This window comes from Marmota flaviventris, chromosome 11 (genome assembly GCF_047511675.1).
Source record: "Marmota flaviventris isolate mMarFla1 chromosome 11, mMarFla1.hap1, whole genome shotgun sequence".
NCBI lineage: Eukaryota > Metazoa > Chordata > Mammalia > Rodentia > Sciuridae > Marmota > Marmota flaviventris.
Genome location: NC_092508.1, coordinates 86,620,591 through 86,764,769, shown reverse-complemented (window position 1 = coordinate 86,764,769; position 144,179 = coordinate 86,620,591). Strand labels below are relative to the sequence as shown.

General features: G+C 35.0%; 1 protein-coding gene and 1 pseudogene across 2 annotated transcripts; one reads left to right on the top strand and one right to left on the bottom strand.

Moving 5' to 3' along the window:
- The first annotated feature begins 29,952 nt into the window (after window positions 1-29,952).
- On the top strand, window positions 29,953-135,549 carry Kynu (kynureninase). Of its 2 annotated transcripts, XM_027937970.3 has the most exons (14): window positions 29,958-30,124; window positions 37,650-37,830; window positions 55,543-55,663; window positions 63,517-63,599; window positions 76,040-76,101; window positions 77,529-77,600; window positions 78,983-79,057; window positions 81,717-81,863; window positions 100,994-101,092; window positions 101,838-101,911; window positions 125,586-125,638; window positions 128,208-128,293; window positions 133,998-134,228; window positions 135,322-135,549. In XM_027937970.3, exons 2-14 carry the CDS (start codon window positions 37,662-37,664, stop codon window positions 135,445-135,447), a joined length of 1,398 nt encoding a protein of 465 aa, XP_027793771.2. In that variant the 5' UTR covers window positions 29,958-30,124; window positions 37,650-37,661; the 3' UTR covers window positions 135,448-135,549. The 2 variants fall into 2 exon arrangements, 1 of the variants encoding a protein (XP_027793771.2); XR_003583134.3 differs by lacking the exons at window positions 133,998-134,228; window positions 135,322-135,549 and adding an exon at window positions 106,617-106,743 and having other exon boundaries at window positions 29,953-30,124; window positions 128,208-128,226.
- LOC114094784 (large ribosomal subunit protein eL42-like) lies at window positions 85,163-85,518 on the bottom strand (annotated as a pseudogene).
- Window positions 135,550-144,179: the final 8,630 nt, after the last annotated feature.

Sequence of the window (144,179 nt, the reverse complement as noted above, 5' to 3'; positions counted from 1 at the left end):
TTGCTGTCAACATTGATGTGGCTGTATCCCTGTAGTATGCTGTTTTTAAGTCCTTTGGGTATAGACCAAGGAGAGGGATAGCTAAGTCAAATGGTGGTTCCATTCCCAATTTTCCAAGAAATCTCCATACTGATTTTCATATTGGCTGCAGCAATTTGCAGTCCCACCAGCAATGTATGGGTGTACCTTTTAACCACATACTTGCCAACACTTATTGTTGTTTGTATTCATAATAGCTACCCTAGGAATAAAACCAGAGACCCTGTGTTTAATAGGAGAAAAAGTAGGCCCTAATCTCCATCATCTGGGATTAGGCCACAACTTCCTTAATAAGATTACTTTGACCCAGCCCTTTTAATTTTTTATTTTGAAATAGGGTTTTGCTAGGCTGCCAGGCTGTCATCAAATTGATGATCCTCCAGCCTCAGCTTTCTAAGTATCTAGGATTCCAGTGGTACACCACCATGCTGAGCTATTTTTTTTTCATTTTTTTATTCACAGAAATTTGGATTTTTATTGAAACTATGATTTTTTTCTTTTTTTATTGTTGAAAGTTAGAGGTGTCATATTATGCTAAAGTCTTCACTATTCTCTCTCTCTCTCTCTCTCTCTCTCTCTCTCTCTCTCTCTCTCTCACACACACACACACACACACACACACACACACACACCACTACTTTATTTTCTTTGGCCCTTGCCTAATTCCAATTCCCTCTCACCATAAGCATCAATTCTTTTGTTCATAATGTGCATCCCTCACAATCCACTATCCATATTTATAGCCATGTGAGTTTTTAAATAATGTTTATTATGTTTGTTTCTGTGTGCTTTTATGCTCATAAAATTCACTATATACTACATATCATAAAAAAATTAATGATTTCTGATTTTTACTGAACATTTCACTTTTCATAACTATGGTGATGGACATAATCTTCACCATTACATAGTGTCCATCATATGTATACCACACCTTTTAAATATTACTTTCTTTTCTTTGACTATATTTGCAAATCCTTGCTCTGAAAAGCATATGAAGATGGGTTCAGCCCACATTGGTCTGTGTAACCGTGGAAATGTTTCAGCAGTATTTTGTGAAACTAGAGATGATTTCCTGTTGGAAAAAGAGCTCTATCATCAACTTTGGGGATGCCTAGAATGTCTGGCTTTTGATTCTTAGCAAAAGCAAGGCCAGTGAAATTTATGATATTCTGTTTGTTGTTTAAGGCTCCCCTGAAAATCCAAGGTTAGCTTTTTTACTGATGACCATTTGTCTAACCAATTTCATAAGCCTGACTGGACTACTTAGAGAGTCACTGAGAGCTTCAGAGCAGTCCTCTCATAGATAAAATCCTTGGCATAGATCTTTGCAGTTTGAGAGACACATCCCAGTCCTAGCATGCAAAGATAAAGTCCATGGGGAGCTCATATTGTAGATAACTTTGAGATCTCTAATGCTTGTCTGCTTTCTCTAAATGAAAGCCCCAAGTGGACATGCACTGTGGAGTCAATTTCACCTGGGTAAATATCTGATCTGAGAAAACAATATATATATATGCCCAGTAATGGAGTTGCTTGGTCACAGAGTATGCTCCTATTTTATTTCAATAAATTTGCAAAAAGAAAGTCTCCGTAATGTTTTTCCTATACTGAAGTGCACAGTATATTTTCCCCTTTTATACTTCTTTCAGCTTTAGCTGTTACCTGAATTTTTAATCTTTATAAACAAGATTGAATATGGAAGACTCTTGTCATTATTTTTAATGTGCACTTCTCTGATTTCTGAAGTATTTGTCCATTTCTTGAAAAATTTTCAGCTATTCAGGCTTCCCTTTGTGAATTCCTAGTTCTAATCCCTTGCCTTGTTTTCTATTGTCTTTTCTTTTTCCTGAAGAGCTCCTTAAATATTTGAAATATTGTTTCTTAATATTGTTTCCCTCAATGTCACTTTTCTGCTAACTGAATCTATTTTTATCTTTATGCAATTTCCTACTTTGTAAGGTAGAAATAATAATAGTGTTTTCTGACACTATTTTTCCCCTGTATTTCATGAGATAATAAATACAAAGTCATAGTATAACATATGATATGAAGTGAGGTTTTCATTCATACTGGTGATTTATTCAATTTCTAAGTAATTTTGTTATATATATATATATATATATATATATATATATATATATATATATATATACATATATATATATATATATACATATATATATAATATTTATATATATATATATTAAATATATTATATATATTTATCCAGATTTGAATGGTTTGTCCAGTACTGTATTTGTCCCAATCAAAGCCTCAGACTGGGCATCAGAAGTTTGGGATGTAAACTCTATAGTTTTATCTGATAGATGGAGGAGAATGCAGCTGAGAAACCGGAAACCATTACTTTGCTCTTGAACTCACATTAGCCTGGTACTCCTAGCTGCGTGAACGGAGAACCTAACCTTAGAGCTGACCTGCTTTTTGCACCAAGCACCTGACCTGGGGTGATGGAAGGTTCCACAATGGTATCGACTAAATCTATACATTTATGTTTTCAAAACTGCAGCACTTCATAACCATTATTTTTGTACCTCCTGTATGATTTATCACCCAGAATGTCAAACTTATTTTGAAAAGAGGCATCATGAAACACAAAGTCTAAGTTGTATCTGATTTTTTTAAAATGAAGAAAAACAAACTTAGAGGGGAAAAAAAATGCCCTGGTAATGTCATGATAATAAATAGAATCAGTCATAAATTTATGAGGCAAGACATGTTTTCTCAAATGTTTATTATAGATATTGGCAAACAGAGATAGGTATGAAAAAGAATGGGTCAATTCAAGTGTTCTAAGCGCAGGGCACTATGTCCTATAAAAGAGTTTTCCTTTTAGTTGCTAAATAAATTTCCTAGGTATTGAAAATGTTTCAGAAGTTCTCAAGAAATTATCTTAAAGTAAATTGCTAGCGTTTGGTAAATTCCCACTCCAGCGACCATTCTGGGCACTCTCAATCAATATTTCTCAAATCCTTACTAGCAAGGAGTCCTGCAGAGCATTTTATATTCACTTACATAAATCAGCTTAGTTTGAGATGTGTGCACACTGTCCCAGGACTGTGTACACTCAGCCTAAGTTGGCAAAAACATTTCCTACCTTAGAATCCATGTCTGGAATGTTCTGTGGAAAGGCCAAAAGGCCATGTCCAGGCACAAAGCAAACAGTGTTGTGTGAGCTCCTGTAGTGATGACTGACAGGCAAGTGAGAAGACAGTAGCCTAATGCCTTGTTTTCTGGAATCTTCTCTCACTTCCTCAAGCTAAATAGTCATTGCCTCTTGGCAATTCAATGGGGATATATTTATATATTTTCAAAATACTTTGAATGACTCAAACCTAATCATTTTCTCTGGAGACCTAATATATCAAATGTAAATTTAAAATGACTACTTTTCTTAGATACTTTCAGATTAGCTCTGGACCTTTATTACATTAATCAATAAATTCGATATATTAATCAAGTAGATTACCAGGTGTTATGCACTTAGAAATTATGCATATACTAGAACTTTCCAAACTGAAATAAACATTCTTATTTAATTCGATGAGCATTATAGGTGTGTGCTCATACAGCATTAGGATTTTTAAAGTCTTATTAGATAGCACTCTCTTCCTTAAACATATGTCAATAGGCCCAGGTCTCACAATCATAATGAAAAATGGCCCTTTTATTGCTTTGTACTGAAATCATATTATAATCAAGTTACAGAGAACATGAAGATATTGTAATAAATATACTAGGCATAGCTAATAAATCATAAGTAGGACTCATTTAATAAGCAAAGACTTTGGTCAACTGTTAGGCTAAGAGGCTGCGTTGCAAAGAAAAAAGGCTTTTTACAAAAATCTCTTTAGCTAAAATTGTAACATGATTCCCCCCTATCCCTATCCACAGTGGGCATGCAGTAGAAAAGATCAGTGCTAATTCTGTGTGGGTACTTGTATATGTTTCTAGCCATCCTTATGACTGCTCTAGTCAGAACAACTTCAGTTTGAAGGAGTAGGCTATGGGGTGTAAAAACAAAGCTCTGATGAAGCACATTCCTTTTCACAGTGCTTCTACAGCTAGAGTCTAATACCTTGGGCATTTTTATTAATGTGATGGCTTCACAAAGAATGTGTTTTCTTGGGGGATTTTTCCATGGTTTTAATTAAAATGGAATATCTCTGTCATGTTTCACTTACAAAATTCTGTGGTAGTGAAAATATAGCCTAAAATAAACTGTTCAGAAAAATGACTGAAAATATGTTGTTTGCATTTTGACATGTTTTCCTTGTTGAAGACCAAAATTAAATCCTTGAATATTAGGGAACACTCAAAGTAGCATTTTAGAAATAAATATAGATATTCTATATGGAATATCTCCTTTTTCTACTTGATTTATGCCTGTTCATTCTAGAACTTCATGCTTGTTTCTGAAAATGCTAAGTCTAAATAATAAATGGGAATGCGGGCTCAAGGTTCACAGCTGGTTTGTTTGTTTGTTGGGTATTTTGTTTGAATTTTATTTATCTTTTTATTGACTTATTTAGTTTTTGTGTCAGAGTTTCCCCCCATGTTGTCCAGGCTGAACCCAGACTGCTGAGCTCAAACCATGCTGTCGCGTCAGGCTCTTGAGTAGCTGGGTGTATAAGTGCACATCATGGAGCCTGACTTAATTTTCCTCTTCCATTGTCATAATGCTGATTTCAATTGGTGTTATTTTATTATAGTTAATTAACCAACATAATGGGTCAATATAAGATCTTTACAAATAGAGGTGTCAGAGAGGCAGTATAATTAGTTGAAAAAAAAATTTGATACTGGGGCTTCACCCAGGGCCTATGCACATGCTAGGTAAGTACTCTACTACTGAGCTGCATCCCAGTCCATTTTTTATTATTTTCAAGCAGGGTGTCACTAAGTTGCCCAGGATGGCCTTGATCTTGCGATCCTCCTGCCTCATGTGTGAAACCACATCTGACTAATTAATTGAATAATTCAATATGAATTAAGAAAATATTTGATTACCTCCCATATTAAAGGAAGTAAAGAAAGATAAAAACCTCATACTCAAGGAACAAATACTCTAGGGAGGAAGGTAAGGGTCTAGTCAGTTCAGGTAGCTATAACAAAATACATGATGCTGAATAATTTATAAGTAATAGAAATTTACTTCTCACAGTTCTGATGTCTGGAAAATCCAAGACCTACGTGCTGGCAGATGTAGTGGAAGATTCTGCTGTTTGTTGGCAGAATTGGCACCTTGTTGCTGTATTCTCTGGAGAGAAAGGGACAAACACTGTGTCCCCACATGGCCAAAGGGGAATGAAAGAGGAAATGACTAATTCCTCATAGACTGGCACCAGGTAGGAGTCCTCACTCAGTGGAAAGGATGGAAGTGGTAAAGCAGTTCTCAGAGCCTCTTTTATGAGGCATTAATTCATGATACCTTGGTTTAGTCATCTTCCAGCACAGCACCTCCTAACACCAACACCTTAGGAGGTAAGTTCAACATATGAATTTTAAAGGGGCACAAACATTCTGCTCCTGGTTCTACAAGGTTCATGGTTTTCTCACATAAAATGCATTCATCCCATCCCAATAGCTACAGAAGTCTCAACTCATTCCTGTATCAACTTTAAAGTCAATGTCCAAAGTGTCTTCTAAATATCATCTCCATCAGATATAGAAGAGATTCAGAGTATGATTCATCTCAAGGCAAATTTCCCCCTAGCTGTGAGACTTTGAACTCAATTCAATTAGGTGCTTCCAAAATACAGTCTTAGGACTTGAAGAAGACAGACATTCACATTCCAAAAGGGAAAAACAGGCAAGAAGAAATGGGTAACTATTGCTAACTGAAACCAAAAACTACCAAGGCAAACAATATTAACTCTTAGGGCTTGAGAGTAATCTTATTTAGCTCCTCCATTTCCAGACTTTCACATGGACTAAGGCAGAGGTTGCCTTTTAATGTCCTGAGGGGCTTCACACCCACATTTTTGCTGGCTACCTCCCTCACAGAAGCTCTCATGGTTTGGAGATGAGCATCTGCAGCTCTTTCAGGCTGTTATAACCCACTGGTGGCCCTACAATTATAAGGTCTCAAGAGTGGCTCTGCCCCCATGGCTCTACAGATACCTCCCAAGTTGGGGCTCTCTCAGTGACCTTACCATTGTGGCTTTTCCCTACCTAGGGCCATCCTTTGGAATCCACTTGGAGGTAGCCATACCTCCGTAGCTCTTGCCCTCTGTATACTTACAGTCAGCACCACATGGATACCATCCATGTTTGGCTCTTGCATCCCAAAGGGATGGGCCTGACTCCAATTAAGCCATAGCTGAAATATCCAGCAAGCTCTGCATCCAAATACGGGAAACAGAGACTTGAGGCACTGCTAGAAAATGAACCCCAAAGTCTCATGATTACTGAGTCTATCCCTTAAAACAATTCTTCCCTCGAGGCCCCAGTATTCTAAGCCTGAGTTGGCAATGGCAGTCTCAAAGATGACCACTTGCCTTGGTTTCAGTTTTCTTGATAAATTGTACCCACCTTCCATCTATCCATAATAATCTCCTTATCAAATATTCATTTGAATGCACCATTGATATTCTCTCACGAACACAACTTTTTATTATTTATCATCTGGCCAAGCTGAACATTTACTAAATCTTTAAGTTCTGCATCCCTTTTGATTATAAATTCCATCTTTAATTCATTTCTCTCTTTTCACAATTTACAATAAGCAGTCGGTGGAAGCCACACAGAACCTTCAACACTTTGGAGATTTCTTCTGACATATATCCAATTTCATTGCTCATAAATTTCACCTTTCACAAAGCTCTAGGACACAGACCCAGTTCAGCCACATTCTTTGCCACTTTATAACAAGGATGGTTTTCCCTCCCATTTCTAAAAACATATTCCTCTTTTCCACCTGAGATCTTATCAGAATGACCTTCACTCTCCATGTTGCTGTTAGTATTCTGATTGCAACCACCAACATGTTCTTTAAGAAGATGAAGCCTTTCTCTATATCTTTTCTTCTGAGCCCTCACCAGAATTGACTTCTATGGTTCAGCCTTTATCCATATTCTAATTCAAAAGTTGCTGCCACACATTTTAGATAGTTGGTGAAACTCCACTTCTTGGCACGGATTTGTTTCTCAGTCAGCTCAGGTTACTCAGACAAATTGTCAATAGACAATAATTTATAAATAATAGAAATATCTTTCTCATTCCGTCACAGTGCCTGTAACCTCAGCAACATGGGAGGCTAAAGCAGGAGAATTGTAAGTTTGAGGCCAGCCTCAGCAACACAGCAAGACCCTGTCTCAAAAATTAAATGATAATAATAATAAAGAGATCGAGGATGTAACTTAGTGCTAAAGCGCCCCTGGGTTCACACCTCATTACAAAAAGGAAAAAAAAAAAAAAAAAGAAATATGTTTCTCACTGTCCGGAAGCTGGGAAGTTAGTTCAAGGTGCTGACAGATTCAGTGTCTGGTAAAGGCTTGATCTCTGCATCCAAGACAGTTTCCTAGCTATATCCTCCGGAGGAAAAGGGAAGAGTCATCTTTCCTCACACCTCAGAGGGCAGAAAGGATGGGAGGAGGGAGGCTGAAGCCTCCATTCATGAAAGCAAAGTCCCCATGTCCTAATTACCTTCCAGGTCCTTACACTTTTAACACCATCACCTAGGGGCTTAAGTTCCAACATAGGAATTTTCAAGGGACACAGACATTCAAACAGTAGCAGTCATTATGTACATAGAGAAAGGAAGAACCTGGTCTGTGCCAAAGCTATTAAGAGCAGTACAATAAGAGCTGGAAGTACAAAAAGGAAAAGATATATTTCTCATTGGCAACTCAAGGAAGAGAATAAAGAGTGAGACTGGAGGAGACGAGAAGCAGAAGAGAATGGGAATAGAGATTAAGCTCAGATGTGCACTATAAAAGAAGTAATAAGAACAAGAGGTTTCAATGCAGAAGCTGTCAGCAAAGAAGGCTGTTTGGATTGTCCACTAGGAAGTTGTCAGAGCGTTGCCAGAGAGGAGAGAGGTTCAGTAGCACAGGGGAAGTGAAAGTAAGATTTAAGGGGAACCTGAAATTACATAGGCACATTAAAAGCATTTCCACAATTTTTTTTCCCCTTGAAACCAAAAGAAAACTAAGAAACATTTTTAGAAAACTCACAAGAAAATTATATCTTTTAATAAAACCGGCAATTGCTATAATCCTAACCACAAATCATGAAGAATAGCTGGTGAATAGAACTGAGATGAGGCACAGGGAGGTTGGATGTGGACAGTGCACTCTTAACTCCCGTGAGCCATGGCAGGTGGTATGGGCCTAGGTGACACACTGAAGGGTATCTTACTTGGAATGGAAATTATGGTCATTTGAATAGGCTGGGAAGCAATCACCAAATTCTAAATTCTACTCTTCTCTGAATATTGGAAATAGATATAAGGAGAAGTACATAGATTAATCTTTACAATGAGAAATTGCAGGTGGACTCAGTAGCACATGCCTGTGATCCCAGAGACTCAGGAGGCTGAGGTAGGAGGATTGCAAATTCAAGGCCAGCCTGGGCAACTTAGTGAGATACTTTCTCAAATAAATAAATCAAAGGCTGTAGCTCAGCAGAAGAGCAGCCCTTGGTTCAAACCCCAGAAGACAATCAATAAATTTAAAAAAAAAAAAAGAATCAATGTGATCATAGAGTAAACTTTGCTTTACCTATGATGATCAGAGTTGCCCAAGTTAACTAAACACATCAAAGGCTTTGTCACCTCGTGGTAATCTTGATACTAATTTCTTGCTTCAAAAATAGCAAGAAATGAGTAGATAAATCCCCTTGTACCTCCTGGATACTTTGGTCATAATTATAGAACATTTTATTTCTCTCAGAGAAAAACAGGCAGTTAAATATAATATTGTGAGAATCATTATAAAAGATACAACAAAGTCTGACTAGGATATAAAGAAATAACTTAGAGTTAAATTTAAAACTAAAATGCATTTTTGAAAAAAAAAAAGACAATCCAGAGAGAAAAGGATATTTCAACTAGTAGGAACAGTCACATTCTCATAGTAAATTTAATAGAGCTGGATTCATCCATAAGGACAAAGATCCCCAGATCAGACCCTACAGCTTGGCACAGGCCAAATCCTAAGAAGCCCTGTGTGTCATGTGAAAAACGCCATCTTTTTCAGAATACTACTTCAAAGGGCTTTTTACACTTAAAACCTGATTTAATCTGTGGTTTAGAAAAATTAATCTGGATAAAATGGAATGTAGACTGTATGAAAAATATAGAGACAGGGAAGCAATTAGGAGATTGTCCAAAGGAAGTCATAGATGATAGAAGTTAAACCCAGGACAGGCAGTGAGAGTGTAATGAGATGGAAACAACGAACAGGCAGTTCGTGGTCAGAGTGAGGGCTCCATATTTTCTGGGAAAATACACAAAATAATAATTATGTGATCTTCATCTTAATTATGGATAAGAAGAAGTTAAGAAACTATTCCTCTTGCATATATTTTTTTTCTGCTGACCATATTTGTGTTCTGAATTAGTGTCCTTTTATTAATTCAGATTTTTAGAGTGTTCTGCTTGTCTATGCACTGGTATTAGTAAAACATTAACCTATTTTTTCATCCACCTGGAGTCAGAGCAGTGAGTACAAAGGTCCATTGTTGTAAGCACAATGAAGATCCAGAGATCTCTCATGAGAGGAATATTTCCAAGAAAAATGTTAGGCAAATACAACAAAAAATAAACATAATTAAAAGTTATAAGTCAGGGGATATGCCATTTGCTCTACTGGAAGTAGGTCCTATGTAAACTGCACAGTAAAGGTAGCTAGAAGCTGACACTCTAGAACTACTCCCCCACTTTTATACCACAATAATCATCCAAACCATAAATCCACTGTGCTATGCTGAGTAGGCTGAGGATGCTCTGGATCAACACAGGGAGCATAACAGAAACCTGAGTCTGTTGAAGCCTTCCTCAGGTGAAGGATCCTGAGAATAAATGTCTTATGCATATACTCTAGAAAACAATGCTGAGTCAAAGAGAGAGAGAGAGGTAAATGGATTACAAAGAAACAACCAGGGTCCAGCAAAAGTGGGAGATAGGAAATTTTATATGGGAGCAACAATAATATATTTATTTATTTATAACTTACTATTTACAAGGGTTGAGAAACTTACATATTGAAATGAAATAAGCCACACATAGTCTGAACAAAACTAATATTGATGCAAAAAATAAGTCTATAGTAAACACAAGAGAAATGCAAACGCGAGGAAAGATGGCGGCGAGGGGAGTGCATTGCCCCCGTGTGCCGGGTCACTGTGTGGGAGAATGACGAGTCAGGACAGCTAAAGGCTATCTTGTTAGGAATTTCCAGCAATAGTGGGGTGCTCCGGAACCTGGAGGAAGGATTTCCATCGCTACGGGGATTCAAACGCGAGAGATTTGTCCCACGGAGAGTCACACTGCTTATTCAGCAAATCGCCCCGCAGATAGAGTCTGCGGTGCGCCCTGGGAAAGGAGGAGATAGCGATGCAGGGATACAGCGCTGCAGTTTCTGCCAGCCGTGCAAGCACCGTACTCAGTGCTGAATTCTGGGTTCGAGACGGGGGAAGGAAGCGGTCCAATTCGGTTCTCCACACCGGTCAGACCAGAGAGGAGACCAGCGGCCACCATCTTGGAGAGCTGACGTCACCATCCCTGTTTTCCACTGATCGCAGCTCATTCAGCCATAGAACAGGTAATTTCAGGCTGCCATTCGCCTGCGGCTTGCAGACAAATTACTCAGGCTCAGTGCTAAATAACCCGCGGAAACTGCTTCTTGGAGCCTGCTCTTATCAGAGCATACACCGAGCACGGAGCGGCCGAGTTCCGGCTCCCGGAACTGCTCTGGCCCAGGGCTAAGGAGCCCGCGGAAACTGCTTCACGGTCAGGGTCCTGCTGAGTACTATGGAGGTAAATACCAACCGAGCCTTCATGGGCAGTGGCAACAGGACTGAGACAGGGCCTGTGAGGGCCGGTCAGGACTCACCCGTTGCTTTGGTCACCCGGCAAAGGGAACGAAATGCTGCCATTCGCATGGGATACCAACATGGCAGAGATCTGATGTCATCAGAAAGCGGCGGAGGAGAGAACTTCATCAATACCAGCGGTAACAGAAACAGTTGGTCTCCTGGTAGGGAGGGTGAGTCACAGACACCCGAGTCTCTCTCGCTTTGTCTTCAAGCCAGAGGGGAGGAGCCGGGCCACTGCCTGCGACCAGAGCAGGCCCAGTGGCTCGCCGGCGTGGTGGTCGTATGACCCCAATTGGAGTGGGGGCGGAGCAGAGCCGCCACCAGCGCCCGCGAGGTGGGTAGACCTGCGACCAACTGGCAGAACAGGCCCAGTGGTCTGCGGGCGTGGTAGGAGGGGCAGGGCAGAGACACTGCCCGCGCCAGCAAGGTAAGCAGACCTGCGACAGACTGGCGGATCAGGCCGAGTGGCCTGCCAGCGTGGTACACACGTCACCCCAACTGGAGTAGGGGCAGAGCAGAGCCTTCGCCCGTGCCCGGATCAGGCCCCGCCAGTGTGGTGGTCACGTGACCCCAATTGGAGTGGGGGTGGAGCTGAACCGCCACCCGTGCCCGCAGGGTGGGCAGACCTGCGACCAACCTGCAGATCAGGCCCAGCAGTCCAAGGGCTTGGTAGGAGGGGCAGGGCAGAGCCGCCGCCCGCGCCTGCAAGGTAGGCAGACCTGCAACAGACCGGCGGATCAGGCCCAGCGGCCTGCCGGGGTGGTAGGCACGTCACCCCAATTGGAGTAGGGGCAGAGCAGAGCCGCCACCCGTGCCCGCAAGGTAGGCAGACCTGCGACCGACCGGTGGAACAGGCCCAGCGGCCGGCCGGGGTGGTAGGCACGTCATCCCAATTGGAGTAGGATCAGAGCAGAGTCTTCGCCCGCACCTGGATCAGGCCCAGCGGACCGCGGGTGTGGTAGACAAGTCACACCAATTGGAGGGGGGGCAGAGCAGAGCCGCCGCCCGCACCTGCAGGGTAGGCAGACCTGTAACCGACCGGCGGATCAGGCCCGGTGGCCTGCCGGCGTGGTAGTCACGACACCCCATTTGGAGTAAGGGCAGAGCAGAGCCGCCTCCCGCGCCCGGAATAAGCCCAGCGACCCTCCGGCGTGGTAGACACGTACATACTGCTTAAGGGAACCATACACCAACAAGACATAACAATCATAAATATATATGCCCCAAACAATGGTGCAGCTATGTTCATCAAACAAACTCTTCTCAAGTTCAAGAGTCTAATAGACCACCATACAATAATCATGGGAGACTTCAACACACCTCTCTCGCCACTGGACAGATCTTCCAAACAAAAGTTGAATAAGGAAACTATAGAACTCAATAACACAATTAATAACCTAGACTTAATAGACATATATAGAATATACCACCCAACATCAAGCCGTTACACTTTTTTCTCAGCAGCACATGGATCCTTCTCAAAAATAGATCATATATTATGTCACAGGGCAACTCTTAGACAATATAAAGGAGTAGAGATAATACCATGCATCTTATCTGATCATAATGGAATGAAACTGAAAATCAACAACAAAAGAAGGAAGGAAAAAGAATACATCACTTGGAGAATGAACAATAGGTTACTGAATGATCAATGGGTTATAGAAGACATCAAGGAGGAAATTAAAAAATTCTTAGAGATAAATGAAAACACAGACACAACATATCGGAATCTATGGGACACAATGAAAGCAGTTCTAAGAGGAAAATTCATTGCTTGGAGTTCATTCCTTAAAAAAAGAAAAAACCAACAAATAAATGATCTCATACTTCATCTCAAAATCCTAGAAAAAGAAGAGCAAAACAACAGCAAAAGAAGTAGAAGGCAAGAAATAATGAAAATCAGAGCTGAAATTAATGAAATCCAAACAATTGAAAAAATTGACAAAACTAAAAGTTGGTTCTTTGAAAAAATAAACAAAATCGACAGACCCTTAGCCATGCTAGCGAAGAGAAGAAGAGAGAGAACTCAAATTACTAGCATACGGGATGAAAAAGGCAATATCACAACAGACACTTCAGAAATACAGAAGATAATCAAAAATTATTTTGAATCCTTATACTCCAATAAATTAGAAGATAGTGAAGGCATAGATAAATTTCTTAAGTCATATGATCTGCCCAGATTGAGTCAGGAGGATATAGACAACCTAAACAGACCAATATCAATTGAGGAAATAGAAGAAACCATCAAAAGACTACCAACTAAGAAAAGCCCAGGAAGGAATGGGTATACAGCAGAGTTTTACAAAACCTTTAAAGAGGAACTAATACCAATACTTTTCAAGCTACTTCAGGAAATAGAAAAAGAGGGAGAACTTCCAAATTCATTGAACGAGGCCAACATCACCCTGATACCTAAACCAGACAAAGACACTTCAAAGAAAGAAAACTACAGACCAATATCTCTAATGAACCTAGATGCAAAAATCCTCAATAAAATTCTGGCGAATCGGATACAAAAACATATCAAAAAAATTGTGCACCATGATCAAATAGGATTCATCCCTGGGATGCAAGGCTCTTTCAATATACGGAAATCAATAAATGTTATTCACCACATCAATAGACTTAAAAATAAGAACCATATGATCATCTCGATAGATGCGGAAAAAGCATTCGACAAAGTACAGCATCCCTTTATGTTCAAAACTCTAGAAAAACTAGGGATAACAGGAACATACCTCAATATTATAAAATCAATCTATGCTAAGCGTCAGGCTAGCATCATTCTGAATGGAGAAAAATTGAAGGCATTCCCTCTAAAATCTGGAACAAGACAGCGATGCCCTCTCTCACCACTTCTGTTCAACACAGTTCTCAAAACACTGGCCAGAGCAATTAGACAGATGAAAGAAATTAAAGGCATAAAAATAGGAAAAGAAGAACTTAAATTATCACTATTTGCAGGTGACATGATTCTATACCTAGCAGACCCAAAAGGGTCTACAAAGAAACTATTAGAGCTAATAAATGAATTCAGCAACGTGGCAGGATATGAAATCAACATGCATAAATCAAAGGCATTCCTGTATATCAGCGACAAATCCTCTGAAATGGAAATGGGGACAACCACTCCATTCACAATATCTTCAAAAAAAATAAAATACTTGGGAATCAACCTAACAAAAGAGGTGAAAGACTTATACAATGAAAACTACAGAACCCTAAAGAGAGAAATAGAAGAAGATCTTAGAAGATGGAAAAATATACCCTGTTCATGGATAGGCAGAACTAACATCATCAAAATGGCGATATTACCAAAAGTTCTCTATAGGTTTAATGCAATGCCAATCAAAATCCCAACGGCATTTCTTGTAGAAATAGAGAAAGCAATCATGAAATTCATATGGAAAAATAAAAGACCCAGAATAGCAAAAACAATGCTAAGCAGGAAGTGTGAATCAGGCGGTATAGCAATACCAGACTTCAAACTATACTACAGAGCAATAGTAACAAAAACAGCATGGTACTGGTACCAAAACAGGCGGGTGGACCAATGGTACAGAATAGAGGACACAGAAACCAATCCACAAAACTACAACTATCTTATATTTGATAAAGGGGCTAAAAGCATGCAATGGAGGAAGGATAGCATCTTCAACAAATGGTGCTGGGAAAACTGGAAATCCATATGCAACAAAATGAAACTGAATCCCTTTCTCTCGCCATGCACAAAAGTTAATTCAAAATGGATCAAGGAGCTTGATATCAAATCAGAGACACGCCGTCTGATAGAAGAAAAAGTTGGCTACGATCTACATACTGTGGGGTCGGGCTCCAAATTCCTCAATAGGACACCCATAGCACAAAAGTTAATAACTAGAATCAACAAATGGGACTTACTCAAACTAAAAAGTTTTTTCTCAGCAAAATAAACAATAAGAGAGGTAAATAGGGAACCTACATCCTGGGAACAAATCTTTACTCCTCACACTTCAGATAGAGCCCTAATATCCAGAGTATACAAAGAACTCAAAAAATTAGACAATAAGAGAACAAACAACCCAATCAACAAATGGGCCAAGGACCTGAACAGACACTTCTCAGAGGAGGACATACAGTCAATCAACAAATACATGAAAAAATGCTCACCATCTCTAGCAGTCAGAGAAATGCAAATCAAAACCACCCTAAGATACCATCTCACTCCAGTAAAATTGGCAGCCATTGTGAAGTCAAACAACAACAAGTGCTGGCGAGGATGTGGGGAAAAGGGTACACTTGTACATTGCTGTTGGGACTGCAAATTGGTGCAGCCAATTTGGAAAGCAGTATGGAGATTTCTTGGAAAGCTGGGAATGGAGCCACCATTTGACCCAGCTATTCCCCTTCTCGGTCTATTCCCTAAAGACCTAAAAAGAGCATGCTACAGGGACACTGCTACATCGATGTTCATAGCAGCACAATTCACAATAGCAAGACTGTGGAACCAACCTAGATGCCCTTCAATAGACGAATGGATAAAAAAAATGTGGCATTTATACACAATGGAGTATTGCTCTGCATTAAAAAATGACAAAATCATAGAATTTGCAAGGAAATGGATGGCATTAGAGCAGATTATGCTAAGTGAAGCTAGCCAATCCCTAAAAAACAAATGCCAAATGTCTTCTTTGATATAAAGAGAGTAACTAAGAACAGAGTAGGGACGAAGAGCATGAGAAGAAGATTAACATTAAACAGGGATGAGAGGTGGGAGGGAAAGGGAGAGAGAAGGGAAATTGCATGGAAATGGAAGGAGACCCTCAGGGTTATACAAAATTACATACAAGAGGAAGTGAGGGGAAAGGGAAAAATAATACAAGGGGGAGAAATGAATGACAGTAGAGGGGGTAGAGAGAGAAGAGGGGAGGGGAGGGGAGGGGAGGGGTGATAGTAGAGGATAGGAAAGGCAGCAGAACACAACAGACACTAGTATGGCAATATGTAAATCAATGGATGTGTAACTGATGTGATTCTGCAATCTGTATATGGGGTAAAAATGGGAGTTCATAACCCACTTGAATCAAAGTGTGAACTATGTAATGTTTTGAACAACCAACAATAAAAAAAAATAAAAGAAAAAGAAAAGAAATGCAAACGCAGTGATATAAACCAAAGTTCTTCTAAGGTCACTCATGTAGGAGCAAAATGTTGACATTTAATTCCCACACAGTCTAAGCAAAGAGGACCATATTCTGCATACATTCTAAATACAAAGATCTAAGAGATATTTCTCTTCTTGTTTCACATTTTAAAATCATGCTTTCAGGTAGAACAACAAATACATTTTAAAACATAGTCTAATGCTTTTTTTTCATGAAAGTTATAGAAAAGTGAAGGTAATTACTGATTTGTACCTGGTAATTAAAAAGCAATTTGTTGATTAAGATTTTATTTATATATTTTTCCAATGAAGAAAGCGTATGAATTATGAAATTCAAATGATTAGCATTGTACCTAGATTTAAAAGTAAATCTGAATAGAAAGTACTTCTGTCCTTGGATGACAATTGTTCACTTTAAAGTTGGTTATTATGTTATTAAAGGAATCCACATATATAAAACCAAAGTTAGAGCAAACAAAAAAAAAAAAGTGAAATTCATGCCTGTTCCTGTTTTATTCCCTCAATTAATGCCAGAGTAAAAAGTCAAATTGAAGCTCTATTAGAGCTAAATTCACTAAAAGCCAAAACAATGTAGTTTACTTGTGCTGTTGGACATAAATTTTAAGGTTCCTGAGAATTCACCTGGATCTCAACTGATGTCACCTTGTTCTTTTAAGTTTCAGGGACACAGACTTGACACTCTTATTCTAGAAGAGCCTTCTCTGGCTCCAATAATACATATATCTGAAGAGAGAGGGCAAAAATACTTGTGATCCCTTCTCACCTAATTTCCTAGTTCCACAAACTTACTGAATGTTTTAGACCATCTTCTACCAAAGACTTTCTGTATTCCCCATCAAATCTCACTGCATTGAAAGTCAACACTATTCTCTTATTCCTGCCAAATATTACATAGACTATTGACACAGACTACCTATGGGATCTTTATGTACAAAAAGGTTTATGTTTAGGGGCAGTAAAATGAGCAATCCTCAAGCTTTTTTGTGTCTCTCTCCTTTTGCCTTCTTACCTAACATTTTCTCCTGAGAAAGTTTTAACACCATTTTCACTTTCAAATGGAAGAGAAATTTTGCTTTCCATCTGTCCTGACATTTGAAATGATCTGTTTGAGTGTAAATTTATAATGTTAGTTTAACCTTCTTTTTTTCCCTAGTGGTCTAGGATGGGAGGATAGAAATTTATCTTAATCACTTGAAGACATTAAATTTTTTTTGATTCACAAAATACAAACTTTCTGCTTTCACCTGATGGTGGATGGTAGGACCCAGTTGCATCATTTAGGGTCTCTGATTTAAAAACAAAAAACGAAAAACTGAATAGATAACTCCATGTTCAGGGAATAACATGTAATCTTGTTCCTGTGTTTGTATATTTGCACATGTATACACACATATGCGTACATTTGTGTTATATAAAAACACACATACACATTGGTATGAGAAGAGAGAGAAAGAAAGAGGGATTAAAGGCGAGGGAAAGCATTTAGACTTTGGGCTTATATGGTGACAAACCTTTCTATTTACTTAGCAGTTAGTGTGTTGATAGGAATGGTGTGAAAGCATTGGAGAAAGATTGAATCAGACCAAACTTGTGCCCAAAGAGCAGCTATAATGGAAAACTGTGTTTTGAAATCCCAGAGAGAGCCAACTAGAAGTAGCTACTACCAAGTTTTTAGGATGCCCCTTTAGAGTCCAGAATATGGCACTCACTGATCACACTGGTATACACCAATGTTCCTCTGATGTCTAAATCTCTGTGATAAGCCACCCAGACCACACAGACCTCTACCATTGACATTTCTGCATATTGTCTCCACAAAGTTCCAGACTCAAATTTCTCTTCCAAATACATCAGCATTTGACTAAATATGAGATGGTTAATTTCTTCCTAAAAAGCATATTGTCATTTCAATGTAGATCAATTGGTATAGATGTAAATATAAAGTGGTATGTAAATATTTATCTAGCTGTATGACTTTTTAAAAGGCACCCAAAAGAAAATGACAAAAAAATGGTTGAAAAAAAATATATACAAGGAAAATGTCAACAAAAAGCATGACTACTTACCTTAATATAAAAATTAATTTCATAGTAACAATTACACATGATAAAACGGGATTATTTCATTGTATTATATGAGCATGAATGTTAATAGTTTTTATAATATAAAGTACATCAACCCAGATGTATATTACATATTCCAATTATTTTTATTATTTGTCATTTGTCTTCACTTATATAATATAAAATTTTTGTTTGTCACTGGAAAGAAATTTACAAAAACTAAAAAGCAAGACTATCAAAAATTTTGATATTGCATTTTGAGTTTACTAAAGTTGTAGTGAAAATTAATGACCAAAATGTAATAGTAATCAGCTTAAAGAAGATCCCTTTGGCATAATGCAGAAAGCTTTGAGTATTAAAATTATAACCACCAATATAGTACAAACTGACCTCACATGCCTACTAATGCAATAAACTGAGAAAGTCACAATGTTACTAATGAAGCGTTACAAAAAATTATGACCTGAGTTAAATATATATAAGATGCAAGGATAAGGAAGAAAAGCAAATGTGTTGATATTAAAAATTGCTGGATCTTGGTGACCCATGCACAAATTTTTTTCATTATTCTTGCAAATTTTCCATAAGACTGAAATTATTTCAAAATAAAAATTTAAAAATAAAAAATTATGATGAATTAATAAGCTTCTAATCAAGTAAAACATTTTATGTGTCATCATACATGAATAAATTAAATAGATCTAATTAATTAACTACATAGAGCCTTGAATAAATTGGATAACAAGCAAGTCTGTAGGGGTGGTGGAGTGATAGAGAGACTTGTGCTTAGAAAGACATGATTCATGTTAAGCAGATTCACAAAAAGAAGACCATTGTGACACAAAAGATAAGTACAAGTTGGTTCTCCATATCTGTGGGTTCCACACCTGTGGATTCTACCAATTATATATTGAAATATTCACAGGATTCGATCTCTCCAGAAAATAGAGATTTTTGTCATGTCATTATTTCCTAAACAACACAAATAATATCTATTTACTAATATTTACACTGTATTAGTTATTACAAGTATTGAAAGATGATTTAAAGTATAGAGGAGGATGAGCCTCAGTATTATGCAAATATTATGTTATTTTATGTTCCTGACCATAAGGAGAGATTTGAACATTATAAACTTACATATAAAAGAAATAAGTTAACATTTGACATCTCATTTCTAACATGGGCCTAAGAGAAAGTGAATTAAAGAGAGAAAAAATATTGTCTCAACATGCTATCACTAGCTAAGATAGTATTTTACCATTTGGACAACAACAATAAAAAATATTTCAAAATACATAAAAATTCAACTAATCTGGCATGTATACAATTTGTGAAAAACATGTATATTTGTACACTTTGGTGTTAAAATGGAGTTCAGAGCCTCAAGCATACTATACATGTGCTCTATTATTGAGTCATACCTCTAATCCCTACAAAAATAATTAAGAATGCTCCATCCTAAGCTGAAATGCTGGAGATTTGGTCCTACTTTTTCTTCTGTTAGACGCAGGATCTCTGTTCTAGTGCCTAAGTCTTTGATCCACTTTGAGTTGATTTTTGTGCAGGTGAGAGATAGAGGTTTAATTTCATTTTCCTATATATGGATTTCCAGTTCTCCCAGCATCATTTCTGGAATATGCTATCTTTTCTCCAATGTATGTTTTTGGTGTCTTTGTCTATTATGAGATAACTGTATTTAGATGGGTTTGTCTCTGTGTCTTCTATTCTGAACCATTGGTCTATATGTCTATTTTGGTGCTAATACCATGCCATTTTTGTTACTATTTCTCTGTAGGGTAGTTTAATGTCTGATATTGTGATGCCTCTTGGTTCACTCTTCTTGCTAAGGATTGCTTTGGCTATTCTGAGTCTCTTATTTTTCCAAATGAATTTCATGATTGCTTTTTCTAGATCTATGAAGAATGTCATTGGGATTTTAATAGGAATTGCATTAAATCTGTATAACAGTTTGGGTAGTATGGCCATTTGACAATATTAATTCTGCCTATTCAAGAGCATGGAAGATCTTTCCATCTTCTAAGGTCTTCTTCAATTTCTTTCTTTAGTGTTCTGTACTTTTCACCATAGAGGTCGTTCACCTATTTTATTAAGTTGATTCTCAAGTTTTGTTTTTGTTTGCTTTTGAGGCTATTGTGAATGGGGTAGTTTTCCTAATTTCTCTTGCAGTGGATTCATCACTGATGTATAGAAATGCATTTGATTTATGGATATTGATTTTATATCCTGCTACTTTGCTGAATTAATTAATTAATTCTAGAAGTTTTCTGGTGGAGTTTTTTGGATTTTCCATAAGAATGCTCCAATAAAAATTTATCCAAAGAGAGACTTTAAAACAGTATATTAAGAAGATACAATGGAAAATAATAAACCATGCAAGATTAATATCTCTATACATCAGTAAATATGCTAATGGACAACAACAAGCTTGGAAAGTATAACAGATATCTTAAGTAAAGGCTTTTGAAACAGTAGTGAGATTCTAATGGAAATTCTACTAAAATGTCTTAGCAAGCCTAGAATTTTGGGTCTTGTAAAAGGGGGGAAGTAAAAACCTTCCAAAGTTCTTATCTGGAAACAGGGACATTGAAAGGAAGATTTTGGTGAAAATCTTCTAACTGTATCACTTTTCATGAGGAAAAGTTGTAGGCAGGACACAGTCTTAAAGGAATTAGCAGTAAGGCTGGTGAGTGAAAATATTGATACTTTGCTTTCAAATAATAGTTAGATTCATGAACACAGCAAATAAGAGTCATCAGTAGAATGAAAAATCATAAAATGTCCAGGTAAATAAGAATCAACCAAAGAGTAAAAACATGTACTTATGAAATAGCTAATAAAAACTTTAATTTTCCAGAATATGGCATCCTATATATCCTGACAATATCTTAACATGTAACAGTTAAAATATTTCATAATTGATAGATGGTAGATGTTGGGTAGACAGGCAATTAAATAGGGATTAAGGTTTAGATACGAGGTGTCCCACAAGAACTCACATATGAGACAATGCAAAGAAGCTCAGAGGTGAAATGATTGAGCTACGGCAGCCACAACCTAATCAGTGCATTAATCCACTAATATGAATAAATTGGGTTTAACCGTAGGCAGGTGGGGTATGACTGGAAGAAGTAGGCCACTGGAGGTGTGCCTTTAGGGTTTATATTTTGTCCCTGGTGAGCAGAACTCACCCTCTCTTCCTTGTTGCCATATCCTCCATCATGCTCTTCTTCTATGATGATCTGTCTTTTATTGGGCCCAGAGCTATGGAGTTGGTTGTTCTATAGATTGAGACCTTGAAAACTGTGAGCCTCAAATGAACTGTTCCTCCTCTATGCTGTTCTTGTCTGGTCTTTTGGTCACAGTGCCCCAAAAAACTGACTAGAACAGAAATTTGTACTGAGAAGTGGTTGCTGCTGTGACTAACCTAACCATGTGGTTCGGAGCCCTTTGAGCTGGTTTGCAGGGAGATGAATTTTTTAAAATTAAGTGATACAAGCTGAAAAAAGCTTTGGAATGTTGTAAGAGGAGTTTAACTGGTGATTCTGGTTGTAGTTCAGAAGACCAGAATTCAGAGATCACTGTGAACAGCAAAGACTGGGCTCATGAGGTTTCCTAGGAGGAGGACTATATTGAAAATTGAACTAGAGGCCAATCGTTTTATGTTCTTGCTAAGAAGTTGTCTGTATTTTGCCCATGTCCTGAGACTTTTTCTTTAAGGCTGAATTTAAAGGTAATGGGCTAATTAATCTGGCAGAGAAAATTTCAAGGTAACACAGCATTCAGGTAGTGGCATCGATATCGCTGGCGACTTTTAGCCAAGCTTACTGTGAAAATCAGGGCCAGAAAGTAGAGTAAAAAGATGCAAAAAAACCTTCATAGTTTGGTCAGAAAACTGGGAATAAAACTGGGACTAAGGATGTTTAATTGTTAAAGACAGTAAAGTCACTAAAGAAATTGCAGAGAGCTTTGCACGGAATAGAAAAGATGGCTTAAGGGCATCTCAGGAATTGGCAAAACCATCTCCATCTCAGGCTCAAGAAGGTAAAAGCAGAAATTACCTTCAAAAGAGACCATGGGGCGGGAGGCACACTGCTTGCATAGCAGGCCTAGGAAGGTGTTTGTTTGTTTGTTTGTTTTCATACTCAGTCACCCAGGCACTCAAAAGGCACTACTGCCATGGTCATAGAAGGCTTAGCTAATTCTTTTTTTTTTTTTTTTTTAAGAGAGACAGAGAGTGAGAGAGAGAATTTTTAATATTTATTTTTTAGTTTTCGGCGGACACAACATCTTTGTTTGTATGTGGTGCTGAGGATTGAACCCAGGCCGCACACATGGCAGGCGAGCGCACTACCGCTTGAGCCACATCCCTTAGCTAATTCTTGAGACGGTGGCAGACCCTGGCAGCAACCACACAGTGCTGGTTCTTCAGAAAGGCAGGATGCTGGAGTTAGGAGGTCCCAGAGACTTCCCCTGGGATATCAAAGGAAGGCATGGGAAGCCAGGCAAAGAGTAGCAAAGTTAAGAGTCCCTGCAGGCAGCCCCTGAAAGGGCAATGCATGAAGATGTGTGGAAGAAGCCGAAGCTGCAATGGAGACCCCAAGATTAAGAGATGCCAATAATGTGGAACATATTCTGAGGAAAGTTGCAGAAATAGAGCAAAAAAAGCCAAGAGAGAGGCAAGGTGAGCTGCAAGCAGCAAGGCCATAGAGGCAGAGCTACACAAACGGATTGAAGAGATCGTCATGAACAACTAGCTGTATTTTGGTCTTGCTTTGGTTGCATCTCTTTTTATATACCCCAATCTCTCGACTGTGGAATGGAAATCTTTATTCTGTGCCATAATATTTTGAATATAAGTAAATTGCCTTTGATTTTTACAGGGGCTCACACTGAGAAATTGCTTCAAGTCTCAGAGGAGACTTTGAACTTGGTTTTTGGACAATACAAAAAAAGTGTTAAAAAACTATGGGATTATTGGGGATGGAGTAAATGTAGATTATATTGTGAAATGGGCATGAGCTTTTGGAGTATAGGGGCAGAATGGTATGGTTTGGATATATGATGTCCCCCAAAAGCTCATGTGTGAGACAATACAAGAACATTCAGAGGAAAAATGATTAGGTTATGAAGCGTGACTTAATCGGTGGATTAATCCCCTGATATGGATTAACAGACTGGTAACTGGGGACATACCTATGGGGTAATATTTTGTTCCCAATGAGTAGAACACTCTCTCTCTCTCTCTCTCTCTAATATTTTGTTCCCAATGAATAGAACACTCTCTTCCTCCCTCCCTCTCTCTCTCTCTCTCTCTCTCTCTCTCTCTCTCTCTCTCTCTCTCTCTCTCTTCCTCCTGTGACCACGTCCTAAGCTGCCTTCCTCTTCCACCATGATGCTCTGTCTCACCTTGGACCCAGAGCAATGGAATCCACTGTCTGTGGACTGAGGCATTAGAAACCATGAGATACTAAATAATTTTTCCTCCTTTAAACTTGTTTTTTTTTTTCCCTGGTATTATGGGCATAGCAACCAAAACACTGACTGCCCCCCAAAAAAATAGATAGATAGATTGATACTATAAAATGCATCTCTAAAAACATAAGGCATGAAGGGAGGAATTAGGATCATCACATCTAGAAGCTCAGGAACACTGAAGTCACAGAGAACCTACAACCTTCATGAAGCTAAGAACCCTACTGATGCCCAGGAAAGGGGACAGATCATTGAGCCACTTGAGAATAGGGAGATAGGAGTTATGAAGAAGAACTGGCTTATTTTAGCACACAATTTATAGATGAGCTGGATATGGTGGTGCATGCCTGTAATCCCAGTGGCTCCAGAGGCTCAGGCAGGAGAATTGTAAGTTTAAAACCAGCCTCAGCAAAAGCCAGGCACTAAACAACTCAATGAGACCCAGGCTCTAAATAAAATACAAAATAGGGCTGGGGATGTGGCTCAGTGGCTGAGTGCCCCTGAGTTCAATCCTCAGAACCAAAAATAAAATTTACAGATGAAAAGAAAATATTTCCATCACTTAGACTGATATTACTTAGAATAAACAAATAACACAAATTTATAAACCATAGCTCTGACTACCTTTGCTGTAGGATCCAACTAGGGATTATGAAATGCATTATATCCTGGGAAGCTATGGTCCTGCTCCCTTAGTGTGCTATAGTAGGAGGAATTGATGTTACAGTAAAATATAATGAAAAGAAAATACAAGAGATAAATTTCAGCTAATTGAAAAAGATAAGAGATTTGAAAAATTGATGATTAAAAAATATGTTTAGGGAAAGGGAGCATAGAGGACCTTTCTGTACTTCCTTCCAGATTTTGCTCTGAACCTAAAATTGCCCTAAAAATAGTTCATGCAAAAGTATACATTTTTAAAATTAAAAACAAGTTGAAATTTGGAAGGTGTAATTCATTTTAATTATTAATACAAAAAAAGAAAAAGGAAAAGGAAGTTTTAAAAAATCAGTCCAAAGCCATGTAAAATAGAAAAAAAATATATGGTAAAGCAATGCAGCAAGTAGCTACAGTTTATAATTAATATATCCTGAATAAAAACAAAATTGGCTCTGATGAAAATATGTCAGATGAAAGATGCCACACAATTCTGTAATTAAAAAAAAAAGTTTAAAGCTGCTTTTTCTGTTTAGATTCCTGTTCTTATTAAGCTTTGGGACTAAGATTATAATAATCTCAGAAAATAAAAAGAGATGCTTGTTTTTTTGAATAGTGTAGAATAGTCTGAATGACATGGGAAGCTCCTAATCTTCAAGATTGAGCTAGTGATCACATGTTACTGAGCACACCTGTAATTTCCACTATTCAAGTGTCTGTAAAAAGTTGACCACAAGTTGGACGCCAGACTAGGCAACTTAGTGAGACCCTGTCTCAAAACAAAATAAAACAGGCTGTGCATGTAGCTCAGTGATAGAGTACTTGCCTATTATTTGCAAGACTCTGTGTCCAATCCCCAATACTGCCAAAAAAAAAAAAAAGAAAAAAAAAAGAAAGAAAAAAAATGTAAGTAAAAACTGGGCATCTGTATTGTAATTCATTCTATGAAAAGAAACCTGCTGTATAAACTCTTATCTTCAAGTGGGAACATTTGCTGTTGTTTGTTCCCACTTGGCAAAGTGTCATCACTGTCAATGATTTGTTATGGAGTCAACGATGTCAACAAAACCTAAGCTATTCTGTGTTTTCTGAGACTTATAAGTAGGACTTGTACCTATCAACAGGATGTTAACAGTAACAATATTACTTTGAGCAAAACTGTTATTAAACACAGTAACAAATACTACTATTACAGAATAGTTAATTTAAAAGTAAACCCTTGCTTTTTAGTGGGGGATTTTAAATCTTGAATCATTATTTACTAAGTGATTCATGTTTTATATATTTAGATGGAATGACTCAGTAAAATATGACTAGCAATGTTGAAAGCATTTGCCTATTTCAAAATTAATTTGGAAATTTTCTGTAGCTCTACCAGCTTACTATTTGAATACAAAGGGAAAAAAATGAGACTATTTTAATTCAACTCCTCATGTAAAAAAAAATCAGACATTTGGGCAAACTGACACACAGACCCACAACAGAAAGCTACTAAGTTTCCCCTGCTAACACACAAAGTAGGTGTTGCCTTAAGTTCTACTTTGTGATTTTAATAGTGATGGAGAAGTGAATGGTTATAGGAATTTTAGTTTCTAAATGAATTTTAATATCCAATTAGCAAAATGCCATTGGCTTATAAAGAGAGCCTTTGCATTTTCCTCTGAAAAACTGAAAACACTTCATATGGAGTACAGGAAACTCACTGCACGTTATCTATAAATCTTTCTAGACAAGTTTCTACCATTAAGCTATATCACCAGCCCTGTAAATTTCTTCTAATCATCAAAATACACACCTCACAAAAGAGAGAGAGAGAGAGAACAGATAGTCTCAAGAGAGCTTAGTGATGTATTAGCATATTCATTTTCTGTGGATTCACTGTTTTAGAATAAGGGAGAGGGAGAAGAGAGGATAAAAGAGCTGGGAAAGAGAGTAGAGGAGATGGGAGGAGAGGGTAAGAGGAGGTAGGAGAGAGAAAGTGAAGAAAAGAGGGGGAAAAGAAGAGGGGGGAGGAAAAAGGGCAAGGGGGGAGATTGGGAAAGAAGAGAAAAAGAAGAAGGAAATGGAAGGAGAGAAAGGAGAAGGAAAGGGAATCAAGGGGAACGGAGAGGGAAAGAGAGGGAGAGGAGTAACATAAAGGGGAGGAGTGGGTAAAGGAAAGAGAAGGGGGCAGAGCAGTGGAGACTAATGTTCCTGTGTTCTGGTCATATATTTGGGCCTCCACATCTGTGTGTACCCACTCTGGATAGAAAACATTTGGAAAACAAATTGCTCCATGCTGTGGTACATGGAAACCCAACACCAGCCTTTTAGCCGTGCAGGGAGACCCTGTGAAAGAAAGAAAGAGAGAGAAAGAAAGAGGAAGGGAGACGGTGGGGGGGGGAGAAGTAGATAGAGAGGAGGAGGAGGAAGAGGAGGAAGAAGAGGAGGAGGAGGAGGGAGGGAGGGAGAAAGAAAGAACAAAGAGTGGAGCTAGAGCTCAGTGGTAGAGAGCCACTAGGTTCAACCCAAGTACTGGAAAAAATGAAATTGGATTTATAGTGATATGTTTTTTTTTTGTTGTTGTTGTTTTTTTTTTTTTTTTTTTTTGTCATTATTCCTTAACTAGTTATAGCATTTGCAGTGTACTAGGTGTTCTAAGTAAATCTAGAGATGAATTAAAGTACGTGCGTGGCAGGTTGAATGCAGGTTATATGCAAAAACCATTCCATTTTACCTAAGGAACTTGAGAACTCCAAGGGTTCTGTTATCTACCAGGGGTGATGGAACCAATTTTTCAGGGATTTGGAACAATGGCTGAATTTCCTCTCCCTATAGAGAAGATTCTGTGCTACTTGGCTTCAGAATAAAAATTACTTGACTGTGACCTCCTGACTTGACATTTGAGAAAGCTCTTATTACATCATCTTGGTTATGCCTAAGGGGAAGGGACTTGTTACGTTATACTAGTTATACCCAAGAGGAAGGGGAAATGAGTGCTTGAGGGCGCAGAGTTGGGTGGGGAGAGGAGAAAGGCACAGATGAGAAAAGAAAGCTAGCTGACCCCCTAGACCACTTCCTGCTGTAAATCACCAGGGACTTCCCTCCACCTCTTGGAAGACAGAAGGAGAGTTCCAGTAGCAACATATTAAATTTTCCTTCTGAAAAGTACAACTCTTAAAAAGTTGTAATTTTTTTTAAAAAAGGAATAATGTAAAATGCCCTATATACTTGAGATTGAGACTACAAATTTGTAACCATTCTCCAACTTGTCAACAAAGTTGAGATTTTTCTTTCAGTTTTAGTCACTAATTTCAATAATGGAATCTGGATTGGCCACCAGATGTGACCCTGCCTTATTCTCATCTCCATTTCAAACTGACTAGTTTTCCCACATTAGTTTTTATGTGGATTTCTAAACCTTAATACAGTTAATGATTTAGGAATTATCTCTTGAGAGAACAGAACTTCCCTTAATTCCCAGTCTTCAATTTAGATGGAAAGCACTAAATCTTTAATGAAAAAGTAGAGCAATTCTACAGGTGTTTATGTAGCTTCACTCATAGTCAATCCATTTTGAGGATAAACTCACAGTCTGCCTCTCAGAGACATATCATGCTATTAGGAAACAGGTGGAAATTAATAGACAGCTCTGAATTGGTTCAACCTTACCATATATTCTTTTTCTGTCTCAAAGAAAAAAAGAGAATAGAAGTTCACTCTGTTTTTTCTTTACTTCCATAGTTAATCTTGTGGTGAGCCTTATTTTCATCTCTTCCCTATGATGTGTGATCTTGGAATTCCTTTATATTTTTTAGAAGTTTATGTTATCATAGAGATTTTGCCTACCCTTATATCTCTGGCATTGTGCTTTATGCCTAGTGCAAAGAATATGTTCGATACATTGTTTTTATGAATGAAGTCAACAAAAAGAGAGAGGAATTTATAAAACAGATGAAACAGAAGTATAGATACTTCCATAGACTTCCAAGCAGGCACTTTAAAAGCGGAAATGTTAAATGATAATTTTTAAGAAAGATGGAATGGTTTTTAATAGCATTAGTAAAGGATTATAGAAAAAATTTGAAAGAAAGACCTTGATATGTCAGTTTCTATCATTTGTTTATCTTTGTTACTCTTACAACTTGATATATGGTAAGAATAGGATTGATGAGATGGAATCAATCTTCTTTTTCACTGGACAATTACATGTATTAAAATAATTTCACATGCTCTATCCACTCCCTTGGAGACAGATGGGTAGTACTTTTGGTCTGTTATTAAAAAAAAAAAAAAAGATTGTCACTTATTGATTTACATGTCACAGTATAATAGCTTCCCATGTGTTTATTTCAACAATCCTATAAGGACAGTATTTTTATGTCTAATTGGTGGACAGGAGATAGCCTCAACAACTGCTAAGTCAGTTCTAGGGTTATTCAGTGATCACTTGATAGAAATAATAAAATGAAATATTTTCCCTTGTAAGTTGTGGATACTCAACAAAGAATAGGTACAAATAAGCAATTTAATTACTCAGACCCCATCTAAATATTGAATCCTAAGTCTAAAATTTTCAATCTTTGCTGTTAATTTTTATATCTAAAAGGATATTTTGTAAAAGACCCAAGCTCAGGAATAAGCCTAAAAAGGTAATATAGCTATAACAATAGACAGTTCATAGGCTTACGGGAATAATTCACATTAATGAAGTTTCCAAGACTAGTTTTTATGTGGATCGTCCGTCAAACCCTAATTATTTTTTCCCTGATTGTTGTGTAATCTGTCTAGATTTATGTCCAAGGAGTTTTTGTTGTTGTGTTGTATTGTATGTGTGGTATTGGGGAATTAACTCAGGGGTGCTCTGTCACTGAGCTACATCTCCAGTCTTTTTCCTTTCTTTCTTTTTCTCTTTCTTCTCTTCTTCTTCTTCTTCTTCTTCTTCTTCTTCTTCTTCTTCTTCTTCTTCTTCTTCTTCTTCTTCTTAATTGTGAATTCCCCTCCTGAGTTGTTGGGTTTACAGGGGCATGCCAGTGTGCCTGTCTAATGTAGGAGTTTTTTTAAACCCATATTGGGCAACCAACTAGATAATGGAATTTAAAAAAAATGTTTTAAACTTTTGACTAAAAGAATTTACCCAGTGAATGTCACAGACTGTCATCTAACTAAAAACTCACAATGTATGTAACTCTAGAATTCTACCTCAAAATCCAGGGAGAATACCTCTAGAGTTGAGAGAGAAATTTTTCCAGTCTAGAGAATTCCAGAGCCCAAAGCAAAAAAAAAAAAAAAAACAAGTTCAAGTTTTGGAATTTAGCTCCAGCACAAAATCATTAGCTTACACACTAAAGATCCAAAAAGAGAGGAAGTAAGTATTTGCAAGAGTCTAAAGATCACAACTGCCTCTGGGGGCAGTGGCTGGAGGGAGGAGCCCTCAGCGTCAGAGCAGCTTTTTGCTTAGATTTCTGTCAGTAACTAGAGATTGACAATCAGATTAGTTGGAGTGGGAGGAACTAAAAATCTAAATTCCCCACAGGGTGGAGTCTTAGCAGTTCTTTGAACTTCTCACCCTGTGATCCGGTCTACAAAGCTTCACGAAATTCTTGAAAGGTTTCTCCAGGGGTCCTGGAAACTGAGGCCTCGGTGGAAATCCCATCTGGTAAGCACTTAGTCTGTGATGTGTACTCTGTACACAAATGTATGCTCGGGTGACTTTTCCAAATGAAAATTCTCTCTGCTAGAGTCTTTGTCACGGTGCTTTAGAGGTTTCTCCTTCTCCTTCTTCAAATTATCTTCATGAACAATAATGGCATAACTTCTGTAAAAGACCCCTTTAAAAACAGATAAATCAAGAGATATTTAGCAATATAATGAAAAAGAATTGGTGTCAGTAGTACATGACAATTCAATTACTAAACTTGGTTACATTTGACAAATTAAATAATTGAGTTGAAATGTTAAGATTAGATCAAAATCCAGATAAAGGAAAGATATATTTAGATAAACTATAAATCTTCTATTTTCCGGTAACTCTAGTTGTCTCATGCTGTTATTAGTCATAGTAAGTGTTTAGAGAAGTGAAACATCTATTCTTTGGGCGCAGTTTCTTCCCCTTTTATTTTGTGAAACATTTGCCTAGAAATGGAAAGTAGATACATTTTTCTCTGCTTTTATTTTGAGGAGGGTGGGGTATTATTTTGGTAGTGACACTAGAGCAAATGCATGTGTGATTTTACTGTGAAATTCAGGGAGCTGTTGGTATCCTAAAGGTGAACTGCAATGTCACTCATTTCCCACTGATACTCTCGAAGAAGTCTGCTCTGTCCACATATGCTCAGTAAGTTTACTTTCTCAATGAAACGCTACACACTTTCTTGAGCATACACATACTCTCTCGTTCTCTCTCTCTCTCTCTCGCACACACACACACACACGCCCTCATGCACACAGTTGTCGAAAACCAGTCCTTGTCCCCAATGCCAATCCAATAATTAGGACATGGTTTTGAGAAAAAGGAAAAAGGTTTATTGCTTTGCCAGTAAAGGAGAAACACAGGGGACTCTTGTGCCAGAGGCTGTGATTTTGTAGGAAAGGAGGGCTTCTAAAGAGGTGACTCAAAGGCTTCATTCCATGTGTTCTCCATTTGCAGTTGTAATTCCCTTGTTAATTTGGGAGATAGTCATTTCTGAGATCTTCTGGTACCATCCCTAAAGTCTGGATGGATTACTTTGTTCCTCTGGTGGATGTATACTCAGGGACAGATAACTCTGGTAAGGGAAGGAAAGAATAATAATTATGTTTCCCTGGAGATTGGGGGGTGGTTGGGTTAAGGAGGAGCAGAGAGAGAGGAAAAGAAAGAAACATGTCTATTTAAAAAGCAAATTGCAGTGGTAGAGTTGCAAGGGTTATATTTGAAGCATAAAGCGGACCACCATTATAATATGTGTGTTCATGTTATAAACTTTGAACTCAGAGTAGAATTTGCTTATGTCAGTAATGAAACGAAGCTCTACCATGTACAAATTAACTATTGATTACTCTAGTCATTTATTTAACTGTTGAACCTTAGCACAAGAGGTTAGTAGAATATTCTGCATTCTGTTATTCTGTACAATCAGCTGTTTTTTGTTTGTTTGTTTATTTTACACAATACCTTTTTTCTATTTTATTTTTATGTGGTGCTGAGAATCAACTCCAGTGCCTCAAACATGCCAGGCAAGCACTCCATCACTGAGCTACAACCCCAGCCCCAATCAGCTTTTAAAAAGTTTCAGTTTTAAAGACTTAGCTATCTAAATAAACTTGTGAAGACACAATTTACAAAATATTGAAGTTTAAATTGAGGGCAAAATATCAATTTCCACCTGAAAGTGTTGCTATTTAAAAGTATCATAAAATTATTTTTATCATTATTATAAATATTCCTGTGATTTGACCCCAACCATGATCTCATAAAGTACAATTTAACTTTATCTTATATAACAGTAATACACCAAGAGGTTATGTGACATGCCTAAGACCACAATCTGTGTTTGTCTACCTTCTTAATGAAATTAATGCTAAATATTGAAATAAAATTTGGAAGTTTATGTTTTAAACTTTAATCTCTAAAGCAAATAAAATATTAAAGTAAATATTTAAGTGAGTAATTATTTCTTTGGAGTAAGGGCACTGTGTTATTTTGTGAAGATGACATTTAAGTCTGTTGGAGGCTGTGCATCATGATAGGTTGGCTGAGGGTACACTCTTTCAGTGAAGACTGTCCTATCAAGTACATCTTCATATCCTAGTTTGACAAGCCCAGAAGTGGAACCAGCCACTTTGATTTTTGCCTGGCTGAAACAGGATTTGGAATAATTTTTTAAAAAGAGCTCATAGATTCCTATATATTACATCATGCTTTGTAGACTAAGTGTAGGTCTGAAAAAAGAACACAAAGTTAAAAAAAAAAATGAATGAGCTAAAGAAATAATCAGCATTGAAAAAATCAGCATCAAGATGCAAGGAAATACTACATAAGAGGTTCAAGTCTCTCAGTAGGAACTCTCTATACATCTGCTATATGTCTTCCCAAGAGAAGATAGTTGACTCAGCCCTGCGGGCCCAGTTCAGTAACAAACACCAAACTCTGTTATCCTTGTACCCAACATTTATATTTCTACTGTCTTTTTTCTGGGGTTTGGTCTCTAAATGAGTGGATACGATTGTCACTCTTCATGACTTTAACCAGGATTAAATAAGATATAAATATAAAGAAGCTAATGAATATATATTAAATAAAGAAAATCAAATTGTACTCAGAGTGTGATGGTGGTAAACTAATCTTTATTTTATTTTATATAATCTTCATATTTATTTGAGTAAACTCACTTAAAATATAAAGTCACCTCCAAAGATCATGCAAAGAACAACTTTTCAAAGAAGGTCCCACATATAAATCAAACTCTCTTGATTCTGAGTTTCACTGGAAATGTTTCTCTAATTATTAACCCTTGTGGTCAGAAGGGGAGACAGTTTAACTCTGGGAATAGGCTGTCAGACATGCCAAATAGTTCACCAAGATCTTTAGTTTCTTCTCTTATCTGACTGTCATTTGGGGGCAGTTTCATTAACTAAAAGACACTGCTCAGCAGTGGGGTGGCCTTAAAGACAAGTGAAACATGAGTCAGGCCCAGGTAGAATACCCTTCAATAGAGTCCATCAGCAAGATAACAGTTTTACAGTAAGGAGACTCTTAGTAGTAAGGCAGAAAACCATCTCATGAAATGCTATAACTAGCCAAGCAGACAAACCAGGGCCTTTCACAGAGCTTGTTGCATGTAATGATTCAGTGAGCTTCAAGATGGGATTGCCCTGTCATTTTTTTGAGGAGTCATAGCTATTCAATCTCCAAGCATTATGCACCTAAGTGATTCTACTTGTAGGAATCATGTTTTCCTTGCTGCAACCATCAGTGGCTCTGTTTTACTCTGACAAATGAGTTATTTGGAGCAATATTCTTTCCAGAACTTAGCATTTTATAGATTCTTCTCTGATTCTTCTAAATCCACACTCCTGTTTCTAACTGAATGAATGAATATAACTCACAGCTCAGATTCTTGAAAGAATTTGATTATATGCTCAGATAAACCGCATCATCACTGTTTGGTTAGAGGCTTCAGAGTAACTCACCCACAGACCCCTGACTAGACAGTGCATGGTCTTTAATGTGCCACGGGCCCAGCAGAGGGTCTAATCAACTCTGACCAGGCAATTGATCATGTCAAGTGGTAAAGGCAAAGCAATCTCTAATCAAAAGATAAATTTCTTCATCGGAAAACTATAGGTAGGGACCCTTTTAAAGTCAAGCTGTGGACATGAAAGCATGTTTCATTTTTCCCACCCACACATGCTCCTGAATAAATATAGAAACTGGCAGAATGTTTTGCTTATCATAAGAGGTGTGCTCATAAATGTTACAGATGTTTAGAGGAGGAAAGACTATTTTTAGCAGAGCTCTCATGACAGGCCTCATGAAAAATGTAGCTTTGAGCTAGGGCTTTCAAAGGTGTCTAGAAATCTGAACACATAGAAGTGGAAGCAGAAAACTATATGCAAATGAAATGGTATAAGAAATCCACAGAAATAGAAAATTTCATAGGAGGGATAAATAACAATTTAGTATGATCAGGTATTGAAATCACCACAAACATCAAGAATCTTTGACTTTAGTGTAAAATCATGAATTAGAGCTTCAACTGATATCAAAAGCAGTTGTAAAAGAGGTAAAAACAGGAATGAGTGAAGTACCTTTATTGAGGAATAAAATGAATGGATCTTTAGGATACTGTCAATAATGAGAAAGGAAAAGATCAAACAATTAGAAGAATCTATATTAGAGTACAGTGTTATGGCAAGATTGCCATAAATCAATGAGTCAGAACCATCTTTATTCACCCGCTGACAGGCCAAGGGGCTGCAAGTCTATATCCTTCGACACTCTCCAGGGGATGGAGTACACCTTTTATACCATAAGCAAAGCGTGTCAGTACATTAATCACAAGTGGCTGTTGCTGTGAATCAAGACCATTAACAAATATTATGAAATCCAAAATCATAAGCAGAAGGGGAAGTGGGTCAAAAGTACCCTAGTTGAGTACAAGTTCAAGAATGGTTACTAACATCTAGACAAGTTCAAGAATGGTTACTAACATCTGGACAATCACATTCTCTGACAGTGTGCATTGTCAAAAAAAAAAAAAAATAGAAACCAAAAAGAGAACAATCTTACATTGTATAAGAATTGCCGTTTTGTGTTGTTAAACATGCTATACTAAGCAACTGTTGTCGGGTACAGAGGTGGGGTGTTCCAATGGGAGAAGAATTTCTTGCATGACATGGAATCTCAGGGTAAAATGGAGTCTGTTTAGCCATTGCCTATACAGCCTGGCTCATAACAAGGGAAGAATGTCCATTTTAATGGCATTGTACAATGATGAGATATGCAACTATTTTCTAACCCTGTATGTTGGTTAGGAATGGGAAGAGGGAAGGGAGTACAGCACAAAGATGATTAAATCAGAGCTTTATCTCTGTATGAGTTTTGGTCTACAGGGATCTAGACTTTGGACCCCCAGGATATAGATGCAATGCCATGTGTAAGTTGAGAAATGCCACACCTATCTTGTGATTAATATTCCACTAAGCTACAGGCTCATATACCTTGACTTTGCTACCTTGATGATCAATAACAATCTGACTCTTAGTATGCCTTATGTAGAACTCTGATTTCCCTACTCAAAACTCTGATTTTCCTACTCAAAAATTTTCTTCCCCAGGTATGTCTTTTATCACATTTCACATATTTGCACAGATCCTAAAGCTAAAAATAAACCACTGTCCTGTCCTCATCAGAGAGAATCTGCCACAGTCCTATCTACTGTTTCTACAAAATGTATCATACAGTCACACTCTTCTTTCCCTTTTTGATAAATTTATCCACCATCCCTGGTACCCTAGACTTCTATAATAGCCTTAATTTAACTCTCTTTTTCAAATTTTATACTTCATCACAATGCAAAATGGTTTTTATCTAGTGTAAAATTATGTCATTTCACTTTGCTACACAAAAGGTTCCAATATTATGCTGAGGATATAGGTCTGTGGTATAGCCCTTGTTTCGTATGTACAAGACCCTGTGTTCAATCCCAATACTGAGGAATAAAAACAAAAACAAATCACAACCAAAAACAATCTCTCCAGTGTTTTCTCATTCAATTTACAAAATATCCAAACTTATTTCCAGCCTTAAAAGCTCATCAAGATTCACTTCTCCCTCTACCTACTCTACATCATGGTCTACCCTCCCACCCTGTCCACTGCTTCACTTACTGTGCTGTTTGAATAGGCTAAGCCAATCTCTTCCCCATGACCTTTGCATTTGTCATCTTTTTTAGGTGCAGGTCTTCACATGGCTCATTTCATAACATGATTCAGAAAGGCTCACGTATCTCTTCCTCAGGAAAAAAAAAAAAAAAAAAAACACATGGATTCTCTTACCAATATAACTGTCATATCCAAGGACTTTCTGCTCTGAGTTTTTTATAGAACTTGAAACAAAATTGCATCGCTTACTTTTCTTTTCTACCACAAAAAGTAAACTGTGCAGGAGTTTGCCATTATATACTATCTTAAAACTGTTGTTCTACCAGTGCAGGGATCACATTGGTAGGGGCTCAATAAATATTCATTGCAAGAGTTTAAATGAAGGCATGTATGAAGTCAGCTGAACTATATTATGTAAATAAAGTTGGTCTGAGGATTTTTTTTCTCTAATAACACGTGCCTTGTTCAACATCTAAAAATATGTACTAAAATTGGGGGGGGGAAATATAAATGAATAAACAAGCAAAGAAACTTTAGTGAAGTTTAAAAATATGTGAATAATAATATATAAATTTAGCCTCTTCAGAAAGATTAAGTATTCTTTCCCAAATGGTGGGAAACTTTAAATGATGATGGAACAGAAGAAAATGTAGTTTCAAGAAATACCTTAGGGTCCCGTTTGTTCTAAGATGGTACTTATGATGTTGGAAAGCAATAAATTTCTCCTCCTTATCAGTAGGTGTGTGGATATCTTTGATATGCATATGGCAAAAATACTAACATTTAAAGTGAAATTACTTTTTTATCAATATCATTTTAATTCACAATAAAAATTTTATTAAGTTTCAATATTTCTATAGTTTTAAAACTGTGGTTCAAAAACCAGTGGGATTGAGATAGCGGAGCTGATAGGAAGAATGACAAGCTAGGTGGGGCACTCTTTATCTACACAAAGGCATTTTTTTAAAAAAATACAATCTTTTTTATTGATTTTTTTAAAAAAATAAATGACAGTGGAATGCATTACAATTCTTATTACACATATACAGCACAATTTTTCATATCTCTGGTTGTATATAAAGTATGTTGACACCAATTCATGTCTTCATACATGTACTTTGGATAATGATGTCTATCACATTCCACCATCCTTGCTAACCCCCTGCCCCCTCCCTTTCCTTCCCACCCCTCTGCCCTATCTAGAGTTTTTCTATTCCTCCCATGCTCCCACTCCCTACCCCACTATGAGTCAGCCTCAGTGAAGTTAGCCAATTCCCCCAAAACAATAGCTGAATGTTTTCTCTGACATAAGGAGGCTGATACCAAGCAATTTTAACTGTCAATTCCTAGTAATATATCTTAAGGTAATGGGAAAAAATTATAAACATTTAGATAGCATTTCCAGATAATAAAAATGTAAAAAAGCCAGGCATAGTGGTTTATGTCTGTAATCCTCACTTCTGGGAAGGGTAAGGAGAGAGGATGGCAAGTTTGAGGTCAGCCTGAACAGCAGAGCCCACCAGGTTAAAGAAAGAAGAAAAGAAAGAAGGAGCTTATTTTTATTGAAAACTTACTCTGTCCTAAACACTGTTATTAATTTGGTCCTTTCAACATCCTAACTTACTAATATTTTCTTTATTTTATGTATGAGAAAAATTCAGGCATGCGGTTTACTGGTTGGTTGATTAATTATATTAAATTATATTACTTCTGGCATTAAGAAATGGGAAGGTTGGTCTTAAAAGATATAGTTCCTAAAGAACTAATTTTCTGCAGGAAAATGATGGCAGCTAGATTGTTTTACTATCTCTTTCTTTTAGAGAACAGCTGTAATGGAGTCTTCACCTCTTGAGCTGCCATCTGACACAGTGCAACGCATCGCAGCTGAGCTCAGATGTCACCCAACAGATGAACAGGTGGCTCTACGCCTAGATGAGGAAGATACACTGAGGCATTTCAGGGAGTGTTTTTATATTCCCAAAATGCAGGATCTGCCTCCAAGTAAGAATACTGGGAAAGGTTTTATCAATTTATTAATTAATTAATTTTTGCTATGTGTTTATCATAAATCTTTTTGAAAATCATTGTCCTACATAATAGAGTTATTACAATTGCACCTGAAAAATATCAGGCCCCTGTTGGTGCTAAATCAACCTGTCGCCTACCTTAGCCTCATATTCTTTCTGTTTCCTATAGTCCTCTGAATAAAATACTTACAGGTGCTTATATTGTCATTTACTTCTCTGAACAATACAGTGACTGATTGAAAATTATATGCAGAGGCACTTACTGTTCTCCAAGTATAGCTCAAAGCAATTCTTTGCAACACAATATTAAAATATCTTTTATTTTGTGGCACCTAATTGATGATAGAATGATGTTTATCTTAGAGGGATTTTTTTGTGTGTGTGACCTGAGTACATTAGGAGGGATGTTATGTAAATAGCCATATTTGCATACTGTAAGTAAAGATGGTGAGTGTAAATCTTACGAAAAAAGAAAGAAAGAAAATAAAAGAAAAAAAATTAATGCCTAAGAAATACATTCTGCATTTCTGAACACAATACAGTAAACTGACTATTAGCGGGTTTGGGTTTGAAACATGGGTACCACAGTTTTAAAATGTGAAAAAAAAAATGTTGTATTTAGCTATACTCTGTTTTACATCTATGAAAAAGGCTACAAGGTCAAGTGGAATTATTTCACCATGATCAGCCTTATGTGTGTTACAACTGTCTGATTTCTATTTTTCCTCAGGTTAAACAAAGCAGGTACAATTTTGGGTATTTAGAATCCAAGATCATCAGCTAATACTATTAGGATAAGAATGGGCCATATAGCTCTCTATTTTGACTCATATGTTATAAAACACACAAGGATACACTCTCCTGGAATATGCACCTACAGCCATTCATTTTTGATGATTATTCCATGTATCCCCCCCCCCCAAATCTGGAAAGATTAGAGATCAAATTCAGTATCCTATTTAAAGCTGTTTAATGTTAATTAAGGGAGACATTGGTACAAATGCCAGCTATAAGAATCAAACAAAATAAGGATATAAGTGAAATGATCTGAGACAACAAAGAAAAATATTCTAGGTCAATCTACAATTTAGAATTAAGAGAGCATTTTGATTTGAATACCGCCCCCCTCTCTTTTCCTGTAAAAAGGATTAGTGAACCCAAGGGCACTTAACCACTGAGTCACATCCACATCCCATTTTTGTGTTGTTTTTAGAGAAAGGATCTCCTTAAGTTGCTTAGTGCTTTGCTAAATTGCTGAGGCTGGCTTTGAACTGGCAATCCTCCTGCCTCAGCCTCCAGAGCCACTGGAATCCCAGCTGCTTAAGAAGCTGCAGTAAGAGGATCACAATTTCAAAGCCAACCTGGGTAATTTAGCAAGCTCTAATCTCAAAAAAAAATAAAATTTTTAAAGAACTAGGGATGTAGTTCAGTGGTAGTAGCACTTACCTAGCATGTCAAGGGTTCAATCACCAGTACCACAAAAATCAATAAACAAACAAAAAGAAACAGCATTGCACATCACTAATTATTAGGGAAATGCTAATCAAAGCCACAATGAGATATCATCTCAAACTCACTCTGAGGACTAGTACAAAAATAAAAATTAAAAAAAAAAAAAGAAAAGAACAATTATTGACTAGGATGTGTAGAAACTGAAACTCTTTAGTATTATTGGTTATCATGTAAAATGATGCAACTATTATAGAAAACATTGTGTCCTTTAAAATTTTAAAATAGAAACCAAGCATGGTGGCACAGGCCTGTAATCTCAGTGACCCTGGAGGCTGAGGCAAGAGGATCACAAGTTCAAATTCTGCCTCAGCAAGTCACTAATCAATGAGACACCCTGTCTCAAAATAAAAAAAAATAAAATAAAAAGGGATTTGGGATGTAGCTCAGTGGTAAAGCACTCCTGGGTTCAATCCCCAGTACAGTAACCAAAATAATAATGATAATAATAATAAATAAAAGAAAGAAAGAAAGATTTACTAATGATCAAGCAGTTTTACTTCTGGGTATATATTCAAATGAATTGCAAGTGTCTCAAAAGACATTTGTACACCCATGTTTATAGCAAATGGACACCCATATTCAAGGTTCAGTAATTGATGAATACATAAAAATGTGGTATATGCATAGAATGAAGTATTTATCACTCAGTCCTTAAAAGGAAAGAAATTTTGACCTGTTATAGCATGTATTTATTTTGAGGCTGTTAGACTAAGTGAAATAAGCCAGTCACCAGAAAGCCAAATAGTGTATGGTTACATTTATATAAAGTGTAGAATAGCCAAATTGATGTAAAAAGAAAGTAGACTGGTGGTTTCAAGATTTTCGGGAAGGGAGAAATGGGAGTTATTTAATGGGCATAGAGTTTCAGTTTTGCAAACTGTAACAGTTCTGGAGACAGGCTACACAGCAATATAAATGTACTTACCTCAGAACTCTATACTGAAAAATAATTAAGAAAGTAAATTTTATACTAGGTGCATTTGAGTACATTTTTATATATATTTTTAATTTTAATTAAAAAAAAGTATCATACATGTAATTACTACCATTATACTTAAGAGTTGACTCCAGTATCCTGACTAGAGGTGTAACATTTGTTTTGGTTAGTTTTGGTTAGTGGTCACTGAAATTAGCTTCGAAGAATTATACATTGGATATGTCATTGCTGGTTCTTAAGAAGAAAAAGATAAATTAATTCAATAAAAATTTTAAATAATTGTTTAAAAACACAATTTCAAATAGTACAAAAATTTCCTTGCATAAGTCCTCTGATGAGCAGCATAAACATCAAAAAGGATCTTATTAGAAGTGCAGTTCTTGGATCCTGCCGCAGAATTACTGAACAGATATTCAGGGTCAGGCCCAGCCATCTGTTCTAGATAAGTTCTGATGGTAGCATAGATTTGGATGAGTTAACCTCCACACACTATTCTCACTCACTCTAGTTACTTCTTCCATTCAACCATACTATTAATCTTTTGACACATTTTTCTCAGAACAGCTCGGTGAACTAAAGAGCAAAATTTTAACGTAGTTGAGTCCATATCCAGAATAAGGAAATAGATAATAAAGGTACTTAATATTTGTTCAACTATGTGGTAGTGCTGTAAGTGCAATGGGTTGTGAGTATAAGCATGTTATTTTGCTCATGCTACCATGGGAAAGAAACACTGATAGGATGGCATCTGAGTGGGGCAGAAACAAGTGACAAAAAGTAAGCCCTGTGGGGACACAGAAGCAGAGTCTGGCGGTGGCTCCAGTTTGTACTGTGCAAACATAAGAGTCCAAGCTCAGGAGCAAATGATGTTGGTTTCCCTCCTTTTTCAATTTATCTATTTTGAACAAGATGAAATTTCATTAAAAAATGAATGTTTCCTATCTTGTTCAAACCTTTGAAGGTGGTCTAACCAAGATATGATTTTTGTCAGCTTTTCTGCTGCTGGGAATAAAAGACCCAACTAACACAATTGTAAAGGAGGAAAAGTTTATTTGAGGGCTTACAGTTTAGGAGGTCTTAGTTCATAGAAGGCTCATTCTTTGGGGCTCAAAGTAAGGCAGCACATCAAGGTGGAAGAGTGTGGTGGAGGGAAGCAGCTCACAAAATGATCAGAAAGCAGGGAGAGAGAGACTCCACTTTCCAGATATAAAACATATGCCCCATAGCCATGCTCCCCCATAACCTACTTCTTCCAGCCACTTAGTTAATCCCAGGGGGGATTAACTCACTGATTAGGTTAATGTTATAACCCAATAATTTCTTCTCCAAACCTTCTTGCATTGTTTCATGTGTGAGTGAGCTTTTGCGGGGAGACCTTACATCCAAATCATAACAGATTAGAATCTCAAATTATTTTAAGCAACTAGCAGTACACCAAATATTGTTCTATAGCAACCCTGAACAATGAGAAACAAAGAAGGTAAACAGGTTTGGTAAAAAAATAAAAGGAACATGAAGTCCAATATTGCACTTTTTACAATTTTAAGGAAAGAGTTCAGGCACAGTCTATGGCTTTCTGATATTTTGCCATTAGATATAATGTTTGCTCTGGATTTCCAATAGAAAACTTATCAAAATAATTAAGTTTTCTTCTACTGTTAGAATGTTTCTGAGATGGTATTACGAAAAGGGTCAAAAATATTTTCACTTAACTGGTGATGCAGTGATCTTCAGCATTGTTCTGAAAATCATACACATAGCCAAAAGAAGAGACTGAAAGAAAACGGGATGCAGGAATGGGAGTGGGAAGAGAAGAAGACAGTGAGTAAGAGAAATGTAAGGCCTATATTTTGGAAGGAACCTGAGTTTTTTGAAATTGTACATATTTCTTCTTTAAACATCATTATTCCTAAATCTCTGAAAGCATACTGAATAGTCCTTTAAGATATATTGTTTTTGCAAAGGCACATAACAGAAACCTTTCTTTTTCAATGCTGAGGCTCAAACCTTGGGCCTCTTGCATGCATGCAAGGCAAGCACTCCACTGAGCCACACCCCCAACCCATAAGTGAACTGCCCAGGTGTGCTAATTTAATGACCTTTAGTCCCTTCTGAAAATCTTCACTCATTAGATAATCAAAAATTCCTCCTTCTTTGTTTGCATTTACAGTTCTTAGATCAGTGTTGGACAATTTTTCATAAACTTCTTAGCCAATTTGCTTTTATTTATGTCTTACTTTCCTCTTATGTATTAAATCTAGCCTTCCTACATATTTTTGCTCTAACTCTGTTTTTATTTTTTTTTAAAGCTTTAAGAATAGAAACTCTTTCTCTCATTTTTCTGAGGGATTTTAAGTTAAAATATCCAGTCCTCATAACTGGTCATTAGAACCAGAAATGGTTTCCAAATATTGTTATTCCTGGTCTGACTCTTTTGACTCAAACCTATTACTTTTTAAAAATTACTTTATTGAGATATAATGTACACTCCATAAAATCCTGTTATTTTTAAGTATACAATTCAATAATTTTTAGTAAGTGTATATGGTTGTTCAACCATCATAATCTAAGTTTAGAACATTTCTTCATTTTTCCCTTTCCCAACCCAGAACCAGGCCTCCAGTAATCTACTGAACCTTTTATGATTTTGCTGCATATAGATCATTAATTCAAAAACTTGTCCTTATCTATAAACTCTGTGTGGAGATTTTTTAAACTGTTCTATCACTGTTTCTTTCATAGTCAAGTGTTCCCTTTCTTCAGTCTTACCACATATCCCTGAGATCAGTAAATCACTAACCAACTTCAATAAGTTAAATAATTATCAATGTAAAACCCCCTAAGCCAGTTTCACTTTAACTTTGCATATATAAGCATCTGGCCTGAGATCAAAGTGGCATAGCAAAGCGCTTAGGCTTCAGCTTGTCTCCAGAGGTTCCATAAAGTAGAAGACCCTCTTCAGTTCAACTCTTGCTGGGCTTAGAAAATTGTGACAGATATGAGCTATCAATACACGAAATAGGGTAAGAAGTATGCCTTTCTCTATAAACTAGAACCCTTTCTTTAAAAATAGTTAAAACAATATTAAATAAAACAGCTTTATCCAGCTATAAAAGGACATATTTTTATGACTATGTGATTTGAATCACATTGATTTTATTTACTTTCTGTAAGAACAATTAAGAATATTTCTTGGGGCTGGGGATGTGGCTCAAGTGGTATCGCGTTCACCTGGCATGCGTGGGGCCCAGGTTCGATCCTCAGCACCACATACAAACAAAGATGTTGTGTCCGCCGAAAACTAAAAAATAAACATTAAAAATAATTCTCTCTCTCTCTCTCTCTCTCTCTCAAAAAAGTCTTAAAAATTAAAAAAAAGAATATTTCTATAGTTAAAAATTTAAATTTGTAGAGATTTTAAACTGCTTCTGTCTCTTGAATTTTTTTCCCCTCAGTACTGTTACTGGGGATTGAATCTAAGAGAGCTTTACCACTGAGCCAATATTATTATTATTATTATTATTATTATTATTATTATTATTATTATATAATTCTTCTTATTATTTTGAGGCAGTATCTCCCTAAGTTTTTAAGGGTCTTGTTAAGTTGCTGAGGTTGGCCTCAAACCTGTGATTCTCCTGTATCAGTCTTCCCAGTGACTGGGATTACAGGTGGGTGCCACTGCACCTGACTTGTTTTTGGATTCTTTTGGGTGGATTTATTTTTAATTTAGTCTTGATAAACTATCTGCTTCTAAGTGTAGAGTTGTAGAGTTGTTTTATAACCCTATGTATGAGTGAAAGTCTCCTAAGAAGACCCTAGGGAGGAGGTACCAGAGAGGTCACTGCTCAGAGGGAAAAGAATTTGCAAAGACACAAGAGAGTGAAGTTGTTTTGGTCACTAAGTTTTGCATTCCCAAAAGTATGCCATGTAAGTAAAAGGATGTGGGTAAATTGTACCCAGTAGGGTGTATAATAGGGTAGATAGCAAATAAGTGGACAGTAGTAACAGGAAACAAGGATGAAGAAGTAAATGTAATGGAGGAGAAGAAGAAGAAAGAGTCAAGAAAAATTGGAAATACTTATTAAATAACGCTTAATTTGATTTCATATTAAGAGAAAGAGAATGACCCAAGCTTCCTGGTGAATAGTGCTGATATTCACTGGTTGTATTTGGCTTGCCTTGGGGAACTCCTCATCTAAGGAGAACCTAGAGTTGCTTTTCATTTTTGTTGTTCTGCAATCTGTGGCTTCGAGTTCTGAGTCCAGGAAGGTAGCAGCTATGTCTCAAATCGCATAGCATGCATGCAGGGACAAAGAAGGGAAGTGTGTGTGTGTGTGTGTGTGTGTGTGCGCACGCGCGTGCACGTGTGCTCTCCTCTAAGGAGATGCTGTCTTAGATGCTATCTCCTAATATGTCTACCCATATCCTATGGGCCAGTGTTTGGTCATGACCCCACCTATCTGCAAAAAAGGATGAGTGTAAACCATCATTTGGGTTCTTGATAGTCTTACACAAAGCAAATACTTTTATTTCTATAAGGGAAAGACAGAACGGAACTTAGGGCATGGCTATTAGTTTGGTTTAGTTTAAAGAAACAAATGTGGGAATCATTGGCATTTAGAGTTGAAAATCAGAGTGTGGATGATTTGATCTAGGCATCTTGCCCACTCTTAGAAGTTGGTGGAAACCAAATTTTAAAAAGTGGCAAAGATGAATTCTAGAAAGAGTTGGACATATAGAACAAGGAAATGTAGTGCTCTAAAACCAAGTACAGAGGGACAAAGAAATGTGAAAGCATTCCAGCATCAGCATCAGCTGTCACAGAGCCTATATGTTAAGCCTTTCATTTTAGCAGTTAGGAATTTTTTTATCATTTTTCTTTTTCTATCTGTGCACTACAATTATACATAATAGTGGGATTAATTGTTACCTATTCATATATGCAGGCTCATAATTTGGTCAATTTCACCCTTAGTACCTCTCCTTCGTCCCCTCTATCCCTCCCTTTGTCCCCTTACTCTACTGTCCTCCCTTCTATTTTCATCATATTTTTCCTGTTTTTCCCCCTTTTTTCTCTCTAGCTTCCACATATGAGAGAAAATAGATAATAACTATTGACGCTCTGAGTCTGGCTTATATCACTAAACATAATGCTCTCATATTCCATCCATTTTTCTGAAAATGACATAATTAACTTCTTCTTCATGGCTGAATAAAATTCCACTGTGTATATGTACCACATTCTCTTTCTCCATTCATCTATTGGCGAATACCTAGGTCGGTTCTATAACTTGGTACTGTGAATTGTGCTCCTATAAATATGGATATGCAGATATCATTATAAAATTCTATCTTTAAGTATTCAGGATAAATACTAAGAAGTATAACTGGATCACGTGGCAATTCTACTTCTGACCTTCTGAGGAAACCCCATACTGATTTCCACAGTGATCTTAACTAAATTGCGTTCACACCAACAGTGTATTAAGTGTCCATTTTCCTGCATTTTCAGTAGCATTTATTATTATTTGTATTCTTAATGAATGCCATTCTGACAAGAGTGAGACAAATCTCAGTGTAGTTGTGATTGCATTTCCCTAATTGCTAAAGATGTTGAACAATTTTTTCATACTTTATGTCATTTGTATTTTTTCTTTTGAGAAGTGTCTGCTCAATTCATTTATTGATTGGGTTGTTTATTCTGGTGTTAAGCTTTTTGAATTCTTTATACATTCTGTATATTAATCTTCTGTTGACAGAGTAGCTGGCAAGCATTCTCTCCCATGTGGTAGGCTCTCTTTTCATGCTTTTGGAAAGGTATTGTTCTAAAACCAAGTACAGAGAAAATTCAAAGCATGTCAGCATCAGTATCAGCTATCAGAAAACTTGTATGGGGATCCTCTAATTTTAGCAATTAGGGGAGTATTGATGTTGTTGTTGGTGGTGTTTTTTGTTTGTTTTGTTTTGGTTTTGTTTTTCTTTTTTCTGTATGGTACTAGAGATTAAATCCAAGGCATCATGCACACTGGGCTAGCACTCCATCACTGAGCTCCATCCTGAGCCAAAGGAGAGCTTATTTAGTGAGCTTAACCTAGCTTTATTGGAGTAACAGGGAGGGAAATTATATTTTTTCTAGATGTAATTAAAAGAGTTAAATGTTGGAAACTGGGTTTTTAGAGTGTTCTTTCAAGAACCCTTGCTGTAAAAGGAAGAAAGCTATGACAAAAAGAAATGTATGGATGTATTCAAGGAAAATAGGGGCTTGATTATGGTTGTGCATTGAAAAATGGAAGAAGAGACAAATAGACTGTTATGGTTTAGATACGGTATCTCTCAAAAGCTTATGTGTGACACAATGCAAGAAGGTTTGGAGGAGAAATAACGGAATCATAGCCTTAACCCAAGAAGTTAATTAATCCCTGATTGGATTAACTGAGTGGTAACTGGAGGCAGGTGGGGTGTGGCCAGAGGAAGTGATTCATTGGGGGAATGGTTATAGGGTATATATTTTTAATCTGGAGAGTAGAATATCTCTCTGCTTCCTGATCACCAGGTGAGCTGCTTCCCTCTGCCACATACTCTTGCATGATGTTCAGCCTCACCTTGAGCCCTAAGAAATGGAGCCTGCTGTCCATCGAATGAGACCTCTGAAACCATGAGCCTCCAATAAACTTTGTCTCTTCTATAATTGTGCTGGTAGGATCTTTTAGTCACAGCAGTGAGAAAGATGACTAAAGCACAGACACACAGACAGACACACAGACAGAGAGATGCTTTTCAGCCAAGCAGGATCTATACTGGATCTGTTGTCTACCCCACTGTTTTCAGCTCAAGGAACTAAAGAACCTAAGGTAATGCAAATTCCTGAAGACAATCTTTGTTCTCAAAGGATGTTTTGAGCTTGATGGTCAAGACAACATGATTCAGATTGAAATTTCAGGAAGAAATCTACGGGATTCACCCAACTATTGCATCCTTCTGGCAATTTTTCCATGAGAACTCAATTGCAGAATGAAAAATTGGGAGCCAGTATTCCATTAGGCTTTTGTCTTTGCCTGGGGAAGGTCTGGTCTTACGTATCATTTTCTAAGTGGACTTCATTTTCAAGCACGTGGAGAATTCCTGTTTAAATCCTGTTTAAATTTAAATGTAAAATACATCCTTTCATCAAAAAGGATTTTGAAAGGAAAGTGACCACAACACTCGGAGCAACCAAGAGATCTTTATTGCAGCAGTGCAACAAAGGAGAAAAGAAAGAGAGAGAGAGAAGAAGAAGAAGAAGAAGAAGAAGAAGAAGAAGAAGAAGAAGAAGAAGAAGAAGAAGAAGAAGAAGAAGAAGAAGAAGAAGAAGAAGGAGAGAGCAAGAGCAGGAGCAAGAGGGACAGAGAGAGCAAGAGAGAGAGCAAGAGAGAGAGAGGAGCCCGGCAGGAGGGAGTTTTTATAGCCCAAATCTAATGGGGTCTCTGGGTCTGCAAGCTGCCTTGTTGGCAAAAGGGGAGTTAAGTGTTAGGCCTTGAGCAGCAGGATGAGTGTTCAGCCTTGAGCAGGGGCTTGGGCCTTTGGGCTTGAAGCAAACAGGTGATAAAGAACCAGACAGAGGGTTTGAGTGGCCAGGTCACCCTGCAGCTAACTTTGTTTGGCAAGCCCTGCAGACAACTTCCTCAGCCTATCCTGCACCTAACAGATTTCACTCACCATTCAGAGAAGACTAACATGTTCACAATGAGACAAGACAAAGGAGCTTCTGCAAATGGACTGTAGTAGCATTTTTTGTCAATATCCCTCCGGGAAATATATTCAAAGTCCCATGAGATTTGGGGGAGCATAACCTCACATTCCTATGAAGAAAAAAATTACCAGTATTCCCTCAGTACAACATCAGGAAATTAAATATTATTGAACTATCCTTAACATTAATAAGGTGTTATTGTTGCATGAAATATCAATACTAAGGCACGCAGTAATACAAAATGTTTTCACTCATTACATTTTGAACAATAGTAAAAATAAAGAAATCGTCAGTAAAATGTACAAAAAATAAACCTACAGTATCTCTTCCATTGACTCTTCCTCATCTTTAAGGACTTACTTCTACTCCAATCAGAAATAGGAATAGTGGGATTCCCTTGGAGTTCTTACAGTCTCACTTTATTGATAGTTTGGAATTTCTGGCTATCTTTGAATTCATGCTGTCTTTGAATTTCCCAGAGATGAGAAAAGAAGAAGGAGGAGGAGGAGGAGGAGGAGGAGGAGGAGGAGGAGGAGGAGGAGGAGGAGGAGGAGGAGGAGGAGGAGGAGGAGGAGGAGGAGGAGGAGGAGGAGGAGGAGGAGGAGGAGGAGGAGGAGGAGGAGGAGGAGGAGGAGGAGGAGGAGGAGGAGGAGGAGGAGGAGGAGGAGGAGGAGGAGGAGGAGAAGAAGAAGAAGAAGAAGAAGAAGAAGAAGAAGAAGAAGAAGAAGAAGAAGAAGAAGAAGAAGAGAAGAAACAGGAAACTCAATGCCTGTATAGCCGTATTTTGAGTTCTGGTGTTTTCCCTCCAAAACACAGATGCTCAGTGACCAATCAGTGAAGTTATATTCCAATATAGTCATCATAAGTTGAAAATGCACTTAGTTCACCTAACCTACTGAATATCATAGCTAAGCATCACAACACACCTTAGAGTATCAGTTGTTTACCTTCATGTTCACATGGCTGACTGGATGCTGTGCCTGGCTGCTTCTGGAGTGTGCCAACACCCAGGAGAAAATCAAAATTGAAAATTTGAAGTATAATTTCTACAGGACATGTATGTCTTTGCACCACCATAAAGTCCAAAAAAACATAAGTAAGTAAAATTATAAAACTGAGTAAAGTTAAAACCATAAGTTGAACTATGAAAATGGGTGGACTGTTTGTCCCTGTTTCCACGTGTTTTTCAGAATCCTCAGATAGCTGCTTAGTGCACTTCAGTTACATTTACTGTGTCATATTGAAGCGTGCTTCACCATGTCAAGTTGTCTCTGACTTCTACTGAAGTATAAAAGGAAGGCTTTTCATAGTTAAAGAAAAAAATACCAATTAAGTCTAAATTATTCTAAATAGAAGGGACTTTGATTTAAAAACATTTTAAAATAAATGCAGAATATTAGCTAACTGTTCTTTCATGCTAATGACCAGAAACAGAATTGCTTCTTTGGAATTTTGACATGCAGTACTATGTGTATTATGTAATGAAAGCATATATTTTAAAAAAGTAATACTTTCCCTACAGGTTTGTTTCTGGGTCTTATTTGTGTACAGATAAAATTTTGACCTAATTTCTCAGAAGACTATGTCTTAGATTTATGAATATCAGCATAAATACCAGTTAAGTGCTATTCCAGATTGCTAAAATGCAATTCAATGTTGCCAACAATAACAACAACAAAAAGTCAATTACATTAGTAACATGATTATTAAGATGGAGACAATTTTGCAATTAGCCAGTTCTTACCCAACCGATTCATATTAAATGCCTATGCTCTTCTTGATAATACCACAGCTCCAAATAATCAAACTACAATGAAATAAACACAGCTGGAATCCCTCTGCTTTCCATTACTAATTATAATACAATCAGCAACAATTTCATGCTCACTAACCTGCAAACATATTGCATATCTTTGGAGAACATCTTTCTTTTATTTTTCTTAATTTGAAAAAAAGAATTCCTTATTTTAAAACAAAAACAAAAGCAGAAACAAAATTTTTCTCAGTTTTCTAAATGAGGCATCTAATAATATCTACCTGTTACACAGACATTCAATAAAGTGTTATCTTTTCATACACATAGGGAGAAAAAGATCTGTTGGATATGAATTCTTTCAAAACCAATAAATAATATATTTCTTTCACGAGTGAACTTTCACAAAGATTTTTTTTTCCAAATCTGCAGACTGGAAACATGTCATGGACACCCTAGCAATCATGACAACCTGCCCCAAGATTCTGGTGAACCAAGCAACTTTTGAGTATTACAATGGTCCATTCAATCACAGACCATAGTTTGACTCAGATTTGCTTCTTCACATCATTTTGTGTTCTCAGCTTATCCTAAAGAATGAAAGGCAGGAAGTGGTATTCTATAGCTAAAAGGAAAAATATATCAAAACTAAACTGTATTTTAAAAGAAGGAGCCAGATGTGAAGGTTCACACTTGTAATTCTAGCTACCCCAGAGGCTGAGGCAGGGGTGTCATAAATTTAAGTTCAGTCTGGGCAATTTGGTGTGATCCTATCTCAAAATAAAAAGAGTTGGGGGACATAACTTAGAGTACTTGCCTAGGAGGTCCTGGCTTCCATCTCCAGTAACTAACACACACACACACACACACACACACACACACACACACACACCAGAGGAAGAAGAACAAGAACAACAAGAAGAACAAGAGAGCCATCTATAGAACAGAAAGAGAGGCCTAGAACAGATCCATCAGAAAGAACTAACCCTGCCAACAAATTGGTTTGGGGCTTCTTGCCTCTAAAACTTTCCAAAACTATTAGACAATACATTTCTGCTATTTAAGCCATCAAGATTGTGGAGTATTATTATAGTAACCACAGCAAACAAATTGAGAGAGCATATAACAAGAAGCAAACATTCCCAGTTCAAGGAGCACTCATAGATTGTAGATACTTGGCTGATGAAGGAAATTAAGACCATGCCCAATCTGCTAGAATTTGAGAGTGACCTTTGGACAGAGCTCAACAACTTTTTTTTTTCTTTTGGTAACTAAATATATTTGCTTATGCATTATCGATGGCTTTTCTTGTGCCATGATGACAGAAATGAGGCTTTGTAACAGAGACTAGATGACTCACAAACCCAAAACTACTTACCTTTAGACTTTTTAAAGGAAAAATTTGCCTTCCCCTGCCTGGAACAAGAATACTGTGTAGGAGTCCTGCCTACTGGGGATTGACAAAGTCAAGTCAGCAAATGCTCTGACCTGGAAGCAAAACCACAGGAACCCCAGATAATGAGGCCGGTCAGTGTCTCCTCAGAATAGATCTAGACAGTTTGGATTAACAGGAAGAAATTGAGATACTTCAATTAAACGCAGTAGAGGAAGACCCCACTGCCAGCCCCGCCCCAGAGAACTAGAAGCAAAGAAGCAAAGGCATTAAAAGAGTTGAAAAATGGTGATGCCAACAAGAAGAGTTAGTGACAGTCTTGTAGCAATATGAATTAACCAAAATTGGGGGCCCATTAAAATGATGTGTGTTATTCAAACAGACGTTTACTTCAAGAGGGGATTTTAGAGCAAACTCCACAACCTTTGTGGAAAGGACACTGATATGAAGAAAAAACTAAGAGGACCACTGAGAAACTGCAGAATCTTATGCCCTATTCAGCAATTCCACTTTTAAAGAAAAGAAATACATCAGTGTCATCCTACAATAAATATTTTTTGCAAAACATCAAATCCTCAATATGCAAAAAAAATAAATTATCAACAGTAGAAAATAAACTGAAAAGCAAAAATGACTGGCATACATCAATACTGACTTAAGCTTTGGAAGAAAAGAATAAAAACAATGAGTGTTTCAGGAAGGGGACTTTTCCCAGTCCATGAACATGAAATATTAAATAAGTCATCCAGCAGAATCTAAAGATGTCAAGTTGTACAAGATCAGTAGCTGGCTCTGAAGGACTAGGAAGTTTGTGTGCACTTAGAGCCCAAACATTCTTTAGGATTGTATCTAGAAAGCACAGGAGCCATGAAACACACAGAGGTATCCTAGAAGACTCTAGATTTGGACTACAGGTTGAGTAAACAGCAGGTGATTATCAGTCATGATCGATGTGATGATAATCAGTAACTATTGACGTGACAACCTTGAGGATGAGAAGCAGCCAGTCATGTCTGACTCTGAGGTCCACAAATAATGAGTATCCTAACCAAGGGGATCCTCTTGTCACAAACACAGGAAAACAAAACAAAACAAAAAACCCAGCACTTAGGAAATAAAAAGAATCCTTTGATTCAAGAATATCCAGGGCTGGAGACTTAGCTCAGTGGCAGAATCCTTGTCTAATACGGGTGAAGCCCTGCATTTAATCCCCAGGACACCCTCACCCACCAAAATTAAGAATATCCAGGGACTGATAGATGTAGGTCTGATCGCAATTTGGAAATGCTATGTTTAATCTACTTTCTTCTTTCTGCATGTGAAATATGGAAAGAGTAGCTGGGCTGCAGCAAACAACAAAGAATAGAAGGGAGAAAAGGAGGAAAACCATGAATATATATAATTGTAAACATCTATGGGCATGATGTATTCTTTGTTTACCTGCTGTCTAAGGGGCCTCTCCACAATGTCAAGGGCTCTTCACTAACTTGACTCCACACCCTCCAAACCTCTCTCATAATTAGTTATTGAGAAGTTGCATACAGTGGGTTATATATGAGGATGGGAGATTTTCTTACCAACCTCTGATCTCAGCTGTCCTCACAGTGCTAACTTCATGCTGTCTTTTCTCTAAGAAGTCACTCAGGTAATGCTATCATAGAGAACAAGAAGAAATGAACCTGTAATACCTACAAGTGGGTGACACTCCGGGAATCGCCATTCCAGTGGATGAGTAGGTCATAAGTTACTTGTTTGAAGGACCATAATGTGAGAAAAAAGAAACTCATTTTGATTTATTCTATAAAACCCAATCATAAAATAAACTAGCTCTAGTGTTTAGTACAGTTAAGAATTGGAGTGGTCAGGCTTGGGATGTAGCTCATTGGTTAAGTGCATACCTAGCATGTGTGAGGCCCTGGGTTGAACCCAGCATCAGCAGGGAAAAAACAAAAATTCGTGAGGTCAATATGAGGAAGAGGATCTTTTATTTGGTAAAATTTGTCACTGTCATTACTATCTTCTTTATAGTAATGAATATAATTTTTATTTTCAAAACAATATCAAATTTGATGTTACTAGATTTGATTAAAATATCTGACTCCTAGCAGGACATGGTGATTCATAGTTATAATCCCAGCTTCTTGAAGTTAAGGCAGGAGGACACAAATTCAAAGCCAGCTGGCTCAACTTAGCAAGATCCTGTTCAAAATAAAATAATTTGATTCCTTCATTTTAGAATTTCTCTTCTTTTTGCTAGATTGCCCCCCAATCTCTTCTTGGTGTCCTTAGAAGTCTGTGAGACCATAAAGACCTCTTCTTTGCCCTTGAGCCAACTTCTCTGTCCATATGAGCCCAGATGGCTTCACTGACAGCAGACCCTTTCTCCCATCAGTCTCCTACCCAGTCCCCACACATACTCAGGGCAAATGCCATTAGCAGGGTCTGAGGTCTTCCATGGAGTCACTTGCAGAGAGTACATTCCTCTGTTCCCTCAGTCTTATGGAAGACACCTTTCTATGAAGTGGGCGAACATGTTTTCTCTTCAACCCTTGGGTCACTGTCCTTCTTTCTTAGGACCTTATACTGACCCACCTTCAGCTTTTAATAGAAAACTTGCTGATCCTGCCACTGGCACAAGAAAAGCCTAGGAATGCAAGGCTTAAGGTCCAGCTTGTCCTTTAAGTTATATAAATCACATGGAACTGGGGTGGAAAATAGTGGATTAGGTTTTTATTCTTTTGTGTTGTTAAAAAACACACTCTATTCTACTACCTTATATAATATTGAGTACGTGTTCATAAAATGTATTTGGTCTGAGATTTATTAAGCAATTCAGCCAAGAAAAAAAGAACTTAGTAAAGGGCAATGGATGACCATACTGTTGGCAGGCATGGGATGAGATAACTGGGATAGGAATTCTGCCTTTCTTTCACATTGAACATACTCAAAAATGACTTTCTTATGAATTACAGTAGAGGGGGTAGAGAGAGAAGATGGGAGGGGAGGGGATGGGGGATAGTAGAGGATAGGAAAGGCAGCAGAATACAACAGACACTAGTATAGCAATATGTAAAACAGTAGATGTGTAACCGATGTGATGCTGCAATCTGTATAAGGGGTAAAAATGGGAGTTCATAACCCACTTGAATCAAAGTGTGAAATATGATATGTCAAGAACTATGTAATGTTTTGAACAACCAACAATAAAAATTAAAGGAAAAAAAATGACTTTCTTGATGAAACAGCCCATTACCTATTTCTCGGGGAAAGCATGAGCAATGAAAGAAGACAAGGCAGTAGGGGCAGAGATCTGATGGCTTTCTGGATATCCTTAGTCATCAGTGGGGTGACACACAGGGAGGCTCTTCAGCCTTGCAAATGTGCTTGTTTGAATGCTAAATTGAATCTTGTACACCAATTGAAAGCTCCAAATTTTAAATGAATCCTTTGATATTTGTTCCCTAAGTCAACAAAGAACTATCAGTGAATCTAACTTAAATGGATGAATAGTATTAACACCTCTTTTATTGGGCCAGGCTTAAAAGATTCCAATAAACAAGTGGCTCTGTTCTATAAATGTAATCAGGTTCAAATAGCTGGTATGCCTTTAAAATGTCTTTAAAGCTTTTATTTAGCAATTTGAAGTAAAAAAAAAAATGTATGGTTTTCCATGATTCCAGGGAAATATCAGCAAGGTGCTGAGTCATTTTCCCCAAAGAATTAAAAGAAAATTCAGTAGTTTACAATTGTGATGATTAGCTTGTATTTTCTCCGATGTTTGAAGCACAAGGATTGCTTGTTTGTTAGTTTGTTTGTTTCTATGCAGTCTAGGGTAAAGTGTAAGATAGAAAAAAATCACTGAAATTCTGATTTGTTTGAATAAAAGGTAGATATAGAGGACAATCTTTGTCTCTACACTTCTTATTGTAAATATGTGTATCGATATATTATAAAAATATATATGTCCAATATATCTACCTCACATTATAATCTTTCAAGTTTTCAAAATTTGTTGTGTCTACAAACATGGAATAATTCAGTGTTAGTATTTGATGTAAATTCTGATTGCCTTTGGCTGTTTATGACTGGGAGTAGTTGCTAATTTAAATTTCCTCTTGTACCACAGTAAATATGAAAGATCATCACAATTGCCTCTGTAGTTTAAATAATGTTTCAATATAGAAATGCAAAAGGTTAATTACTTTTCAGAGAATCTGATGTATTCCTTGGTACTAATTGTAAGTTATTTATTATCTTTCTTGGAGTTAATTATATTAATTGTTTGCCCTGGATTAACAATGACAAATAGAAGCCTGTTAATTGAATAAGCACTTTTTTTTTTTATTCCCTGTGTTTCAGTTGATTTATCTTTAGTGAATAAGGAAGAAAATTCCATTTATTTCTTGGGGAATTCTCTTGGCCTTCAACCAAAAATGGTTAAAACATTTCTTGAAGAAGAACTTGATAAATGGGCCAAAATGTGAGTATTATTTTATTTATTTATTTATTTTGGGTACTGGGGATTGAACCCAGTGATGCTTTACCACTGAGCTGCAATTCCCAGCTGTTTTGGTTTAGATGTAGTGTCCCCCTAAAGTTCATGTGCAAGACAATGCAAGAAGGTTCAGAGAAGAAATGACTGGATTAAGGCTCTCTTTTTGTGCTTTAATGTTCCAACCATGAGCCTGACGCATTGAGAAAGATGCTTCACTGCAGCTTAGCTAAGCAGGCTTGCTAACCATGAGGAGTCATAGTTGGGACCATTCTCCCTGTATCTCTTCTGTGCTCTTCTGACTGTGGAGTGCTTCACATTCTCTCTTCCTGACCCTAATCGTGTGAGTCCAACCTTCTCAGACACATGTTTTGTGAATTAATCCCCTGATAAGGATTAACTGAGTGGTAACTGAAGTGGTAGGGTGTGGCTGAAGGAATTGGGAATTTGGTCATGGCTTTTCGTTATAGATTTGTATCTGTCAAGCGACCTCTCTCTCTCTTTCTGATCACCACGTGAGAGGTTTCCCTCTGCCACACCCTTCTGCCATGTTGTTCCTGTCTCACCTTAAACCCTGAGGAATACAGCCAGCTGTCTCTGGATTGAGACCTCTGAAACTGTGAGCCGTCCTCTACAGTTGTGCTTGTTGGGTCATTTAGTCACAGCAGCAAAATCTGACTAAAACACCAGGCTTTTTTATATTTTATTTTGATACAGTGTCTCACTAAATTGATTAGGACCTTACTAATTTGCTGAGGCTGGATTTGAACTTAATATCCTCCTGCCTCAGTCTCTGGAGTCACTGGAATTATAAGTGAGTGCCACTGCATCTGGTTCTTATTTTAAAAGCTATGATTCTAAATCTCACATGAAAAACTTAAAACATCACACAGATGGTTATGTAATATTTGGACTAGCGCAGAGGGAAACATTAGGGATTGTGCTGTTCAATACTTTTATATATATGATCAGAATATTTGATCAGAATAAGGTGAAGTGGCAAGTTAGTGTCAAGGTCAAGAGTAAAACTTTTTAACATTTAAACATTTAAATCTCCTTTGCGTTCACATATCTACATCATACATAGTCATTTTATTTCTTTAGTGTTTAACAAAGTAGTTGATATTGAGGAATTTCCTTTTTTATGATTAGTTCTTACCTAAACTTATGTTTATAAACAAGGAACCAAAGCTTGTTGTGGAGGTAAGAGGTTGATGAGCAGAGAGTACTTTTCTACCCAAGAGCCTGACACATTGAGAAAGATGCTTCACTGCAGCTTACCTAAGCAGGCTTGCTAACCATGAGGAGAAGCAGTAGGGACCATTCTCCCCGTATCTCTTCTGTGCCATTTTTCTCTTCTGACTGTGAAGTGCTTCACATTTTCTCTTCCTGACCTTCTCCTGTGAGTCCAACCTTCTCACTACATTGATTATCCTTCCCGAAATGTTACTGCTCTTCCATCTCCTTAAAAACTTTTCCATTTTTTTATATGTACTGAGTTACTTCAGGGTGTATTAACATTTCTATCTCCTTTCCTTATTAAGAAAGACTTTGCATTCTCCTCTTCTGGTTATTCATGAAGTATGTGGTGGGTTATTGTGAACTATGTTTCCCCCACTGTTTTGTAGAACACTATAATTCATTACTCTCATCTGTTTAGGCACTAAGTATTTAACTAATCAATATCCTTTCTTGATTAGGCAGGTGAGAGATACCTATTTTTATTAGTTTTATATTGTTAGCTATAGTATAAACCCCTGGATAAAAATTACCTAGCTTTATGTATTTTCTAACTTTCCCTAGTAATCACTGACAAAGTGAATTATTTTTTAAATAGTCAAATGTTTTTATTTATAAATTTTGAAGTGCTTAAATGTGTTAAAATATTTTTTTAAAAACTGGAAATATTTAAAAAATATTTTCTGCTTATTTAAAGTTGAAAAATCAATATATATGAGCCAAAACTGAAGGTCAGGAAACAAAATTTCAGAAAAATAAAACCAAACAATTAAGAATTCTGAAAGCAAGAGATTTGGCTCTCATAGGAACTCTGAATGTTTTCTTAGCATTCTTCATTCTCCATTCTACTCATCATTCATATTGGGAAGATTGTTCTTTAAAGTTTTGTTTATACTGACTGTGCAAATAACTACTGCCGGGGCTATTAGGTGACACTGCAACGTTCTTAATTTTCATGGTGAAGGAATGAAAGTTTTCAAATTAATGCAAGAGTAACATAAGTGTTTATAATTTATGAAGCCTGCTATAACTTTATCTGCATAAGTTCTATGCGTAAATTGCAAAACACATATCACCATATTAGGAAGCATCTTGCACTAGCAGGTTTTAATATTTAATAAATGAGGGTCATAGTTAATAAAAATGGTTGATATGCATTTTTTGGCCTTAATGTAAGAGAGAGCAGAGAATTAGATTGAATGGATTTGAACTTTAGAGAGTGTCCTTGCCTCTTGGATATTCATTCAGCAAGGCTGTGCGTTTTTATCCTCTAGGCATTTAAAAAAGATGCTGTCCTGCTATTCTATTGATATCTTTGTGGTTATTGTATGTTAGCAAGGGATTGATTGATTACTCCTAGGACATTAAAATTATACTTCAAGAAAATGCTTCTCTTCCATAACAACTTCTATTGTCATAGTCTTAAATCTTTTTACCTTGTTTTCATTGGATGATTCAGAAAGGAGATGCATTTTAATTATTTTAGGCAATGTAAACTGAATTAAAGAATTTTGAGCAAAAGATACCCATTCCATCCTTGCTACATGTGTTTTACCAAGCCTTCTTGCTTTACCCTATGGTGGCCTAGTCAACATTGTGGCCCCACCTGCTCCTAAATGACAGTGGTGTTTGAGAAGCATGCTTTATATATATATATATATATATATATATATATATATATATATATATATATATATATATATATATATATATATATATATCAGTGCTCTCCTACCTCATATTTTGTTCCAAAATTGTTTATAATTTATTTGTTCCTCAATAGTTTGGCTCAGTGGCACATGTTTGTAATCCCTGGCACTTGGGCAGGTAGGAGGATAGCAAGTTCAAGGTCACTCTGGGCAACTTAGCCAGACCCTGTCTCAAAATGAAATAAAAAGAATTGTGATTGTAGTTCAGAGGTAGAATGTTACTGGGTTCAATTCCAGTCCCAGAGATAGATAGATAGATAGATAGATAGATAGATAGATAGATGCACCCACCTGATCTTAGAATTCACATAATCACCATCCTTGATTACTGACACTAAAGGAAAGTCAAGGATAGGAGTACACTGAGAATATTTTATTGTTTGTGCTGGGAATTAAAAACTTAAAAATATTTTAGGACCTGTATTAGTCTATTAATCCAGCTCCAACAAAGTATCTGACACTAGATAACTTATACAGCACAGAAATCCATTTTCTCAAAATTCTGCAAGATCAAGGTGTAGCAGATTCAGTGTCTGGTGAAGTCCTCTCTGCTTTAAAGATGAGGCTTCTTTCTAAGTCCTCACTAAGTAGTAGGGACAAACACCTTCATTCCAACTCTTTGATAAGGAATGAATCCCATTCATTAGATACTTATGATTGGATTACCTCCTAAAAGCCTCAACTCTTAATACTGTCACATTGATGATCACATTTCAATTTCTGGATTTCAAAAGGACATATTCAGACTATAGTAGGATCCAAATGGTATCTTCTAAAAAATTGTATTCACTTAAGGCAAAGCTATGAAAATAGTTTCCGTAGAAGCATTTACCTGTGTGTTTGTCTTAAAATAAATGGCCCAGATTATTTAAAGGGGAATAACATAGGTTAACAATCATACTTGTAAAATTCAGCTAGAAGGCAATACTATATAAGTCCTGAAGAGCACAGTGTGAATTTACAATGGATATTGTGTCCCTAAGACAGAACCACATGCATTGTCACATGCATTGTCAAAATCTGCTAGATAAGTAGTGTTCTCTTTTTCACAGAAGCAGACACCTGCCACAGTTATGTCCTCATAGGAATTCTTATAAGAAGATTGTCAACTTAGGAAAGAATATTTAAAGTGAAAAGTAGCCCATCAAATTACGCATCAGAAACAAACCAGCTGACTGGTCAACAGTGACTTACTTTATAGGGCCACGTGTGTACAGTCAGGGCACTGAGGAAACATGCTTCATTCAATGAAAGCATTTCTTTCTTTGTTATTTTATTTTATTTTATTTTTTAAAAGGTATATGTATAAGAAAGTACAGGGCATGACATATTACAAAGAATGGCCAACATGCTGGTTGGCTTATCATTCATTGGTTAATGGGAGGGGGAGCTTGTAACCTCATTAAAGAAGGCTATGAAATTTTATCTCCTTTTGAGAGAAATTTTCTAAAAGTACAGACATTTTCTCTTTTGTAGAATGGCAAAAACACGGCCCAATTTTAAAGAGATCCAAATTTCTATTAAATTCCTAATTAGATTTTATATATGGCAATCTAATTTCATGAGCGAATGCTGTTCGTAATCATCTCGGAAAGTACCCCACTCATGGCAATGACTTATGCTGTAGCAACGAGTTAACTCTCTCATGTTCTCTTTTCCTTTCCAGTGTTTGTAAAAGAAGATAGCGGCTTTGCAACAAGTATTTTAAGCAGCTTTGAACGAGAGCAATATAAGATTTTTCTTAACTCTAATACATATGTTTGTAACTGCACTTTAATCTACATCGACTCTTTCTAATGACAGGCCACTTTACTTTGGGTTTATTTGGATAACACTTTCTAAATACATTTCACTACCTCAGGCTAGTATGCTGACAAAATGAGGAAGCAGACTCTGTGTGTGATATTTTCAAGGATGGAGATGCCAAAAGCATTGCAGAAAGAAGCGTATCCTTAAAGATTATTACCATGATGTCTACCAGAGTGAGGAGTAGGTGGCATAATATTCTGAGATATAAATTCTCTGAGGCAGAACATAGAATTTTACTACCTAAATGTAATAAGATGTATTGTGCTTTCAGCAAAGGCCATGGAGCTCTATGTGATTAAAATAAAAAAGGATCCAAGTATCTGTCTTTAACTACCATTTAATGATAATGATTTTTGTCTTTAGCATTTATATTGGAAGTCAAGAAAGAGGCAAGCTGCAGGCTATCTAATAATAATATGAATAATAATAACTAAAAATTGCCCTTCTCTTCTTCCTTAGTCCTTAGCAGTCTATGTTTATTCTGGAAATCCTTTTCCTTCATTTTAGTTTACATGGTAATGGAAATATTAGTTTAAAATTGTGTTATGCACCACATGCTGATGAAGGGAGTTTTAGCATTAGATTTACATAAAGAAACAAGCCTCAGCAAAGGGGTCCTATGTACCCCATCCATCTCTTTTATATGTTATCTCATTTATTTTTTATGGCAACCCTTTAAGGTACATATAGCCATTCATTTACTGTTACAAATGTGAACAGTTAGGCCCTGTGAGTTACTCATAAATGTGGTCTCAACACCAGTAGAGACCTGGAGTTGGCTTACACTAGGTGATAAAACCAACTGTTAAATTTGCAGAATTTTGTTGGTAACATGAAATCAGCTATCATGGGAGGATTTACCCCAAGAACAGTAGTAAAGGCTGATGAATAGGGCTTCCATCCCCAGATCTCACTCTCTCTCTCCTACTAGGTGTACTAGCTCTCACTCCCAGCTTACTGAAATTTAATTCATAGTTTCAAATCCAGGCTAGCATTACACACACAAAAAGAATATCTTGTTTATTTCATTCAAGTCTCCGAAGTTTATTATCCAAAGTACAGTTATAAAGACACGAATTGGTGTGAATATAAAGATTAAAGTCATATACAACTCTGGTTGTATACAAACAGAGATATGAAAAATTGTGCTCCATATGTGTAATAAGGATTTTAAGGCATTCTGCTGTTATATATATATATATATATATATATATATATATATATATATATATATATATATATATATAAAACAAAGTCAGTTTTAAAAAGATTCCCCAAATCAAAGAGTGCCTTCTATCATCAAATACCAGGAAAAAGCAAAATGATTTTCTTTTAATGAAGAATGGGGCAATGGAATCACCCTTTTGCCTAGATCCTGGAACTTCAATGAAAACCAGTGAGAAGTTTGAACAAAATTCTTTGAACTTTCTAGGCAATATGTGCTACAGAAATGTGAGATGTTATCATAAAAAACAAATTAATGATCCCAAATTAAATTATCCAGAAAAATATTGAAAGGGCATTAATTTTTTTAAAAAAATAGTGTAAATAGGAAAAAAAAAAGATCAATCTAACAGAGCTTCCTAAAATACAAGTGCATAAAGCACTTGAGATACTTTCCTTTATCCTTTTTATAATTTCTTGTATATTTTTCAAGTGTATTTTCCTCCTCATTTGATGAAAACTTCTTGAGACTCAAAGGACTATTATGTATTTTGTGTTTTTTCATTATGCCTGCTGGGATATTTACTAGAATAAAAGTTAAACCAGAATTTGACAGTTGAATTGCTAGAAAATAGGTCAGGATGTAGTGTTGTAGTCAAATTTTATATACTTCTATTCAATTAATAGTTATGTTTTAAAACTAAATTTATAATCATTTCAGTCTCTAGCCTAAAAAACAGTATGTGTGTCTTAATATAGACACTATAATATGCTTCAAGTACACAAGTAGAATGTTCAAACAGTCTTGAAATTTTAAAAATAAAAGAGAAAAAAAAACGAATATCCAAGACAGTAAAATATAGCAAAATAATGAAATAATATGTGGGCAATTTCCCTATTCCTCAACAAAAAGGAAATCCATTTTTAAAATGACAGGTTTTTTTTTTTAGTCCCTAAAGGATTACTTTTTGATTTTAAAATAGTACACTTTTATTTAATTGTTAAAACATTATGAAGGCCCACACAGAAATGCCTACTTGCTAATGCTGATATTTTAATTCAAGTATGGTGGCATACACCCATATTCCCAGCCAGTCTGGAGTCTGAGGCATGAGTACTGTAAGTTCCAGTCCAGACTGGGAAATTTAGTGAAACCCTATCTCAATTTTTTTAATTGATTTTATTTTTTTAAATACAATACAGCAGAATGCATTACAATTCTTATTTCACATAGAGAGCACAATTTTTCATAGCTTTATATATAAAGTATGTTTATGCAATTCATGCCTTTATACATGTACTTTTTGGGTTTTTTTGCATTACAATTCTTATTACACATATATAAAACACAATTTTTCATATCTCTGTTTCTATATAAAGTATGTTGACACCCAATTTGAGTCTTCATACATGTACTTTGGATAATGATGTCCATCACATTCCTCCATCCTTGCTAATCCCCTGCCCCCTCCTTTTCCCTCCCACCCCTCTTCCCTATCTAGAATTCATCTAATCCTCCATGCTCCCCCTCCCTACTCTGCTATGAGTCAATTTTTTTTTAAAGAGAGAGAGAGAGAAAGAGAGAGAGAGAGAGAGAGAGAGAGAGAGAGAGAGAGAGAATTTTTTAATATTTACTTTTTAGTTTTCGGTGGACACAACATCTTTATTTTTTATGTGGTGCTGAGTTTCGAACCCAGTGCCCCACGCATGCCAGGTGAGCCGCTACCGCTTGAGCCACATCCCCAGCCCATGAGTCAATTTTTTTAAAGAAAAGTTTGAGGAAGTTGCTCAGTGGTAGAACACTTGGGTTAAATTAACAGTACAAAAAAACCCTGATATTTTAAAAATTAGACATAAACATATTCATATGTACACATGCACACACAAAGCTAAGAAATGTTTGTCTTTTTTCAATTTTAGGGGAGCCTATGGTCATGATGTAGGAAAACGCCCTTGGATTGTAGGAGATGAGAGCATCGTAGGCCTTATGAAGGACATTGTAGGTAAGTATATAATTCAAAGAATCCCCCCCACTCCAATTGTCATTAGTGTCATTTAGTTATAAACATAAGTTATAAAGTCAAAATATTATTGATTAATATATTGAACTTCTACCCTAACCCATAGCAAAAAAGGATAACTATACCTTTAGGTTAGGTTTGTTCATTCAAAGATTGCTATGATTAAAATAACCAGGTTATTTGGCACCAAAATGAAATGCACCTATTATATTTTCTTGTATATCTTTAAACTAATATACACCCACTTAAAACTTGTTCATTTTATTAACTTACAGTTGAACACATTTTGGGCTGGGGATGTATGTAGCTAAATGGCTGAGGCCCTGGGTTTCAATCCTAGTACAATTATAAAAATAAACTTCACTAAATTGTATATAATATCACTACATAATAAAATAAACACTAAGTTTCACATGTTACAACTATAAACTACCATTCATATTTTGGCTCATTTCAACTTAATTCCTGATGATCTATTTAAATTTAAGCCAAGTGTACTTGAAGATAATACAGCTGATCTGTTTTGATGTTCACATGAATTTAAGTGAATTACATATACTATTGATGGTATGAATCATAGTTTTAGATGGCAAATTGTTAACGTTTTGGAAAAAGTTACTCATTTAATTGGGTTGAATATCCAGCATTGATTGAAATCTTACTTGAAATTTAGAGTACTGATCAAAAATTAATGACATTTCAGCAACGGAATTGGTGTTATTTGTAAATATTTGAATGAATTTGAGAAACTTAAAATGCTTTGCAAAGCCTCACTCCCTTACAAGTATAAAAATATCCTTATTGGTGTTACTCACATTGCTTCACCTGACATGAATTCAGGCCTGTAATCAGATGATTAAACAAACATGAAGGATGAATGGAATTAGAGTGGGCAAAGTAGAGTGGGAATGTAGCCCAGTGGTAAAGCATTTGCCTTCTATGTACAAGGCCCTTGTTCATTCTAACGTGTGCGCACACACACACACACACACACAATATTGTCATCAGGAGCCAGGTATGGTGGTATGCACCTATAAACCTAGCTACTTGAGAGGCTAAGGCATGAAGATCACTTGAATCTGGGAGTGAAGATGGGCAACATAACTAGACCCTACTTCAAAAACAAAGAAAAATTAGAGTGGAGGATAGGACTTATATACAGAAATAATTAGGACAAATCATTAAAATCTGTGGAATATCTTATTTCTTCAGAAAAGAAATATTGCACCTTTGCTATATGCCAGGACTTGTGGTAGCCCCTGAAAGGAAATGGTGAAAAGAATACTATCTTTATTCTCATGAGACTCCCAGTAAAGGAAGATAGAAAGAAATGCAAAATGCACACATACATAAGCAAGTAAAATACAGAGAAACAAAATGAATCATGAGAACCCATGCTACAAAAAGACATATAATTCTCCAGTTGATGGAGACAGAACATGTATTTAATTACTTTTTTTTCCCTGAAATCTTTCAAAACTCTTAAAGGAATTAGGGGGGAAAAAGTAAACCCCTGGGCTGGGGTTGTGGCTCAGTGGCAGAGCAATTGTCTTTGATGTGTGAGGCACTGAGTTTGATCCTCAGCACCACATAAAAATAAACAAATAAAATAAAGGCATTCTGTCCATCTACAACTTCAAAAAGGTTTTTTTTTTTTTCTTTTTAAAGTAAACCCCTAAAGAATTAAATAGAAAGGCAAAGGGGATGGTGCCAGTGACATTTTATGAGTTAGCTAGCAAGAGAACAAGTGGTCCGAAAATAAATAAATAAAATTTAAGTCTCCCAATGGTGAAAAATGGAAAGTTACCAACTTTACCTTTCAGATCTGTCAAAGGCTTGGAAATTACTGAAATTAAGCACCTCTAGAAATGGAGGTGAAAACAGGATAAAAACAGATTTGTGGAAAGTCTGTCTAAAATGTAACTAGAATACAACATACCTGTTTGAGTCACCTTTTTTGCTACTGTGACTGAAAGACCCAAACAGAACAGTATTAGAGGAGGAAACGTTTATTTGAGGGCTTATAGTTTCAAAGGACTCAGTCCATAGGCAGCCAGCTCTATTCCTCGAGGCTTAAGGTGAGGCTGAACATCATGGCAAAAGAGTGTGGTGGAGGGAAGCAGCTCACATGATGATCAGTAAGCAGAAAGAGGTCTTCACTTGCCAAATACAAATATATAATCCAAATCCATGCCATCTCCTCCAGCCACACCCCACTTGTTTCAATTACCACTCAGTTAATCCTATCAGGTGATTAATTCTCTAACTGGGTTAAGGCTCTCACAACCCAATATTTCTCCTTTAAACCTTCTTGCATTGTCTCATACATGAGCTTTTAGGGGAAACCTCACATCCAAACCATAATAATGGTACTCCATGATTCCAGGGGAATCTTCCTAGACCTTTCTCCAGGAGAAGCCTGGTTAGTCTCTGGGGAAGGGAGAAAAAGCGATATTGGAAACAAATTTTAAGGTTTCCCACTGCTGAATACCAATACTTGGGATATGGATGTTGGTAGTGAGGAATCGGGTTTCTCCAAAGCTGGTTCCAAACAATTTAGAGGGGCTAGCTCCTCAAACCTCTGTCTGGCCAGTTTAGGGGCACAAATGACTTATGGGAAGGAAAAAAAAGGAGGTCTGGATGTTTCAGGGTATTCAGGTGAAGGCTTTCCCTTACAACCTCACATAACATTAATTACCAGTGAATAGGCACTATCTCCAAGTATTATGTGAATGATTTAGTCAGGTTCTTTTTTTATATAGCAGAGCTCATTCCTTGGGGCTCAAGGTGAGGCTGAACATCATGGCAGAAGAGTGTGGTAGAGGGAAGTAGAGAGAGAAAGAGACTCCACTCTCCAGATACAAAATATATACCCCATAACCACACTCCATAAGAACCACTTCCTCCAGCCACACACCACCTGCTTCCTGTCATCACTCAGTTAACCTAATCAGTGAATTAATCCCTGATATGATTAAGGATATAACCCAATCATTTCTCCTAACCTTTAATTGTCTCACACATGAGTAACTTTTTGGAGGATACCTCACATCCAAACCATAACAGTGCACTTTAGGGACTAGGATTTCAACATATGAATTTGGAGAGAAATAATTCAGTCCATAGCATTTACACAGTAAAAGAAAAAAGGATAAATAAATGGGTTCCAATTTAGCTACCAGAATTCATATTGGAGATTACACAAGGCTACTGGGTTATCTGACATGAGGAGGTTTCCTAGCACAATGACTCAACAGGACTGCTTACAGAAAACCCCATTGTATTAGTCAACTTTTTGAACAACTGATAAAAAAAAAAAAAAACTTTTTGTCTCTATTGTATTCAACAAGAACAACTTAGAGGAGGAAAGTTTGTTAGCTCATGGTTTCAGATTTAGTCCATAGTGAGCCAACTCTATTGCTCTAGACCCAAGGTGAGTCAGACATCATGGTAGAAGGGCATAGTGGAAAAGCACTGCTCCATTGATGGTAGCCAAGAAACAGAAAAAGAATAAGAGGCTGCAGGCAAGATGAACCCTTTCAGGACATACCCCCAATGATCCACTTCCTCCAGTCATGCCATACCTACCTTCAATTACCACCCAGTATGTGCATTCAAACTAGGATGGATTCATTAGGTTACAGCTCTCATAATCTAATCATTTCACCTCTGAATATTCTTTCATTAACACAGAAGCTTTGGAGGGATAACTCATAAGCAAATAACAATAGCTACCATGTTTGCAAAGACATTCATGTTTAATATGCTCAAATTAAAAAACCTTTTAGAACAATCTGGTATGGGATTGTTGACCTTATGAACATGAAATGTATTCAAAAATTTAGAAGGAAAAAACCTTAATTGAAGAGTTTCAAGCAAAATCTTATTCTTTTGCCAGTCAGTAATTATTGAGTAAACACTATACAAATTTCAATTTTTTAATGTGGTTACATTATAGAATCAAAATATTAACGTAACTGATTATGATAGCAGCAAAAATGTAATTATATATAGATTTCCATAGGCTAAAAACATAGCCAATATTGAACAGAACATTCAGAAGTTTGGACATGAAGTATTTGGGGGATTATGCATGAAGGTATGCTCAGTATATAGGACCTGAGTCAAAGATGTTCATAGGAAACCCTAGGGTGAATCTGTGCTCCATGATTCCTTGATCTAGAGCTCATGGCAAGAATTGTTGGGAACTGAAAGCCAAAAGCCAAAACCAAGTATATCCTGCCATACCAGTAGGTCACAAAACACTTGATCCAGCTGTCAGAATTACCTAGAGTATATATTTTTATGGACAATCTGAACAAACCAGGATTTTCTTAAGGGTGGGTCAAATTGTGAAAGCCTTCATGTGCATTCATTTTTTAAAGCCAGATAAATTCATAAAAATGTCTAATATATAAGCAAACAAGCAAAAAACTGGAAAAAATTCTTGGAAAATTTGGCCATGAATGTATGCGTTCCTTACTGATGGATTTTTATTCTGTTTACTAGATTTTCTTTAAGAACATAAACTATATTCTAATCCTGTTATTTTGTACTTAATACTTATCCCCTAAAGAGGAGTTAAGATGTTTAAACACAGGACAGGGAAGTGCTAAGGCGATATTCTGTAGTGAGACTTATTTATGAAGCAAGTAAACCCTATAAATAGTTTTTCATTGACCATTTAAAAGTTTATTGCTCTGTTGCAACTAATTAAATGTGCAAGTGTTTTGTTGCCCAAAAAGTACATATATGTCACATAAAGATCCCCAAAATTTTAAACCAGCCACCACTTATTGTTACTAAGTAAAAAAGAAAAAAGGAACTATGAATATTGTTTATTTTAAAAAGTAAAAGGATTTAATTTATTTTTTCAAAAAGCATGTAAAGAAAATTAAATTAAACTGAGATTTTCATCTATCTTCCTCATAAAGTCAGACAATACACATTCTGGGTTTTTTTCAACATTAGCAACCAATTTTGACACTGAAAACTCTATGTCCAAAAATTCAGTTTAATTATGACACTGACTTCCCAGATTTGGTACACATCACATAGATCAAGGGCTCAGCTCCTCTAGGCTGCCCTCAATTGTGAGGACAGTCACAATTGAGGAATCATCCATTCTTCTGACTGACCATCTACATACTGAGGGATTGCAATGCCACCTCTTTGGGCATGATAATTTGCTAGAGCAGCTCACAAAACTCAGGGAAACACTTTTTTCACTTTGATCAACTTATTATAATGACTACAACTCAGCAACAACCAGTGGAAGAAATGTAGAAAGCAAGGTCATTTGGGAGAGGTGGGAGGTATGGAGCACACATGCCTTCCCTAAGCCTGTCACCTCTAAGCACTTAGAGCTGTTCTACAACTCAGAACCTCTCTGAATCTCATTGATGAGTTTTTATAGAGCTCAATCTCCAGACACCCTCCCATCACAGGAGGAGGTTGGTAGATGAGGCTGAATGTTCCAACCATCTAATTATTTAGTCATTCTGGTGACCAGTCCCACCTGAATTAATCTAGAAACTTCATTGGAGTCATCACAACAGCATAAATCTAAATGTTTTCTAAAGGGGCTCTGTTCATTTGGGGAAGATCCGTGCATTTCAGGATTGATAACAAAGGCCAATTATTTATTATACCACATGTGACTATATTATAGAATCCTCATATCAGCATTCAGATATGTTCTTCAACTCAGAAGCTCTCTGAATCTTTTAGTTTCAGTGATTTTGGTTTTGGTTTTGGATATTGTATCAATGAAATTAAAGATTATTTGGCTCCAAAATATAATAAAGGACATGAAAGAAATAATTGTTTCTTGAAATGTATAATATCTGCTTTGTATACATAAAACTTAATGAAATATATTTTAAATATCTACATATGTAACTTCCAAAACCTCAAATGTTATATGACAAATGCATTCTTATGTTTTATATAAAATATTTTCAGTGAATACAGGTTCTTTTTGGTTAATGATTTTGTTGTTAAATACCTATTTTCTTCTCTATAGCTTATAATTTATCAGGGAAAATATCACTGTTGTTTTGTTGTTATTGTATAAAAGTGAATTTAAGCAATATTTTAAAACTTGACTTTTTAAAATATCAATAATTATTTATCTCCCAAATTTCTTTACTTCTAAAATTGTATATATTAAAGAAATATTCTTTAAGTCAAATTAAAAAAGTAATTTGCTGCTTGCTTTAAAAAAAACATATTCTCTGCGAAGGTGTTTGTTGGTGTATATGTGTGTGTATGTATGTGAACAAAATTACAATTTAAAGATCTTAATCTACATTTTTAGAAATTCCTTTAAATTCTTTAAATTTTAATTTTTTTAATTCTAGATTTGAGTAATACTTTCATAAAATAATATAAGTGTTACAATGAGTTAAGCAGAAGAATTGGGTTTTACAGATAGAAGTTTGAAGAAAGCAGGAGTAAGAAACAGAAAATTAATTGTTCCTGTCAAAGTTACTTTCCTTGAAAGGCAGGTACTATAGACAGACTGATTGGTTAATGCCAGCTTACTTTAGAGTACCTAACTTTTTTCTTGTGAAAAGATAAAGGCAAAGGGCACTTCATTGTCAATCGAAAGTGGCCAGTTTGGGATTTTGGGCTCTCTGTTTAATCCTGATTTCTCAAATCAGATAAGCTGCTTAGTTTCACCTGTTGTCTTGGAACATTAGCATAAGTGACTCCATTTTTATTTTTAGCTTCATATTTTGGGGCTCAGAACAGAAGCTTTGTCCAAAACAATAGTTTCCTGTAAGTTTATTTAACAGTGTATTCCTTTTTTGTTGTTGAGAATCCATGCAGTCTCCTCTCTTGCCTTAGTTTCTAGGAATAGGAAGTTCTCAGAAAAATTTGATCAAGTTTGAAGTAAGAAAAACATTTAGTAGCTTTCAATTTCTCATCTACACATATCATTCTTCATTTGTTTAGTTTGGGGGGGAGGTAGTCCTGGAGTTTAAACCCAGGGATGGTCTATCACCAAGCTAAAACACAGCCCTTTTTTATTTTTGAGATAGGGCCATGCTAAATTACCCAGGCTGATCTCAAACTTGCAATCTTCCTGCTTCAGCCTCTTGAGTCACTGAGATTATAAGTGTGCGCCATTACACTGGCTTCTCTCTCTCTCTCTCTCTCTCTCTCTCTCTCTCTCTCTCTCTCTCTCTCTCTCTCTCTCTCTAATGTGGTGCTGGGGATAGAAATCAGGGCCATGGCATGCATGGTAAGAACTCTATGACTAAGTCCCACTCCAGTCCCAAATTACTATTTGTTCTCACTCTGCCTTGCATTGTGTAATGCAAGAAACTTCTTTGGAAATTTCTTTGGAAGTAAATGTAAAAATTTAAGTCATAAAATAATATTGCAATAGTAAGCAATAGCAAAAGTCAAATGTATTTTTTCCTACTTGCTAGGTAATCTAACTCTGTCATGGACAGATACATTGTATAATTTGGGTAATGATTGAATATTTCAGGTTCTTAAAACCATAGTCTTTTTTTTTACCAAAAATTTCTCAAAAAGAAGGAGCAAGAGAATAATAAAAGTTATTATGTGTACAAATTAATAGAGCATTGAGAAGAAAAAGAAAGTGAACAACCATATTTATTCATAGACATAGAAAATAATTTTGATTTTGGATGTGAAGGAAAACTATTAATAAAACATTTTACATAGAGCCAACAATTCCACAAAACATTGAATAACTTTCCATTATAATTAATGTCATACTATCAAGATGCTAGAAATAGAATTGCTGAAGAATATTATTAGTATTATTATTAAGCCTACTTCTCCCTGGGTACATTAAAAAATCACAAAGAGCTAGATACATGCATTTGAACTTATAAAAATGTTGTAATGTGACCATAAATTTCTTTATGTAACTTGTGGTTGACCCTCAGAAATTCAGTAATCCCTGGAAGCTCTACCCCAGCAGTTATAGATCCTCTGCAGGACACAGAAATTTACTACTTGAAAAATAAAGTTTAAAATTATTTGACTTAGTCTAATTATAAATGTGACAAATTCAAAATAACACTTGTGTCTGCTTAATAAAATATACAGAATATGGTATGGTGGTTATGAGACCACAAATGAACCCTCTTATCAAACAATAAGCAACTTGGAGCTTTGTTATCTCACTTTGCAAAAGATTTGAAATTATACTACTATTAGAAAGACACACAGGAAGTTTATTATGAGTTTGGATCTCCTATATTTGACTTATAGAGAGTATCTTGTAAGCAATGTTTCCAAATGTAATTCTGAGCCAAAAAAAAAAAATTCTACAAGACTTTGGGAAAGTTAGTTTTTCTCTTTGGATGTCAGTTTTCTCATCAATGAAAATAGAAATATCAAAGTATATATCTCATCAGTTTGCCTTGAGGATAGTGTGAGATAATACTATTGACAAAAAATAATGACTCTGCTTTAATGGATACAAGAAAATATTTTAGCTTGAGCCAAATATGAGTGACCATATCACAAGAACATTGATTCAAGTGACACTGATTGGCATGTTTTCATATACATGGAAGAGGACAGATAAGCTTTTATAGTCACAGAGCAAAAAAAAAAGTCTTAAATAAAGATATTTACCAATTTTATTGGTGGAACTGACTGTCTAGGAGGAAGACTACAGCAAGGTGGGGAAATCACAGGTATAGGTTTTATAGCATATTAACTTTAAGGTTAGTGGAAGCTACAGGTCTGCTAAGCTTAGCAATATATTCTGAGAAGCTCATCTGATAGTTATGAAAATGTCAGTTCAGATACCAAACTTAAGGCACATGGCTATTCAAATGGCTATGACAGCACAAGATAATTTTGTCTTTCAACCTATAGTACCCCATCTCTCCACAATCTCAATGTTCTAATCAGCCAAGATTAAATAAACAACTGGTCTGCAAGATCTTTACTTATAGATACAGTTCCTCAGAGGACTTCAGTTCACAGTGCAAGTCATGTATTTAGAAGCGCTGGCACAAAGTAAGGGCTCTGTAATTATCAGCTTGCCAGCCTTCAAGGAAAGAAGGCAGTGTTTGGATTGAACTAAGCTTTATCTTCTGAAAAAGCAAAAAGCAATCTTCAATAAATAAATAAGCAGGAAAGCATTCTTTGAGTGAAAGCCATGGCTCATCCCCATCTCAGACGAAGTGATTCAGATCTTGACATTTATTGCAGTGAATCATAGATGATCTCCTAAAATGAAGATCCTTTCAAATCCTATTAAGCTTTCTGGGAGCTTTTTAAAATTTTGCCTCTAAATACTTGTAGTTCTTGATGCTACCACATTAATTCAAATAAGGCTCTTAAGAAAAAGAGAAGGAACAAAGAAAACCAACTTGAAAGAATTGTAGTTTACTTTTAAAAAAGGGTTATTTTCTTATGGAATGCTGATGATATTGAAATGTCTTAGAAGAACAGTGTTTTAAGAAGTACAATTTGAACCCAAAGAAATAGGTCAATGAGGTAAATTTTCTTTTGAAAATAAACCAAAAATCAGTTCAATCAGTGACGCTTTGATGTTAAGAATGCTTTTTTTTTTTTTTTTTTGGTGCCTTTAGGTTACACTTGCAATAAACATTTTTGTTAAGGTTCAAAACTGTATTATTAGCATCACTCTTAGATACACCTGTGTGCACGTGCACACATGTCAAGCAGATTGATCCTATCCTTGAACAAAGTTCAATAGTAACTAAGCACACCATTTTTTGAAGTGCTGAATTTAATTTAAAGTGGTCTAAATTGCGATTTTTTTTTCTGCATAGGCAAACAAATTATTTACTTCAGTGAGGGAGTACTGAAAAAGAACTGATTCAAATGTGAGCATGACATCAAAAGCAAGAAGAGGGATGCCAAATGTCACTCTAGATTTATTTAGCCCCGCACAGCTGGAGGTGGGCATGCACATAGATTTACCATATTCTCATCCCAGAAAAATTTTAGGTGATCTAAAGTGAACATTCTATTTCTTAGAGGGCCAAAACTTCCCAGGAGTCTGTAATTCTAGCCACAATGTAATGTTTGAGCTTCAAAGATTGAGCTTCAATAGGAAATCTCACCACTCCCAGTTACTGCCTTTTCTGGGTTTTGTTGTTGTTGTTATCGTTGTTTTGTTTGTTTGTTTTTTGAATCAGATGGGATATAATTTCTCATTTTCTGAGTGTACAGGTTGCAGAATCACATTGGTTATGCAGCCACGTATATACACACAGCAATAATAATGTCTATTTCATTCTACTATCTTTCCTTTTCCCCCATCCACTCCTCTCCCCTCCCATCACTTCTTTCTACCCAATCTAAGGTGACGCTATTCTTTTTTTTCTCACATCTTCATACATGTATTTTGTATAAAGCTGAGGGTTTGGTTTTGATCTTGTGATAACTAATATATTTTCTTCTTGCCATTTCAAATCCTTCTTGTACTAATTCTGTTCTCTTTTTCCTTGCTTTTTCTTCCTGTTATGTTTTAGATGTGAGGTGTCCCCCAAAAGTTTATGTGGGAGACAATGAAAGACGGCATAGAGATACAATGATTAGGTTATGAGAACTTTAACTAGTGTGTTAATTCCCTGATATGAATTAACAGAGTGTGACCATAGGCTGGTAGTTTGTGGCTGGAGGACATAGATCATTGGGGACATGTCTTGGTGGGATATATATTTGGTGTACTGAGCTTAGGCTCTGTCTCTGCTTCTTGGTAGGATGTCCTGAGCCACTTTCCTCCACCCTATACTCTTCTGCCTCCCACCCCCCACCAAGGAATGGAGTCCTAAAATTTTCTTTTGGTCACAGTAGCAAGAAAACTAAAATTCTTTCTTTCCTACTTTCATTCTCCCTGCTATTTTTGTTGTTGTTATTGTTTTGTTGTTGTTTAATAAGTGGTTTCAAACAAATGTGTATAAAGAACTAATAAGAATTCAAGAATGTAATCGGATTAGACATCTTAGATAATATTTTGTTTCAGAAATAGCAGTAAGAATTCATAACATAATATAAAGAATCAGCTATAATAAAGCTGTCAGGATTTTGGTTTTTGACCTCACTTCAAAGAAATTTTCTTACTGTAGGAAAGGCATATGCCACTCCAAGCAATGTGAGCTTATTGTGTCCATCTAGTATGCCTTGTGGGGCACAATTTTATTTAGTGTCGGGATGTAAAAGGAGACTATTCTCATTGCCTTGATTTCAGACATTATTCACCTTGTGATGACCAGGGAAGCACCTCTTAATTCCTATCACTTGTTCACCACCTTGTAGTATCAAAGAGAAAAATCAGTGTGGAAATAGGATAGGAAGTTTTCCTTGATGAGGTGAAGATAGTCCTTTCCTTAAATGGTAATGCTAAATCATAAATTCCTAAATTGACTACATATTTCCAATGGCCTCTCCTTGATGGACCTTATCCTGGAATCTATCTAATTGATTTATTATTCCATTTACTTTCTATTGTTTTAAAATGGAACTCTATCAAAAATATGTCTTTGGATATAAAATGTGAATTGTGTTTCTTTAACATCTAGTGCAGCCTTATAAACATTAAGGTACATTGCCTATTTTTCTTAGTGTTGGTAAGAAAACAACATTCCTATTACACAAGTCTAATTACCTTTAAGAGACACCATAAGAACTCAGAACAATGATGGCATCATTACTGTTATTGCTCTCTGAATTCTTAAGTGACCATTGTATTCTCTGTCTCTGGGTCTCTTTATAGTGCCAAAGCCCTCACTAAAAGGAATTAGATCAGACTATGATTATGTAGTGGATATGATATCTTTGCATGCTTTCTCATTGGAAAATATATATCTATATTACCTATTATCTTAGTGTATATGAATAAATCCCCAAACTATTTATGCTATTGTATTTTGCTATGTAGCTTTTTTGTCTTGTTAATTATTACCTATCTCAATATAATAGCAAAGAAATATGTTTGGCAAAGTAGTCTTCTTTTATTAAAGGTACATTTTAATTTGATATTGGAAGCAATCAAGTTTTAAAATGTGATTGACCTTTATCTTTTTAGATTCCTTTTGAAGATACATGCATGACAAAAATGTTCTCTTTGGAAATTTTTCAAACTCACTGATAATACGATAAATCATTTTTTTCCAAGAAAAATAAAATGGTTCATTATTTCTTTTTGCTACTTACAACTTCAAAAAGGAATATAATTTTTAGCTAGTTATGTGTTTGTGACTCTAGATATCATTTGATAAAATGAGTCAAGTAGGAAACTTCCATTTCTTTATGATGATACATCAAATGTGTCCTTATCTCTAAAATCAGTAAGAGGGAGGAAGCGAAGAAATCCTTCTACCTTGTTTAACTTTCATGTATCTTTAGAACTTATAATAAAAGAACTTGATTTTGATATGTTTATTTTTCAGGAGCCAAGGAGAAAGAAATAGCCCTAATGAATGCTTTGACCGTTAATTTACATCTCCTACTTGTAAGTTTCTTTTCCCACCAATGTTTAGAATACACTCATTTATGGGATCTGATGTATTTCTATCTTTAATTCATGAGATTCTGATGGTTTGCTTATTTAAAAATAAGTTGTGAGGTTATGTTCATTTTTACCAGGAAATGCTGGCCCATGACATAATGGTTTCTACATAATCATGGAAAAGTTGACTCTTACAAAGAAATTTAGAATAATGAAGAGTTCTTAGCTCAGAACATAAAAAAAAAGAGTCATAGTGGATGAAAAGAAACATTGCTTTCAAGAACATAAAGCAAACATGTATAGTTACCAGCAAAGCACTGAGTTTTTCAGAAAAACATTATCCAGTATGCAGATCTTTAGCAGAGAGAGATTATGGATCAGTATACATTTGTATAGCAATGGTTGAGGAGAAGAAAAACCCTTGAAACACAGAAAGTAAACTGGTGAAAAGAAATATAGTACCTTAAATGAGCTACTGTATTTAAAGTACTTCTTACATGGTAAATATTTAATAAATAATTTTATCTCAAAATGTCAGATGTATCTGAATTTGGTATGTAGTGCCTATTGTAATTGATGCTTTGAAAAAAATTGACTTCATTTTTTTTAGTATGATTTGAAAACATACCTGCAAGTTCAGGCATAACTCATTTTGACTCCCAGGTATGTTATTTAATGTCTATTTGAGATTGGACAAAGTTTTCATCATCTGTAAGTTTTAAAGTTCTTCTTTCTAAAAATGACAATAATACCTACCTCATAGATCTGCACAAGGTTTGAATGTGATATGTAAGAACTTATTTAGCACCTGGGCCAATAATTAACAGCCAAATAACGGCAGCTGTCAATCTCGTTATTATTGTCAATCTCATTATCTAAGAACTATGTGGAGAAATGAAAGGGCCCCCCCTGGCCAAATGAGTACTTTGTGCTAGTGCCTCTAAGAAAGACAATTGTTTCATATTAAAGCTGAAGTAGTTTTGGTTGGAACTAAAATAAATGCCATAAAATAACATTGGAAAGGTGATGTATTAGAAACAAAATTGGTAGTGCAAGATAAGTCAATGTAAATAAAACACACAGAGAACATGATGTTTCAGTCTGATACTAGAGAATTTACTAATAAATACTTTGGGAAGATAATTTTTCAACTAACATTTAAGTATACTTTGAGAATTTGTTTTGATCTGATTTACATTTTCCCCTGAGTTTGCTATTCCATTGATAAACATAATGAGCTGATATCTTCTTCCTTTTCATAATTCATTGGAAACAGGGCTAATTGAAAAGCTACCCCTGACAGATATCTTAGATGTTTAATTAATTAATGCCTTTAAATTTTGAAGATTCTAAAATGAAAGTGTGGCATCAACTGAACAAATGCAGAAATTGTATATTAATGCTTTCTCAATAAATCCATTTCATTGCAGTTATCATTTTTTAAGCCTACACCAAAACGGCATAAAATTCTTCTAGAAGCCAAAGCCTTCCCTTCTGATCATGTAAGGATTTCTTCAAATTACATTTATGTTCTTTCTACTCTTCATAGAGGGACATCATTTGCCTGACTTGAATGTTTATTCACTAGTCTTTTCTGAATAACCTTACACTAAAAAGATCTGTCAAATGCTTTTGATTTAAGAATTTTTTATAGATTGTAGATTTATTTCTTTTGTTCAAGTAAAACATGTGTTAAGGGAGGGAAGGATTGAATAGGAACATTGATTTATTAGTTTTTTTAAAAGACACTGAACAAACAGCTGGTCTAAATGAAGTGTAGTTATAAATTTTTTATTAATTCTTGTTGCCTTTTTATGTTATGAGATCAAATCAATACAAACCCCACTGCTTAACCCTTTGGCCATATAAAATTGCAATTTAAACCTCCATTTGCCCCTTCCTTTTCATAGCATAATAGCATAATTTTTCTTTCTTTTTTTTTTAAGAGAGAGAGAGAGAGAGAGAGAGAGAGAGAGAGAATTTTTTAATATTTATTTTTTAGTTTTCGGCGGACACAACATCTTTGTTTGTATGTGGTGCTGAGGATCGAACCAGGGCCGCACGCATGCCGCACTACCGCTTGAGCCACATCCCCAGCCCAATAGCATAATTTTTCATGCCTTATTATTTTAAAAAACTACTAAAGATTTAAAATATTTCTCTTGGTTCACTAAAATGTCATGTAGTATATCTTATCAGCAATTTGGTTGATAAAATTAGATTGTTCCAGACACATCCACAGAAAAAGGTACATGGCATATTTCAATTTTAGTATTAGAGAAACTTGATTTCTACATTATATTATGACTGTTAACTATAGTGCACATATCATAATTGTAGGGCATGTAATTATGTCAGAATTAACAGCCATTTCCTTACTGAAAGAATCAAACTCTAATATCTTGAGAAAAAAAATCATGCTCCTTGCAATTGTTTGTTCCTAGTCATATCTTATATTATCAGTAAAGTCAATTCCTATTGTTCTTTCCTTTCACTAACTTAGTCATGCTAGGATAAGCCATTTTTATATCCTCGATACAACTGTAGCAAGTGCATACTGCTCACATTGGTTTTCTGCAGATTCTGATTGTGATTTAGATTAGGTGATTTTTGATAGCAAAATCTCTCCTAACTCCAGAAGTGATTTAGAATCACTCCTATATTTCCATTGGGCTGTAATTTGTAATATCTCAGAGTGTTCGGATTCCTACTTAAATCGGATTAAGCAGTTTTTCTCTGATATATTAGTTATTCACTTTTAACCTTGACTTTGGATTTCATATAATAATGTTTTCATTGATATTTTATTATTTGTTTTCCAAGTTGTTATGTTAATGTCCTTCTATGCTTCGGGCTTGATTTAATAAATAACATCTTTTTCCAGTATGCTATAGAGTCACAGCTTCAACTTCACGGACTTAATGTTGAAAGAAGTATGCGGATGATAAAGCCACGAGAGGTATATGAGAAAGAAATAAATATTCATCATGCTTCTATTCACTATTGATTTTTTTATTCATTCTCCTCAAAAGTTTATTATCTTCATTACTGTAATGGAACTTTCAAGAAAGTACAAAAGACTCATACTTCTCTTACTGTCAGCTCATTTTGTTTAAAATAGTGAATAACTCAGAATTGTATTTATTTTTATATTTCACGGGCTACCCATCTGGTAAGCAAACAATCTTCTATTTATGTTACTGGAGTCTACAGAGTCTACAAGGAAATGGGATGAAGATGATAAATTGGGTGTACCTTTTTTAATTTTAAATTGTATTGCCCTTTAGTGCCATTAAAATCAGGTAAAAGACCAGTGGTATTTGTTGAATTTAAATAGTGATTATCTTTCCTGGCCCTTAATAATCTAAGTATCAAATATTGTCCGTTGTCTTTAGACAAAGGAGAAAGGATGAGGTATACTTGGAAAATCTTGGCTTTTATAGCCTGACTGACATACCCAGTAGAATCCCACCTCTCCAACTTAGTAGGTGTGTGACTTTACTAAAGTTGTTTATCTGTCTGAGACTCCTTTATATTCAAACAGATAACAAAAGATACATTTGATACAACTTAACCATATCTTCAAGGTCTAAACTCTCGTGTATTTTACCTTAAGAGAAGTGTAAGGCCAAGTTGTACACATTTGACATATAAACCCCTGCAGCTTCTATAATTTGGCGCCAAGAAAGTCACACAGAATAAATTATAGGTTTCACATATGATGCTCCCAGGCTATTAAGCCAATGTTTGAACAATTACTTCTTTCAGCCCAGAATTACTCTGAAGAAATTAAAGACCTGCTCTCTTCTCTTCTACTTGCCAACATGCAGTAAATTAATGGAATGAAAAGTTCTTGCACCACTGAGAGGATATCTGTTTCACACATCCTAGATGAATTGCTTATTTCTTGCATAAATGAAAAAGTCACTATCAGAGGTTTTAGTTGAAAGTGACCAGCAGTTTGAAGTCTTATGAGTTAATTGTTATCTTGGGACCCATCTTTTAGCATTACTAGATGATAACAAGTTAGCATGAATGAGGGACATGTCTTATCATGGAAAACAGTTTTTCTTATTTGCTTATTACTGCTTCTTTAAAGAAATAACTCATGAACTGATTTATATAATACTTTCCATTACTCTTTCTTCTTCAAATTGTGGTGGTCAAACCTTATTTGATTTTTTAAAGAATAAAGAGTTTCAGGGCTGGGGTTGTAGCTCAGAGGAAGGGTGCTTGCCTTGCATGCGTGAGACACTGGGTTTGATCCTCAGCACCACATAAAAATAAAATAAAGATTTTGTATCCACCTATAACTAAAAAATAAATATTAAAAAAGAATAAAGAGTTTGAATTACCGAATTTTTATATAACTTAGATTGTTTCTAATAACTACTGAAATGCTTCATAGCATATAAGTACATTTCATTTAATTCAGAGATTTCAATATCTATCATATTCCCATTTCATAGAGATTCCAGACTTCTTGTAGTATAGAGTATATTACACACACACACACACCCCCCACACACACACACATATATGCACGCACACACACATACACACTTAACACATAAGACATTTGGCAAATAGCAATAATTATGAAAACTTAAGAATAAATGGAAGGAGCCAGCACAGTGGCACATGCCTATAAATCCAGCAGCTCAGGAAGCTGAGGCAGAAAGATCATGAGTTTAAAGCCAGCCTCAGCAACTTAGTGAGTCTGTGTCTCAAAATAAAGTATAAATATGGCTGGGGATGTGGCTCGGTGGTTAAGTGCCTCTGGGTTTAATCCCTGGTATGATCAATCAATAAAAATAAAATAAAATAAAGGAAATTTTATTAATGAGTTTTCCTCCAATATTAATGTAATTACTCTACATTGACTTTAAAAGAAGTCAGATTTGGCACTGCACAAAATTCATGAAAACTTGTTGTATATCACAATTGTTAGGCTACAAGTATTGAACTGATTTCTTTCAGCTCAAGTTGTTTACAAGTCTAAATATAGATTTATTCATTTTTTTACTAAGTAATCATCATTAGTTATAGGGGGATATACTAATTATTTATAAATTATTTTTCTTTATATTTGGATCAGTGTCTTTCTATTTGGAGAATATTTTACTCTTAAGTTAGAAATATTAGGTACTATTCAGATGAAAGATATGCAAGTGATGCTTTTTGGGAAAATAGTATATTAGATTGACAAATGCAATATTAATTTCCAACAGATTTCTCTTGCTATATGATATTCCATGGAATTGCACTTTTGGGTGTTTTATTGGATGGGTGTGATGAGAAAACGACCAATAGGTATACAAATAGTAAAGATTAACCTAAAACTCGAAGAAAAAATAAGCAAGTAGACTTTTGTAATGACTTACACTTAAAAAAAAAAACACTACTTCTATTTTATTATAATTTATTTTTAAATTGTCATTTCTTATAGAAAAAAAAATTCAAATTCTGCTCTTTAGCCAGGTTTTGAAGAGCATTAATGCAGTGGAAAATTTTCACCTTTAGTTTTTCTTATGGTGAGACAGCTTATGGTGAAATTATAAATATGTGATAAGAGTATCATTGTCAATATTATGTAACTTATACCTAATTTGACTTAGGGAGAAGAAATATTAAGGATGGAGGATATTCTTGAAGTAATTGAGAAGGAAGGAGACTCTATTGCAGTGATCCTGTTCAGCGGGCTGCATTTTTATACTGGACAGCTCTTTGATATGCCTGCCATTACAAAAGCTGGACAAGCAAAGGTATACACATTATTTTCTCCTTCCAGCTCACCCAACCATTGCTCCACCTGCACTTCTAGTAAAGTACCTTGGTTTCTGGCACTGTAAATTTATTATAAGGAAGTTTTTTCTTTAAAAAAGAGTAAGGCTTGTATAAATTTTAAAAAATGCACTCTGTTCTTTTTTTGCTTTAGATGTCTCTATTTAGAAAGCTAAGTTTTGCATGTCTGTGGTCTCCTTCACTTAGGAACAGCTGCTGTCTGAGGTCTGCTTCTAGTGAGCAGCACAGGCAAGCTCCCCACAGGTGATGTCGCTGGTATTCAGCTGCTCAGACAGCAGGAAGCAGAGCAAACACCCAGCCTTGTAACTCCATGTGAGGACTGTTAAACTCTGCCTTGCTACTTTGCCATTCTGTAATTCATCCTAAATATAAATTGGTTCTCACTTAACCCTAGATACACAAAGATGGAGAAATGTAGGATCAAACTTTATCAAGAAATTGAGTATTCACTCAAGGTACTTAGGAAGGCCATTTAATTTCTAAGAATCTCAAGAATGTTTTTTTTTTTTCCTTATACATTACTACATTAAACTTAAATTTTTGACCACTTCTAAATTGTGTCTTTTTTATAAATAAGTGTTTGCCCAGAGTGCTTCTGGTGTTTATCTCCCTAACAAAATAAATAAATAAATAAAGGGAGTAAAATTCAATGCTCACAATTTACATTTAAAATTCTAAAGTAAGAATTCTATTTGATTCAGCATTTATTTAAAAAGATGACAATGTAATTTTATTCTGGACATTAATAAGTTATGGGATTCATATATATGTGAAGTCTAGTTAATATATTCAGTTATTGAAGCTAATGAGTGGAACTAATGAAAAGAAATTTAGCACTGTTATCAGCAGTCTCTAGGAATCCCCAACCACGAGTTTCAACTGGTTTGATAGATAACTGTGAAAGTGGTGCAGTACAAAAGATATAAAGATAATGTATTCTTAACTTAGACATTAAATATTAAGCACCAAAATAAAGGGAGGCCAATAAAAAACATTATATTTTAAAATGTTATGCAAATAATCACCAGTCCCTGATCCTTAGTATATATACATGCACGTGTTATTAAACTTCCTAGATATGAGACAGAAAGAAAAGAAAGGCAATGGATTTTGGCATCATCCCACTGTCTAATGTTCAAATACTGGCTAGGTCATTTAATTATTATATGATAAAGTCAAGTTTCTTTACTTTTCTGAGTCTCTATTTTTAAAAATACTAATCTGGGATAGCATCTACCTCAAATTCAGTATGCAAATATAGAGTACAAAACACCTCTTTTCTATACCAACTAAATGTAGATACACCTCATTGATCTTTGCCTTCCTATCCCTAATGATTTAACCACTACTCATCAACTCAACTACTACTACTACTGCAAGAAAGCTCTAGGCTACTCTTAGAGCAGAAAACTGTCACCCATGCTCATGTACCTGCTACCCCTGGATGTCCTATCCTATATGCACCTTGAGATCAGCTTGGTTCAAATAGATTTGTCTCCCACAAAATGTTCCTACTGTTTTATACTACCATTCGGCTACACCTTCAGATTCATCTCATCTCTCCTGTCATTAATCACTCACTTTTCAATTCCACTCTTAGAGTCTGTCTTTCCCTTCATCTTCCTGAATCAGGTAGGAAGCATTTCAGCTGCAGTAAACAACATCCCAACAAAATCAACCAAAAAGCAGGGATTCCTTTTCTAACCACAGAAGACTTGAGGCTGTAGTCTGACTGGCATCTCCATAGTTCTCTTCAGTTTTCTCACACTTTTCACATTACAGTCCTAAGGTGGGGTTGTCCCAAATCCAGACATCCCATTTCTATTTAAGGAAAAGAGAAGGAAGAAGGGAGAAGTTTCAGTGCAGCCGCTTCATCTGTCCCTTTCATCTGAAGTGCTAAAGCTTTCCCAGAAAAACCTAGCAGATTCCTTCTTGTGACTCACTGCCTTCTGAAGTGGCAGCTAAAAAAGAACATGGGTGAAGAAAGAGTTCACATTTATAGCCCCATAGGAGAGAAGGACTAGGAAAAAGGGGTTGGAAAATGATTTGGGCTTGATAAGGCACAATGTTTCCCATTTGTGCAGCCGCAGGATCTCATGGTTTCTAACTGGGTCATGTGGCACTTTCTATTTGAGTGCAAACATCTGTTAGACTCAACCACAAGCTGCATTTATTTATTTATTTGTTTGTTTGTTTGTTTGTTTGTTTATATTATGGCACTGGGGATTGAATCCACAGGTGTTTTGCCTCTGAGCTATATATCCCAAGTATTTTTTTCCCCCTTTGAGACAGGGTCTTGCTAAGTTGCTGACGCTAGCCTCAAACTTGCAATCTTCCTGCCTCAGCAGCTGAGTTACTGGAACTATAGGCATGTGCCACTGCTCCTGGCTCAGCTATTTAAATTATTAATGAATAATAATCACAGTCATGGCCCAATCAGTCTGGAAAAAAATTAATAAATAAAGTACTGGGTACAGTGACATGTACCTCTTGTTCTAGCCACTTGGATAGCTAAAGAAGGAGGATCACTTGATCCCAAGAATTTGCGGTCAGCAAATCTCTCTTAAAGAAAAATAAAAAAGGCAGCAGCAGAATATAAATGATGACATTATTAATAAGGTATTTTAGTAAAATCAAAGACACCCAGGTAACATTCATATAACCTTCACATACAAACATTAGCCTCAATGAACCATCTAATTAAGGGAAAATATAATTTTTTTTCTTGAACAGTTTTGAAATTCTTCTAGGAGATAAAGAAATGACTGATCAAACTTTTGACAGAAAGCTCGGCTGTTATCTTTCCAGGTCTAAAGATAAGGAGTGAGCTCTCATGAGCTATTTTTATAGAAGAGTATCAAAAATATTTTCATATGATATCATGTGAGCAAAGAATTGACTAGGAAAAATTATTACCAAACACAACTGTATATAAATATAATAAGAGTTGGCATGGTTTATGGATTTCTGTTCATAATAAATTAACCTTCCTGGGAAAGATGTTACATGCATGTAATCCCTGAGACTCCAGAGGTTGAGGTAGGAAAATCAAAATATTGAGTTCAACCCAAGCAATTTAGCAACAAACTGCTCTGTGGCACATAGCTGTAATCCCAATTTCAACTACTCAGGAGGCTGAGGCAGGAGATTGTAAGTTGGAGACAAGCCTCAGCAATTTAGTGAGACCCTGTCTCTCTCTCTCTCTCTTTTTAAGTGAAGATAACCTCAACATTTTATTAGCATAATGAAACAATGAAGTTTAGAACTGGATCACTTGGCCTTTTCTCCTCTTATCTTCTCCCAGTTCCAAATGATTGTATCTCTTAATAGCCAGCATTCTCTTAGATCTGCACTTAGGCTCAACACAGTCAAGCCTCAATACAACCTTCTTTGTAGTTTAGCTTTTTGCCACTCTGTTTCCTGTCATATGCCATTTTCCCTTGTGCATACAGATAATTCTTGCCCTTCTTGTACTGTGTCACTTTATGGCATTTGTTACATTTCTTATAGAACGTCCAGTGGATCTTAGGAATGTTCGCCATATTTGTGGGAGTCTTATCGGCAAGGAAATTAAAAGGAAGACCCTGTCTCAAAATAACAAGAAAAAAAGGGCTGAGGATGTAACTTAATGACAGAACATCTCTTGGTTCAATCCCTAGTATTCCAAGAAAAGAGAAGAGAAGATGTATAATAAATTATCCATGGCCTTGAACTCATCCATGCATGTTAGGGTCTGTAAACAAGTCAAGATGGCGCCTGGCATTTTGCCAGATGGAGTGGTTTGTGAAGTAACACCAGAGAGCCATTAAGTGTGGAGATTCCTTATTGGTTGACTGCTGTATCTAGTTTATGTTAATTAAGATAAACTGTGTGGAATGTATATATACCCCTCCTGTGCTACAATAAACAGCTCCCACTCCTGCTGTATCAATGTACACAAGTTGCTCGTCACCCCCCCCCCCCCCCCCCCAGTTATTTTGCTGCAGCCGGATAGCGGCACATGCAGGAGCCAAACATCAATAACCTGAAATATGTTAGTGAGGCTCAGTCCCCAAGAACCTAAGTTTTTGATGCTATTGCTAAGAAGTTTTCAGCAGATGTTTTATTTAAGATTTGATTAAATGAACCATGGGAGAAAGAATGATTAATTCTCCATGGAAGAGAAACCTGGAATCCAGATGTTGTTTTAGGATTGCAGATATGGGAAAATCAAGCCTCTTAGTTGTCAATCAGAATTTTTGATTTTGCAACCACTCTCTTCAGTGCTATCAAGGATAACTGTTTCTCTTTATCAAGCTTCATAACATCTAATTTCAGTATCTCCCAAAGGAGATATTACATATAGAGTTTCTGTAAATGATGAGTATTTTATAAAAAAAAAAAAAAAAATAGTTCCTTAAGGGCCAGGATATTTTCTCTAATATTCCAGTTTTCATACCTCTTAACAAACCAAGGAAGGCTAAGTCTATGTTAAGCTGAAAAACTGAAAGTGTTTCAATATGAAATGTATACATCATTTGACGTATAGTGGTTGAATTTCCTACAACTCATCTGATTTTTTTCACTTACTTCTTTAAGAATGGAAAAGGAGGCTCTATATCATAGCAACCAAAAGGAAATTCCAAATGATCTTAAATGGGAAAAAAATCCACAATAAAATATGAGAGATTTCTCCAGTAGATTTCTTCACACTCTAGTTCTTTCACTAAATTATTTAGGCAACAAGATTAGGCAAAAGTTAGTTGAGTTGAGGAGAACATATCTTCCCAGCAAATAATCTGTCCTAAGGAAAGTAGCATAAAAAGAAGAAACTATCTTATTGTCTTTAAAAACTGATTTTAAGTGGACAAATTTAAGAGAGAGATCTTCAAGAATTATCCCATAGACTTTCATGCAATATTGTCAAGTTTGACGTAAATTAAATATAAAAAAACAGATTTGGTTGAGGAATTGATTTTTGAGATTGATAAAGTAATCGGTAGAAAAAAATATTTTATGGGGAGAGTATACTTTGATCTCACACTTAATGGGACTGTCTCCATACATAACTATGGATACCATCTATATAATTATCATGGGTAGATTAAATAGGCGCTTTAAATCTACTTTATAATGAAACTGGCACAGATTGATAATTAAATGTTAACAGTCATCATGCATCTGAAAAGTCAGCTATGCTTTCTTAGGAGGGCTGCAATAGGTTCAATAGATGTCCTGGTTGAATTTCCTAGAACTCACCTGTCCCAGCTGATGACCATCACTCTTCCACTTGTGCCACTCTTGTGGCATAAATATCCAAATCTTTGTGATTTTGCATATATCTAAATTGTCAATATCATATTTCCCACTGCTTTTCTTCACATAATTTGTCACATAATTTGTGTATCATCAAAGCCAGACCCTGGGAATGTCACCCATACACACAGAGAATGTCCACATATGAGACCTTCTGCCTCCATGTTTTGTATTTGTGTGTTTGTGTGTCTTTGTTTATGAGCAACAAAACAAAAGCATGAAAAAAAATAGAGAGGTGACAAAACAAAAGCATGAAAAAAAAATAGAGAGATGACAAAACAAAAGCATGAAATATACGTTTGTTTTTCATGCTTATGTTGTGGCAGTCTTGTATATTTTACAGGCCCAACTCGTATTTTACTTGACTGACTTTTGTAAAAATCTGAATGTGAAACACTTGACCTTCATTATTAAAATTTTCTTACTCCTATGTGTCAAGATGAATTTATCTTCCTGTTGAACTTCCATAGCATGATGGAAAATGTCTCACTGACTACCTTTTGCATTGCCTTATAATTATTGCTGTGCCTATGTTAACTCTCCAATTTAGAAAGCTTATGTCTGTAGACGGTTCAGTGACTGATTAAGGATGAACTCTGAGAACCTCACAGACTCCTGACAGTGCTTTGTCCACAGTGATTTATCTTTAAACACGTACCTGTACCTTTTAGGCCAGCAAATGGGTAAGAGTGTGTATATCAGCAAAAGTGTTGGTCAGGCTAATTTGATGGATCACGGTGTTCCAAAAACAAAATAAAATGAAACAAAACAAAACAAAAATAGCAGAACTGTGTTCATTAAATATAATTTGAAATTTCTGCAGAATGGTTTATATGGCTAATTATTCTGAAAATTGAGATACTTTTTGTAAATTTCTTCAAATTCCATTTGTATTCTTTGACTCAGTTAGGACATACTGATTTTTTTTAAGTCATTAAAAATTAAGTGAACTAAATTATGCTCGGAAAATTACCTTAAGCTATTTCCCCATTTTGGACCTCTGAAATAAATCAAACAAACTCTATTTTGTGTGAGGTCCTTCACAGGCCGGAAAAAGCCTGTAGAAGAGAATAATCAAATAGTCCTACAGAAATTGTTTCCTTTTCCTGGTTTTTCTACTTCTAAGTATAATTTTAAGGTCTTAAGTCTGGTTTGCTTTATTTTCTCGTGTGTGTGTGTGTGTGTGTGCATGTGTGTGTATGTGTGTGTGTGTGTCTGACTATGGATTGTACCCACTAAACTACATTCCCCAGGCCTTTTTTTTTTTTAATTTCTTTATTGTTTTGAGACAGGAGCTCACTAAATTGCCTAGGCTAGCCCCAAACTTGCAATCCTCCTGCCTCACCTCCAGAGTTTCTGGGATTATAAGTATGAGCCACTTCATACAGCTGGTTTATCTTTTCAGGTCTCCCAAAACCTCTATTCTTACTCTCCACACAGCTATTATCTCTGTCTCATTTCTTCTCAATTTACACATTAAATTTCATTAAGAAAATGTTCCCCTTCTCTCCTTCTCTCACTTCTTATTTCTGGATTTGCCAGTCTCATCAATATCTCCCTTCCCTTTCTTTCTCTTTCCTTCATTCCTTCCTCCCTTCTTCTCTCCCTCCCTCCCTCATTCCCTCCCTCTTACATAGAACCCAGGCCCTTATGCCAGCTAGGCAAGTGCTCTACCACTGAGCTATATTCCCACCCTCAATATCTACACTTTAAAAATAGAACTAAAATGAAGAGCTATTTCTGAAATCATACAATGTACAAATGGAAATAATACTAGCTATTGCTAATAACCTACAGAGCCACAGACACTTGACATGCGCCACACTACACCTAATTTTTCCAGCAACTTTAATAGTTAACAGCCTGCACTATGTCTCAGCAGAGACAACTGAGCCTGAGAGAGGTGAAGCACTTTTGCTTGGCAACTGAACCAGCCAGTGAAACCTGGAACTGGCATCTACTGATGCTGATGCCCAAGTTCTTTGCATTGGCTGGGAGAGAACTTTCCTCTGCATTGTCTCCTTTTATATATGCAAACTAATCATGTAATGGCAAAGAGTATTTATAAAAGTCAAAGAAAAAAAATATATAACACCTCCCCTTTTTTTACCTTTTTTTTTTTTAAATTGGAGACCTCTGTCTCTATAGTTGATGTAATTGTTGCTTTTAAGAAGATGGAAAATACATGATTTGTATTTCATGCCTGAATTTCAAATATAGTTAATTTCCACATAAGATTCTGATCAGTGCCAACATGCAGCAGTGCCCCTTTTCAGAGCCTCAAACCTACCTCTCCCAACTATTCCTGATTTAAGAGGCCCCAAGTCACTGGCCTCTCCATCTTTCTTTTTTGGTGGTCTCTCAGGCTAGTTGCTCCATTGACAATAGCTTCCAGCACTGACAGCCCATAATATCACTCCCATGAGCACCTCTTCAGTGCCTTTCGGGTGTTTGCAGTAGCTCTGTCTTTAATTAAAACAGCTTGCAAGTCTCAGTATAATTGGAAAACCAATCTACATGACCCTGGACAGAATTCCAGTAGAAATTCCCAAGCTTTCCAAGTAGTTGAGGTGCACAGTACTCTAAAGAAATTTTATTCTTTGATACAGATATTGTCTGCTCACTTTGTGTCAGGCTGTGGGTTTAAGGGAAAGAGAGAGATAAATATAGGGAATGAGAAAAAAAATCTGCCTTTATAAAGCAAAGATTCTGACTGATGAGATACATAGGAAATTTCTTCAAACACTGCTTTAAGGAAAGATCCACTAATGTGTTTTAGTTTAACACAACAGAAATTATAGTTATGCATGTTCAGATTCATTTATCCTTATGACTGGTCCAAAACCACATCCTCTGAATTGGCTCAAGGAGGTACATTCCCACTGAGGTTCAAAAGCTGTTATTTCCTTTTGGCGGCATCTTTTCTCATAATTAGGGAACATAATGTAACGTTGGTGCCAGATTGTTCCATACCAATTTTTCCCACAGTGTAACTGACTAGTTATGTACATCTCATTGCTGGTAGACTCCTAAAAATCAAATAATCTCTTAGATTACATGTATTAATTTCAAAAATATGCAAAAGTACCCTTTTGGCAAATAAATTGAGCCCAGAAAGTTCTCCAGAAATTGTGATAGCTTGGCCACCTTCAACATCTGAGTCAAAGTCTACCATCCTCATTCATGAATCCAGGGCTTTCATCCAAAGTCAAGGTCCCTGACTTGCTTTTGTCCTCTCTTTTCTTTCCAACATCTTATGCCCTGTTGATTTATTTTTTCAACAGGAAACTTCCATCATATTTTATTTTATGGTAACTATAGCAATAAGTTACTGCACCTTATAAAAATATCAAGGATGGCTTGATAAAGGTGGATGTAGCTTGATAAGGAATAAAATCTTAATACTATGTTACTCTAATATTATGTTACTGTAATTTGCACAGGTTGACAAATAAGTGCCTCCTTCAGGAAGAATTTCATTTTCATTTTTTAGCTTATCCTTGAATACAACCAGAGTTTTTAAATCACCAGGTTAAAATGTTTATTCTCACTTTGTTCTGATTCCAAGTTATAGGTAATATTTTTTAATACAACAAGTCCCTTGATTTCTGTGCAGATTTCTATTTATACTTTTTTATGACAGGCTTTTTAATTCAAATTGCTTTTTTTTTTTTTTTGGATTTCTTAAGTTTAAAATCAAACTCTCTGGAAACTCTCAAGTATATTCACAGCAGCTAACTCTTTAGCATGAACCCATGTGTGTGTATATGAACATTGTTCACTTTATAAAGTCCTGTTGTCTCCTCTGTTAGCACATGCTAAGTGATATCAATCAGTAGCTCAAGGACAGAGGGTTTTCTAGTCAACTTATTGTGTATAATGTTTGTAATATTTCTCTATACACTAATATTAAAAATAACATTTCACAAGATATACATTTAAAGTTATTAGACCTTATCTATCTATTTTTTTAATGACAAGGGGTAGAACCTATCACTAAGAGGCATCCTCAGCCTTTTTATTTTTTATTTTTGAGAGAGAGTTTTGCTAAATTGCCCATGCTGACCTGGAACTTGTGATCCTCCTGCCTCAGCCTCCTGTGTAGCTGGGATTACAGACATGCCTAACTTTACCTGGCTATCAGACCTTAATCTTAGAGTAATTCATCAAAAGGATGAAGGGTGAAATTTTGTCAGCTGTCCTAGTTTACCTTGTTGCTATTCCTGTTTGCTCCTAAACTTCATTACAAACATTTAAAATTATCAGATAGTGGGATTCCTGGATAAAATTCTGTGTGGATTATTTTTTCTGCAATGTATGTTGTGATATGCTTTTTGGGGGGTCTCATGTATTATCTATAAGAGCCTTAGGACTAATATAACCAAGTAGCATGAGAGCTCTGCCTTGCAGAAAATTACCCTTTGATTCTGGCTGCCATGCTGTTTGGCTTCCAAAGTCTTCTTGGAGCTCCACATGAAAGATTGTATCTTGTCTCTTTCCCTTGGTATGTTTATTTCATTCTGTATTGTTTTCTATTTTAATAGGAAAGACTTCCTATTCTTACTGAGCTATTGGCATAAATAAGTAAAGGCTGAACATAAAGCACTAAAAAGCAGCAGAAAACAGTATCTTCTATTTCCAAAGTAATTTTTGGAAAGAAATTGTGACCCATATAACACATTGACTTTTAGTACAGAGTGAACCTAATACAAAATAATACTTAGTTGCTGCTTATAAACAGAGTCAGAAGAAAAGGGAAAAGAGCAGGGTTTTTTGAAAGCACTGATATATGAAGTCTGCATGAAAGGAAATACTTTTAAGATATTCATTCAGAAATGAGATATTTAAAGAGCTGTTAGAAGCCCTCTTACCCAACTTGACTGTTTTTGTTTTTAACGTAGCTTCTATGTACAGTTTTTAACCATAACACCTGAGTGTATTTTGAAAAGTTAAATGCTCTAAAATATGGTAAGAAACCTTATGTCCTACTCTTCATTTCTTTCTAACATCATCCAGCAAATCCCTAATTGTGGACTTCTTAGGGAAGTCCTAATATCAGAGTTGACTAGCCAACCCTGTTATTGTTAATACACTTTTTGTCTACTCATTTATATAGAGTCAACCAGCATGTCAAGTGCACACACACACACTCCCCTATAACATTTCCCCACCCCACCAATGCTGGAGATTGATCCAAGGGGTTTGCATATGCTAGGAGTTCTCTTTTGTGTATTTTTATTTTGAGACAGAGCCTCATTAAGTTGCCCAGGCTGGCTTCAAACCTGCAATTCTTCTGTCTCAGCCTCCTGCGTAGCTGGGTTATAGTTGTACACCACATATCTGGTTTCCCTATAACTTGGAAAAAAGTTATAAATAATATTGGAAAAAAAACATTCCCTTAGATTTTCCATCACACCCTTTCTTCTTAAAGTAATACTTTTTAAATTTATAGCAGTATAGTCCTATCATTATTTCCTATTGCTTTTGTATAAGCAAAAGAATACCTAAAGACTTCGTTCGTTGGTATGATGTAGAAGCTGCAGTCTCAGTCATAAGAAGGTCACATAGGAGTACCATCTAATGGAAATTAATAGCATCCAAGGGACTGTGAGGAAACTGGAATTCACCCACCATAAAGTTAGTGAAACTGATGAGGGGACTATCTCATCCACTGTTGTCTGGGCAGTGTCTAGCAGTGTACATTCAAGACTGAATTTATGAATAGCCACAGGCATGCCTTGCAGGCACCTCCCAGGGACCACAGGGCTACAATAATGGGTGGTTAATCAAGTGGTTTGGACAAAGGCTATTTACCTACTTTAATATTTTGTTTTTTCAAGAATCCACAAGCATACCAAAGCATATTTACCCTTATAATTAAATCTGCCACTTATTAATGGTCTTTAGAATTCAGAGAAGTTTTTAAGGTGAAGAATAAAATTAACTGAATAATAAGGGTCAAGAGTCAATTTGTTACAGAATTAGTAAAATTATCCAAACTTTAATACCTTTAAAAAACTGTCGGCTGCACCATTTCATATTTTTTTAATAAATAGAAAAATAATGAGTCAAAGTTGAGAGGGAATGTATAAGGTCTTCCCCTGGAAATTTTAGCCCAATCTGTATGTATCATAGTACTCAACTGATTAGAAGAAACCTTGGTGCTGCAATAAGGAAGATGGCAAGAGCAAAGCGCGCGTGTGATTCCTTATTTAGGGGGATTTTGAACATATTTTTAATTACTCTTTTGCCCAAGATACTTTATTTTAAAAGAAGCCACATCTGAACAAGTAGTGTATATAATAAAATAGCATCAGAAAGACAGGATCTCAAAGAATCTTTTATTGGGGGTACTCAACCACTGAGCCACATCCCCAGCCCCCCTTTTTTTGTATTTTATTTAGAGATAGGGCCTCACTGAGTTGCTTAGTGCTTCACCATTGCTAAGGCTGGCTTTGAACTTGCTATCCTCCTGTCTCAGCCTTCCAAGCCCCTGGGATTACAGGTGAGTGCCACCATGCCGCCTCAAATTATCTTCTTTTAAAGTTTAACATCAGTTGAAAGACTATCTGTTGACAACTGCATGGCTTTATTAATCGCCAGCTGGCCGGGCTGGCAAGATGAGCTGGGTTCAAAGGAGCTGGATGCAGCAAAGAAACCACGCAAAACACGAACATGAGTTTCTAAGATCAGGGTAGGACTGCTCAGTTACCCTAAGGGTCAGCTCCACGCTGGGTAGTGCTGGAAAGAACAAGAGAGAGAATCCCCAGCCCCCGAAACTCCCGATTTATTGGGAAGAAGGCATTTGATAGAATATCCTACCCAAATAAGGCAAGGGGTAGAGTTTCAAAGGGTGGAGCCTTGCTTGGTGATGTTATGTGGTCAGCAGATTGACTGACATCTTGGCAAGTCACACCCATCTCAGGTGCTGTGTGGGATCAAGGTAGAACCAGAGGAAAGGCATTTGCATCACACAGCCCAATCAGCGTGCAATGCCAGACCATCCCCTCATATGCTCAAATGCACATAGTTCACACACACACAGCCCATGGATGGCTCACAACATTTACTTGTTCATTCGTTTACCTATTTTTCAATACTTTGGGTACATATTGTGCAAAAGTAGGAGGTAATAAGATTATAAAATGCTGCAAGAGAGATAAACAAACAGAGCTCTAGGATGACAGAGAGGAGAGAGATGGCAAAAGAACTGCCCCGTAGAAATTATCTTGTGAACAATATCTGAGTTACGCAGGTGTGTGTCTTAGTTCATTATCTGTGAAAACTATAGACTGGGTAGTTTATAAGGAATAGAGCTTTATTCAACTCATGATTCTTGCAGGCTGGGAAGTCCAAGAGCAAGTCACTGGCACCTGCTGATAACCTTCTTTCTGCACCATAGCATAGTGGAGGGCATCACATGACAAGGCAGAGCAAGTGTGCCAGTTTTGGTGTCTCTTCTTCTCTTTAGAGTGCCTGTAATGCAATCATGAGGGCCTCATTCTCCTGACCTTCTCTAATTGTAGTCACCCCCAAAGGCTTCACCTCCAAATATCATTAATTTGAATTTGGGGATTGAGTTCCCAACACATATAGTCGTTGTAGACATTCAAAACATAGTACCTAGCAAATGAGAAAAAGGAAGCCACTTATGCAGATTAAGGGAGGGAGGTGTGGGGACTCTGAGGCAGGAGAGCTAGAAGAGACCAGGATTTAAGATTATAAAGAGCCATACCACAGATTTTGAGTTACATTTAGAACTTAATGCAGGCACTTTCAAGGGAATCTGGGAATCCTTTCTATTCAAATGTGTGATTTAAAGAGTTTCTTAGAATAAGACAGGTTGTGAGTTTACAGATTAGTTGAAAAATTACTGCAATAGTTTAGGGATTGACTATAAAGTGAGATAATGTGTTGACTGAACACTGCTATGCTATTATGGGTTGCATCAATGTGAGTAGAAACACCTATGGGTAATTATAAATAAAAATGTGTTGAAAAATATTTTTATTTTAAAAATTGCATAAAGGAGGAAATCAAGTGCAGAGTATCTGTTTGTGGCTATGTACACAGTGTAACTACTCTTACAGGTAGAATAATGAAAATATCTACCAGGATGACTAGTTTGGGAGTTATTCAGTTTTATTCTTTATTTTTTAAGATGCTGCCATCTAGTGACACTTTTGTAAAATCACTTTGTGGTAATCTCAAGTTTGTATCTTCCGGTCCTTTCTTCCAAACAGTCCCATTTTAATAATTCATGCTTTCTGCCATCCATACGGAAAGGACTATACATGCATTAAAACATATTGTAGAAGCTGCAAGTGATTTTTTTGATGTGATGCCACAGCTGTGGCTACAGGGCTTTTAATAATGGGATCTACGAGGTGAAGTTTTGTGGTTTCTTGGTATCTTTTTTTTTATAAATAATTAATAATGAAATAAAAGCACAACCTTTTCTATCCTTGAGTTTTCTAAGAAAAGTTGAGTTGTAAAGAAACATGTTTATGAAAAGTTTAGTTAAACAGTGCTTAATAAAATATCATTGCTCTTATTAGAAGTGTTATTCAGTAGGTAAAGGATATCAAATTCAGAGAAAGCTTTAACTTTTTCCAAATGGAATTCTAGTACTACATGTGTATCTTAAAACACAAATAAACTAAATACATAATGACTATCAAACCTCAATATTGTTCTACAACTTTGATTACCTCTAATTCTGGATGAAAATTAATTGTATTTCTTCTCTATCATTCTCAGAAGTTACATAAGCACAGAGAACCTCTCTTATTAATTATAACATGTATAATTCAACTTTTTGGTAAGAAAAAAGTACAAATCTCTCCGGAACCCAACCCCAGAAAAGCAACAATAATAAAACCAGTTAAGAACTTTTTTGTCCCTGTGAAATATTAGATGCCATCATATTATAATGAGTACAGTTTTTAATTAGCCAATTTTACAATAATTTGAGTTTTTGTTTGGGAAACTAATGCCACAGGATAGCAGTAAGCACCTTTTCTCTGCTATAGACAACATAGTAAATGCTTTAGGCCATGTGGATCATATGATGTCTGATGTAGTTATTCAGTTCTACTGCCATAAAGGAACCATATCTGTATTAAACAGACAAGACTGGTGTTCATGGTATTCCAATATAATTTTTTATATACAAATAGTTTATTGTTTACATATCTCTGCTATACGGAAAGCACCTGTAATAAAAAAAAATTGGAGGTTATTCATTCTTAAATGGTGTTTGAAAAATTCAAAAATTGATCCTGCAAAATTATTTACATCAAGAACGTTATCTCAGCCAGGCATGGTAGTGCACAACTGTAATCCCAGCAACTTGGAAGACTGAGGCAGGAGTATGCCAAGTTCAAGGCCAGCCTCAACAACTTAGTGAGGCCCTCCACAATTTAGGAAGACCCTATCTCAAAAATTTTAAAAAATAAAATAAAAAGGGAGGGGGGTGTAGCTCAGTGGTAAAAGACTCCTGAGTTAAATCCCTGGTTTGAAGAAGAAGGAAAAGGAGGAGGAGGAGGAGGAGGAGGAGGAGGAGGAGGAGGAGGAGGAGGAGGAGGAGGAGGAAGAGGAGGAGGAGGAGGAGGAGGAGGAGATGATGATGATGAAGATGACCGTAGTCAATAAAAGTTTTCCTTAGATGGTGCAGGAAATCTAAAGTTTCAAAGTGTATATGTGCTAATAGTAAACCAACAGTGGATGAAACCAGAGATAAAACAGAAAGGAATTATCAGTTTTTCTTTTTAAACTCAAGTTCATGTACAAAGTGATTTTCATATGGAATGAATCATTTAGTCTTCTAGGAAAAATCTTAATGTTTCAATATGGAAAAAGTCAAATGATTTTGATCATAAGCAATTAAATTAGAAAGTTACTACTTGAGTACAATTTGGATACTAGTTATTCGTTGTTCCATTGTCTGGGAATTTAGTAGAAAGAAATTTGGTTTCTTTTCTATAACAGGGTGAATTTCCACTAATACACTCAAAATGCTTGAAACCATATGGCAAGTAAATAACCAAGAACAGTTGGAGCCTGAGAGGTTGTTAGGGGCTACAGCTATACCACTTTGGGGTATTTACCTTGAAGAATTAAAGTCATCTTACTACAGTGATACATACATACTTATATTTATAGCAGCACAATTCACAATAGTCAAACTATGGAACCCACCTAGGTATCTAACAGTGTATGAGTGGATAAATAACATGTAGTCTATATACACAATGGTGTATTCAGCCCTAAAGAAAAATAAAATTATGACATTTCCAGGAAAATGGATAGAACTAGAGACCATCATATTAAGTGAAAAAGGTCTAAATCAGAAGGTTAAGGGTTGTGTGTTTTCTCTCATATGAGGAAGCTAGAATGGAAAAAAAAAAAAAAGAAAATAAAGGTATGGATGGATCTCCTAAAAATCAAAAGAAGATCAATAGAAGAAAGGGACCAAGGAGTGGGAGGTAGGGAAGGAAGGGAGAAATGCTGAGGAGTGACATTGGCTAAGTTATATTGTTATATTGTGTGCATATATTGTTACATATGAATATGTAACAATAAATCCCATCAATATGTACAACTCTAATGCACCAATTTAAAAATGTGGGGAAAATAGAAAATATAGAAATTTTTTTAAAAAAATAAGTGTTAGGGTCTAGAGCCAATATGTAAGGAAAGCACATGGAGTCAAAATTATCTTTGTAATTCTCTCCCAAACAATATGAACTTTTCCCTCTATCATTGAATAGAAAGCTCCTGATTTTTAAAAATTTGAAGATTAGATAAAACAACTTTTAGGGTCTGTATTATATATATCTTTAGTGCTGAGCGTAGATAAATGCTCGTTCCAACAGGCGAACTAAAAGGAACTCAAGAGTAACTGATTCTAACCTCCTATCTTATGATCATCTTGGAATGTCAGCTACAATTCCTAAGACCAGGTAAATTATGTCTTGCCCTTTTTGGACTGGGTGTACGTGTCATTAGTTCTTGCCATGAAAATGCTGTGTAACAAACTATTTGAGAACCAGCTACCTTGAAATAATAATCATTCATCTATGGGTCACCTTGGTGTCAGCTGATCTACTCAGGACTTGGCTGGAGAGGTCCTGATAATGTCAGCTAACCTCACTTATACATCTGTTGCCAACCAAGTGGTGTAGTAATGCAGGAGACACAGGCTGAGCTCAGGTGAAGAAATTTCTTTTCCTTATGGGCTGGCAGATTGACCAAAGCAAGTCCTTCCCTAAGAGAGCAGCAAGCCAAGTCACACAGGTGGTTTTTCCTTCCTTCCTCCTCCTCCTCCTCTTCCTCCTCCTCCTCCTCTTCCTCCTCCTCCTCCTCCTCCTCCTCTTTCTTAAATATGTTTAGTTGTAGATGGACACAATACCTTTCTTTCTTTATTTATTTGTTTATTTTTTAATTTATTTATTAGTGGTGCTGAGGATCGAACTCAGTGCCTCATCACACTAGGCAAATGCTCTGCCCCTGAGCTACAACTCCAGTCCACACAGGTGGTTTTGGAGACTCCTTTTGTTGTTGTTGTTGTTGTTTGTTTGTTTTGTTTTGCTTTTTTATATGTGCTAACATTATTCTTTTGGTCAAACAAATCAGATGACTAAGACCACCAGCTGAAAATTACACATTGCCCACAGTGGAAGTAACTGAAAAGTTATAGAGCAAAGTATTTGGATACAAAAAAGAGCAAAGCATCAGAACCATTAGTGAAACTGACCACAGTGTGTGTACTTGGATAACTGGCTTGTACTAAAGCAGGAGTTCTGAAGCTTTTTAGAAGTGGAAAACCTTTATACTTTGTTTTAATTAGCTGTTGCATCATTCTGGCCAAAAGACCCTGCAGAAACAATTTAAGAGGAGAAAAGGTTTATTTTTGCTCATAGTTTCTGAGGTTAAGTCCATGATCAGCTGACTCCATAGCTCTGGCCAATAGGCAGAACATCATGGCAGAAGGGCATAGTGGAGAAAATCAAATCAGGACATGGGGTCAAAAAGCAGAGAGAGAGAGAGATTGCTCTGCTTACCAGGGACAAAATATAAACCTAAAAGGCATGCTCTTGTTTACCTTCTTCCTCTAGCCACACCCTGTGTTACCACCCAGTTAATCCGAATCAGTGGTTTAATCCACAGAGTACATTACAACTCTCATAATCTAATAATTTCACTTCTGAACACTCTTCCATTCCCTCACACATGAGCTTTTGGAGGACACCTCATATCCAATCCATCACACACTTTTAACAATCATCAAGGATCTCAAAGAGGACTTGATGTGTTTAGATCTATTTATATTTAAAAAAAAGTATTTGCAATTCAAACAGAATTTTCAAGTGTCTTTATTTTAGAATAACAGAAAGCTTATTACTTACTAACATAATAAATATATTGTTGGGCTGGGGTTGTGGCTCAGCCTTTGAGCTCTTGCCTAGCACATGCGAGGCCCTGGGTTTGATCCTCAGCACCACATAAAAAGTTAAGAAATAAAATAAAGGTATTGTGTCCAACTACAACTAAAAATATATATAATTTAATATAAAAGATTATATTGTTATAAAAATTATGTTTTCTAGAACAAACAAGCTAAAAAAGAGTCCTTGGTGAATTCATTAACATCTGACAAATGACAGCTGACACTTTATACCTACTTCCTCTCCATTGAATCTTTGTTTTCCTCTTCATGGTGAAGCATATAAAATAATTGGTACTCATGCAGATATATTGTTGTAAAAGGCAAAAAGTGGCTTAACAGCCCTTTTAGTTAATTGTGGATTTTCTTTGATATTGCACTAAAACTTGACAAGTGAGAACTTCTTAGGAGTTGCTTTATGGAATGTGAAGAAAAATCACTGAAATGACTAAACTTTCTGTACCTTATTATATTAAAATCCATTGATGTATATTAAATATGATTATACTGAATATATTATATATTGAATAGTTCTTCTATTTATACATGATTTATAACATCAAGCATTGATCATTTGGAAAATATTTGGTTCATTGAATTATATATATTTTCTAAATATTGACATTTAATTATAAACATTTTTAAAATTATAGTTTGTGACTAAATTTATCAGAAATATCTCAATACTGGGAAATAACCATGCTTATAGAAGTGGATACCAATTTTCCACAATTCTAGTTGGTTTAGGAAAGTAATTTTATCACTTGAGTAAAAATACTACAGGCTATTTTCCTTCAAGTGAAACTATACATGTCTGTCAGATACCCAGTATGAATCACAAGTGTTTGTCTATCACTTGCTTTTTTCATGCAAAACTGGTTCTCTATCCATGAAATTTTAAAGTGACTAGTTAAGCTAACAACTCAACCAATTACACAAGTGCATTCCTTTGTGGTCACCATCCTATTTCTAAATGTGGTCACACATCAAACCTTAAAAACATGAGAAATAAGTCACTCTTATTTAATAAAAATTGATCCTTTTTGTAGCTTTAGTAAGGATATTTTTAGGTGAACTCTCTCTTTCCCCCTAGTGAGTGGTGGGACAAATGCAGTGACTTCTGATACAGTCTGGTGCTAATGCCTTGTGTTCTGCTAAGGTGCCATATTTTAGATTGTCGGTGCAAATGTCAACCTAATGAAGAAGAGGGGGAAAAATAGTCTTTGTGAATCAAAGGATGGACCATGACTTATGGCATAACAATTTGCTAAAGATTTACTAAAAGATATTTGTATTACTATTTTTAATCATTGCAGTAAATTCAGATTTTTTCATGTTCTTCCTTAGGGTTGTTTTGTTGGCTTTGATCTGGCACATGCAGTTGGAAACGTTGAACTCCACTTACATGACTGGGGAGTCGATTTTGCCTGCTGGTGTTCCTATAAGGTAAAAACAATTTAACATATTTATAGCCTTTTATTTCACATTGATATTAATCTAAAGGAAAAACTGGCTCCATGGGCCAATTTCAAAGATTGAAGTTACTTTGCTCCATTTCTTTCATTACTGTATGGTCTGATTTTAGTTATAAGTAGAATTGTATGAAGAATGATATGATATTTAATTTTAGCACTTCCATCATTACAGAGAACTTATTTCTTTAATTCCTAAGCTGTTATGAAAAAATCAAAAGGTTCTAGAGAAAGAGTCCCACAATTAAAACTTAATTCAAATTAATTAGGATTCTTAGTGTTAGTAAGCTGTGAAATTTCTACATATGTAAATATAATTCTTAGGCAATCAGGTTGGTATTTGAAGACAATTTAATTAATAGGTGAAAATAAAACAAATTTAATATAGGCATTTAAAAATATGATGCTTTTATTATTATTTCAATATTCTTGTGGCAGAATAATTTAAATATGGGAGCTTTGAAATTAGACCTTAATGGAACTATCTACTAACTGAGGAAAAATTTGATCAAAATTTTTAAAAGACCAGTTTTGTTATCAACCTAACAATACAAATTTTCATTAGGTTTTCACTTAGCAAGGTGCCCCAAGATTCTGTTTTATTTCAAAAGTTCAAAAATTTTAAAGTAAAATGTTATATTTTCATTTAAAAACTACGATATTGTTTATTTTTAATATATTTAGGTAAATCCATAAAATTTAACTTATTTTCCATCCAGTATTTAAATGCAGGAGCAGGAGGTCTTGCTGGTGCCTTTGTCCATGAAAAGCATGCCCACACAATAAAACCTACGTGAGTACCATCTTCAAATCCTTCTTTGGCAATGAACAAATAAATGCATTTTCATAGTATGAAAAATTTACACTAAATTTCTAAGATGCTATCCAATGGAAATCAGGATTGGATTGCAATTATTTTACTACTCTATTAACATTAAAATGCTTTATCAAAAATAAACGCTTTTGAAAGACTTCAATTGGTTGAACAAGAAATTTAGTCATAAAAGGGAAGCTTCAATGCTAAAATGAGCCACTGCAATCAGCTAGAGCAAATGGTTATATGAAAAAAAGACTGCTTGAATTTGGTTTTTCAAAAATTAGACTTTAGAAAATTTTGGATTCCTCACACTGATGAATAAATCAAAGAAAACCAGAGCCGTGCCTAATAGAGGCTTGAACGTGGCATGTATTATTAAAATTAAATCTACCTTTAAAGCTATAAAATGTTACAGGATGGCTTGTAGGGAATATCTTTTGTCCTAAAAGATTTTATCTTCCATGAAACCTGAAGAAGCTGAACACTGAACAACACTGATGATATAAAAAAGTAGTACTTTTCTATTTTATATAACTCTCTTTATGTTTTAGAGCAAGTATAAATGCAAATGTAGTACACCAACACATTTACACATTTTTATTTGACTGAGGAACTTATAACTGTTCCTTTTATTTTTATCTGGTATGGAGATAAAGGAATAATATTCTGAGAAGTCGGGGGGGGGAAGCCTTTTTATTGTTGTTGTATTGGAATGTGTGTGATGGGGAGACTGTCTAGACTCCCAATAGATAACATAATAATGTTTGATTAGTTTTCTGAATCCTTTCAGACACTGGCTGAGTGGTATAATCTTTACAGGAATTGAAGTGGAATTAGTAATAGATCTCGCAGCACCTCACATTTCTGAAGTTATGTGCATATATAAATCCTAGGAATTTAAAATGGTTTTCTATAATTTATTTAATAGTGTCTAAAATTTCTTCACAATTTTAAAATTTTTAAATTAAAGAGCACATTTCCTTTGGACAGACATTTAATAAGTCATACATCTTCGTTGTTGTTACTACATTAGATTTTTCTCTCTGTCTCAAATACTCAGAGAACAATATCAAGTATATATTATAAGGTTACTATACATATTTTAAAAGTCCTCCTCTATATCTTTAGCAACTCCCATTGATAACATCTCACATAGCACAATTATTTTCCACATAGGTTGTACCCAAGATGTTTCCTACTTTTGTGTGATGACTCACCACCCTAGCCATTTCTTATTCTCCCTTTACTTAAATTATAGTAGACCAGGTTCATATTCTAGCTTGTCTTCTTGCTGATCTGTTTAGGCCTCTTAATGGAAATATTATCAGCATTTACCTCATAGTCAAATTTTGTGAGAAAAAAAATGAGATGATGCATCTAAAGCACTAATTGTAAACACTTAAGCATTTTACTATATGTGATTGATACATGTGGAGCTACATTTTAAAAATCCAAAATAGGAGAAATTTTAGAAAATGATGGGTGACATTTTTAACAATGTCATTGGGGCATTCTTTAATGTTATTCGGTAATTATTTAATATTTACTCGTAGATATTGTGTTTACTCATTGTAAATTTGTATACTAATATATAGACTTCTGCCCAGTGGAGATCATTTTTCTCATGCAGTAAAGATAACCCCTAGAGTTATAGTTTGTGACATTATAGGATTTTAAATAAGTTTTGCCTATCACCAAGTTTATTTCAACAGATCTTTCCCCAATTGACTGTATAAATCCCCATTCCTGAACTTTCTTCTTTACTGCCCTTTTCATCTCACTGGTTCTCCCATTAATTACTGAGTTGAATGAGATATTTCTTGCGTGTTCACTTTGTATTTGTGTGAGAGCAATGCTTTTAGCTTTTTTGAAAATATATGCATTGCATTTTATCCACTGAGCCACATCCCCAGTCTTTTTTTTTTTTTTTTTTTTTTTGGTATTTTAGGGTCTCACTGAGTTGCATAGAGCCTCACTAAGTTGCTGAAGCTGGCTTTGAACTCATGATCCTTCTGTCTCAGCCACCTGAGCCACTAGGATTACAGGCGTGGGCTACTTACTGCACCTGGCTGGAAACCCTGTTCCGAGCTTTTTCATGTTGTTTTCTCACATTCTTAAATTTTCTTAATGTGATGCCTAGTGACTAATTCAAGTGCTGCCAATTTCTATCCTTAATTTCCTCTTCTCTACAAGGTATCATGCAATGTATTTGATTTGTGTTAGAGAATTAGAGCTTTTTAATTAGTGATGGAAAGTAGCAGATTTATTTATACAAGACAAGGATCTGCTATTTTCATATAATCTGTTCAGTATCCCTGAGAGAAAAAGAAATGCTTTGCCAAACTTTACTTTGTGTTCCATAGTGTATTTTACTTCTTTATGAATCTACAAATAAACACCACCTTCCACAAGAGTGTTAGAGTAAGCAACAGGAAGACTTGAAAGGCAAAAATATCACATTGAGCAAGACTCATTGTTTAGATGTTAGGATAATATTCAATAAGTAAAATTATTTTAAAGATGAGGGGAAGAAACATTGCTTGTGGAAAATATATATAGCGCAGAGATTAAATACAACTTAAACTTCAAAAGTTCCTGTATGAGGACTAACTCTTGCCAGTTAATAATTATATTTTAGCTGTTAGGCTTTGAGGATCAATTAATTAAATATGTTTAACAAATCTTCCATTACTTGTAATTTTTTTTTTCAATTTTCTTAGAACATTAGAGAGACTATGGAGAGTTTGTGTTGTTAAAGTATTCAGTATGATAGCTGAGAACCATATGGAGAACATCGAGTATACCAGAATGAATGTAACTGCTCATATATATATTACACTTTGTGAAGTCATCTTTGTTGCTTAAAGAAGGGTGACATCTAGTGGCTAAATATATTATTTCAACGAAATGGTATCCAAATAACATTACTTGTTTTAGTCATTCACCCTTTAACAAGTACTTTAAAGTGTGTGTGTGTGTGTGTTTGTTTGTGTGTGTGTGTGTGTGTGTGTGTGTGTGTGAGAGAGAGAGAGAGAGAGAGAGTGTGTGTGAGAGAGAGAGAAAGAGAGAGAGAGAGAGAGAGAGAGAGTGTGTGTGTGTGTTTAAATGATTGACTATGTGTTTAATAGTACAAGAATTTCATAGTTAAAGCCTTGAAGAAAGAGGAAGAACAGGATGAAGGTGGGAGTCCACGGAAGGGGAAATTCCTTGTGTGTGCTTAAACAGCAGGCTTAGACCCTCATCAAGGCTGAGATAAGAAAAGTATTAAGGGAATGGGCAGCCCCCTGGTGCAGAGTGGATTCCAGCAACATAACAGTGAATTGGAGAGTTTAATATTGGTATGTGATTCTAAATTGTCATTAATGTAATGTTTCCATTAGCATCTGAGAGATTACATCTGTACAAGAAATTTCACTTCCATTTTTTTTTTATAAACAGGCCTATTGGCCGTTGTTCAAAACTGAGCCCTTTGCCCATAAAGAAAATGAGTAAATTAGAAGACAGAGTCAATCCACTGCATTGAGTATCATAACTCAAACTGTTATTCTCAACTAGAATTTAACCTTTTCCTAATTCATCATCACATTTTAATGTTGAAATGGCATATCCTAAACCTAGTCTGTAGTTAAGAATTATAATAAATGAGTATTGTAAATAAATGAGTTGCTAGGAGTTTCCCCCTCAGGTCAGTATTCAGTGTAGTTGACAAAGTTAATTATTTCCTCAAGATATAGAGGGAAATACTTTTAATTGTATGATTTTAACATTCATGAATATATAACTAAAATGTAAACAATTTGTTGAACTATCAATATTGACCTTTTCTATTCTATATTTTTCAGATCAATATTTGCACTTTTAATCTAGGGAACTCAAAAATATCTAAATCTCATAGATTATTCTTTTATAAGATCCCATAGTTTGCCTTTCAATACTATACCTTACCTGCTTTTTTGGAAGAGTCTCTACTATGAAAATAAGAGTGGATCATATGAACTGCTTTATTATTATTATTATTCAGTGAAATCATGTGTACTGGCAAACTTACTTTCACTCTAGCATAATAAACCTCCAAATGTCCCCATTATATGAGATCTTTTGAAATATTCATTTACCCTGGGATAGGTTTTGAACTTTTTTTGAGAGGCCAAGAGTAAGGCCTACTGATAAGTTTCACAAAAATGCTCTAATTTTAATTCAGGCCAACACTTTTCCATAATCAGTGAGAGGTATTTGAAAAGTTTACAGATGACATTTTTAAGGTTTTATAAACGGCTTTGTCACCTTTGTTGTTACAGGTAATTTTCAGGTTTAAAAGAACCAGCTAAAGATGCTGGCTGACTTCAGTGTATGATTAAGGCAAATTTTGTTATTTAAAAATGCATGTTATTGCTATCATTTGGCAACTACAAAATATGGCTGGCAAGGAAATCTCAGAAAGTTCAAGAAAGAATAAAAATTCACATTAAGAATCTTCAGCCAAATAATTTAAAAATTATGAATTTACAGTACTCTTGGCCCAACTGTATAATTAATGTTCTTTGGGGAGATAACTTATAATCATTTGTTTTAGGGAATGCTAACCAGATATATTTCAATTCCACATACTTGATAAGGCCACCATTGCCCAAAACTTATCTGTGATCTACACCTTGGTTTACTTTCTTGTTGGTTCTTTCAGACTTGCTACTTATCTAATTCCAATCCAGTACCTACACAAGGTCTCCCTGTGTAAAGACTGAGAGAACCATTGCAGACAGGTGGCAATGGCAAGAGGCGGGAACTCCAAAGGCTTCCAGTGCTCTCAGGTGGGATAGATCAATATCATCAACATATCAGTGAGCTTTTTTTTCAGAATCCTAGTTGATATGATGAGAGTTCCTGAGGCATCTGTTCTATGTAGGCTGTTCTGGAATGAGGAATGAGAAGTTCAGTATTAACATGGACAATTTCTCAGCTACCACTTGTAATTGACCAGCCCCTTTAACTTTAACATTTAATCCCTACTCCTCTAAGCGTCTGGGATAATATTGTCTTTTGCTTCTGCTCCAATGGTAAGTATTTTCCTGTGTTTTGTAAGGTTTCTCTTTCACTTTTTTATTAACTCTCTCAAAGTCTCAACTCTTGCTCTTCTTTCTTGCCTAGTAGTGTCTCATCCACGATCATGATTTAAGTTGTACATATTTGTAGAAGACACTAATCTACATTTCCAGATTTGCCCCTTGCCCAGTTTTTAAGCCCTTTTGCATCTGATAGCAAATTGTAAGAATTTCTCATTATCCAGACATTATCCCTGTCTCCAAAGATACAGGCAAAGCAAAGATTGTCTTAACAGAAAAAATATTTGCTAATGAACCACCCATTTATAAAATTAGTCATTACCTGAGCACTTTTTTTTTTTTTTGCTTTCGGCTTTTTGCTTTTTGAAGTGCCAAAGATCAAACCCAGGTTTTCAGGAACAATAGGCAAGCCCTCTACCACCTACCACGGAGGATTCATCCCTATGAATTATTTTAAATAGTATCTTCCTGATCACAGAATACTATACATATAGGATAATATAATGAAACATAATAATCATAGATTTTAAAGTGAGATTCTTAAAGAGACCTGGGATTTCATGAGGCAAGTGAAGCTGGAAAATTGCTGAATCACAAAATGAGAATTTATCAAGGAGTCCTTAGTAGATTAGGTAAAAGAGATTTGATAAGGTACTTCAAAAGCATATGACTTGAATATTAATAGTATAAATAAAATGGTGAGTAACTAAAAAAAAATCTTTAAAAACTATTACCTTAAAGGTCATGCTGAAAAGTTAAACATAATATGAAGTGGATTATATTTTGCTACAGTATCATTTTGTCAAAGTACATACCAAAAAATGAAACCTATATTTACTATATGGTCTTTTTAAGATGAGCATATTATAAATTTAATCTAAATTTTGTCGAATTATAAGTTTGAATCTTTTATACTTTTTAACTTTATATTTTAATATGCATCTCAGTGACAAATTTTTCCTTGATAGGTTTAAAATTGGTTTTATTAAGAGACATTTTCCCATTTGTCTTTAGATGATGAGAACTTCCAGTATGTCTGTATGCATATGAATACGTGTGCATATATGTATGCACGTGTGCGTGCGTGTGTCTATTTTCTATTTCAAAAATTTAATAAGATAAAGCTCCCATTTTACCCTGACACAGGTATTTTTCTAAGCTGGTCATTGTTCATGTAAAGGAAACAATCCTTAATTGATTAAGAAAGCATAAACAAATATAACCAACAAATATTTCTGTGCAAAAATCTTTCTTAAAAAATAAAACTTTGGGGTTGGGGTTGTAGCTCAGTGGCAGAGTGCTTGCCTCGCACATGTGAGGCATTGGGTTCGATCCTCAGCACCACATAAAAACAAATAAACAAAATAAAGATATTGTGTCCATGTATAACTAATTTTTTTTAAATAAATAAAACTTTCTTGATGAAATTAAAAAGAGGTTATTGTTTATGATTTTTAAATCTTACTGGCCTTTTGGAGAGAGATCATTTAAATAGTCAAAGAGTGAGATAAATGACAGAAAACACAAAACTAGAATATGTGTCCTAAGGCAACCTCTAATTAACGGCCTGGAGAATTCTCAGACTAACTTTTCCATAGTAGCTGTGGAGGCAAAAATGACTAACTCAGAGGTTCTTGGGAAAAGCTTGAGCAAGGAGTTAGGAAACTAAAGACACGAATACTCAGTAAAATAGAACACAGTGTTAACTAAGTGAATAAATTCACTCTCTGTTACTTTGAAAGCTGAAAATGTTGCCTATAAGAGAGTTTCACTTCATAAATTTCATAAATTTAAGAAGGTATAAAAAAGAAGAAAGAATTATTTAAATGGCATTTCTTAAAGGGATATGTCAAGTGATCTTTTCCTCTTTATCTCTTTACTAGAATTTTTATGGAATTTGAGTTATTGACTTAACATTTTAAATTTTGCCTCATTATCATAAAATTGCCCTTTATCCCTGTTCTACAATATTTTAGAAATTATACATGGTGGTAAAATCAGGATTTCAAGCTCTCACTTATTTCTAGAGCCACACTCATGCATTACATCTGTCCTCTGTCTTGGTCTTCAAATTGTCCCTCCAAGGGGTCCGGAAATGGGCAACTTACTTAAAGAACACTCGTCTGTGGCATCATAACACATAACCTAAACCTATTTTCATTCAGAAACTGTTTAATGTCAATAGTTAGGAAAGGATTCCTTGTTTTTTTGGCCTGACAGTCTCAACTATGTAGAATTTTCCAAATAATTTTTCTGTATGGTGAATTTAAACTGCGATCATAAAAATAACTTATTTGTTTGGAAGTGTGATCACAGTTTAAAATAAATTCAGTAAATAGTCTACTTTTTGTTTGTTTGTTTTTTGCTACCCAGGAGATAAAATAATCCTAGTTCTTAAAGTAAGCCAAAATAGTAATTATCTGTATTAAAAAAATACATTCAGTCCACTCATGCTCACAAATCACTACTCTCAGATAATAATGATATAATCATTAATTCAGGAACACTGAAATCCTTTGAAACCTCAAAATTTATTTTCTGTTCTAAAATTGCAGTCTGGTGTCTCCGAAGATATATGGGGATCAATGATCTTTTCAGACATTAAAAGTAAAACTTATCAAAGAGCTTCAGCTTTTGTTTTAATTGCTTCAAGTTTTGTCCTGAAAGTGACCTTTGAAATCTACAGGTTTTTTTTTTTAACTAACTTGCGAATTTTTAATATATTCTTATTTACAAAGTGCATGTATTCATCTGGTTCTTTATGAGTGCCAAAGGAGCCAGGCTAGAGGTTTGTTGTCATGTCACATGTACCTTGTATGTGGGTGGCTCTTGTATGTGGACTCTTCACATACAGACCAGTGGGGGTCCTGAGACATCAGAGACTGGGAAGGGTTAGCTTAACAGACCACAGGACACTTGGAATATATTGCTCGGGACAAACATCTAAACTATGGGATCCATATTATCTTTGTTCACCTGCTTTTACTCTCCAAAGAAGATAATTTGGGTAGGAATTACCCTTTAATCCATCATTTTTATGATCAGCTCCTGTATAGGTAGCATGCTGTTGGTTCCCACATCATTTCCTATTCCCGTCAGCTTTGGTCAGGGCTCAGAAGATTTGACATTGACCATGGCAATATATGCCTAAAAAGTATGTGGAACTTTTTTAATATAAAGGGACTATGATCCTAGTAAGACTTTATCTTAGGTAATATGATTGAAAAAATTATTATAAATTTAAACCTTCAATTCTAAATTTTTGCGTGCAGGGATATTTTCATTAATATTTCTTTAACAATCCATAGTGATCAAGAATTTTCTCTTGAATTTTGTTAAATATATGCCTCTTTACTCTCAGCATAATAGACTAACCATTTTCCAGCATATGGAAGATTTTTACTTTGCACATTATTATGAAGGGGGGTGTGACTTGCAAAACTCTGACAAATTAAATATGCATTTCCATATGCTTCTGTGAAGACCAAATATATACATGAAAATTAGCTACATAGTTAAAATTCTTCATGAGATTTTAATCAGCATTGATGAACAAAATTCAAATCACATTGTCCCTTTTTTTTTAGGGGCGGGTGGTACTGGGATTGAATCCAGGGGTACTATACCACAGAGGGTTCCCCCAGCTCTTGTATGTATTTATTTTTTATTTTGAGTCAGAGTCTCACTGAGTTGTCCAGGCCTGTTCAAACCTGCAATCCTCCTGCCTCAGCCTCCTGAATAGTGGGGATCACAGCTGTGCACCACTGTACCTAGCTTCGTATAGTTCTTTCTAAAGTCTGAGATTGAGACATCTTTCTCTTTTTGTACTTGGAACATCTCTATTTATTTCAAAGCATTATAAACCAATATTTTAAGATAAGACAATTCAAAAGGTCTATTCAGAAAAATTTCAAAGGCTTTTCATGTGTGTGTGTGTGTGCCAGAGATTGAACCACCCAGGGGTACTTAACCACTGAGTTACATCCCCAGTCCTTTTTTATTTTGAGACAGGGTTTTACTAAGTTGCTTAGGACATCATTAGGTTACTATGGCTGGCTTTGAACTTGCAATCCTCCTGCCTCAGCCTCCCAAACTACTGGGATTACAGGCTTATGCCACCATGTCCAGCCAAAAGCTTTTTTATTAGTAATGTAGTTATGTCAAAAAATATTAATTTTGTTCTTATAAGAACAGCATATTATCCTGAGACTTCAGAAAACAATTTTCATTATCTGAAATTTTTTATTTTAGGAAGTGCAATTATGAGTATGCTTGTCATACTGTTAGCTCACTGGACATATTTGAAGGGCTCTTCTACAGAGTGCGATTTGAGAAGGCAATTGAGTACTTAGCAAAACCACATGAGCCCCCACCCCCACCCCATGTATTTACAGGTGGATGAACAAATGTGAGAAAGAAAACAAAATGAACTTAGTAAACTCTCTTCAAACTACTTTCTCTACTTTCTAGAGTAATGTTAAATTACACATCTTAGAACAGAACCCAGCAATTGTGAATAGACAATTTTTTTTTTTAGAAAATACAAATTGATAGAGATCTTAAGAGTGAGGTGATATTCCACCTACTTCCTGTCATGCAACCTCAAGCCTTATATTAGATATGCCTATGACTGGCTGCTGGTATCTAGGGATGAATATACAACTTATCGGTTGAACCAACTTATTTTGTCAGTTTGAAAGATATTTTTTTGTTTGTTTTCCTTAGGACCTTTGAATCTGTATTTATCACCTAGCCATACTTTTACTTTCCTCACCAAGGTGCTAATTTACAACTTCCTAGCTTTAAATTCTTCTTGCTCTTGTTCTCACTTTTTTCTAATGTTTTAGTTCTAACCTAATGCCCTCTGGTCCTTATTCATATGGACTAGCATTATCTTTTTTATATGTGTTTGAACTGCTGTTATATCTGAACTCCAATATCTACTGAACTGTAGCAAGTGTGTCTCTGTTTTCCCAACCTTTCTATTCCTCACTGCAAAAGGTAGATTAACAACATTAATGCTCTGCCATGAGGTCATGGCTGAAGAACTTTACCAGGGTATTTATGTAGCTATGCAACCAAGCCCAAACCCTACCATACTGAATGCTTGCCAGAAGCAGACTTCCATTATACTCAAACCCACATTTGTTTACATTTGATTATACAAATTGGATTGATTATCAATCACTTTGGCTAATAATAGAAAACAGAATTTGGATCAACCAAAAAGAAAGAGCAAATAAGTCTAAAACGTTATTCATGAAAGAAGTTGATATTTTCACTATATACTGCCTAAGAATTTTGAGTTTTATTTCTTGAAATCACAGCTTCATAATGCCCCTGTGCAACATTTACACTCATTAAAGAGATACTTATTGAGCATCTACTATAACACTCCAGGAATTTTTTTAAAGGCATTTGGAATATACCAAGAAAACACAAAATAGAGTCACTAACATGATGTCTGAAAAATCAGTAAGTCTTATAGATGATTTTGAAAGTATAAGAGGGAAAGGAGGTATCAGAACATACTACGTGGCATGCTTATCAATGTGCAATATTAAAAAGGCATTCATGAACCATCATATTGAGAAAGTAAGAATCAGATGAAAAGGTGAAGAAGAGAAAAAGAGGGTGAAGCATTCACCTGTGCAAAGAATTTTAGGCAGAAGAAGCATTTTATCAAAGATTCTAAGACAAGTGTACATCTTGGGTGCTTGAAAAAAAGCACATCCACAAGCTGGAATAGATTGAAGGAGCTGGAGACAGATGGACAAGAGATAAAAGCATGCAAATGATGCAAGCCCTTGGTTGGCAATACGGAGACTTGGATCCACTGCCTATGTTGACAGAAGAGTGACCCTGACATAAAAACTTTTAAAATGATCACACCAGGGGCTCTGTTGGGAATAAACTGTAAGAGGGTTAGGAGTGGACTTTGGAAGACGAGCCAAAGGACTGTTGTGGAAAACAGGCTAGAGATGAGTTCAAAGCAGAGGGGTGGCAGAGGAGGTGAGGAGAAGTGGTAGGATTCTGAATCTATTCTGAGATATATAGCAATCTTTGCAGAGTTCAAAAATAGAAACATGATGAAGTTTTATTTATGTAAGATGATTACATTCTGGAGAGCTGTACAATATTGTGCCTGTAGTTTTACACAGTGTTGTACACTTAAATTTGTCAGGAGGATAGGGTTACATGTTCTTACCATGATATTTTAAAAGTAAATAAAATATTAAAATGGAAAAAAAAAGAATAGGAATAGGAATGTCAGTTAACTGATGGATCTTTGCAATTATACAAAAGGGAAATGCTCACTATCTAAAATGCAGTAATGGCATATGGGATGGAGAAAGCATTACAGTTGACAATTATTAGGAAATTGAATGAAAAGGGCATAGAGAAAAATTTGGATAGAGGGACAAGAATGAGAGAATAAATATGAATTTGATGTTTGTGCAAAAGAATACTAAGTCATTAGTCTTATATCATATACTTATTTATAACTATAAAATGTTTTTCTTAAGCATCCACTATGGGCAGAACAGTAGGCAAGAAATCATTGAAGACAAATGAACCCTCTCATTCTGGAACTTACCATTCAGTGTGAGCATTACAAGGCAAGAGAAAAAGGTGGTTAATTTTGCTAACGTAGCATTTATGTTGACTGGAGACATACTGCTAACTCAGTGAGACTCAAGGGGAACAGGGAATAGTGGGGGACTAAGACAGGGTGGTTTCACATGCATCTTAAGCAAGGGCAGAACTTTAAGGTTCTTACATTCCAAGAAGGGAATTTTAATTTTTTTTTAAGAGAGAGAGAGAGAGAGAGAGAGAGAGAATTTTAATATTTATTTTTTAGTTTTCGGCGGACACAACATTCTTTGTTTGTATATGGTGCTGAGGATCGAACCCAGGCCACACGCATGCCAGGCGAGAGCGCTACCGCTTGAGCAACATCCCCAGCCAGGGAATTTTAATTTTATCTTAAGGACAAAGGGGAGCCACTCTTTGTATGGGGGGAATAAAAAAGATTATAAATTCAGCTCTCTTCATCTCTCCAGTCTTTCTTTGCTTATGGAAAAAAAAATAGATCATTTCTGAAAGGATCTTTTTTAACTTTTAAACTTTGTGATTCTCAAGTGATAAAAGTGAAGCATCAAGTTAAGGTAAACTAGTGGTTGTGATAACCGAGCTTAAAACCAACATGGTTGGAATCCATATGCCACTGGCCATATCCGTGGCTGTAATGACTCTCTCCATTCTCCCTTTACTTTCCTAAAGTGTGTTCAGAAAACTTTATCCCAAACTCTGACATACTCAGCTTTTTGCTTTATTCATGTACAGAAAGGTACTTTTTATATATTTCTGTTTTTATTAATGAGGTTGTGCTTTGTTATTTTGCTGCATAATAATTATACATATTGAAGTGATGCAGTGTGATTGATTCATGTATACAATGTGTTAAGATGAAGTTAGTTTTATTAGCATATTTCTCACTTTAATCTCCTATTGTTTGTGGTGAAGCATTCCAAATCTTCTTTTCTGACTATTTTGAAGAATACAATACTTGTATTTTTTTTTTTTTAAATCAATGTCTTACCGTGCTTTCCAGACTGGTCTGGAACTCCTGCACCCAAGTGATCTTCCTGCTTCAGCTCCTGTGTGTTGGGACTCCAGGTGTACCACTTGCCTGGCTATAATGCATTCCTTTCTGTTTCTTTTTCATTTTTCTTTCTTTTGTTCTTTTTAAGATATGCATGACAGTAGAATGTATTTTGAAATATTATACATCCATGAAGTATAATTTATTCAAATTAGGATCCTATTCTTCTGGCTACAATGCATTTCTAATTGACTATAGTAACACTGTGTATTGTAAAACACCATGGAATTTTTCTTCCAATCTAACTAGTTGGGTACCCATCATACACACCCCATTTATTCCCCTTATTCCTTACTTTTCTGAGCCTATACTATTCTCCCTTCTATGAGCTCAACTTTTCTAACATCTCACATATATGAGATCATGCTGTATTTGTGTTTCTGTGCCTGGCTTATTCCATTTTGCATATGTCCTCCTGTTTCATCTATGTTACCACAAATGAGAAAATTTCATTTTTATGGTCAAATAATATTTCATTGTGTATATTTTCTTTATTCATGGACACTTCTTTATCATGGGACATTTCAGCCAATTCCATCCCTGAGCTACTGTGAATAGCATTATAATAAACATGGGAGTGCAGGTATCTCTTTGCATGTATTTTTAAAATCAACCTGCCAATGTTTTTACCATGAAAATTAAGAATGAACCTGGGCTCAGTGATGAACACCTGTGATCCTAAGGACTAGGAGGCTGAGACAGGAGGATTGCAAGTTCAAGGCCACCCTCAGCAACTTAGTGAGACCCTGTCTCAAAAATAAAACAAATGGATTGGGGATGTGGCTCAGTGATCAAGTGTCCCTGGGTTAAAAAAAATAATAAGAAGAATATTTTAAAAATATTTGAATTAGTAAATTTATGATTATTCTCTGAAGAAAACAACCTTTGTTGAACTTTGGACTCCATGAAACATGATGATTTGATGAGTAGTTTATTTGAGGTTAGCTACAGAAGATGCTAGAATGACAGACATTCTAACTTATCCTTAAATGCTTATACAGATTTTGTTTATATTAAGGTTAAACAATTATGCTGTACCCCACATGTTCCATGATTTTGTAGTGCTATAATAATTTGTCTGATTCAACACATTTAAAAAGCTGTGAAAGTAGTAAAACCATTATATTTACTTTTAAGTTGTGATCTTGAGACAGAGAGAGAAGAGAGCGGAAAAAGAAAGACTCCTGGTCATGCTCACATTCTTAAACACAGAAATTATTAAGTGTGTGGTCATAAAATGTCAAGTTAAGAGACATCATGAAATTAGCCTTGCTTGAATATGTTCTTAAACGATATCTGGTTTTATCACATTTTGAGTTTTGCCCCAAAGATGAACTAGATGTTTATTCTAACATAAGTAACAAAAACTAGGATGTTGTTTAGTTTTGTTGAGGTTTGGGGTGAGCAAAGGCGAGGGGTTTAAAAGATAATTTAATTCAGTGCATAAAAGATTTAAAACTCATGCTGAAAGTTGGGCCATTAAAGGTTTGTTGAGGAGATTAAGATTGGCTGTTTCATTTTGTAACTGAATCTGGTGATGCCTCAAAGATGCCTTTATAACAAGTCATACTGTTGATTTAACATTTATTTGCAACTCCTTTTATGTAATTTATGATGTTCAAAGTACACAAAGAATATCACGATCTTTACTTTTTATGTACTGGCTTTCTTCCAGCACCTCACTTCTCCCAAAATTCTGTTAATTATCCCCATTTGAAGTAAATTAAATTCCTGCTTGGTTTTCAATCTTTGATAAAAAAAAAAAGGATTTGAATTTCTTTTCAAGTTCAATGAGATTATATCTTAATTATTATTGTTTATTTTCAATTTTTAGGAATGATTTAAGCTTGTTACGATAATAGCTACTTAAAACTAATTTAATGTTTTCTCATTCTACATTGTTAGGTTATAACATTGAGTTTTTGTTGCTGTTGTTGTGAAAACCATGCTAAGGTTTCAGTTTAGATTACACTTCTATTTTGGTCTGATTTTGCTTTCTCTACATTCCAAGTAGTGGGCTCATAATGAATTGAATGTTTTCCTAGGTTCTAAATGTGGTACCTTTCGAGTGAAGGTATCTTGAAACAGTTATGTGTGTTTTTGTTTTTGAAAGATTTTAAACAGTCCTCATTTCCTTTAGTAGGCTTGAAGGTATAACCTAGGGGTGACCATGCTTATTCAAGTTCACTAGATCACACATCTAGATTTACCCATTTTGAAGAAAGAGAACTGACTACAGAGATTCTGGAGGAATAAAGAAGGTCCAAAGAGCAGGTTTTATTTTAGGAGGGCACATTGTTCATACTAAAAAGACTGTGGGAGTTCTGCCATCTGTTATGTCATCAGTCTGGCATTCTCCCCCCTCAATATCCTAAGTGCAGCACTTAGGCTGTCCAGGGATGTTGTTTCCATGGAATTACTAGTGCATTGAAAATGTCTGCCCTACATGACTTTGCATTTTATGTGAATATCCTGATAATTAGGGTCAATCTCTACAGTTGGGCTTCAACAATTAATAACTGAGGAATCTTAGACTACTCATCAAGCCACTGGAGTCTCACTTCCTCATCTATACAATGAGGAGAATAGTAGTATCTACTTCACAGGAGTATTTTTAAAGATGGAGTGACTGCTTAGAGTAGTGTCTGACTTAGAATGAAAGCTCCGTTGATTTTTGGTTTTGCTGCTCTCATAATCACTAAACAACTAAAAGAAGCTAAATCAGGGAAATAAAACCGCAGCCTGTTTGCCTGTTTTATAAGAGCTTGATTAAATGTTTGGGGAGTCATCAATCACCCAAGTTTGGGCTGTTGGTTCTCTTCCATAGGAAGATAATTTGGGGGCCAGACTTGATCTCTTTCACATGTGGTTTTATTAAATAGAATTCTTTTTCCTAATTTTATTTAAATTAATAATATTTTATAAAACTTCCAGCTAGTTTACCATATATTATCATGACCACTTAAATTGAAAGTATCATATCATTGATGTTGTTCATGAAAATATGCTGAATCATCTGGAAAATATTGCACATCAAAGAAAACAGGCCAAGAACTGCATATCAAACAGGAGTTTCTGGGGAAAAAAAAGAGCAAATTTTAATAAGATAAAAATGGCATCTTCTTGTTAGAGTACATGGTTTAAATGGTTGAATTTCTTTTTATCAAGTGAAAATGTATAGCAATTAATCTTAGGAAGTTGAAATTTTTCCAGAAGAAATAACATTTAGAATTTCATTAAGATTAAAAATTGGATACCATGAGTGATTAAAATAACAAGGCAATTATTAACATTATATGTCAGAATAAATAATCAAATGAAGGAAAAATCATCCTATAAAAGCCAGTGGACCACCAATGTCCTAGAACTTTATAGCAGATAGAATATGAAAAGCCCTCTATCCCTTCTTTTTTGAGTACTACATGGCAGAAAACTATGCAAGAGTTCACATCTATGATTGAAGGGTTTTTTTAAAAAAATATTTAATTGCTCTGACTGCTGAATTCAATGACATCATTGTCATATCAAGATATTAATATTTCAGTCCTATTATAAAGAAAACTGTATTATTATCCTGGTTTGCAGTGATATGATCTTATTTACTACTTATAAATAGAGAATTATCTTTGAAACAAATAGTCTCTATAGAGAGCTGTTATTTTCTTCTATTTTTCTTACTTCACTTCCTTCTTGAGGCAGAAAGATCTGGAGTTCAAAGCCAGCCTTAGCAACAGCGAGGCACTAAGCAACTCAGTGAGATGCTATCTCTTTATAGGGCTGGGGATATGGCTCAGTGGTTGAGTGTCCCTGAGTTCAATCCCAAGTACCCCCAAAATAAACTCAAATAAAATAACTCAGTATTCATATTGATGAAATTGAAACATCTTATCTTCCTGAGTTTCTGTATTCATTTCTTTCAGGACTTTAAACTGCCGAGTTAATATTTCCTTCCTGGTTGAATATGTCAACAACTCTGTCTTCTTTAGGTATAGTTCAATATCATACATCTAGCTTTGACTCCGTTTCCTTTTTCTTCATTCTTTCTAGCTCAAAGTGTTCCCCTTTACTTTGCTTTGTGGGTGTGGAGTCTGAGGTTCTGCTTTTAGTCAAGAGGACAGTTGTTCCACAAAGGCCCAAACACCAGGAGGCAGGATGGGAGCTCCTTAGGAGTCTGCCCACCACTCTTATGCTGAGTTAATGCCTGTTTAAATTGCCTGCTACCCCCAGCCACACTCCTACCCACAGATCTTTTTGTGGTAGGGGTAGCTGGCTTCTAGCCAGGGGTCCTATTAACTGTTCTAAAGAAGTAATTAAAGAAAGATAGAAAAATATAATAGTCCTCAGGAAAGAAGGGTGTTTTAGTTAAGAGCATAAACCATAAAAATATCACCCTTGCTAAAAAAAAAAAAAAAAAAAAAAAAAAAAAACCTCCCTAATTTACCATTATTAACTATTTTGCTTTATCGAAGTCTGCCATTTATGTCTTCTCCTCTACTCGGCTCCCAGGGATTGAGCATCTCCTCTTCAACCTGCTTACTGGCTTGTTCAGATACTTACTTTGAGACTTTGTTCAACTTCCTTTTGAAAATATTGTATCAACCCCAGCTCCTGGCTTGGGGTTAGTGTTCCAGCTCATCACGGGTTTTGCTAGCTGTGTCCGTTTGGAGGAGTCACACAACTTCTTTAATCCTTACTTCTCTGAAATCTAAAATTGTGGAAATGACATCTATTTTAAGTTGCTATTATGCCAAGATTAAGCTAGAATACAAGAAAACTCTTGTGCCCATTTCCCAGAAAACCTTTGTTAGTTTTTGTTCTTTTCCCCTTAGCAGTTAGCTGCTCAAGAACATTGCTTAATCATGCCTTTGGAATAGGATTTCTTATGGGCATGAGAACCAATAATCTAATTGGCCAGACTATTCCTTAATGCTCTGTGGGATTATATAATTTCCTTCCTAGGGTAATAGATCCAAGTGCTGTGAGTGTCAGGAAAGGAGATGGAAGACAAACAATTAGCATCTTCAGTAGAGCTGGGCTAGGGTCCCGGGGTCTCCTCATGTCCTTTGACAGTGGAAAGAAAAATATAATCTCTTTAGTGAATCAGAGCAAAAGAGAAATACCAACATCAAATTATGAGGTAAACAACTTTGAAATTCTTCCCTTCTACATAATCATATTGTATTTGTACATTTAAACTGTAGTTCAAGTATTTTCACAGCTTTAGTAAATAAAGCCTAAAAAAACGATGACTTAGCCTCAGTTGAGAAATCATTCCTGAGATTTTTCTCTAAGAAAACGCATCTCCCCCTTTGTGCAGTCCCTTGTTTCTTTCATATTTGGGTTATGAACATGTCATCTTGTATTTTCAAAAACAAGCTATTATTTCCTCCTGTGATACAGTGTTGGAACACTAGGTCTTTGATGTTTCTGTTAGATACACCAGCAACCATCATAACTCATGCTTTTGAATTTTTAATATCACTCCACAAACTGAAATGACAAATACCCAGTTCTTCAGTGAACATACCAATATGAAAGAAAAGTTTACTAAATAAGAGAAGATTGAAATCTCTCTCCCAATTTTTGTTTTGATCCCACTGAAAATAAAAGGAAAAAAATCACGTCGCTATGTTTTTTTCCCTGCTTTTTCTCAGTTACCATTTTTGCCTCAGATTAAAAGAAAAAAAAAAAAAAAAGAAATTGCCAAGAGGTAAATTTTGAATCTGTTTCCACAGAAAGCATTACGTATGCAGTCCTGTATTATTTTTTGATATGTGACTAGAAGAAATAATTCTCTTTAACAAATTAAAAATTTAATTTTTTAAAAATATGAAAAATGAGAATAATGCTAAATTCATATTTTTCAATTTCCAAATTGCCTATTTCCTCATATCTGAAATACTTTTAACATCCTTTATTTTTTTTCTCCAGATCACTCAAAATCTGTTATTTGGCTATAAATCTAAACAACAATTAATTCTAGAATATACTTTTTTTCTCAAAGCTCAAACTGTTGAAATATTTGTCAAGTTAACATTGAAAATAAAGCTTGCCCTGAAACTGAAAATGAAAGTGGACATATATATAAAGTATTAAGTTAGTGGCTCTAATATTAAACTTTACAAAGTTACAAGATCATTTCAGTTAGAAGGAAAGAACAGTTCTTCACATCTGAGACAAGATCTCCTCTACAGCCAAAATTCAATTCTCTTTTTCTCATAGAAGCATATTTCAGTGTTAATATGTAAAGTAGGGCTGGAGATTCAAGCAGTAGCGCACTCACCTGGCATGTGTGCGGCCTGGGTTTGATCCTCAGCACCACATACAAACAAAGACGTGTCCTCCGAAAACTAAAAAAAAAAAAAAAAATATTAAACAATTCTCTCTCTCTCTCTCTCTCTCTCTCTCTCTCTCTCTCTTTAAAAAATGTGTAAACTAGAAAACAATTTGGTTATTTCAATAGGATTATAAAGCTCTTTCTTCTATGTATACAGTATAAATTTGTAATGTTCTATGTGAACATGGATATTATAAATTATTACCATAAAGAATAAATAAATAAATCATTATCAGAAAAACCTCAGATACATTTTATTTCTGACTTTTAATTCTTATTTTCAAAATTAATATCCATTGTAATTATCTTCAACATCTCCTATGAAGAATTTAATCATAGTATTTTTCTCCTCCTTTATCCTAATGAGGAAGTTCAAGGAATCATATGAGCTTCTGTTCATATTACATTACACTTGAGAAAGTTCTGACTTGGCTGCTAAATATTCAACAACAACAATTTAAAAACAACTGGATAATTCTGCTTTTATAGTTTGACTCTAATTTTAAAAGTTAAAAGCAATTGTTAGAAATTGTTAAATGTATTTCAATTAATTTTTCTTCAATACATACTGACTACATTTTTCATGGTTGGCATAAATTGCCATTTATAGAACATGGAGAAGTCTTCTTTGGAAGGAGTGTATATTTTTGCTTGTTTGTTTTGTGGTGCTGATGTTCAAAGCAAGGACATTGCACATGCTAGGCAGCAGTCATCGGTTTGGGGAAGGTCACTTAACTACCAAAATTGCTTGCCCTTTCTCAGCTCTGTAACCTTGAACATGCTGCTCTGACTGTGTAGCAAAAGGAGGAAAAAGTGTCCTTCCTATTTTTCTAAAACATACACAGATAGTGGCTAAGGTCCTGAGGGTTGCTCCCTGTCCATCTCCAGGCTGGCTCAGTTGTCCTAATTTGTGTTTCACCTGTCAACTGTTTGTCATATCACATCCCATCATCACTCTTACCCTTTCCTACAAATAAGTACTAAGAGGTAAGTCTCTGAGCTCCTGAGTTTACATTGTAACTGAAGAAGAAAAAGACAAGCAAATAAAGCAACAATTATTCAGTATGAACAAATGATATAATATGTTCTATTCTACACCTTTCTTTGGATTTTGTGCCTTATAAATATTTCCTATCAGTATGCACAATTCTTACTCATTCACTTTTAACCTAAAATTGCATAGTATTTATTATACAAAATTACCACAATTTATAAAATCAGCCTCCTAGTGAAGAGAATGTAGTTTCCTTTCAATCCTGGATTATCACTAAAAAGATGCAATGACTAACACATAATTCACCTCATACTTATATAAGTACTTCTCCAGAGTAAATTCCCAGACATGAATTTTCCAGGTTAACTGTTATGTTTTTATCACTTTTATGGCTTTATTCATTTGTTTCCCACAGGAAGGCATCCAATTATACTCTCATAATAATATGCGGGAATTTTCCTTTTCCTCACAGTCATACCAATGGAACATATTAATCAAACTTCTGAAATTTTGTCAATCTTAGAGATGAACAATGTTGTCTCATTGTAGTTTTAGCTTGTATTCTTATCATTAGTAGGTTGATAATTTTTCTTTTGTATTTTAAGAGTCATTTTTCTTTTCTATAAGTGATATATTCAGATCTTTGGCCTATATTTGGGTGCTGTCATAAGGCAAATCTTAAGATATTCTGTTTTTTAACTGATAAATAAAAGTGCAAAAATTGTACATATTAGTGGGGTACTACATGATGTTTTGATTCATGTATACATCATGAATCAGGTTAAACATATCTATCTTCTCAAATAGATATTACTTCTTTATGGATAGAATGTTCAACATTTTTTATTTAGCATTTTAAAGTATACAGTACATAGCCCATCTGAACTTTTTACTCCTGCCTCACGGTAACTGAGTATCTATTGATTAACATTTTTTTCATCTCTCCCTTCCCTGTACTCTCAGTCTCTAATAACCACCATTGTACTCTCAATCACTTTGAAATCAGTTTCTTATATTTCACAAATGAGTGAGATCATATGGTACTGTATTCAGCTTATTTTACTTGCATGATGTTCTCCAGGTCTATACACGTTGCAGAAAATGTAAAGATTTAATTCTTTCTTATGGCTGAATACTATATCTAGGTGTTTTTATACCTAGAAGATTAGCGAATACATGGCAATATAAATTGAAAATGATTTTTTAAAATAGATTGTTGCTTGACATGATTTTCTCCTTATTCATTGATCTATGGAAACAATATCAAGTTTCCCTTTAGAGCTGTTAGTACAAAGGACTGCATATTATTGGATTTGTTAACACAACACCACAATGTTTCCAATTACAATTTTTTACTATATACTACCACCTTGTAGAAATATCTCACTCCATTGTTCTTATGGTTTTATGGAATTCTTATTATATCTTTTGTTTTGTTTTTTCCATATAATATTAGAATCCATTTCTCTAGTTATAAGTTAAAAAAAAAGTAAACAAAAATCTACTTTCATTTTTACTTGGATTATATTAAAGGTATACATTAATTTAAAGATAATTGACTTTTTTCTTAATGTTGAATGTTACTCAAGATTTTGTTTGTTTAGGATGTAAATCTTAAACATTTCTTGGTAGTGACTTTAAATTCAATTTTTCATTATTTTATACCAAAATGCAACATTAAATTATCCTTTTGTTCATGGCAGGCACAAAATTATGCAGTTTGAAAATGGTAATAATTTACTTCCTCTTTTCATTTTTTTTGCATCTGTAAGTAAATTCTTCTTATTAATGAAATTACCTTTGGTACTTCGTGGCTAAGTTTGACTTTAGGGTTTGAGATAGGTAGTTTCCATTATTATATTCTTTAATTTTTTAATTAAAATTGTTCTGAAAGGGTGTAAATGTCTTTATAGGGTCTGTGAAGATAACCCTATGATTTTTCTCTAACACATATAATAAACTGCATAATAATAAATTTGCTAGTATAGAGCTATTCTTGTATGCCTGAAATGAACCCCACTGTTCATAATGTATAATTATTTTAATGTGTTGTTAAAATCTGATTGCTAATATTTTATGTAAGATTTTATATTAATATTCTCAAGATTAGCTTATATTCTTACATATGTGCAATTCTAAAATGGTTTAATATTAACATTAATATGAGTATCAAAAATATGCTAATTTTTTCTATAACTCTGTTTTGATTTGTATTTTGTTGTCTGTGCACTGAAGTAATTTAAAAAGCATTGGAATTGGGTTGGAGTTGTAGCTCAGTGGTAGAGCACTTGCTAGCATGTGTGAGGCACTGGGTTTGATTCTCAGCACCACATATGAGCAAATAAATAAAGGTCCATCAAAAACTAATAAAAATATTTTTTAAAAAGCATTGGGATTAACTTAAAAGTATAGGTAAAATTTCTCTGTGAGACCACCTAATTTTAGGTGTTTGTGATTTTTCTCTGCTGCTTCTATTATAATCTGTTGATTTTGATTTTCTGTCATTTTAGAATTAAGTTGAATATTTAGTATCATCTTTTAAAAGTACTCATTTTATTTAGTTTTTAAATTAATATAATTTTATGATGTTCATCTTTTCCCTATTTTATGATTTTTACCTCCATAAAATGTTTATATTTCATGCTTACAATTTCTTGTACTATCTTGATTAATTGACATCTCTCCCCCACCTCAACTGAGGTTTGATCTATGTATCAACATAATTTGTTGTTTGGAACAATCAGTTTTGACTTTTCTTAATTTACTCATTATTTGGTTTCAGTTTTTCTTGTTTAATAAACTTTTCAATTTTTTCACTGATTTATTTCTTTTAAAATTTCCTGAAATTGTTCTGAGATGTAGTGTTATCAATTGTTCTTTATCTACCATCTAGCAATATCCAAGTATTGATGTTCCTATATATTGTGTATTTTCTGTTTGGCTAATTAACTTCGTTTTTTGGAACCAGGAATTGAACTCTGGGGCACTCAATCACTGAGCCACATCCCCAGCCCTATTTTGTATTTTACTTAGAGACAAGGACTCACTGAATTGCTTAGCACCTTGCCATTACTGAGGCTGGCTTTGAACTCACAATCTCAGCCACCAGAGCCTCTGGGATTACAGGCATGCACTACCAGGCCTGGCCTTAATATTTTTATTAACAATATGAAAGTAACCAATTTCTTTAGAACATCAGTTTTAGAATACCAATGAGTAAATAGTGCTTTGGAGCTACCATTTCTCTTTACAGATTGTGAAAATATTATATTAATGTTTTACCTTATTGTGATTTTAACTTTATTTTGAAGTTAAAATACTCCTTAACATATCAAGTCATTTTAATTTATTTTAAGTGAGAAAAAACTACATTAAATATAGTCTTTCAGATGATTTGCTGTATAAAAATTAAATTGATTTATCCTTACTTTTGACAACCTTATAAATGGTTCTTGCCTTCTTCTATCAGTTACCTTTTATCTGTTTAAATATTTCATAACTTAAAACATAAGTGATTTTAATATGCTGGCAGATTCCTAAATTAATAGCCATTTGTGTAGACCAAAACATCTAATGGGTACCTTATATTTTAGGTTAGTGGGATGGTTTGGCCATGAACTCAGCACCAGATTTAAAATGGATAACAGTAAGTATATTCAATTTTATTTCATAAGTCACTTTATTTTAGCTTCATTTTAATTTTCATCTATGTGTATATCATATATAATATACATGCCCCATGGAAACTGCACTTTGAAAATGTCACTGAGATTTTTTAAAATAAGAAATGACATTTTCAGTGTGTAAGAGTGTTTATAGATTTAGCATAATTTTGAGCCTATTCATTTGAAGAGAGATAAAAGGAAATGAAATTTAACTTATGGCCCATGTGGCTTGATCAGATCCTCTCAATATGGAGTGCCCAAAACATCAGGCAGTGGGAACAAGAGGGAATTGGGTACTCAAGGTCAGATCCAGAGAGTCTTGGGTCTTTACTGTGTAATAGTTTTGTGATGCTGCAAATCACAGTATTCATCTTGTGTCCTTGCTGTTCTGTTCCACATACCTAATATGAATAATATCTATTTCAGGGTCTGGTTTAAGGGTAAGTCAAATTCAAAACTGTAAACCAAGTAACATATAGCAGTACTTTTAAATATGATCATTTTTTACTCATATTATTTTTTGTGGCTTTTGCCATGTACCAAAGAGTGATGTTAAACCCCAGTGAATAAAAATAAAACTGTGCTGTATATTTGTCTCAAAGAGGGTCCTATTTTGTTTCCTGAATGACCCTATTTTTAGTCATATAGAATACAGAAAGCATTGTAAGTGCTTTGAGAATTCATTGTAAACTAAATATTTCAGAGTGCTTCCAAACCTATGTATGTATTTGAATTTGCAACAATTAGGATACAAAGGATCAGGGAGGACAACTTTAATCAAATCAAGAAAGCTTTTTTGGTTTGTTTTTTTAATGTGGTTGTTGAATGATTAGCTCTGATATGACTGTTACTTAAATTCTTTAATTCTATGAGATGGGTTTTCTTATCAGTAAATGAAATTTGATTAAGTATGGAGAAAAATTTTCTATCACAAAAGACATGATAGGAAAAATTTTAAGGTTTTTTGTGTTATATTTGTCTCTGTGCAAATATTCAGCTCTGCATTGTGGAGCTAAAGGTACTATAGATATGCACAGATAAATGATTTTGATTATGTTCATCAACTCTTTTCCATCCTTATGACAAAATAACTGAGCAGAGCAAGTTAAAGGAGGAAGGATTTATTTTGACTCAGTGTTTCAGAGCTTTTGGTCCATGGTTGGCTGGTTGCATGAATTTTGGGCCCGTGGTGAGGCAGGATATGATGGTCAAATAGCAGGTAGAGCAAAGCTGCTCACCCATGATGATCTAGAAGCAGAGTAAGAGAGTGTGTCAGGGGTTAGGGACAAAATAAACTTCAAAGAAATATCCCTGGTGACCCACCTCTTCCAACTCAGCCCCACTCTTCCCAAAAGCATCATCAACTGAATCCTGAGTCTTAAATACATGAACCTTTGGGATACATAACAGAATCAAACCATAGTAATGCCGATGTTCTAATAAAACTTTATTTAAAAAATAGGTGGTAGATTGGATTTGACCTAGAGGTCACAGTTAAACTTGCCCCAGATTAGAAGAATTTTTAAAGACCATTTTTTTTTTTTAATATTTTCTTGGTCAAGCTTAGTTTTAGTTTAATTTCTTCCTAGCCATCTTAGCCCTGATGGATTTAGCTTGCTACAATTTATTGTACTTATTCTAACTGGAATAATATCTGTTATCAATTAATATTTCCAATATGTCATACTTAGGCAAATTTTTTCCCCCTAGCTCTCCTCTTTTTCCTAAGTAAGCTACTTGACCTAATAATCCTGGAGTTCAAAGTAACCTTTGCAGTTTATTTTATTCATTTTTCTGCATTTGGGTGACATTATAATTACATAGCATTCTTTTCAATCACGCCTGTAATCCTAGCTACTTAGGAGGCTGAGGCAGGAGGACCTCAACTTCAATGCCAGCCAGAGCAAACTTAGCGAGAGCCTGCTCCAAAAATATAAAAATAAAAAGGACCAAGATATGGCTCAGAGGTAGAATGCCCCTGGTTTCAATCCCAAGAACTGAACAAAAGGAGAAGGAAGGGAGGGAGAGGGGGAGGAAAGTTAGTGCTCCATGATAGAAAATCAAAGCATGGGTTGAACAGGAATATTGGCTTGGAAGTTGGAAGACAGGCAGAGGACACAGTCAGTAAAAACTTCTCAGAAGAGGTTATTTTTGTTGTTTATTTGCTTTGTTTGTTTGTTTTTGAGGTGAGGTCTTGCCCTGTTGCCCAGGCTGCCCTTGAACTTGGTATGCTTCTGCGCCAGCCTCCTCTGACTAACTGGAATTACAGGCATGCGCCACTGCACTCAGACTAATACACCACATTCATTTTGTGTATAAGGGCTGTATTGATTGGTAGTTTGCTGAGAAGGTAGGAACAGGAGAGATGGGAATTGCCAATGAAAAGAAAATATGCCAGTATTTTCACTCCATTAAGTTTCTCTTAAATATCTTAGGCATTCCCTCTGTGTAATAAAAATATTTAAGTCCTAATATTTTACTGTTCTTTCTTGTCTTGTTGGCCCTCTTGAAAGCATATTCTTTAATAAAGACATGATATTAACTTTTCAGAACTGCAGTTAATCCCTGGGGTCAGTGGATTCCGTATTTCCAATCCTCCCATTTTGTTGGTCTGTTCATTGCATGCTAGTTTGGAGGTAAGAGATCTGCATGTCAGCCTTTCCTGTCTTTACTTTTTCTCCTTACCTGGTTGCCACAGGTTGTAGTACTTTCTCTGCTAATAAGCAAGATTATAAATGTACACTGTACATAAAGGAAGGACAAAAGGCAGCATCTTCCTATTGGAAAGGTGACTATATGGTGATTGTCACCTGTCATTTATATTTTCTGCCCCAGACTCAGTGCTTGACACATTGTTGGAATGTAGTAAACACTAAATGGAATTCAGCTGGGGAGACATATATTTTGGTTCCACTTAAAATCTGTGTGAATTTGAATAAGTTATTTGACCTTCTCTCTATATATAAATAATTTAGTGTCCAGTGTTTAATTCTTCAGTAATTCACTCAAGCAACATGTATTTATTGAGAAAATATTTATGGGCCAGGCACTATTGTGATTTCTGGGGATTCTGTTTCTTCTACTTCTGTGAGCCAGTGAACTGACAAAGTGCCCGGTGACAAAGCTATAAATGACTTACCTTCAAGTGAGGGGAGTTATTAATAATTAGAAAAGTGAATTCTATTATATATAAATTATTATAATGCATCAAGTTAAAAAATAAATAAATTTTTGTTTTATAAAATAATAAGAGTAAATCAAAGATTCTGTATGATTTCCTCATTAGACAGAGTTCTTGCTTTCCTGAGGCTTCTATGCCATTATATAATCTCTACTATTGTGACTTAATATGGTCCTTTAATATTTTGTTTAAGTTTAGTTTCACCATAAATTAATATTTACATAATGAGTTAATTGTTTTATATATATATATATATATATATATATATATATATATATATATACACACACACACACATATATATACACACACATGAAAACAGAAAAAAATATATACATAAACCAAATTTATTTTTTTATATTATTTAGGAACAGATTCAATTTATTTGAGTAAATATAGATTGTTAATAATTTTATGCTATATGATTAACAATCTTAATACACATATTAATTAAATTATATATTGTATATACAAATATTTGGGTAAAATATATTTTATGTAAATGTACATACCTATTCTAATAGAGGTTTTATATATATAGCTATTCAAACAAGGCTTTTATTTTTTCTTCGGTGCCTCTTAAAATCATCAAGCTCATGATATTTTGGGAAATCAAATTGTGGAGAATACCAGAATCAAATGAGTGACTGAATAAAGACTTCCAAATCCCTTCTATGCCCTAAATTGTCAAATTTCATGAACACTCATGGCAGTTTCTCATTATGACCACTGGATGGCAATGTCAAGTTCCTTTGTTTTTATTCAAGTTCACCACTATGCAGTGATAATTGCCTTATATTCATTTCGTCACAACTTAGAAAGCACCTACTCAGGTTGACCACTTGATGGGGCATGAGCTGTTTTCACTTTGAGGCAGATTTTTTTTTTTTTTTATTGGATTACACAGGCAATGACAAGATTTTTCAGACAGTGACACTTTCATATTTTTTAAGTAAATATCTTAGTAATTCATAATATTTGAGTTGCTTTATAATATCCACTTAGAAAAAAAATTGTTTCTCAAAGAAACAACATTTTAAAACAAAGTTAAATTTCAGTTTACTTTGCAAGTGTGTATCAGGAAGATGAGTTACAATCAGAAAGACACCAAGATATATCATAGAAGGACTAAAAAAATAACATGATTTTATCTGATTTTCTTTATCTTTACAAATAATTTTTCAGACAACTAGAAATTTTCTTTTATACACTGTCTTTTTGGTATGGCCTCCACAGTAAGCTGGTCTTTCCTCCAATAGTCACCCTTTCTTCTATGGAAAAAGAGATGATTCTTGTTTTTTTCTACCACTAGTTTCCTACCAAACTGCATTAATGGAACCTAGACAAAATTTTATTCTAAGACTCTGAAGACCTTTAATATATAAGCTTAAACCTAACCAAAGGACCCAAAAAGCCATTAAAAGGGGAATGTAGACATCCATGGAACTTGTCATCACTTACTTAATTTTCTAGAGCCTCCTATCAAGGTCATTCACTTCTAAGACTATGTTCTGACCATAATTATCTTTAGTTAGTCAAGCTTTATGTTTGTGAAAGAATTGTTCAAAATCCTCCCCATTATAAATTGTAAAATGTTTAAATTATAAAGTAAGAAATGTTCCACATTGTGTGCTTTCTACACATGTCTGAGCTTGCCCTGTGAGTCAGTATTATTGAATTAATCATAGTGGTGTTTACCTATCTTTTAAAAAGTTAATGCATTGTAGGAGATAAATGGTTGAAGTTGAAGTTGAAGTAAGTGAAATATATGCATGACTTCAACTTTCTCCTTTGTTTTCACCTTCCTTTCAGAAAATACTATACATACTCAAATTTCAACTGTACAGAAAGATTCTATACTCAAGAATCAATATTACTTAGACATGACCTCTGATTTTCAAAGCAATGCATTTGTAAGAGACTAATAATGAGTGTAATCACGTGTGCACATGATGATTAATTCCATTAAACATACCTTATTGTCAGTTTCAAACTGTCTTTTCCTTTATATCTGGGCTTTTAAATGACTTATACAGTATTTAAAAAATATTGTGGATGAAAGGAAGTAACTTGAAGCTAAAACCCAAATGAGTACTCTATTGAATAGTGGTCACTAAATGTGACCTTAAACACAAAACTAGTGCTCTTGAATTCATTTGCCTCATTTTTCTGAGGATGTTAAGAGTTGATTACTTCAGAAGTTCCCTCACTCTTCCAATTACTTATTTGAAATTTATATATATTATATTTTAAAGTTTCATATTTATATATAGCAACAGACAATTTTAGATCTGTTTAATAAATAAACTCATAATGAAGGAAATTGTTTTAAAATACAAAATTAAAACAATTAATTTGCACAGAAGATCAGAATCCGCCCCCCCAAAAAAAAAGAAAGAAACACACTGTGTTTCTTCACACTGCACTAAAGACCTAATTTTAAGAATTTAAGAGAAAAGTATCACAACTAAAAACATCATACTATGTATACAATTTTTAGTCAATCTTATCTATCTTTTCCAGATTACTGTTTATTTTACTCAGTAAGAACAAAATAGCCCAAGTAGTTAAAACTCTGCCAAGAATTCTCATAAGCTGAACATTTTTAAGCTACATTAATTTTTTCTAAAAAAATTTTTTTGAATACTGAAAACATAAAATAACAAGAAACAAAAAGAAAAGAGATTATTTGTTTTATTTCCCTGTTAACTTCTATTAGCCTCTATAGTATTTTTATGTGAGGACTCAGAATAGAATTTTATATTCTGTGAGAAAAATTTAAAAGTGCTTCAAAACACAATTTGCCCTTGTTGTGGTTATAATGTGGAAAATATTAAATTAAAGGTTATATTCTTATTAAAGAGTAGAACTCTTTAACATTCTACATTCATACATTCTACAGTATGCTAAAATCAAAACTATTTGCCATTTAAAAAATGATTTCTAGTTACCAAGAGTAATCTAGAAGAGCAAAATCTCCTAACTCACTTTAAAATTTTATGAATGTAAGTAAATAGTACCCAAATTTTACAAACCTTTGAATACAAATTAATTATCATTGTAAGTATACAGACAACCCTCCATATCCACAGACTCTACATCTATAGAGTTCACACTTGGACTGAAAATAGTCATGAAAAAAATTTTGCATAAGTATAGACTCCTGTTTTCTTGTCATTAGTCCCCAAATAATGCAGTATCACAACTAGTTACACAGCAATTACATTATACTGAGTACTGAAGGTAATCTGGAAATCATTTAAATTATATGGGAGGAAGTACATAGGTGATATGCACGTAGTACACCATTTTTAATCAACAGACTTGAGTATTGTGAATTTTGTTATGCAGGGTGATCCTGGAAGCAATCCCCTGTAGATTCCAAGGGACAACTGCACTTCACTCATTACACCCATCTGTGTCTTATGGGGCCTGTAGTAGAACCAAAAATATTTCTAGAATTCTTTATTAATTAAAACATCTTAGCATATTGTTGATCTCCTAAGAGTCTTTTCATCTCTCTCATATTTTTTTTTATTCCAAATTTATCCAGAAAGACTTATTGTGGGTCCTGCCTTGAGAGGCTCTGCTCCTGTACTCTGGAACTATGTTAATCCAAATCTATTGAGTTCCCTTGAGTTTTCATTGCTTGAAGTCTACCTACATTTTGCTTTACATAAGGAAATGATGAAATAGCACCTATCAAATTCCATGCAATCTGGGTCACCTAAGTCTTGAAGCAGTTTGCTTGCATCCAGATCTGCAATTATCAGCCTCCAATGGTAGCTGATTACCTTTGCAGGCCTACAAACATGGTCCTGAGGTGTGGTTGGAGAGACATGGTATCATTTTGTCTTTTCTGCCCCACCCCCACTTTTTTAGACACCATTACCTTTTAATACAATTCCCATCTTCTCCTTCAACCAAATTCATAAGCTCCAACAGTGTAGTTCCTGAAAATATATACCTTCAACTGAGCCCTATTAGAATGTGAATCCACAAATGTCACATGTACATACCAAAAAAAAAAAAAAAAAAAAACAACAACTGTATTCGTAGACTTGAGGAACTCTAAATATCACCACATGACCCTATCTGTATCCTTAATAGTTTTGCTCATAGTGCAGAAAAGGAACATTAAGTGTCATGCCAGCACATCATGCTGTTTGAAGTCTATTCAATTCTTGTGCATAGGATATACTTTTAAACTTTATTTAACCTTCAGAGATAAGCCAGAAAAGCATGTCTGTTCTTACTCTAATGTTCCAACATTTGGTATTGTGGGTCTTTGTCACTCATCTTAATGTATGACATCTCTGGCAGCAAATGGTAGTATTTTCACAACAGTGCTTGAGTTTATCAAAGAAAAAAATATATATAAAATAAAAGAAATAAAGAAACAAACAAACTATCCCAATGCTTCAGTAATAATAAGTGTATTATGTGACTATGTGACGTTGTTTTCTTCTTGGTCCAAGAAAATGTAGCTTCCTTATTTAACTATTTGTTTTCTAACAAATCAGTTAAAAAATAACAGATAATATTGGTAACACTGCCTTCACATAAACATATATATTTATCTCATATTGCACTTTTTGCTAACCAAACCATATATAAGAATAAAAAAGGTCTTTTTTAAATAGGTGGGCATAATATGTTTATTTTACTATTTTTTTTTTTTTGGTGGTGCTGAGGATCGAACCCAGTGCCTCATGCATGCTAGGTAAGCACTCCACCACTGAGCCACAGTCCCAACCTTAGAAAAAGTCTTTTTGATTATGATTTTATTAACTGGTTTTGAGAGCAAAGTTTAAATTTCAAAATATTTGAATGCATTAAGTTATGCTTTACTTGGTGATTAAATTAATATAAAATAACTCTGAAGTCATATGCTATTAACTCAATTTTTCTTCTTTCACAAGTATTGTTTAAATGATATTTGCAGTTTTCCTCTCATGGAAATTTGCCTTTATATTTAATGGAAAAACACTTAGAAGAGGACATGTTTTTACAAAAAAAAAAAAAGATTAGCTAAAACTGAGTGTTTATTGGATAGGCCAAAAGTCGGCATCTCCTTTTTTATGCATGATTTACACTTAATTTTGGCTTCTTTGAAGATCAATAAAATACTGCTAACCTGATTGTTTCTCATTTGGCAGATCTTTAGGCAAGCGACTATAAAAGCACTGAGGAAAAAATCCATTTTGCTAACTGGTTATCTGGAATACATGATCAAGCTTTACTTTAACAAAGATATAGGAGGAACCAAGAAACCAATTGTGAATATAATTACTCCATCCAATATAGAGGATCGGGGCTGCCAATTGACACTAACATTTTCTATTCCCAAGAAAAATGTTTTTGAAGAACTAGAAAAAAGAGGAGTTGTTGTAAGTATATTTTTCCCATTGCTACCAGATTATTTGTATGGGTTGCAATTGGTGGTAAATTTTGGATTTGTTGGTTTATTCATACTTGCATGTCATTTCACATCAATCCATTAGGATAAATTTTGTTCCAAATAAGCTTTCAGTGCACTGCTAATTGTAGGGCACAGAGATGTATCTGTCATTTCCGATAAAAGAGAAGATATCACAAATTTTTGTTGTGAGAAATGGTGTTATATAATTTACTCATTTTTTAAATTGTAGTGCAAAAAGAAATTATTTCATTGTGATGCATTAGTATATGTTTTTTATTAATTCACTAGATTTAACTCAAGAAAACTCCAGTATACCTTTATTTAATCTATGAAACAAAAGTAGTTAGTGAAGGATAAGAAATAAATTGGTCTTCTTTAGTAGCCTAATAAACTCAGTTATTTTTACCATTGTCAAAAAGACTTGGAGACAATTCTCAAGAGTAGTAACATTGCAAGGAATATATAGTTTCTTAACCCCTGGGCCTATGTGGACTTTAGTCTCCTGAAGAGAAATAACAACAGCTGATGGGAATTGAATAGGACAGTGTGCATAGACTATATATTATCTCCTTGACTCACAATGTTGTTTCTTGAAGTAGGCTATAGTGATCTTCAGGGTCAGGCCAAATTTTCTAGTCGTACAGCATATAGCAGTCGTTCCTGCATATAGCCAACTTCTTATCTGTAAGATCAGGGATTAGAGAATTAAATTTAAGGAAAATTTGCTAACACTCCCAGTAAGAATATCATTCATTTAAATTTGTCCAAGGATTCTACTCTGTCCAGGATTTCCCCACAGAAAAAAATGAATATATGATCATTTGGATGGTGAGAGAAGATAATTATTGATTGGACCTCAGGCCCAACCCATTATTATTTTCATTATGAAGAAGAAAGTTTCAAATTACAGAACCACAATGTTTTACTGAAAGTGAAAAATTGCTTGTGCATTAAGTTTCAAGGAAGCCAGCATGAATGCTTTATGGAAGTTTATCTTGAATGGACATTTTCAGTATGTGCTAAAATTTTTGTGACTTTATATTATTTTATTTTTCCTCCAGTGTGACAAGCGAGAACCAAATGGGATTCGAGTGGCTCCAGTTCCTCTCTACAATTCTTTTCATGATGTTTATAAATTTATCAATTTGCTTGCTTCTGTACTTGATTCTGTAGAAACAAAAAAGTAGCAATGTTCTTATTATTAACTTACACAAATTTACTGAAAGATGCCTTATTTTACTACTATTCAATTTTTAATTTTTAAAAATAAATTTTAATTATTAAAACTATTTCAAAATTGATTTCTTTTATTGATTTTTTAAAAAATAAATGACAGCAGAATGCATTACAATTCTTATTACACACATATACCACAATTTTTCATATCTCTGTTTGTATATAAAGTATTTTGACACCCAATTCGTGTCTTCATACATATACTTTGGATAAGGATGTATATCACATTCCACCATCTTAGCTAATCCCCTGCCCCCTCCCTGTCCCTCCAACCCCCATGGAAGGAATAGATCAAAATTGATTTCATGTAGATGGCAATAAATCACATGCTTTATATTAAAAAAAGATGTCATTTTTCAAAACATCTGTGTCCTTGTAAAATCCACATGGTTGTCCAGTTTCTTGGAATTTGGGGAATCAAAGACTATGTGTATCAACCATTAGGAACACAGTCTTAATTAGCTATCACATTTCATGGTTATTGAAATGTTTTCTGTTTAATTTATAATTTGGCAACTGCATAATTCTTATGGAATTCTTGTGTCAGTATTGGAAATGTATTAGTTTTAATTTATCAAAGAGTATATTTTAAGACCTGAGATTGAACTGTCTGATATATATATATATATATATATATATATATATATATATATATATATGATTTATATATATATATGATTTTGCAATGTTCCATCCAGTTCCAGGCAAAACAAGTACATTCTATTGGGCAATAGCTTTCAATTATTTTCAGTCACAATCTATAATAAGAAATATATTCAATATCAGAGACCCACATTTATAATGTGTACATCATACTTTATTGATTCTAAGACATTTTTGTCATGTTGAATATCTCTGAAATAGGACATATCTTTTTATTTTCAAAAAATAGCTTCTTGAAATCACCATTAGCCCTGCTTTTATGATCTCTCACAATGAATATATAGTATCTTGGATTTTATTTAGAAAATAGTATATGTTACAAAAGATTCATAAGTTATTTGGCTGTGCTCTAATATTTATTACTTTAGTTTATCTCATTCAAGAATGCTGGTAGCTGGGCATGGTGGCACATACCTCTAATCCCAGTAACTCTAGAGGCTGAGACAGGAGGATCATAAGTTCAAAGCCAGCCTCAGCAACAGCAAGGCCTAAGCAACTCAGTGAGACCCTGTCTCTAAATAAAATATAAAAGGGTTGGAAATATAACTCAGTTGTTGAGTGCCCCTGAGTTCAATACCTGGTACCCCCACCCCCACCCCCCAAAAAAGAAATGCTTGTTATAAATAATTCAATTGATTTCCCTACCCACACTTGATTTTAGTTGGTACTTTTCAAGGATGGTCTTTTATTTATATTATCATTATTTCTAGTTTCTTTCAATAGGAATGTCCCCTGACATTAGATACTACTGTCTCGGAAGTAGTGAATATTTGCTATTGAGGGGAATTAGGAAATGAGTGATTCATCTTTCAACCTCTTTATCCCAAATTTTTGGACCTTTCTTATCACTATGAAAACTAAAGTTACACTCACCTCTGTTAAACTTCCCTAGTTTTCCCTTATTGAAGCCACAACAGTATTTATGAATTGACCAAACATGTGTGTACATAACCAGCAGTAAAAGGCCCATATATTATGATTCCTGTTAATTAAATAAATTTGAATAAAATAAACTGACTTAGATTAACTACTTTGGAGGGTAGAGTTAAATAATAAGACATGGAACTCCAACATCAACAACTACCAATACTGGCAACTACTCATATTTATCAACATCTTGTCATGCACCTTGTTGTGATACACTATGTATGCTATATCACTTAAGTGAATGATTACATAATTGCCTGTGGTAAATCTCCTACTCCTTTACAGGGTGAAATTCATCCTCAGAGATGGAAGAGTTCCCTAACCCTTAAAACTTAAGCATGAGTGGCCCCATATAGGAGGAACTGTTTTTAAACCTCCCCAGGATGAACAAAACAGAGCAGGTGCCCGTTCTCAAGGAACACATAGCTTAGTAGGAGAAACAGATATTAAACATGGAAACACCCAACTATGTGATTGCAAATTATAATTTCTAGGAAAGATGAATTGATGATGCTGAGTAAGAAAACTGATGGTATTAACTAGATGGCTGAGTGACAAAGTATACGAAGGTGCTTTTAAGATTATATGCTATTTCATACTAATCACATTAAAATTATATCAAGTTATACATACAAAGCAGTCAAAGAATAATAATCACCATTGTTCCATTAATAAATAGAGCATGAGAAATCTTTTCCTTTCAGCTCACATTCACCTCCATCTCAACAACCAGAGATAACCACTGGATTATATTTTATGTGCATAATTTTCATGTTTTTAAAATTTTCCAACTATATATATACCCATAAAAATATATTCACTAACTTTGCCTGATTATAAATGTAATCACATTTTATATATTCTGCTTTTGCTCAACATTGTGAGTTTACTGATTTTGGTGGAGTGATTTATCCATTAGTTGTCAACTTCATTGCTCAATAGCATTCTATTCTAATATTCCAAGTTTTACAAATATTTTAGAGAAGAATTATAAACTACCTAAATCACCTTTACATCTGAATACAACTAAAATATTTTTTTATAAATGGTGGGATGTGATAATTCTATTTTTATTTCCCCAATCAAGATTATTCGTATGATCTGTAGTTCATTTTTTTCTCATGTCAGTTTTCTGTGTGTGTGTGTGTGTGTGTGTATTTCAGAGGTATCTGTACTTTCTGATTGGCTAATTTGCTTGGTATTTCATCAATTCCATACTGCCTTAATTACTATAACTTAGTATGGTCTGGCATCTGCTCAATTAAATGTCTCAGTTTCTTCTTATAAAGATTGCCTTGGTTATCCTGGGCCCCTTTATTTTTAGTTATAAATTTAGAATATATCTAATTAAATTTAGAATACATTTATTGTGCTCCATAAAAACTCCTGCTGGGATTGCAATTGAATTGCAATTAAATCTTAATTCAGTTTCACAAGAATTGACTTATTTCAATGTTGAACCTTTCTACCCAAGAACATAACATTTATCTCCATTTATTTATGACTTCTTTAATGTTTTTCAAAAACTTTTATTTTCTCCAAGAAGGAACTTCACATTTATAGTTCAACATACTCCTATTTATAAGTGCATTATTATTCACATATCTTTTATAAAATGTAATGTTTAACTGATAGTTGGCACTACATACATGCATTTGATACATTTGTACTCCAATTTTTTTATCAGAGGTACAATTCTTTAATCATTTAGCTATCGATTCTTTTTATATGCAATATTCATTATCTGTGAATCAGCACAGTTTCATTCTGTTATTTCTTCTATTTTTTCTGCTGGTGGTTTGAGGTGTGCATGTGTGCATGTGCTCAGTCTGATATTTCCTTCCACTGTGTAGAAGTACTTGTTCTTTGTTATGTTATTAAACTTTGGCTATTTTAACATGCATGGATGACAAAGTTTAAATTAGCCTTTTTGTTATCTTTCCCTTAATCTGTTGAGAATTGAGTGCTTTAACAGTATAGCATTTCTGGTGCAGCTTCCCACTCCCACACATCTATATACACACATTGAACACTTTGCTCACTAGTCCCCTTTCATCCATGTATGGATGAAATTTATTTAGAATTTATTTTAATGAGAATTGTTCATTAGTAAATTCTATTAGTCATTGGAAAAATACTTCAATATTTTACTCCTTCTTAAAAATGGTTTCACTTGCAGAATCCTATGGTAACAGTTTTTTTTTTCTGGCAGGAAATAGAAAATATTGACTCACTATACTTTAGCTGGGATTATTGCTGTTAAGTATTCAGCCACTCCTTAACCTATTTCTCTGCAGTTTTATTATGATTGTCTAGGAAGTTTTTTACTCTATTTTTCTTTTTTTTTTTTAATTTGCTGTACTTCCAAAATCTTAGAATTAGTTTTCTTTTTAAATTATAGGAAATTCAAAGCTATCATTTCTTCTATGTCCCATTCTCTATTATTTCATATTGAAACTCCAATAAGAGTTTTTTCACTCCCATTCATGTCTTTAATCTCATATTTTCTATTTCTTTGAATTGATTTCTGTCCTGCATTCTTGATTAAAAATTTTAAAACATTTTTAAGTTTCTAGAAATTTAATTGTACTATTTTTCAAATTAGTTTGTCATTCTCAATCTTTTGAACCTGCTTCTGTTTTTAAACATTTGTAGCGGGACTTGGGTGCACATCTAGATGCCCTTCACCAGCTGCTGTGTGCGGTGGCTGCCAACTGCCTCCAGCTGCCTCCCTTCTCCCATTGGATCAGGATGCATAGCATCACTGATTGGGAAAAAAGTAAAAATGGAAAAACCTTACCCTTTTGCATCAATGAGTGGTGCGATCTTCACACTGCTGTATTTGCTTCAAATACCTCCTTTCACTTGTGGATTGAGCCAAGACTAGAATTATACCTGAGACTCTACCTTGCTCTGATCTTTCTCTTCACTATTCTTCACTCTCTCCTTTCCAGTTTTCCAGATATCCAAATGCACCTATCAAGCTCTGTGTCTTGGAGATCCAATATAAGGGAGCATTTTCCTCTTCTATTTCTAATAATAATAAAATGCTTTATACTTGTTACCTCATATATGATGAATATACAGTTCAGTTGCTATTAGTTTTCACATCTAATGCCACCTTTTCCTCCATACTTGGTGGTTGTTGACTTTGAGCTGTTTTATTTGTATTGACCCCTTTGAATGCTTTGAGGATTGACTTAAAATTTGTTTTTCCCAAGCTTACTTATGTTTGCTTCTGCCAGTTGCCGAGGATTACTGACAAGAAATTTTAAAGTGATTTTTTTTCAGACTATATGAACACCATGAAGCTTAATACATGAATCCATGTGAAAGTCAAAATGTAGTGACAAATTGTCAGGAGATACTACTCTGGCTGAACTGTTCCATATTCCTTTGGTTGCCAGTATTATGCAAGGGTTTTCTACCAACTTTTTCATCTTGGACAATCACAGGTTTTTTCATAGACAATTTGATGAACACCAAAGAAGCTCAATGTTTTTTTGGATTTGATAGAAACTCTTCAGATGAATGTTGGCTTTGAATGGTGACTACTTCCCTGCCTCCTGATTTCATTTCACATTGGGGTTCTGATAATTTTAATTTCTTGCCATTTAATTTCAATTATTTATTTATTCATTTTTAAAAATTTTTTTGTACCAGGTACTTAACCACTGAGCCACATCCCCAGCCCTATTTATTTTTTATTTTGAGACAGAGTCTTGCTAAGTTGTTTAGAGTCTCCCTAAGTTGCTGAGGCTGGATTTGAACTTGTCATCCTCCTGCCTCAGCCTCCAGAGCTGCTGGAATTACAGGCATATGCCACCACGCCTGGCCCATTTTATTTTAAAAAGCTTACCACTTTTTTTCTGGTATACAATCCTCTACAACTTGCCAAACTTTCAAGAAACATTGTAAGACTGAAAACATAAAATGTTTTCTACTAAAAATTTTCTTAAGTAGAATAAGTAAAAATGAATTTTATTATCATAATAACTTAAGAAAACTTATAAAAATATAAATTATTTTATTGTGATGTCCTTGGAGGCTATTATAATACATAGATCCATTTGTGAAACATTGCTATACTTTTTTATAATGCTTTAATTTATTTAAAAAAACTGACTCAAGTACACACTATATAGTCAATATGTCATTAACTTAATTACAACTTAAATAAACTTTTTGTATTAAGCTCTTTCTACTAAGCTAGTTTCTGCTGTATATCTTCCAACTTACAATCTAGGTTTATGTTCAAATTACATATTTGTTCCATAAGCAAAAGTTGTTAAAGCATTTATTATTTTTTTAAGTAAACGGATTTGAACAACATTCAGAAAGAAACCTGAAAACACCCTGAGAAGAATCACATCAATAAAACCCACCTGGGATTCTCTGTATTAGTATACCCTAAATATGGATTTCATACTATATGAGGCATATTATCTGCATGGTGTACATGATATACCCTCTGCACACTAATAACATACATTTTAATCTAGGTAAGATGTATTTTCAGAGAACAAGATATTAAAATGAATCATTATGAAATTGTGGTTTTAAATATTTCTGATGTTTTTCTTTCATTGCAATAATTGTTTTAATTCTCCAATTTTCTAATTTTTTTTTTTACTTTTTAGAATGACTCTTGAATCTTTTTTAACACAACCCAAGCTATTTTTGATAACTTTGTTGCCCATGAAATGGCAAGGTGGAAGGCTTTCCTTGTGAATATTTTTAGCACAGACTTGATATCACATTTTTCTCTAATATTATCCAGTTCCTTTCAAAAGAAAATGGTATGTAGAAACCAAAATCTTAACAGTAAGAGTGCTTAATGTAATTGGCCTAATCATTGTTTTCAAGATTTTTTTGGTTAGTAGAAAACACATATTTTTAAAAAAGAAGTTAGATTTTTATGCCATAGTAACATTTTAAATTTCATTTAGGATAACAAAATTTTAAAATTAACATTTGATTTTATATTTTTGTTATATTGAAAAGGTTAGTTCTAATTATTATATTAGTTTAATTACTGGCTTCATTATATATGTTGCCATTCTCACATATGCAATTTTAGAATTGTTAGTCTCAAAGTCATAATGAGTAATATGTTCTTTATAATGAACCAACAGCATGACTGTTTCCCTGAGTTCTATGAGACATTGTAGCAGTTAATTGAACTTAGGTGCAGCTCATTGGTCAGAACATAGGTAAAACAACCTACGGCATTTTATTGGCATCAAAAGTGAGAGGCAGCCTTTTAGGACTGAGGCCTCAACCTGAGGAGTCTGATACTGTCTCCAGGTTGATAGCATTAGAAGTGAATTAAATTAGAGGACACCCAGAGGATACCAACTTCAGAATTGGATGCAGGTGGAAAGAAATTCCCAGACACAGTGTGATGACCAGAAGTGAATCATTTTGTCCTGATCGCTGAATGATAGAGTAGGAAAAACACTGTTCTTTTCCTATAAACTTACAGCCACTCATCAGATGCAAAATTTAGAATTTGCATTTTTCTTCATAAACTTTAATGGTCTCCTTTTTATTTAAAAAATATTTCAACATTAGGTAAAATATTCTGATGGTTTAAAATTAAAATCTGCGACATGAGATATAAGCTCTAGAATCTATTACTATTCCCTGCATTCTATTCTCTTCCATGTATAAGCATCTTCCCATGTTTTATCTTCCTACTATTTTTTGTTCCTTTGTGAGATTTTTATTTGTGGTAGAGAGATTTGATTTCAGGTAGTCACACACACTAGGTAAGTGTTCTTCCACTGAACTGCATTTTAGCCCCTTTTGTTTTATTTTTGGTCTGGGTTGGTCCTGCTAAGTTGCAGGATTTTAACAAGAATGGCAATTTTATTCAAATCATTAACTGTAATAATAGAATTTTTGGAATAAGGCTGGCCTCAAACTTTTTATTCCTCCTGCCTTAGCCCCATGAGTATTAGAATTCAATATATAATATATATAATAGGCATAAACACACACACACACACACTTATGTACTTAGTACACAAGCATTTAAGATTTTAAAGTTCTCTTGATGAATTTTGAAGTTGTTTATCTCTGATGATAATGATTATTCTAAAAACTATTTTGATCAATATTGATACAGTAGGTAAATCTACTTTGTTATTCATATATACTGATTTATGTATAATATTATGTAAGGATTAATCATATATGCAATCAATGCTTAATATATGCAATCAATGCTTAATATTTAATACTTTTATACACACACATACATATATAACTTTCTAGGATATAATATAGAATGTAGGAGCATATTATAAAAATTCCACTTATTCTACTGGGGGCTCAGACCCAGGATCCAATGAAGTAGAGAGGAACAAGTTAAATGATACTACAAAAAAGAAAATGCAGAGTATTCAACATGTCAGCAGGTTTGGTTTAGTCAACAAGCCAGTGACATAACTAAAATGGTACAAAAGGAGAACTACCCTGAGTTTGAGACTGAAGAAACACAATTTAAAAATTGTAATGTGTAGGCTTGTTTTAAATCTTGATTCTAAAACAAAATATATAAAGACACTGTTGAGGGAATTGAAAAAAAATTAACAAGAATGGCAATTTTATTCAAATCATTAATTGCAATAATAGAATTGTGGGAATGAGAAGCTATTCATTATTTTGAGATATCTTTCTTTAACACCAAGTACATAGGAGTGAAGGGATATGAAGTCCAGAATTGGTTTTAAAAATTTTTGGTAAAAATATCAAAGAATAAACTAAGGTACTTCATTAGTTACTTATGGCTACGGAACAAATTGCCACAGAGAGTGGTTTAAAACAGCATACATTTATTATCTTACTGTTTCGTAAGTTAGAACTATAACATGGGTCTTCATTGGCTAAAACAATGTCTAGGCAGGGTATCTTCCCTTCTTGAGGCTCTATGGGAAAAACACACTTTATTAACTTTTCCAAATTCTAGAGGCTGCCCACTATCTTTGGCTCATGGTCTTCCTCCTTCTTCAAAGCAGAATTGTTGCCCATCTCTGACCATTGTTCATAGTCATATTGCCCTCTAAATTGATTCTTCTTCCTCCTCCTG

What these genes read in the sequence shown, in the direction of transcription:
- Kynu (XM_027937970.3), top strand. Translation starts at nt 37,662, where the DNA reads ATGGAGTCTTCACCTCTTGAGCTGCCATCTGACACAGTGCAACGCATC. An exon ending in AAGCCTTCCCTTCTGATCAT is followed by an intron (nt 77,601 to 78,982) that starts GTAAGGATTTCT and finishes ATCTTTTTCCAG; the next exon opens with TATGCTATAGAGTCACAGCT. An exon ending in CAGATTTAAAATGGATAACA is followed by an intron (nt 125,639 to 128,207) that starts GTAAGTATATTC and finishes TTAACTTTTCAG; the next exon opens with AACTGCAGTTAATCCCTGGG.